A 116,926-nucleotide genomic window follows, 5' to 3' on the forward strand; every position below is an offset into this window, starting at 1 on the left:
TGAAGACATACTCATTGGTTACTCAGCATTTAAGTCCTGTAAAACTTCAATTAATATCCCAGGCTATCATTTGCTTCAATCACTGAAGTCAACAGGCCTATATATGGGACAGGCCGTAATTTCTTTCACACAAAACTGTTGCTCAGCAAAGATGGGAAATACAATGAAACTGTATTATTAGACCAGAATCAATATTACTTGTTTAAAAATTAGGCTTCAGATAATATATGAATTATGAATCATTTATTTGATCTAGCTCCGACAGAGGATTACGGCACCCGGCATACCGACACAACACCACTTTACCCTGTTAAAACAATACTCACAACTTGGATTAATTGTTATGAAAAACCCTTTTGATCTGAGGACCCTTACAGACTAAAGGGATATGAATAACTTCCAGGGTAATTGAGGAATGGACACATAATTTGAGGTAGCCAGCAACCCAGGTTTATACATCCAAGAACTATAGAAAAAAATGAACTGCTGGCAACCAGACCAGGCCTCTAATTGAGACAGGGGTTTAATTGTTAAATGTGTAGCCACATCAGGCTAGTAAAAGCTCTTTCTCTCATATAAGTAACTAATGAATGGGTACCTATAGGTACTTGAAGACTATGCAGGAGCAGTTCAGTCTCAGAATGTGTTACAACTGGTCACAAAATGTCAGGCATTCATGATTATTTTCTCAGGTAATTTATTATTAGTTTTTTTGTGTTTTGTTTTTCATAAAATGTCAGAAAGTAGTGAAAATTCTGTTACAATAATACACCGAATGTTTAGTCATTTTCCCCAAAGGCCCAAATCTTTAAGGTTTTTGAAATACTTCTAACTTTGTGTAATTTCTTTCATTTTTTCTTTATTCTTTAAAAAAATATTTATTTATCTCATTAATTTTTCTGTCTCCCTTGTTCCCAATTTAAGTTTGTTTAATCTTTTTGCACCTGTAACTCTTCCCCTCTTGCCTGTTCCTCGTCCTTCTAACTCATTCCCCCTTTGTAATACCTCATCAGCTTCATCAACACACACACACACACACACACACACACACACACACACACACACACACACTCACTCACTCACCAACAAACACACAAAATGGCACTCAATACCATCAACATACATTCTATCAATGTGTCTTTGTTTGTCTTTTGTGTTATTTGCCATTATACACTTGTCTTGTCTCCCACGTAGTGTTGTCTCTGTCATGTCTGTCACTTGTTTTGTACCCGCATCACCCAATGAAAGAAAAAAAAAACTTTGTGTAATTTCTCCTCAGTCTCTCCAGAGATACCACAAATCAATGGAACAAAAGTTCTCTATTAGTTATGCTTTTTATGCCAAATTCCTACTCTGTGTTATGTAACTTAAGACTGCTACATCAGACAGTTTTTGCTTGTTTTCAGGTGGCAGGATTATTATCCTTTCCTCAGGAAGTATCATGTTTTTCCCAAATGATGTACAGATTTTTTGGCAAACTATGATCCCAAATGGCTTGAAAAAATAGCGCTGCTGTAAGTATGAAGGAGGGGAATCTCCCTGAGGAGCGTGCCTCCAGACGCCCCTGCAGCCCAAGATTACATTTTCAGAAGTCTTGCTTTGGTTGACCAACAGTCTAAAAACAAAAACTGCTCAGTTTGTTACCATGAATGACAAAGAAAACACATTCACCTTTGATAAACTCGACTCAGCAAAAGTTTGGCCTTGATTCTTATCAAGATAGCTGCAGATTAGCTTGGGATCGGTCTAATTCAGGGGTCGGCAACCTTTAATATCAAAAGAGCTATTTTTTACCTAAAATAATACAACAAAATATATATCTGGAGCCAGAGAACATATTTGAACCCTATATTGAAGGGAAACACAGCCTACTGAGTCTACATTACTGATAAGTCTAAATGAGTATCCATTAATATGTGTTACTACAAGATGGCTACTCTGCAGTGGGCTGTTTAAGATTATTTGAAACTTTAACTCCACAGAGCTGGCGGTGAAAGCAAATGAAGCTGTCCACACACCATTAAATTCTCTCTTCTCCTCTGAGACTTTTACTTTTTTTGGATTTGGAAACCATGGCTGGTCTATCTAGGGGGATTTGAGACTAGTCAATGCTCTTGAGGTTTGGCAAAGTTTGGAGGAAAAGGCATCAGTCTGTAAATGTTAGAGCACATTTTGGTAGCTGAATTTTTTGGTGCATAGGTGCATAATTTCTTTAGGGCCTACAACATGCATGTGGGTCCAGAGCCTCAGGTTGCCTACCCCTGGTCTAACTGATTATTCTACTACTCGTATCTCTGGATAAAACATTGACCAACAACCACTAAAGATCTGCAATTCTGCCTGATGTCTTCAGTTTCATATGACTCCCACACAATCACCAAAATATCCAGATTAATCAGGAAATTCAAATGTCAAGAAACAACAAAAAACAATTTTGTCCTTTGAAAATAGCAGAAATTGAGTCGTGGATTCCTCTTGGGTTTGAACAAGACAACTATCTGAAATCACAGACACTTCTTCCTGCGTGCAGAAACTGAGCTGTTACAAATGACTGACTGGAGCCATTCTCCACTCCACAGTTGCAACACTTTGACAGAGATGATGGATCATCTCTCCCCAGAGAAAGTCAGAATGGCTCAATGTGTCACTCTGCCCTGCTCTTCCCCTCTCAGTGCTCTTCACTGCAACACAGTTTTCTGACAAATGCTGTCAAATAACTTCCCGTGGCTTCTCAAGTGCAACTGTGTGCCACGTCTTCGACCTTACAATACCCCAAAATGTGTTTTTGTCTCCAAGCAATGTAAACCCATGTATAGGACAGGGATAATTGAGCACTCTCGTTTTGAGACTGCAATTTGAACTGTGTCAAGAAATCCCACTTCGCCTTTGCACCCAATTTTCAGGAAATCTGCAGGCTACTGTCAGCCTGTGACAGCACTGTTAAAGCTGGGAGAGAGCCCAGGAGAAATCTGCAGGAGAACCGTTTGGTTGTCACCGTGCAATCTCCACTAATTTCCTCAGCAAATGTTATTCACCAGTTCTTGGCCTTGGAGCAGGCCTGATAAAAGTTTGGCTGGGTTTGAAAATAATGTGAAAAAGCTGTGTCTAACAAGGCTGTGGAAACTTTAACACCATCCACTTATAGGCCTTTATGGGAGGGACGATCATCACATGGTCCACATAGAAAAGATTAAGTTACCTCAGGAGGCTAATTAAGATTGCTCGCTGTGTAAATGTAAGAATTACAGCAGTCATTATGGTGGAGTTATTCAGGATTACGCCTACGTTCACCATGTCATTTTATGATTTAGGAATAGATGACTTTACACTAAATTATTTGTTTTAATTTAATCATTAACCAAAATATTAATGTTTATATAGACTGATGTTTTATACCCTCTTTATATAACACAGGGGTATTGAATTGGAAAACATCCAATAACACATCTTTCTGAAATGATAAATTATGTGCATATTTAATTCAAAAAGTAAAAAAGTATATTTTTAATATTTAATTATTTTATATTTTCTTTTATTTATTTCCATTTTATTTTCCATTTTTATTTATTTATTTATTTTTTTGAATTTGCAGTGTTTTAAAATAACTGATTGAGCCTGACACCATGTGGCGGATATCCAGGTTAAATTGCTGAGCACTTTACCTGCCTTATCATTAAGGCAAACTATGTAGTTTTACCCTGACGTCAATGAGAAAATATACTTTTTTTTAACCATTCAACAGTGAGGGCTTTGGCCTCTGAGAGGTATGTCCCCAATAATCAAGAAAGGAAAGTTAATATTGTGTAGATTTTCAGTAAATTACCTATTAGTTGCATTACTTTTACAGCAATTTACCGAGACGTTTTACAGTAAATTATAGTAAAATGACAGGTGTGACTTCACAGCTAGTTGTGCCTGTTATGTAGCAGTATGCTTATTGCAGAATTACTGTAGTGATCTGTGATTTTACATTAAAATACCCATCAGATTACTGTGATGTATGCTATTGTAGAATAACTGAATTAGGTGTGGAAAAAAAAAATGCAGCTCAGTGGCAAATAATTAACTGCAAGTTAACATTTCAGTTTTCAGGTTTTTATATTAAAATTCATCACAAAATCTGTTAAACTCAAATTAATAACAAAAAAAGCCTGATTTTACACATTTATAGTTTGTTTTTACTCCACTACTTGAAGAAAACATGATAAAGTGTCCTTCCATGGGATAAAATGCAATAAAGTGTCATATAGGCTGCCCTATATGCTGTCAAACTTTATGCGTGCTGGTCCCCCACTGCAAGCCAGTGGCCAGTGTTCAGTTGTTATTATTATTATTATTATTATTATTATTATTATTATAATTTTCACCCCTGCCCCTCAGGCACCCAGAGTGCATCACTGTGAGGGGTGCTTGGTGGCACCAGTCATTAAACATCACTGACTGTGGCACACAGCTGCAATATGATTTGAATTTAACATTCTGTACCAGCCCCCCGTCTTGTCTTTTATGGTGCAATAGTAAACATCATGTAAGTGAAAAGGATGTACTCCCTCTTTCACTGTGTTCAGTATGTAACTTTGCCAACCCTCAAGCCACTAACATTGTCTAATTGAATAGCCCAATACTGTTTAATGTTTTTGGGATTATTTTTCTTTGTTTAGCCTATTACTCTTATTATTATTATCATTTTTATTTTATTTATTATTTTATTATTTATTGTAATATATGATGATGATGATGATAATTTAATTAAATTAAACATAAACTGAAATAAAAATGTCTTGTGCAATACTATGTGACAGGAATGTTTGTGTTCTTAGCTGTTTATTGCCACCTCTACATAAGCTTCGTGTCATTATTTTGTTTGTCTGGGTTGTTTGTTTTTTTGTCTTGTCTTGTTTTTTGATTGTTTGTTTTCTTATTGGTGCACATCGCCGTGTAGCCTACATGTTTGCAGTAGGAACTGAAGTGTCCGGTTGTTGTAGCTGGTCGGTCGTATAGCGGGGAGCACACGGACTGTTAGCATTAGCTCGCTAGCTACAAGCTAAGGTACCCAATACAAATACAGTGAGATTAGCAGCTGCTGTTAGGAAACCTCCCAAACACTGACGCTAGCTTAATGCCCCCGAGGTAATATCGTAAAGATTTTATTCGTTGGACATTTAATTTGCAAACCTGCGTGTTCGCTGACAAAGTTACTCACTGCCTTAACATTGGCAAAGAAAGTAAGTTTTGACATTAAGTATATTTAATGGCATGGTATATTGTTGAGCTCTTAATTCATGCGTATTTACAGTCTATGGTATTTTCTTCTTCTTTAAAAAAAATGTCAGCACTGATAGACAAGCTGTGTGTGTGATTTCCAGGTGCAAAGTGTCTGCTGAGGAGTTTCTCTCTGGCTGTTCAGCTGTGTGATTCTCATTTGAAGCAACAAATGGACTGACTTCACCTCAGTGTCCACTCACTGACTGGACTTGTCTCCAGCTGCTGAGAGGTGAGGCTGCTGCTGTAAGTGCATGACTGCCCTCTGCTGGTACATTGCAGGCCTACACACCAAGCAACCAGCTTGTAGCAGATAGTGCCTGCACCAGTCCTCTTCTTGCTGCTTTAAAAAAAAACCGAAACTAATATGTTAGTACAGTATTCTTCCATAAGAATGTTGCATTTTATTTAGTAAGGTGTGGCAAATTAGTCATGTGTTCATTCACTGGTATGGATATTAATAGAATCCCAGTATTATGTCATCAAAACGTGTGGCAGCTTTTATCTCACTATTTCAGAGTCAGGTAAATTAATCATTGGTATCAGTCTGGAAGACAGCCATCATCCTGTCATCAGTGCATACGTACTCCTCCCCGTGACTCTCTGGAAGTCATCCTCAGTGAGGCAAAAATAGTTATTTCACAATGTTGAGGGGAAGCGTTGTCATGGGAAGATTTCACATCAACAAACTCTGTGAACTTCAGTTTATGACACCCTCCATGAAATATGCGTGCCCTGACATCACCCCCAACTAAATGAAACTTCAGTCCCCTTACCTTGATGATGTCACCGCTGTGTAATGCTCTCTCAGGTGGCTTTTCCATGCACAATACGAAGTATAAAGAAAGACTTTGTGCTGTCCTCTGGGTCGTGTTGTATGTAAACTAAATGTAAACTAAGCCACGCACAGCAGAAACAGTGACATTGTGAACAGTCTCAGCTTGTGTTATTTGCTCAGGACGTGGTGGTTTTTTGTGACACTGTATGCTGTGTGGTGTTGTGCAACACTTTCTGTCACAAGCCACGCCTTTCCACGCCTCTGGACAAGTGGTAGTTACACTTGAGCCGGGCTCTAAGATATAAGTGCCAGCAGCTATGGAATAACCTGACTGCTTGACAGGACACGTACCAGACTCTACAGAAACATGTTATGGACAATATTCTTACTGGTGAACGGGCTTCTTTTACTAGCTCTTCTTTACTCCACTCGGACAAGGTAAAGCCATTCATTAATATGTTGAATAGCAGATATTAACAGAAGTGAGTGTCGAGATTGTATTAGATCGTAGAAGTCTGCAAAATACTGCAAAGGCGTGTTTTGCATCTGTTATACTGTACAAGTACATTTATTTTAATCAAATAAATGAATGGACAGTAATAATTATAAGACAGTACCTCTGTATTCAAATATTTATATCTATTAAATGCAGATTTTCTGACTTAAGTTTCGTCTTTAAACAACAAAAGAGAACCAACTCTAAAAGAACTGTTCTTCTGGAGTAAGCTGTGGTCTCTGTGCTGCGTGGCTTCTCAACCACACAATAGAAAGCTCTTATGACATAGCTTCACGTTACATTCCAGACCTGTTGGTTAAGATAAATGAAAGCTAGATAAGCCAACTCTGTCACCTTGTTGTAACTCTTAACACGAGTCCTTGTACTTCACAGACAGAGAAATGAGCCACCTCTGGACAAAGGTTTTATTCCGTGGCTGGGACACGCTCTGGAGTTTGGAAAAGATGCTGCAAAGTTTTTGGCCCGGATGAAGGACAGACACGGGGATATCTTCACTGTGAGTTGTGATAAAGACTGTAGCTGTTGTGTAACTGAGGAAATGAGAGGCCATTTTGATACTGATAAAAAAATTTGACTTTCATATAGAGTTAAAATAGATGTAATGGTTTCAGGGGGAAAAAAGGGTCAGAGAAGTTTTTGCATATAGCAACAAGAAGTCTGCCAGCTTATCTGATGTGTGATTGGAAATGCAAATCAGGTTTTCACACGGCAGCAACAACTTACTCATTTTAAGAAGACTGCATTATGCATCTGTGGCGATGGCAATTTAATTACCAGTCCCCTGTAATGCTTTTAATCTGAATATATCTTAAATTAGTACAGCAAAGGCCACTGCAACCCATTATTTTTTCACTGTAGAACAAAATATTTTAATTAACAGGCCATTCTACATTGCTTCAAATCAAAAGACAAAAAATTAGGCCTTTTTTTTAGGGCAGAAAAGCTCAAATGTAAACTGTCCGAGCCATTATGTACCAAAAAAAACAATCAAAAAGCTTTTCTATGTGTCTGTATTTCTACCTTGCTTCCAATAAAAAGAGGGTTTAAACAATGTCCTTCCAGGTACGTGTTGCTGGTCATTATGTGACAGTGCTTTTGGACCCAAACTCATTCGATGCCGTGATGAATGACACCGTCTCCTTGGACTTCACCCGCAACAGAAACCAGCTCCTACAAAGGATCTTCAGTCTGCAGCTGCCGAGTGTCAAACCCACAGCAGAGAGGACATGGATGGAAGGGTAATGAACGCATCTTTTAAAGTGGACTCATAGAGATAATCTGCTTTAAATGAGTGTGTTGCAAGTCTCAGTATCTGTTTATTTTTTCTTCCTTAGGCATTTTCAGGGTTTCAGTCTCTCCAAGCTCAGCAGCTCCATGAACACTCACCTCCAGAACCTGCTGCTGAGTGACCAGAGAGGTTACAGCCCGTCAGAGTGGAGACAGGATGGACTCTTCAGCCTTTGTTACAGCCTACTCTTCAGGTAACACACTGCGATTTAACTCTAACTTATGCTGTAAATCAAAATGGTGTCACTGTTTACACTACAGGAAGAGACGTGAAGGAAGATTTTTAACTTTATTGCTGTATTCAGGGCCGGATATCTCACACTGTTTGAGAGGAGAGACAACGCCACTGCAGTCTACAATGAGTTTCGCAAATTTGACCATCTTCTCACCAAACTGGCTCGCTGTTCACTCAAGCGAGGTATGCTGCACAGTAGTGAATGAATATAAAATGATTTAACTTTTGATTTCCTGACTGACTTCATGTCTGTACAGCACGGTAAGGTGTGTGTGAATTTATGTTTGATCTTCAACAGGGGAAAGCGAAACAGCCACTTCATCCCGGGAGCGACTGTGGGAGCTGCTGTCTCCAAACTGGTTGAGCGGAGAGTCAGAGTCGAATTCCTGGCAGCGGAGCTACCACCACTTCCTACAGGAGGCGGGAGTGGATGCAGAAATGCAGAAAAGAGCTTTGCTCTTGCAGCTGTGGACCACACAGGTAAGAGCTGCTTTATTGTCTTTCTCTCTCCCACACAAACAAGTACAAGTGTCAAACATACTCAAGCTGCCAATACATATAAACTTTCCACACCCAGACTGCATGCTTGAATTCCACTGCATGGTGCTCAGCCTACAAACAATGCAAAGGTGAGCAGTGGATTCCTCTCAGCTAGTTATTCAGAACTGCGTGTCTCAGCCTGTAACTCTCACTGAAGTATTGCCAAGTATGGTTATGTGAATCAGTTTCCATGACACCTTATCTTGTTCGAGAGTTAGTAATAACACTTAAATACAGTGCGTAAGAGAACTGTCTTAGTCAGCTAAAGCTGCTTCCTGTGGTTTTTTTATATCTCAGTGAAACTACAGTTTCCTGTAACCTGTGTGTGTGTGGTTATAGAGGTTGTTTAAGTAGAATAAAACTCTGGTGCTCACACCTCACTAATCAGTAAATCGCATTGTCATATCTTAGCTATTTAGTCTTAAATGGCTACAGTGTACAAAGTTTCAGTTACTGCTATAATAATATCGACGCATGTAATAAGGCTCGTCATGACAATTAAGTATTCAATCATCCATGTTGGCAAAAATGATTTTATTTTTCACTTTTTAAATTTTCTTTTTATAAAGCCCAATATCACAAATCACAATTTGCCTCACAGGGCTTTACAGCATACGACTTTGCTCTGTCCTCCTCGTAGCAGATAAGGAAAAACTCCCCAAAAAAACACCTTTAACAGGGGAAAAAATGGTAGAAACCTCAGGAAGAGCAACTGAGGAGGGATCCCTCTTCCAGGACGGACAGACATGCAATAGATGTCATACAGAAATAAATTTCCAGTATTCCATATGACACAATGAGACATAAAGAGAGACAGAGACAGAGAGAGATGCAGGACAGACAGTAATGACAGTAGCTTACAACAACAGTAATGAAAGTAATAATATTACAATAATAATTACGACTATTGTGGTACAATAAGTTGAAAGTATGTAATAATATACAATAGTATACATACGTGACAATAATCATATGTGTATAATGACAGTAGAAGTATGACTATAATAACAGCAGCGGTAGGAGGCATCAGGCAAGACCATGGCACACCATCCAGGTGTAGCTGCGATACGAATTAACCTGCGAGACAGTGGAGCACAAAGGCTCCGGAGAAGAAGCCAAGTTAGTGACATGCAGTACGGCTGAGTTAGCAAGATGTAGTAACAGGACGTGAATGTTAGCACATGAAGAAGAACCAACTTTTCACAATCTAAGAGTGAGAGAGAAAGAGAGAAGGAGAGAAGGTGCCTGGTGTATTATAGGGGGGTCCTCCGGCAGACTAGGCCTAAGTCAGCCTAACTAGGGGCTGGTACAGGACAAGCCCGAGCCAGCCCTAACTATAAGCTTTATCAAAGAGGAAAGTCTTAAGTCTAGTCTTAAATGTGGAGACGGTGTCTGCCTCCCGGACCGTAACAGGAAGATGATTCCACAGGAGAGGAGCCTGATAGCTGAAGGCCCTGGCTCCCGTTCTACCTCTGGAGACTTGCCACGAGTAACCCTGCATTGTCAGAGCGCAGTGTTCTGGTGGGATAATATGGCACTATGAGCTCTCTAAGATATGACGGAGCTTGACCATTTAGAGCTTTATAGGCTAGGAGAAGGATCAAGGTCATGTCTTAAATTAAGCTGTCTTAATAGAAGGCCTGAAAAAGTCTGACATTGACTTAAATTCAGATTTGATTTTCAGTCACATTACCGTGAAAATTGGAGCGTTTAGAATCATTGGACAGACTGCAGTAAAAAAAAAAAATCCTGTGGTATTTCTCTGAATATTGCAACATCATTTTTTTGTGTTTACTTGGAAAGAGTACTTACAAATGTGTGTGTCTCTCTCTCTCACACGCGCACACACACACACACACACACACACGGCAGTATTAAAAAGGTCTTTAAAACTGTTCAATTTAATATGGTTATATCTGTAGACACCCTGGTATCGTATTATATTGCCTGTTGTATTTACAGCAGGAAACGAGTGTCACACAATCATTGATTGTTGATAAATAAATAAATGAATAAATTAAAAGAGAATAGAATAAAAGAGAAAAGAGAATATAAGAAAAATGTGCATGGAGTCATATTGTGTGACTCTTGTTTCTTTCTTCCTACACACCTGTTACGGAATGACTCACTGTACCCCAGTGCCAAATGCTTAGTAGTAAGTTCGGTGCAACTTTATTTAACAGAGCCAGAGAGTCTATGTTATGTGGTTTCATTTTATTTATTTCTATTTAGGATATTTTGATATATTTTTCACATTCCAATCCCAATGTCTGAATATTCTTAAGAACTAAATGTTCATTGCTCTTTGAAAAAGTGCACTTGAATTATTATGCCATTATATTGTCTTTAAATGACAATAATGTAGTTTATTGCAGTTATTTCTGGGACGATATATCATCCAACAAAAGTAGTTACTGTGACAGGCCTAGTGTGAACTCACCACCGTAGAAGCTCAGATCAACATGGTGTCATTGCTCTGTGCAACCAGGTGGGGGAGCTAGCAGGCTGTTTGCCAGTCCTTAAGCCTCCTGTTCTCGTATGCTACATTCTAGCTCTAATAGCTCCAGCCCTCTGTTAACCTACCAGTCTCACTGGATCAATGATTGCTCACCCGGCAACACCACAAGCGACGACGAACCTTTGCCACCCACCGCAGACTCTTTCTTGCTGGTTTGGGAAAGACTGTTATTCCTCCAGCATGTTTGTTTGTGCTTAATCATGTCTGCTGGGATATTCCAGCACACAGTCTCAGTCTGGGACGGAAACTGGAGCACCACTGCAGAGACTCGAGGCATTAGATGTGAGACCAGTGGGACGTGCCACAGTGAATGTGGCTTATACATGTATAACAGGCAGACTGAGGTATTTTAGAGTGCAGTGCGAGGATTTTCATTGAAGCCACCTACTGTACCACCTCGTCGTGAGTCCTGCACAAGCCGGTGGTTGCTGTTTCCATTTTTAAACAATCAATGTTATTGACTGAAACAAATATAGACTGTTATAGATTTATTAGTTAGGTGGTAGGTGGTGATTTAATGTGTTGAGGCATCTGTACACTCTCACCCCCGCACATGTATTTACATGTAAAAAGAAGTCCTGATCATATAGAGTCACTTTATTGTATATAAATCATTAGCTGCCATATTAGTTTAACTGAGTCTTATCTTTTCTCAGTATTCAGCAGCTAGTGACGTTATACCCTAAAGGAATAGTTTGACATTCTGGGGAATATGCTTATTCAAGATTTGCCAGGAGTTAGATGAAAAGATTGAAACCAGCCTCATGTTTATATGCAGCAGGAGCTAGCAGCTGGTTAGCTTAGCTTAGCACAAATACTGGAAACAAGGGGAAACAGCTAGCCTGGCTCTGTCCAAATGTAACAAAACCTGCCCACCAGCACCTCAAACTACATATTTAACGTACTGACATATGAGCATATTTCCAAAAATGCAGCATGATTCCTTTAAATATCCCCACCCCGCTCGTAACCACACTCCTATCATTATTTGAGGCAACACATCTGCTGATCTAAAGATCTAACAGGGCAGAAAGTCATCCTGATGCACCTTTAAGTCACTTTTGGGCATTTGCCCTGGCTGTCACTGAGACCTGACCTGAGATGTGCAGAAGTAAAAAGAACAGCTCCCCTAACCCGTAGCAATTACTGTCTGACATGCTCAGGTGTCTCTGCCTGAGAGGCTGACAGCACTGTCTACAAAGTGTGGACTGATTCACTGACTTCTCATATCATTCATATTCAGACAGCAGCATCACATCACTTTAGTTTAAGAAATATTTCCACTATATTCCCTCTTAAACTAAATAATTAATCAGAAGTATCTTTAGATTATGGTGTTGTCAAACGTATCAAGAATACTTGAATCAGTTTCAGTGCTCATTTTCCACAGTATCAATGCATCAAGAATCCCTTTATCGTGTCAACACTGCTGTATAATATGCATTGTATGTCCACATATATAAAATAAACACCAACTTTATACTAGAAGCTCGTATAAAGGACGTAGTTTGTGCTAACTTGGGTGTTTTTCCTTCCAGTGCAACGCAGGACCTGCTGCCTTTTGGCTCCTCGGCTACCTGCTCACTCACACTGAGGCCATGGAGGCTGTTAAATCAGAGATCAGAGGCCTTACTCCCCGGGACACTTCCCTACAGCATCCCCCCATCAACCTGCTGGGAGCACACAGAACACCTGTGCTCGGTATGTAACAGCTGCTAGCAGCCTTTTCCCTGACTCACTCCTATAACATGAGGTTAAGCCACTCCACTGAGGTGGAAACACGGGCTCATTTGACTTGTTGGAAATAACAAGATAAGTGCAGCGTACTGAAACAATGGCGACGGCAATAAAAGTTTGACCTTTGATTCAATTAAATTATGATTGTCTTTTTCATATATTCATATCCGTGCAAATGTTTGTACCTCTGCAAATTAAACCGGAGGGCACCGCTGATTTAACTCACGCTGACACCCCTCTGACATCATCCACTCTGCTTGTCCCTTCCATTCTGCAGATAGCGTTCTGAGCGAGACCCTACGGCTCACCGCCGCGGTAATGATCAGCAGGGAGGTGGTGCAGGACAAAATCCTGCACATGGACAATGGACAGGAGTACCACCTCAGACGAGGGGACAGAGTGTGTCTGTTCCCCTTCCTCAGCCCTCAAATGGACCCACAGATACACCCAGAACCACAGGTACTTTTGTGCACACTGAGACAGGCCACGATCAGAGCGTTAACAGCACAATACTGCAGATAAGCAAATGTATACCATATAATCATCAATTTACATACCGTGGCATACAGTTGCACGTTACACCGCAGCAACCCTACGCCTAACATTTTGGTTTGATATGGAGCCTCCACCGTTACGATACATATAGTTGTGTACCTTCATTGTGATATTTTTAATCCATATTACAGTGCACAAAGCAATCTCGAGGAGGCAGGATTAAGTAGCATGATTTAAATTACTGTCAGAATGCGTCCGTTGGGATGAGCTGCTAAATGCCTACAAATGAAACAAGTAGGAGTTGACTAGCAAGAGAGCGATATCAATTCCCAGTGTTCACTCTGTTTATCTGTCTTCAATGGTGAGAGGTGATAATTACATATCTTTAACGGGAGATGCGAGGCAGGAGACACAGGATCGAGCCCATTTGCATGATATTATAATGCACACATTTCATGCATTCATGTTTTTCTTCTTGTCTCTCCTCAACAGATTTTCAAGTATGATCGCTTTTTAAATGAAGACATGACAGTGAAGGATAAATTCTACAAAGACGGAAACAGGCTGAAGTACTACACCATGCCCTGGGGTGCAGGGAGAAACATCTGCGTTGGGAAGGAGTTTGCTGTTACAGTCATTAAACAGTGAGTATAAAAAAAATTAACTGCCTTTATTTATTTATTTATTTATTTTTTTTAGACATGTCTTTCCATGATGCCTGTTAAGTTTTGAAATGATGGATTCATGATCAAAGCATTTCCTGCAATTTCACCCTGATTACCAGGCCAGCAAAATCCATTTCCACATAACATTCCCTCTATTATCGTGTCAGTCCTGCTTTCATGTCCTCTATCATTATTAGCAACGAGCTGTAACAGAGTAATCGCTGATACTCTGTAATAAACTGTATAAAAAAAGGTTAAGGGTAATGGACAGTCTGTCGGGAGAGCTCATCTTTGTCAGACATCATATCGGCCGCGGGGGTTCAAGGTCAATGCTTGTAATCCACAACACACACAAAGGGAGAGCAGGCTAGTTAATGGCGATGTTTAGACTGGGAAGACTGGTTACTTAATGTGATTACCACATCATTTCTGTATTTAACTGAATGGGCAAAACCTTGATTTGCAAACATCAGTGAGCAGTATGTTGCTTGTTCTTAACTGCCTTCTTCCCCTTGTTTCTCCAGATTTGTGTTTCTGCTCTTGACCTATCTCGACCTGGAGTTGTGCGACCCAGACGCTAAACTGCCCCCAGTTAATCCCAATCGCTACGGCTTCGGGATGCTCCAGCCAGACGGAGATGTGCAGGTCCGGTACAGACTGAAGAGGACACGGCGACAAATGTGACTCCATGATTTAACTGTACATAACTGTAAAAATTGTTGATTGATGAATGCTTCTATTATATGTATTGTAGCTTTATTTATACTGTGTCATATTAACACAGTGCAGCAATAAATCATATTTAATTTGTTAGTAATATTTTCAATAAAAAGGAAAAACAAAGAAAACCTGGAACAATTCTCATTTTTTTTTATTTTTGCCTCCTCACTGAATATTCAGGCTTTAATGTCGCCCTTACGCAAAAACAGGATTAGCTTACTTTACTTGGATGTTTGACCTTCACTGTGCAGACTGATTCATGTGCAGTTTGACACTAGAAGACTTTTCACATTCATGTGTTGAAGGGGGGAAGTTTCTATGTGCTGACCTTAACACACTCTCGTTGTGTCTCTTACGCCCCCAGAATTGTCTCGATCCTTAGGTTGGGAACCACTGAACTAAATTCATTAGCTTGATGTAAGCCTCTTTACCCCATTTAGGGTCACAGGGCGTCCACTACTCACTCCTCTCTGAGCCTGGGCTTTTGCTTCCTGCAAACTTCAACTTTCTCCAAGTCTCCAAGCGTGGAATGTTCCCAGGTATTTTTTTAGGCCGACCCTGTTTCCTCTTCCTCTGTGGGTTCTAGTCAAGAGCTTATCCTGTGATGTTATCTGTGTCCTTTTTTAGGGAGTGACCTGTCCTTTTCCATTTCCTTCCTGGATTGTGATAGATATGCCTTCCTGATTGGTAATCCACAGTTTCTCATCCATGGTTTTAATGGGCTACTAAAGCTTTAGGATGTAGCATAGACATTTGTTGGTGAACACTTTTATGTTGCTTGTGAGTGCCTGGGTGGTTTTCCAAGTCTCAGAATCATAGAGTTTATGTTGGTGTTGAGGATACGTAACTTGGTGTTGTTGGAGAGCTGTTTTGATAAGCAGATCAGCTGTAGTATTGGACTAAATTATCAACCCAACCCAGTCATTAAAGGTCTAGTGTGTAGGATTTAGCAGCATCTAGTGGTGAGGTTGAAGAACTGAAACTTCTGCCATGTGCCAAGCATTCCGGACAACTACAGAAGCCAACGTGAAAACACCTGTGTTTGAGTTGTCCGAACCCAGGATGGAGGAGCCCTTCTATGTGGAGTTTCCATGTTCTCCCTGTGTCAGCGTGGGTACTCCAGCTTCCTCCCACAGTCCAAAGACATGCAGACTGTGTTAACTGGTGACTCTAAATTGCCTGTAGGTGTGAATGTGAGTAGTGTGAACGGTTGTCTGTCAGTACGTTTATATGCAGCTTCAGAAAATTGAATTATTGGCTTAGTCCGACCAGTGGACTTTCACCCACAAGAAGAAGGAGATGACGTAGCAGCAGTTCAGTAAATAACAGTGCAGTAACTCCCAGAAAAACAAACAAACAAACACCATGGTGACCAAGAAACAGAAGACGTATTTCTGGACGGACGAGGAAACTACATTCACGCTCCACCATCTTCATTCGTCTTTAGCTTCCTCTTCGGGTAAACCGGAACTGGTTCAATATGCACTATATTAAGAAGGACACAGCGTCAGAGTCAGATGCACTTGGTCAGAAATTCGATTTTCTCTTCTGCATGTATACTCAGACAAGACGAGAAGTCCGACTTGACTGACTGGCTGAGTTATGTGCTTAGCTTGACCACTGTGTGCATGTAAACGTACTGTGTGTCTATGTGTCAACCCTGCGATAGTCTGGCGACCTGTCCAGGATGTACCCCGCCTCTTGCCCAGCGTCAGCTGCAACCGGGATAAGTGGTTATGGAAAATGAATGAATGAACGTTTGTAACTGTTCTTGCTGGTTTTATTATGTTTTATATTTGTGTGTCATTCTTTTATTTTGTACAGCACTTTGGCCAACTGCAGTTGTTTTTAAATGTGCTATATGAATAAACTTGATTGGATTTGAAAGCAGGTACGGGTCCAAAATGGGCATCCTATCTGGGTAAACTCATCAGTGTTCGCAAATGTCATGAGGCTGATATGGAGTCTGTGGACAATCCAATAAAGGGCCCATTTTTCAGCCTATTTACTACCCCACATGGGGCCAGCATACAAATGTTGGCTGGGTACCTTCACCATATGAGGCAGCATTAAATTGTCTTGAATTCCATATTCCACATTTCTTTGGACATGTATAATCATTGATTCTGGCTCTTTGCCTTTAGACATATTTACCCCTCTTTATATGTTCACATTGTGCTCTCATCATCCAACAGTACACCCCGTCCTGAGCACAACATCAGTGCCTCCAAGTCTGCATCCAGGCGTCAAGGCGCGGTGCTGAAAGAGTTAATCAGATGTGGAAGAGAGCGCTGAGCTGCCATGGATCCACCTTCAGAGATCTGCGGCGCCTCCTCACACAGCTGACTGGGAAACACAGGTAGTCTGTCCGAATGGGCTCTCGGCGTATATACTTGTTGATCTCCGGGCGAAACGCTGGTGCGATATGCGGAGCAGGAAGCAGGCGGGTGGGCAGTAGATCGTGCTGAGGATCTCTCTGCCATGTCGGAGGCAGAGGAGGGGGAAATGGATTGGGTTAGACCCTGGCAATAGTAAACCAATAACGGCGTCTCCTTTTTTTTTTTTTTAAATGCTACTGCTTCATTTTCGGATTGATTGTTCACAGCGGTACGTGCTGCTTTGATTCAGTGCAGGATGACTCCAACTCACTACGGTATTTTTTTCAGCTTATTTTACATCTTTGGACTTTGAATCATATGTAAGCTATGAATTGTGATAGATCAACAGTGGCATATAGGACCACTCTGCATTTAAACTGCACCAATATGGAGCAGGCAGCCTGTGGGAAACAGAGACATGCTTAACGATGGAGGATTTGCATTCACAACATTGCAGTTGTAGATGATCAAACATCACCCTCAGCTTATTCTTAGCCTCAGTGTAGCTGCGCACAACAGCACAGTGTGTACACAGGGAGGGATGCTGTTTGTTTTAATGGCTGGTGTGATGCTAAATTATTGTACCGATGACTTGAGGAAAACAGGAGGGTGGAGGCTGCTTCAAATTCAAATCTTTTTACTGCTTCCCCGCAGCCTGTTACTGCACATCACCAAAGCATCTCCATCCTCGTCTTTACATGTCGTGTTGGTGTTTTTTTTGTTTCCTATGTGCTCTGTGATGCGTGTCGACGTGATGCTCAGGCATGATTGTGTTTTGTGAAGTGTTGGAAACTTTGTGTGACAGCGATCAATGATCAACATCTGCAGGCCCGAGGTGTTGCTGGGCTTCCACGCCTCCCATCATCATCATCACACACACACACACACACACACACACACACACACACACACACACAAACAGTGAACAGCGTGTATGTAATAAATGTGCAGCCTCGTCTCACAGTCATATATGGATGATGGGATGTTAGACACCGTTTGTCAGGAGGTGGTAGGCTTTATATTTTCTTCTCACAGACAGTCAGCCCCCCCACCCAAGGGAGCTCGCCGTGATTCAGGGAGTGAACAGCGCTTCCTGGTGTTTCAGCACCATTAGAGTGGACAGCGCTCACTTTGTACCACACTCATCACTGTGGTGTCCTGCGTCCCCACCCACAGCACTGCATGGGCGTCACACGAGCACGGATCAGCTGCAAGGAGATGACAAACTACAGCCAGTTATTAAAACAATATATTTTATTATTGATGTGAATATAATAAGTGTCCAAAAATAAGTCAGTGCAAGTTGGGTTTTTAAAGTTTTGGTGGTGGTATTCAACAAGGTGTTAGTCACAGTTCCCAAATATTTGCCTTCTTAGCCCCAAATAGAAATGAAAGATTCTGCAGACTGCTAACAAGTGTGAGTCATCTCAAGATCCCACATCTTGGGGTAAGTTTATTGTGGATTCAGGACGTCATTTTAAAAAAGAATTCAAAAAGGACAACACTACAGAAGATAAGTGAGATAAACACTTTATTTGGATAGTCCACCTCCAGTTGGTTGTACCATTTCAATATCTTATTATTCATTAGATTTATTAATTCAGCTGGTTTACTTTACTATGTAGATGTCTAACAGTCTGTACAGCACACCTTATGTGGGTGTGCTCATAAACTTCAGAATCACTTCAGAATCAGAATCAGAAATATTTTATTGATTCTAGAGGGGGAATTGTAATTTGTTACATTTGCTCCAATGTAAAAAAAAAAAAAAAAAAAGAAAGAAAGAAATAAAAGTAAATGTTAATATAAAGCAATAAAAAATATAAAATAAAACATAAATAAAATAAAATAAAATAAAATAAAAATAATTTATAAAAAGAATGTGAATTATGCTACAGTGTTTAACACTAGTACTTAAGATACAGAAATATTAAAAATAAAATATATATCATCACTGTGCTGAGGCGGTAAGTGTGAAATTGAACTACACTATACACATCAATAGAATAAACACGAATAGAATAAAGTGAACATAAGAAATATGTACAGTTTTGTGCATGATAAAGTCACACAGCTGAGTAATTGCACAGAATATTGTGGCAGTTGAATAACTGCTCCAAAAAGATACTTATGAATTATAAATTCACAGGGTGAATAAAGTCCAAATGCCAGACTACTGACTCAGAGCGGCTGACACTCTGAGGGAGGAGTTGTACAGGTTCATGGCCACAGGCAGGAATGACTTCCTGTGGCACTCTGGGGTGCATCTTGGGGGAATGAGTCTGAGAATACTTAAGTTGAACTTCAACTGTTCAATCAAGCTGTGCAGCATGGACTGAATGAATGGTTCAAGTTCAACTAAATTATCATAAGAATAGTGTAAAACTTAAATTAAAAGCCTAGTCCCAATTAAACACTCAGTCTCTTTGCCTGGGGTGGCTACACATTTTGACAAATAAACACCTGTCTCAATTAGAGGCCTGGTCTGGTTGCCAAGCAGTTAATTTTTTTATTGAAGTTCTTCAGATGTATAAAAGCAGGATGTTAGCTACCTAAAATTATGTGTCCATTCCCTGATCACCCAGTAAGTTATTCATATCCCTTTAGTCCGTAAGGGTCCTCGATCAGACCCAAAAAATCAACAGGGTTTTCCATAAAAATGAATCCAAGTTGTGAGTATTGTTTTAACAGGATAAAATGGTGCTGTGTCGGTATGCCGGGTGCAGTAATCCTCTGTCAAAGCTAGATCAAATGAATGATTCATAACTGATATATTATCTGAAGCCTAATTTTTACACAAGTAATATTCGTGCTGGTTTACATAAATATTTCGATTGTATTTCCTGATCTTTGCTGAGCAACAGTCTTGTGTGAAAGAAATTAAAGGCCCGCCCAAATATAGGCCTGTTGAGTTCAGTGATTGAAGCAAATAATAGCCTGGGCTACTAATTGAAGTTTTACTGTATATGGTGAATTGTCACATGTACTCTATAAGTAAACTTCTACAGACAAAGCAAAACAGTTGAATTGTTTTATCTCAACTAATAAGCTGTTGAACTGTCACAAAGACTCTGTAACTACCAGTAGGTGAACTATCCAAATAAATTGATACCATTAATTCAGTTTATATGTGCAAAATTCAGCTCCCCAGAAGCCCTTTAAACCAGCGACTATCACTTCTTTTCTACATGAAGCTGCAGCTCCATGTCAGTTTTCAGTCTGCGTGGGTAAAGTTTTTGAGAAAAAGTTTTGGGGAAATATATGTTCAGCAGACTCTCCGTCTCTCTCACTCAGTACCTGGTTTAGATGACGACAATTCAATATGAAGTCAGTCCTCATTTTTCTCCCCTTGTTAACTTCTAAGGCTGTGTGCATGAGTCATCTCAAGAGCCTCATCTGAGGGTAGATTTATTGTGCATTCAAAAAAGAATTTAAAAAAGGAGATAGTAGTGAAATATCCAAAGATAATAATGCAATTTATCTGTGTCTTATCTCTCTTCCCCTGGAGCCTTTTAGAACAGTTATTTTCACTTCTTGTCTCCAGGACCTGCAGCTCCTGCTGGTTTTCAGTGGTTTTTTAAACTTTTGGTGGGAAATTACATTCAGTTAGGTTTCTTTCCATAACTGTTTAGCTAATGACAGAACAATATTAAGTTAAAATGTTTCCTTTTTAAAAAAATATTTTTAGCTCCTAATAGGTGTGAGTCATTTGAAGAATCACAGTCTGAGGGTTTTCAGGCCATAATTTTCTAAACAACACTAATCAGTAGTGAAATATTATGAAAAAATATGTATAAAAATAGAAAAACATTCAAATAAGATAATACTGCAGGTGGAATGATAATAACAAGCTGGAGAAGGCAAACAAAATACCAGAATTTGAAAACACAGACCTCCTCCTGCAGCTCTCCCCTCTCTGTCCTTAACCCCTTCCACCAGGCCAGCATACGCTTCGTATAGTAACCTGTATGACTACACCTCATTTGTCTCAGTCATCGAGATTGTGATCTTGATTTTGTTATATAGCAGAAATTCTATGACAGTTACCATCCTGTGGTCTTAGCAAACCTTTGGGCCTGTTCAGCTCTTCGAGATGACACACTGTGATTTGAGGCTTTAGGTAGCTGCATAACTTGAACTAGCTGAAGCTGTGAGCTTTTGGCTGCGATTAGCAGGGGGCTAAACTGTAAGCAACATTTACTCTCCATCTCCTCAAACAACACGTTCCCACTCCGACCTCGTCACATATTGACATTTGGGCATGGACTTTCCACGTCCACATAGGACATGCAAGGTACCTCGGGTGGTTGTTTGCAGGCAGTTGTTGCCAGTGCTTGAATAGCAACTTTTTTTGCAGGACTCTCCGCCATTGAATCAGGCTTTCACCATCTGAAGGAAGGTGCACACTCGTCTGCATGTGTAGAGCAGCCAATAGGAACGCCTTCACTCTGAAGTGATCTGTCATTGACCAACGTCTCCCTTCATGGGCTACATTTTCTAAAGCCTGAAAACAGAGCCGAGAGCAGGTGCAGAAGTCTAGTGTTCTCTCAGACTACTTGAATTATAATATGTCAAAAGGTTATAATGGAATTTTCGTACAATGACACAAAAAACCAACTGCGTACCTCGGCTTTAAATGTCTTAAAGTGATAATCTATCTTTTATTTCACTGACCTTCGGATCTTTTAATGAGTGATTGTGAAATCCAATCTTCAGGATCCTGCAGTTACTGTCTTGCCAATATTCAGTCAGTCTAATCAGATGAAAACAGGTGGGACCAGGACAGAAAAACACTACTTGGAAGCAGTGGTTTTTGTTTGTGACTCTTCATCATGTGGACATGAACTGTTAGCAGTTCAACCAAAGTAATTCTGCCTTCTTGGATTGTTTTACTTGAAGGGTTTTAGAAGCCTGAAGCATCCAGTACTTTACAATATATTTAAAACATACAAGATACATACAAAGTTTTTTATATTGTAAGTGCTATATCGTAGGCGACTTGCTTACATTTATTGAAGACGTTTCGCCTCTCATCCAAGAAGCTTCTTCATTTCTAAATGACTGGTGCAGAGTTGCAGGCTATAAACCCTGTGTGGGTGGGAACCCTTGCAGAGTTGTAGGGGTCACGTGAGCTCTTAGTTTCAGAGTCGTTAAGGTCACAATGTGAGTCGTTGACCCACCTGGCCACCTTGTGAGTCGTTAGGGTCAGGTGGGACCAGGGGTGAATGGGTGTGAAGTCGTCTGGGGAGGGATCCCAAGACTGCATTGTAGGTGGGGGATAAGCAGTGTTGTAAGCCACCCCATCTGTTTAATGATGGTCGTTCCACCTTGACGTAGATGGCTTCTTGACGTACATGTCCTACTGATCCCAAATAGCTACTCCTGACCCCTGGGTTAGAAACCACTGTTCTAAACTACTCCTTGAGCCCAGGCCTACATCTTTTATCATCATGTTAGTTCACTCTGATGGTTGAGGTGTGGGCCTTGATATTTGAGGCTAATCCTAGGATACTAATGATTCCTTTTTTTTTTTTTGAATCCTTCAGATACAATAATGAAAGAAGACAGGACCAACCGTAGTCCATAGCCCTGGATGTTTGCCTGATTCCTCAACCTAAAGTCATCATGGAGAAATCCTTGGCAGAGTTAAATAAAGCTGGCTCCCACTCCACATCGTCGCTGCCACCCGAACCGGTGGACATCATTCGCAGCAAGTCATGTTTCCGCAGAGTCAGGCTGAATGTTGGGGGTCTCCCACATGAGGTCTTGTGGCGAACGTTAGACAGGTTACCACGAACACGTTTGGGAAAGTTACGAGACTGCAACACCCACGAATCTCTGATGGAAGTGTGTGACGACTACAACCTGGAGGAGAATGAGTACTTTTTTGACCGACATCCGGGGGCGTTCACGTCAATTCTGAACTTCTACCGCACGGGTAAGCTGCACATGATGGAAGAAATGTGCGCCCTGTCGTTCAGTCAAGAACTCGACTACTGGGGCATCGACGAGATCTACCTGGAGTCCTGCTGCCAGGCGAGGTACCACCAGAAAAAGGAGCAAATGAATGAGGAGCTCAAACGAGAGGCCGACAATATGAAGGACAGAGAAGGAGAAGAATTCGACAACACTTGCTGCGCTGAAAAACGAAAGAAACTTTGGGACCTCCTGGAAAAGCCCAGCTCATCTGTTGCAGCAAAGGTAACTACCATTGAATGTTGGGTGTGAGAGATCGGGGGGTGATTGGTTAGAATGATTGTCCAAAAGCATTCTGATGATCTGTACAGGCCTACACATACACAGTGACATCATCCTTTGTGCTTAGTGCAAATTAGCAAATGTTAGCATGCTAACATGCTAATGATGAACATTATATCTGCACGCATTAGCATGTTAGCCCTGTCATTGTGGGCATGTTAGCATTCTGACATTAGCATTTAGCTCAAAGCACCACTGTGCCTTAATGCATATAGTGTACATGGTTTTGAAGCCAATTTTTGTAGTGGTCAAACAGTGGAACTACACCCATCACAAGGCTTTTTCCCACTGACTTCCACAGTGAAAGACAAACACATTTTTTTGAGTGTCACAACCCCTGCAAAATGGCTCGTTTCATGATCAGAATTTGATCTATTCATCCTGATAATATTTCAGTAGTCCAGAGGACTTGAGGGCACATGGACGTTGGAGGTCTCTAGTGCCCCTGCTCTATAGGCCACAGATAGGTGGAGGCAGTGCTGATTATCAGGGTATTTTTTTAATGTGATAATTTAATTTTTTTGGCTTTGTGCACCACTGAGCAACTTTTATACGAATGAACGGGGCCCCGCCCCCGATGTTGTATCCTGTTCTCTTTATACATCCATGCTAAACACAGCCTCACAGACATGCTAGCATACATGCAGACAGTAAATTAGGGCTGGGTGATATGGAGAAAATCAAACACTTCATTTATTCATTTATTTAAAAAAAGGAACAGTGTGCATTAATCACCATTTTAACAAATGTAAAAGCACCCGAATTAGCTGAAAGGCTAGTTTTCATCGAACATATCTTTGGGTGTCAACAAGCCATTTCTTGGCATTAAACTTAAATGAGTGATATGATGGAGACTCTCTAATTGTTTGTGGTGCTGAATTCCACTAATGCCATGGCCCATGGAAAAAAACGGCCTGGCTGAATGCAGTTTTTCTTATAATATATTTGACCAAATACCACAGTATCGATATTGTAGGGTTGACTACACAATGATATTTTTGATGAGTAATCATCAGTAATGTGGATATCATGACAAAATGGGTAAAGACAATTAACAGAACAGTTACAACAGTCTGTTTAGTTCAGAAAATTACATCACTTTGCTGTAATGCAGCTTTTCAAACCAAGAAAAGACAACACTGATGATATTATGATATCCAAAATCTAAGACAATATCTAGTCTCATATCACAATATTGGTATATTATCAATATTGCGCAGCCCCACTCTAAATGTTGATTTATAGCGCGTCACAGTTCAACATATTGAACTGCCTTTGGACGTTTGTGGCATTTTGAAATGCAGTAACATGGGATGTTTTTAGTTTTTTGAACACTGGATCTTTATTGCACAAGAGCACAACCCCCATGAAACTGCGCACTGCTGAGTTTTTAGTGTGAGTAACATAAGCAGCTGGACATAGATACTTCCTGTTACTTCCTGACGAACACAAAATAAGAAAACAGAGGTTTTGCAATCCTGTGTTTTCAACCCTGTTATACGAACGCATTTTAAAAAACATTTACAGTTGCATAAAAATGAGTCAATTAGGACACCTTCATGTGTTGTACTTTGGTGTTTACTCATGTTTTGATTGTTGCAAGGTTGGAGCACAAAGTAAAAAGTGGAAATTACAGAAGAAGAAAAAAGCTGGCGGATGTGATTTATCAGTGTGGGATGTGTGCTCTATTATCTGCCATTATCGTTCAAGAACTAGAAAAACATGTCTTAGTCTCGCAGTAAAAGCAACTCTCTGGTTGCATCGCTATTAACCATCTTTAAAGCATGACACAAGGCTCATTATCTGCATCTCCTGTAATGCTCTTATTACCAAACTTGTGACAAAAGTCGGCTGTGACATCATTAACTCGCTTTTGAAAAATTGTGGGTTGTGTCTATCTGTTCGTCACTGCAGAGCCATCATATGCACACTCGCAAAAAATCTTCAGACACACAGATGTACAAATGCACAAGCATCCAGACTTTCACACATGCATGCTTACACTTCCTGTGACCTTGTGCACCGGCCATACACCGATAAATCATTTAGATATCACCAAGCTGCCCTCCCTTACAACAAAAATACATAGAAGTCGTTTCTTTTGACTGTCCCCTGTATTCTGTATATTTGTAACCACCCCACCCTGTATCATCCTGAGCCAATTGAATTTGAGATATTCTGCAGAAGGCCAATATTGAATTATATCTTTGTGCACATAAACAAGGAGTCAGAAATGATTTAGGACTGTTTGAATCATTCAGATTAATCAATGCTTTGGGAGGAGCATTTTTTTGATCAATAGAGGATCTCATTATCAAGCACATTTCAATAAACAACCACAGCAAGATATAAATGTTAGAAACCCAGAAAAGGTTAGATGTGAATGTTGTGTTTAAAAAAGCACTTAAAAAAGCAGTCAGACTATTATATAACAGCCAAAAAATTAAATCCCAAGTGGTTGTGTGTTAATATTTGGCTGAATGAGCATATAACCCTGCGTTTTGTGTGAAAATTCTTGTGCTGAAAGCCCCTTGTCATAATTAGATGTTGAAGTTCTCACCCTACTGCGCAGTATTTCCTTATCTGAAAGCCATACCTGATGGTGCTGACTTCTATCAGGTGTGTTCACCTTAAATCAATGCAAAAAGACAGAGTTGGCCCTCAGCAGGCCTCTCAGACAGCCACACCTGCAACCGCAACCTGGGAGACCACAGCAGTGTTAAACATGAGCAGCCTTTGATCACACTCCTCTAGGTTGGATCAGCAGGATCAAAGAGGATGCTGTCTGTCTCTCACACTGTTTTTAAATGGAGCAGAGTGCCTTGTTGGGAAAATGTATAGGAAATGAAACTATTAGCAGTTTGTGCTGGTTGATGCTCTGCGGTGGGGATTGATGAGAACTGTTAGCGCTGCCCCACAAACAGACTGAGATGAGTGCTGCGAGTCTGTCAGTGAAACGCTTTCTTCATAGGAATCAAAGGGATGTAAAATCAATGTTTATTGTGTTAGAGCTAAGAAAGTGCTGGAGCCTACAAAAAGGAGATGACCACTCTGAGCCGACCATACGCTGCTGTCTCCATTATTGCACCCTGATATCTGTGATTTATCAAAACATCACTGGAGAACAATTTTGAAGTGCTTAACCAAGATGTGTGCTGTTCCCTTTGAATAATGACACAGCAAAGTGCTTGAGCATATTGTTTCCTGCAAATATACAGCTCTCAATAACCACCAATTGATGAGTGGGTGCAGTGCCAGCCCGGTCGCATCGAGAAAAAGTTAGTGTTGTTTGTTTCTGCAAACCACAAATACATTACATTTGTGTGTTTTATGCATATCCCATCAATGTTTCTAAAGTGACGTATACTGTATGAGCTGACATTGTCATCGGGGGGTGGAGCAGATGGTGGATGGGGTGCAGTGGCCAAACTGCAGACCAATGCAGACCACTGTTCGAGGCTAACAAACAGCAAAACCAGTTGTGATTTAGCGAGTCATTGCTGTTTTTACAGCGGCTTTTTAGGCACCAAATGTTATTATAGCAGCCCATCACTGTTTCCAGGGACATTGTAGGTACAAAAAGAAGTTTTTTTTTTTTTTTTTTTTTTTTTTTACCAAGACATTGTTGCTTTTTCTACTGGGATAGTGCCACAAAAAGTGGCTATTTTTTACAGCGACATCATGCTTTTCCTACCAGAGTAGTGTCACAAAAAATGATTGTTTTTTATTGACATATCGCTGCTTTTACTGCCAGGATAGTGCCACATAAACTGGCCTTTTTTTGTGAGGAGACATCATTACTTTTCCTTCTAGTATAGTGCCATGAAAAGTGATTGCTTTTTACTGAGCATCCTGCTTCTCCCACCGGGATAGTGGCATACATATTGCTGCATTTGCTGCCAGGAGAATGCCAAGAAAAGTGGTTGTTTTTCACAGAGACATTGTGTGTTTTCTACTTGAGTAGTAGCACAAAAAGTGGTTATTTTTCCACCGTAACATCAATGTTTTTCCTGCCAGGATAGTGCCATGTTTTTTACCAAGACATTGCTGCTTTTACTACTTGAGTAATGGTGCAAAAAGTGATTGATTTTTCCCAAAACTGCTGCTTTCCTGCCAGGATAGTGCCACATAAAGTGCTTGCTTTTTATGGAGACATCGTGCTTTTCCTCCCTGAGTAGTGGCACAAAAAGTAGTTGTTTTTTACTGACATATCGCTGCTTTTATTGCCAGGACAGTGACATGTAAACCGGCCTTTTTTTTAGACAGACATCGTTGCTTTTTCTGCCAGGATGGGGCCATGAAAAGTGGTTGTTTTTGCTTTGCCTACCTACTTGGATAGTGGCACAAAAAGTGGAAATTATTCACTGTAGCATCAATGTTTTTCCTGCCAGGATAGTGCCACAAAAAGCAGCTGCTTTTACTGAGACATTGCTGCTTTTCATGCTGGTATAGTGGCACAAAAAGCATTATGTTTTACCCAGATACAGTGCTTTTCCTAGCGGGATAGTACCACAATTTTTTAAATTTTTTTTTTTTTTTTTTTTTTTTTACTGAGACACTGTGCTTTTCCTACCTGAGAAGTAGCTCAAAAAGTGTTGTTTCTTTTTTTTTTTTTTAACTGACATATCACTGCTTTTACTGGCAGGATGGCGCCATGTGGCCAGCCTGTTTATCAGAGACACCGTTATTTTCTTGTCAGTATAGTGCTATTAAAAGTGGCTGTTTTTTACCAAGACATTCTGCTAGTGTAGGTAGCAGGTAGTGCCACGAAAAGTGGTTGTTTTTTACTGAAACATTGCTGCTTTTCCTTGGTGGGATAATGGCAGAAAAACTGGTTGATTTTTCCTGAAGCCGCTGCTTTTCTTGACAGGATTGGGCCTCCCAAACTGGATATTTGAACCTGAAACATGATCTTTTCCTAACCTTAACCAAATGGTTTCTGTGCCTAAACTTAAACACACAATCACAGATGTGTTGCTGAAACATAAAGTTTCAACATATCTGCTTCTTATAATGTGCAAATGTAACAGATCCATGGTCTGCAGAAATGCTCAATGCCAACATTTTTCCTGTGATTGGGTTGGCAGTCCTGATCATTAAAAAAAAAAAAAGTTCATCATCTCCTCTTTTGGCATCATTATGAGCCAGTGGAGGACAGTGTGCCAGAAAAAAGAGCAACCTTGACACAGCAAGAGGCAAAGTTTATCACTTCCCAATTAGCTTAAAAGGGCAATGTGAAACCACAGACCAAACTACTAAAAGCATCGATAGGGTTTGATGTATTGTCCTAGTCATTTTTTAATAGGCTGGATCACACTGCGGGCTTGTTGCGCGGTCCGGCCCTGACCACAAATTGCCCCAGTGTTAGCTTATCAGCTGTGTTCTGCTGTCCTGTGTCAGAGATGGAATTGTATGTAACAGCCTATAAACAGATGGTGAATGGTAGAGTTGAGCACAAAACAAATGGTTACCAAGCAACTAAAGTATAATTTTATCATCACTGAAGGAGTGGGTACTGAACATTAGAGTAGGTCTATTTGTGTTTCTGTGTGTGTTTGAGCATAATTGCACTTCTGCTTAGTTTCCTTATTTTAATGTCCGCGCAGAGCAACACAAGAAAGCTAAAATATTTGTTAAGATGTCCAGAGAAAAAAAAAAAAACCCAGCCTGTGTTCTTTCTGCCCCGTCGTCCTTCCTGTCTCTCTTTTCCCTCCCTGGCTCATATCTCTGCTTCCTTCCTCCCCTTCTTCAGGCTCCTCCACTATACCTCCGACTAAATGTCAGGGAAATGTCACGTTAATTATTCTCCAGGAGACTCCGGGCCCAATTTGAAGCTTCCCCCCTCTCTCTGTTTACATTCTTTGTGAGCCACAGCATTGTCTGTCTCTCGCTCAAATCAGATTTGAGTCACCATAAAATAAGATTGTGTCTGTCCGCTGGCAAAGCAGTGCCTAACAGTCCGATTGACGCCAAGAAAAGCCCTTTTTCACCTGCAGTAGCATTTATGTAATGTCATCTCAAATTTGGGCGGTTTCCTGTCATTAATAATCATAAATAATACCAGAAATATTAGACATCACCAAACAAGGGACCTGAGAATATCACATAACAAGCTACTAATCCTTCCTTATACTGTCACTTATAAACAAATCACTAATTTCAAAAGTAGTGATTTGAATCTCCTTGGTAATTATTAGGACACTACAGCATAAGATTAATCATTTTGAGTCAATATTTTTTGAATATCATTAAAAATATTTCTCCCTCCTCAGACACACATTACAGAATGACTCAGAAACACCAAGCCTGACTGTAAATAATCCCATTTGAGGTAGTTTTCACGAACGTTTTTAAGATTCTGTTTGATGCTTAGCAGAGAAACACAGTCCAGTATAAACATGGGTTCGGCTGCAACCAATTTACAGAAGAAACCAAATCCATACATGAATGTCTCTGTCATTTTTGTCTTCCATGAATCGAAAAACTGAGAATTACCAGTTCCTGTTCTGTCAGCAGGCATTGTGCATCAGATGGCAGGCAACAAATTCCAATTATGCTCCTCTCATGTCATGCTTAAGATGACATATAAATGCGGATTGGCTATATTCCTACTCATAAATCAGTCTGCAGCAGAATCCAAGACATGAAGCAACCAGACTAGAATCGATCACTATTTCTGACAGCTGGAGAGTCACAGCCAGTAAAATGGATAATGGTGTATAGGAAGTCATATCAAAAAAGAGCCTGTGTCTCTAGATTGAAAATTTCATGACACATCAGTGATTCTTGTCCCATTTTAAAACCATGTTCTAAATATAGTAAAGTCAGTTTTATTTTTGCAAAAACCTTGCTCAAATCCCATTCAGCGTTTCACAGAGGTCAGCGCATTCAGGCAGTCCTCATCAACATCAAGCTTGCTATACTGTAGCAATAAGACGGCCTTTGTCAAGGTAACTGACCATGTATTGATAAATGGTCTCAGTTTTAGATTTCAGTGCTGCTCTTGATAGATTCATCACTCTGATTTCACACATCATCGAGACAGGAACTTGGGTAGGGCCTCAGAGTACAATTTTAAACCTGTTACCTTCTCTGTTGTAATAACAGACTCCTGTTCCTCTGTAAATTAGTTTCATTTGTGGTGTTCCCAGCCCATTCTGACTCCCTACTTATCAAATACCACTGATTTATCTGTGATCTCTGCATCAGATACCGACGACCGCTATTTTGGACAACGCTGGCAGCTACCGTAGTGTAAAGAGTGAGTAGGTCCGTATAGGGTGGGCAGGAGAGGAGGTGGATGGGTCAAACAAACACTGGACTTTCACTCAGGAGCCCACTGATCATTCCCCATGTGAAACAAGAGTCAGTGGAGCTACTTTGTGTGCTAGTGTGTGTAGCATGTTACACTTGTGATATATGTCACATGGTGTATGTCATGTGACGTGACATCACGTTAGTAAGACCCTTATTTATTTTAAGCCAAACCATGGTGTCTTTTTCTAAACCTAACGGTGTGCTTTTGTTTCCTAAATCTGAGAAAAAAAATAAACCTAAAAATGAAATGTTATACCTACGTTGTAAGTTTATTTTTTCTGTACATTTCCTGTGAAAGCATTAATGTTTTTGGAAAGACATAATGCATGTAACAAGGATCAATTGGGCTGCTGTTCGTCAATGTCCAAAACTGATGCAGGAGGCTACCTAACACATCATATTTTAATGTTAAGTCCAAAGCGGCAGTATTTGATGAGTTTGGATGAGAACGGGCTGGTGTTCCCCAAGGCTCTATTCTTGGCACATTGTTGTTTCCAGTGTAAATACTTTTCCTAAAGCCACAATGATGACACACAGTTGTGCTTTATTTTTTACAGTGCAATCCAATAATTCCAGCAATCTATTACTTTTTGCCTACCTTAATGACATCAAATTTAAAAACTTAATGATGACAATCTGAAGACCACATTAATTAGATCAACAATTTCCACCCATCATGTCAACAGCTACCACTTAGGCTGAGTTTATTAATAATTACCTTAGCCTTAAAGGATTGTAAATGCTGTAAAAAATAAATACATATCAGTATATGTTTTGAACCAGGTGTGTATCAAATTTTACCCTTTGTTTGTGAAGCAGCACCAGTATATCCCTTTTTCATACTATGTCAGTCTTTAAACCCCATGTGATATGAGCACCACAGAGAAAAGAGGCAGTAACACAGCCAGTATCAGATATCTCATATAACTCTTTGGCAGGAAGCTGCAGAGTGACCATGCGATGCTGAAGTCACAAATTTGTGCTTGATATGGGATTAGGGGGAAATAACATATCAGTCTCTCCCAGGTTATTTGTCTGTGTTGTCTGTGTTTGTGTGGCGCAGAGATATAAGCTGGGATCATGTGTACGGGGAGATTGAGTGCCTCGACGATTGCTTTCATGCTGGTCGCTCTCCCTGCCTGTCACAGTGTCTCCTCGTCAACAGCAGTGCCTCTGAGTGGTTATGTCTCTTCTAACTTGCCCTGAAGTAAGATGCAAATGCAGTCATAAAACTTTCCTGCAACCTCTGAAGGTTAATGTTGAAATAAACTCAAGATCTCAAACCTTAGTTGGGCCATGGGCCTATTTTGGTTTTAGCAAGTGTGCTTAGCATATAGATTTATTGACACAGAAGAGCTAAGAGAATTGATTTGCAGCTATCACCTTTGACCAATTATGTTGTCACTGTTAGGAGAACACAAGAACGTACACTCTCGCAGACACACACACACTGCACAATACATGGTTTCTAAAACAGTGAAACACTATCCCTGGAGTTTATAATGGATTCTTATGATGAAGAACCCCCGCCCCCTACTCAGACAGACTGAAACCCAGGGACATTAAGGCTGACATTCAGAGTAACCATTCTTGTAATTAATGGTGTTACTTACATCGCTACTGTATGTGTCAAAAAATGTATTAATGAAGAACTGTGACAGTAAAATAACTACCAGAGCCTGCAAACCTGTACATTTAAAGGCTAGAGGGCTGAAGTGTAGGAAGCTGCTGTTGACTCATCGCAGTGAACCTTTTTAACAAAACTCGTAGCAGTTGATTTTTACCAACTGAAATTAAAAGGCCACATTTTTGGACTTAATTCTGATCCATGAAAATCTGTTAAAAAAAATAATTCCAATGTGTCCAAGAAAGTTGCGAGGTAGAAAGTGACCTAACTTTTAGCCAGATGGACGGTGGCACATTGAGGGTTTTTGTGTATCTGCTGAGCAGTAAGGATCATGATCTCCTAATGAAGAGAGATGGATTCATTGGACTCATTGCAAATTCTTTTGCAATTCACAGCCAAAGCTGTGAAGCACCAAAATTCTGTTTATGTGCCACAATGAAGGCATCCAGGAGATAATTTTCTCACATATGGTTAAGCTTGGATCAACTTTGGGAGAGAATAAAAGTAAGAAGCAGAAATTTAGTTTTTGACAAGTAAGTGGAAAGTGGAATTTGACAGAAAACATATATGATGGATTTCAAGTCTTCATCCAAGACACTTTAACCTGCAATAATTATCTTATCATGGAGGGGATCGTGCTTTTGGTTGCTTTTGTGCTCATGTGTCTGTCCACAGCTAATCTCACAAACTACTGGACCAATCAACCTCATATTTTGTGTGCACATTTATGACTGAATGCTCAATGACCTCTCATGGTTGTAGTGATTTACCATTGATAAAAAACCTATTGTACTGACTGTTTTATACGGTCAGTGACTGCTTACTCCTCACTCCTCTTAACCTGCTGGTAGGAGTTGCAAACTTTCCGCCAATTGTCTCAGCTTAAAAAAAAATAAAAGGCCTTTCCTAGTCTGTTGCATGCTACATTTTTGGCCTTTGCAATTGGCTCAAAAAGTGACATCTATAGAAATATTCTGTCTAATTTTGAACCGGAGCATCTGCAGATTAATTCCATAGCTGTTATGTTATGACCACTAAAGGTAGGCACAATGTGAGATCAATAAATCCCTATTTTTGTTATATTTGTTGCCATCTTGAGTGAAAGGAAGCTAAGTGCACTTTTCTAGTTGATTTTTTGACCAATTGGGGGCCTCAGAACAAGCTGTACACATAAGATTAATTTTTATAAAGCTGACATGGCAAACATGGTAGCAAACAGTTGCAACTGAATGCAACATTAGCATTCAGTTATACCCCTTTTCTACCAAAATTAGTCCATGTATGCAGGTTTTAAACACGGGTAAACCTGCTAAAAAATGAGCTATAGACTCCCTTCACATTGCCAGCAGACCAGAACTGTGTACACGGCTCTGCAGCAGACGAATATGCCTGTCTGTTCATTGTCCTATCAATGCTGATCGGAGCTGGAGGCCATAAATACCTCTGATTACTGCAGTCATTTGACCCAGGTGTGAATGCCAGTTAAAACCTTTCCCATTGCATTAAAGAGCCAGATGTTCACAGGTGTTGGCAGGTTTCTGTTCAGTGGGAAAGGGGCTGTAGAGTCATATTTGTGGATACCAGACCAATAAAAGTTTCCTTTTTTGGTCTCCACTCACTTCTGAGGGAAACATCTGGCTCTTTAGTTGTCATACTGTATTTCACCGTGTTTACTAGCTAGCTGCTAACTTTGTGTGCTGTTTGGTGCTGGACAGCTAGCTTACAGGGTGTACTGTATCTATGCTTTAGTGTGAACAAAAGCCTGCTTTGACTCGAAAACCAGGACGAGGCTAACAGATGCTAAAATGCTCCTTAGAGCTGAAAAGAATTTTTCTCTGTGGATCCATCTTCACGAGCAACTCCTTTATACCTTTATTATGTGTCATTTCATCCATTTCTAATGTAAATTATTAATCAATGCAGGTATGAAGCTATTCATAACGTACAGCTTTATGTTAATATGCTTACATTAACCCAGGTCTAGTTGAAATAACCTCCAGTGTGCACTGGTCAGCTGTTTTGTCTTCAGAGCTTGTTTGTTTGGTCTGATAGCTACAGCAGCAACACCAGATGAATTCACATTTATTCATACATTTAGAGAAAACACTTGGTTAAGTGCAGATGTCCACTAAGGCCTGATAATTCCCTGTTACTGTCACAGTCAACAGTCTGCTGGGCAGATTACACAATAGTAGCAGAAGTTTGGCCTGATGGTGATAGTAAGAGAAAGGTGATGAGATTCTCAGTTGGTTTTCTTCCTGTTGGCAGCATCATTGTGCATTACAAATGTTTTAATTCAGGTTAGAAGATGCACTAATTGGAGGGTTGAATATTATATTATATTATAGAGAAGGTCATGGAGGTCTCCAGAATCAACATTTCTTCTGAGGAGGAGACTAAGGCCATGTTTACACAAAAACGATCCACTGAAAACAGAATTGTTTCTCATTTTTGTTTTGAAAAAAGTTTAGACGACAACGTTTTGATAACAATCGCCATACACACGGATCCGCAAAAAAATGACCAAAAATGCTGCAGTATACATGTCAGACCAGTAGTTGGTGGTATGAAGCTTACGCTTCCTTCTATAAACAAACAAAATGACAACCGCACGAATGTTTTTCTGGACGGACAACGAGGTGGAGTTGCTACAGTAAATCTACACTATGATGGGGAAGCGTTGATAAATTCAATAGGATGAGCAGCACAAGCAGAGCTCAGGAGTCCACCATTGTTGTTGTGATGGTCGACTTTCTCACGCATGCCTAGTGACTGGAAGCGTAATGTGCATGTGCGAAAAGTCTCCGTTTTCAGAGGAACTGCATATTGCAAGTTTACATGACAACGGAGATGCTGTCGTTTCCAAAAAAATGCACTCTGGAACCTGTTTTCAAAACGTCGTGTTTTCAGGCACCCAAAATGCCGCTGTTGTGTAAACAATCAGCCAAAACGCAACTGAAGTTTACCGTTTTCAGTTGAAATCATTGTTGTATAAACAGGACCTAACTGTTGAACCCAGTCTCACTCTGAAGTCGTTGAAATCTGGTGCTTAGGCAGTGACTTGCAGCGTCAGACACTGATGAAAAAAGCCATTTTTTAGGGCATTTTTGCTTTTAATTGATAGGACAGTCAAGCATGAAAGGGGGAGAGAGAGAGGGAGTGACATGCAGCAAAGGGCCACAGGCTGGAGTCAAGCCTGGACCGCTGCGGCAACAGCCTTGTATATGGGGCGCCTGCTCTATGCACAAAGCCACCAACGCCCTGAAAAAAAGCCATCTTTTAACATCGGCATGATACTCCACCAACCGCCATTCAACTATAATGGCAACCACCCATATCACAGGGAAAGGTGGCAGGACAAGAGCAAAAGTTAGGGCAGCAAAAGTCTGACTGTGTTCTTGTGTTTCAAATACATGTGCCAGACGTGGCTGTCAAAGAGGTCGGGGGGGTCTGGCACTGTGTAGTTCCTAGAGCACCTCCTCTTTTTGCATTCTTGGTATGGGATGGAAATAAAGTAGCGTTGGTTGAGCACGTTGATCAAAGATCCATAGGTATAAAGCAGAAAGCCCTCTACAATAAGGATATGAGTCTCCTCCTCCTCCTTGTGGTCAGACCTTGGGACGATCTCATTATCCAGGGTGGTGGTGGATGGGTCCAACAAGCACAGACTTTCACCTGGGAGAGCGGTGTTTGTGTCCCGTAAGATTATTAAGCCAAACAATGTTCTTTTTTTCCCCAAACCTATCCATGCTTTTGTTGCCTAAACCCAATGACGTGTGCTAGTTGTTTAAGGAAAAAAAAAATTGTGGGTTTGCCCTGACATAGTCCTTTTATTTTGAAAGAGACTGTATGTAAACGGTAAATTTCCTGTGAAAACGGAAGTGTATTTTGAAAGAAGACAATGCATGTAACAGGCAAAACTTGACACGGCATCCCTGAGCGTCAACCTTTCACGTTGAATCTGGACATAGAAAGTCTTTGACTAAACATTGATATGTGACGTGGTCGGTGTGAGAATGTGTTTATATGTTCACTGTTAAATTTAAATTTAATGCTGATCCAGTCACACATAAACAGAAAAACAAACAGGGGATGGAGGTGATTACAGGGGTTTATTATGTGTGTATGAGTGTAGGCTATATGACCAGGCAACAATGAAGATTATCAAGACTGGGATCATCAGTCATGTTGTTTTGTAACAGTTTATTTGATCAATATACATACATAGAACTGGTGAGTATTAGGCAGAGGTTTTGTGAGGAGTTAGGGACTATTTAGTATATGTTTTAACATCGTGCAGCATATTTAAGAGCTCATTCACTGTTATCGTGCAGAGGTCTGATTCTCTAGTGGTTGAGTCTTGTTTGTGAGTATTTTACAAGTCATGCCATGCATTTTGTAGTGGATAGCTCAGGATTTGTAGTGTCATCTCAGCTTTTCAGGCTTGCACAGGGTCACAGTTTTTGTACATTTCGCTGCTGTGGAATAAGTTAAGTAAGGACAGGTTGCTCGTTTTGCTCTATTTACTGGTGCAGAATTTATTTCAGTGGACATGTTCTATCTGTGCGGTGACTAAAACTCACAAGTGTGTTTAAATTACGTAACTGTGGTCATCGAAGCAACAATCACGGAGTTCAAAGCGATTGCACATGTGTTGAAAAGAAGGCTTTGATAAAAAATAAAATGTATGCCTTTGTCACTGCTGAACACAATATAGCTTCGTTCCATGGAAAAAGGCTCTGAGATTGTGTAGTGGATGACAAGAGAGTGGTGGTGGAAGAATAGTGCACCGCCACTGCAAAGCTCGACAGCTCCTTTGTTCGTTCAATTTAGAGTTGAGCTGTTACGTGAGCACTGAGCGAAAGACACTAAGACTTCACTGTCCCTACGAGGAGGAAGCCTGAGGAGCAAAGACTGTAAGGGAGGAAGAAAGCGATAGATCAAGAGATCTGGAGAGTTGGGAGCTGTAAAAATGAAAGAGAAAATTACAGTGAGACGGTGAGGCAGAATCTGAGCAGCAGAAACTCAGAAAATGAAAATGAGGAAGTGGGTTTATGACTAAAGGAAAATCAGAATGTGGCAGATTATGATGGTTGACTATTCACTCTTCTTTAGCTGTGGCAAGAGCATTTCAGATTCTGGGTTGTCAGCGTATTACATTGTAGTGTTGCTCACATTTGTGTTTTAGTGTTGGGAATCAATATGTGTCATAGGATTGCGTGGAGGCTCAAATGTCAGCAACAACAGTTTCTTAAGTATCACTTTTCCAGATTATTAACAATTCCTCATTTTAATATTGAGGTCAAATTTGGGTTATGTTGTTTGAAACTTCACATCACACAAAGAAATATTGATGTAATTATAAATAAACAACAACACTGATGCTTGGCCTCTCCTCAAGACATTGCATGTACGTGCACTGCGAACAAATGTAATATGGGAATGACACTTTTGTTGTAATGGAAAAGACGATTCTGTAGCACAGTATTCGATCAACGTATTGAGTAAAAATATAATTATGATAATGATAATAACAATAATATACTTAATTTTTGGATGGGACACAGTGATATAACTGCCAACTATAAATATCTGCACAGATCCATGTAGCAAAGTTTACAGATCTGCACAGCCCCAGATAACAGTCAATATTTTCAGAACTATTAAAATAAACAAAATGAATATGCAGTGCAAACTATGTAATGTTAATGTGGTTAAACTCTACAGTCCCTGACCTCTTCCTGCATTTTCACTTGTGTTTATTTCAGACTAAGGATGCACGATAGTATCACACATCATTGGTTTGGGCTTATATTGGCTTTAAAATCAGATTTGGCCACCACACTTTTCTTATTATGCACAATAAATTAACATTACATACACTGAAAACTACTGTCTTTCATGTCTCCATCTGCTGGTGGGCCATCACGATAAGAGTATGCATGCATAATATGATGTTAATTCCACTACAGAAGAGACATGGTGATCACTAAGATTAGGAAGTAAAGAAAGTGGATATGTTGACATCAGTATCGGTTATCAGTAAAATGAGTTGTTACATATCAGCATATCGGATAACGGCAAAAAAAATCTGTATCATCTGTCCGTCCTGGAAGAGGGCTTCTTCCTCAGTTGCTCTTCCTGAGGCATGCAGGTTGGGGATAGGTTTTTTTGGTGATTCTAAATTGTCCGTAGGTGTGGATGTGAGCGTGAATGGTTGTCTGTCTCTATGTGTCAGCCCTGCGACAGTCTGGCGACCTGTCCAGGGTGTACCCCGCCTCTCGCCTAATGTTAGCTGGGATAGGCTCCAGCCCCCCGTGACCCTCAAGAGGATAAGCAGTTATGAACATGAATGGATGGATGGATGAACTGAACTGGACATAAAATGCCCATCGCAAATAGCAAGCTAACTAACGGTCAGCACCTACTGGTCCAACAGAAAACACACCAACTCCCCGTCGCTCTTCATCCATTTGCTAGCGACACTAAAATTGTGTTTGTTGGTGCAGCACCTGGTCACATGGTTGCTACCATTTTATAAAGTTGTGACCTCACCTGCACGCTGTTACCAACTGGGGTTGTAGCCCAGCAAATAAGACGAAAATAAGACAATACAGGCAGAGGGCAGAGTCTCAACAGATAAATACACTGTAACACACTTCTAGTTGGTCATAAGTGACGATTAAGAGGGATCATTTTGTATGAGTCTATACATTTTTTTAGGAAAATCCTGCATAGTATACCTTTAACATGACAAAAAAACTGATGTTTAGTAATAAAACACTTAAGTCTTCAAACTACTAATTAGATATTAGTTAGATATTATTGATTTAATAACATAACCATACAACCCATGACAAGTTAGAGGCAGTTGAACCAAGATAACCTGAACACTTGGTGTGTTTGGGGGAAAGTCTTTGATAATCACTTTCATGAAGAGTATTAGCCATCTCAGTTTGTGGTTGCCTTCGGAGCAGATTAAATTCTAAAGGATGAGGCTCATATGCGGGACAATCACCCATTCCCAGAGGCTAAAAGAACAAAAGCATCTGGTTAGTATTTTGTTTTTGCCATGACAGCAGAAAAACAAAAGTTCAGCACCAAAGACCCAAAATCTTCCAAATTAATTCTCATCATGCTTTGTTTTTATAAACATGTCTTTGGCAACAAAGTCACTCTGGGACGCCGATGCCTGCCTGTTCATAGGAAGAAAGAAACAGCATGTATTGTTAAAATGATGAAATATTTAGCATTATGAAAAAGAAAAGACTACTTAAGCAATTTGAGCATGGACAAGCAAGTTACGTAATACTTTATAATGTCTTGGCTCAATTTTCTGTACAGCAAAATGCAAAATATATGAGAACAAACTTTGTCTCCTCAACATGAAGACATATACATTATGTGTGTCCTCTATGAAAAAGGTGCACCCTGGCAGTGCACTGTATAGTCTGTTTGGTAGTTTTAGTCTTGTTAGTTGCAGTGACATGCGGTCTCACTGATAGATGTGATCTGTATGTCAGTAAGTGAGTGATTAATTGAGAAACTTTGTGTTTCCTGAATTAGTAGGTTGTTATCTCTCATGAGAGTCCTCATCAGTGTCACAACTGTTGAATCATAGAAGAGCGTGTGACGTGGTTTACTGTAAGACGATGATGTGTATGAGCAACAATGTTTCCTTTTCTGAGGCAAGAGTTTTATTCACAGCTGTGAAGTGAATGCATGGCAGCAATAGTTTCCTCCTCTGTCACAAGAATTGTGAGGTAAATTGTGACTTAACATAATGCCAGATATGAGCAACACACCACTACCTGGAAGCAAGGTTATCATAGTTAATTAGAACTAAAATAAAAACTAAAATAGATGTAAGAACATTTTATTTAACTGAAATAAAAATAAAAACTAATAGCAAATGTCTTTAGTTTTAGTCTATGTCAGCTCAGTCAAATTTTGCAACACATCAAGCACAAGAGGGCATTGGGCATTTTATTAATGACTGTGAGTCATGTAGACATCATGTAGTCATGTCATGTAGTCATCGCCACCCCCTGCAATATAATAAAACAAATAAAATTAAAATGAAAACTAATACCGAAACTATTAAATCAAAACAAAAACTAAATAAATGAATGAATTAATTAGATTTTTTTTTTTTAAATAAATAATTCGAATAAGCAAACCCACTCTGGAAAGTAACCAGAACTAAACTGAACTGAACTGAAATTAAAAATTAAAAATTAAAAATTAAAAATTAAAAATTAAAAATTAAAAATAAACAAAATGAAATAAAATAAAATGAAGTAAAATTAAATGAAACAAAACAAAATAAAATAAAACATATAAGAACAGAATAAAATAAATAAGAAACTAATGAAAAATTCAATAACTTTGATTGTTGTTTTGCAGGACAAAACAGTGGTCCCATTTTAAAGACTGAAAAACCCAGAAGTAAAATTAAAACTATTTCACTGATGTGAACACAGACTTTGAGTAAACATAGTAGACTTTAGATCCAAACCCAGCTCATGCTAAAAATACAAAGATATAAACCAAAATCTCTGGAGTAGATTTACATCTAATTGCTTTCACTTATATCATTTACACTACAGTCTATAAATATTATCTGCCATGTCTGTAACTATGAGTCACTACAATGAGAAAATCACACGCTCTCTGAATGATAAGTACATACAGGAATCCAGGCAAATCACGGTGGCTCGGTCGGTGAAGCCGCACACTGTGATGGATATATGGATCCGACATGGGACCTTTGTCACATGTCATTCCCCACTGTCTCTGAGCACACTGTCCAATGAAGTAGAAAATTACCACAACAGTCAGGCCGAGGTGTAGGCTATATCATGACCTTTTATGTCTGCGCTGTGCAATTTATGGCATATACAGTAACAGGTAGCCTATATGTGATATACCAGTGTATATATATATATTTTTATAACCATTCGTTCATTTCCTTTTTTCATCATTTCCTACACATACAACCGAGCAGAGTGCTCCTGAGGCAGCAGCTGCTGCGCGCAGAGAAGCCACGTCACCATTACTGTGATATGCAACCCCCTGCACAACATATCCAATACTCAAGATCTTTATATGTGTGCGCAGAACAACTGGGTCTATAAATCAGTACTCTCATTTCCAGGAGCTGCTCCACTTGTTGTAGCTGCAGCAGCTTCCCTCATTGGAGGATTTCACTCTGCTGTGCAGGCTGTGCGGTCAGGTGAAGGAATGACTTTGAAGAAAGTGTGAAGGGCAGAGGCAGAAATAGAAACCACTAAGGTGAAGGGGAAACCTTCATCAAGCCAATGGGCGATTGTGAGAGTGGGGAGAGAGCACTTGACTACTGGTGCGAGACGCCTTTCACCTTGATGAGCACTCCCCCCAGGACTGCTTTCAGGTTTAACATGTGAGCCCAGATGCAGGCACACACACTCTTACAATATTTGTTGCATTATTTTACTTCTATACTGTCATCTGGTGTTATTGATGCTTCATCTAAATTCAAATTGGACATTCGCTAAGCCCCGCCCCTGAACGGTGGTTGTCCAATCATAGCTTAGCAACCAAAACTGTACTTCTCTTCTGTTCTTTACATGCTGCAGCAGTGCATGCTGTTCTCATGCACCATTTGCATATAGTAATGTACTAAAATTTGTATATAACCATCGTAATTATGAGCCAATAATTTGTGTATAACCCACATATTTAGAAAGGCTGCAATCACGTGACCAATGCGCTGACAGGAGTATAAAAGGAAGCGGGTCTGTAAGGAGGCAGGTTGGGGTGGTAAATGGGTCACAAAACATAAGATTCTCCTCAGTAGAACAGTGTGGGGAAGCGTGTGAACTTTATGTGAACTTTGAGTCATTTTAAAGTGCGTCAGCACTATGTTTCTTTTCCTAAACCTTACCTCCGTACTGTACGTTAAGTGCGTAACATCAATCAAGGGGGGGTAATTTGTATGATATCATACCAACTGGAGCTGATGTAACACTCATAGCTTTGAAAGAATTTGGATGGTGTCTTTTTTGTTACTGTTGTTGATTCAGGACCGAAAATACAAAAGCAAAAGTGTAACTGATTTAACAGTGTGTCTGTTTACTCACTTGCTGTTATATCCAAGGCCAAGGAGCAAACTACATTATTTTGTTGGGTTAAAGGTTACGTTTTAAGAGGCCCTGGTCACTGTGTAGACTTTCCACATGGTGTGGCTACTGTACAAGAGTTTAGGGTAACGTTAGCGACTTTGCACTATTCTCATTGGATTTGGGTACATTTTCACTCCCACAACCAAAGGCCTTATGTCCTGTTATGTTATAAGTGAACAGTACTATTAATATAACACAATAATAGCCCACAGTCAAAGATATTTTATAACAACAGATACCGCATTACAAAATGCACCAATGATACAAAGTGGTGTACACTGGTCTCCTAAGTGGGTGTGGTTGTGTCCCTCCCACATACCCCCAACTCATTTTGAAGTGTTGTGAATGTTGTGTGGATAAATGAAATCAGATTCCAAATAATACAACACTAATACAACACTACATACAGTAAAAAATTAATGTTTGTTCCTTATTTTGCCACTCCATTTTATCTGCCAGCTCAGTGTCTGATATCAGCCTAGTGTAAAATCAGGTCAAGTCTGAAACCAAAATGAATTTTCTCCTGATGTGTCTGTCTGGAAAAAATGCCATTTCAGCATCAGAATGTTTAGAAGAGTTGGGGCTTGTGAAAAATGGGTCCAATATTTACCTTAGCGACTATGTGGCAAAAGAAACAATCATAATCTGTACTCAGCTTCACTTTTCCCATTCACATGAATAGAGTCAGGGCCACCACTAGTCCCCTAAAGGGGCGGGGCGGTGGTGAAACCAACTCGACACAGATACAGGAAAAGAATCTTAAATGGGCCGTCTCAGCGGTCTCTGCGAAAGTATAACCACTGTCTAGCTTGTTCAAGTTTAAAAGCTAGGCAGCCAAAAAACAATTTGAGTGTTGATTTTTTTCTCATCACACTTATAATATGAGGATTTACTGGCTCTACACTGGTTCATCAACCAGTGAAGAGGCTAACTTTTTGCCTTGGAAATCCAGCTTTTAGACTTGGAGCTCTAGTTTCCCGGCGCAGCACAGGTGGCGCAGGGTGGCAAACCCCCAGCGCAGAGCTAGTTTCGAGCAGCGCAACCCAAGGCGCGCTCAGTTTAGTAGTTTGGCAGACCGAGGCGCGCTGAGATGGGTGTGGCGGCACAGCAGGGGGAGGTGTCGATAGATCCAGCTTGGCGCAGTGACAGTTTCATGCCAAAAGGCTTCGCCGAAGGTGCGCTAAAAGCTCGCCATCTGAAACCAGGTCTGCTGTCAGTGCAGGGGGAGCGCGGCCGGTGTAAGCCGAAGTTTGACTGACCGGCGGACAGTGCGCACACGTCACCAAAACCTCACAGGCAGGTTTCCAGAATATCAGGCACATTAACAATGCAATAAATACCCCAAAAAAACACTATTCAATGCAACTATCTGCAATCAGCACATAAATGTATCTCTATATCGACTGTCCCATCACATCTGATGTCAGATCAAAGGGGACTGGCACCGTTTGGCACGCGTAATGGAAACCCAACCTGATTTGATTAACACAGCTGCAAACTAATGAGTTCACATCCCTCTCAGCCAACCACAAACAGCCACAGCATCAGATAGGGAGTTTTCAGCAACTGTCATCTTAGAAAAGTCAAAAGAAAAGAAACAGAGTGAGACTGCGAGAGAGAAAGAGAGAACGAGCGAGCGCGCACGAGGGAAATGCAACATTGATTTACAATTGTGGTGACCTCCTCCCAGGCTACCTTTGCATCATCAGCCCATGGAGGTCTGCTCTCAGTTCCGTATATTCGGACACTGCGAGCTTGGACCTCCCTCCCGGACCACAATGTAAGTTACCTCCTGGGAGAAGTTTGGCCGTCTGACGCTGCTGCTCTCTTCTGCCATGGCGAATTGAGTAAACTCTCATTACACCTTCACGCAGCGCATTTAAGGGCGAGGAGAGGGGCTCATTTGATTGGTGTGATGTGTGTAAAACCCACTCCACGCCTTCTCTCCTCCCTCTTTCCGACTTGTGCCGGTAGGAGGGACGGAGGTGGGAAAGAGGAGTAGCTGCGCCAGGGCGCACGGTGTGCCAAACTTACAAAATCCGCCTGGCCACACCCAGTTGGTGAAGCGCAGGTGCACTGCGCCTCCGCCGCGCCCGCTCTGCGAAACTAGAGCCCTTGGTCTTTCAGCACAAAGCTGATAGTTTATAGCTAATTTTTTCCATGGTAGTGTTCCACCTAGTCCCACCCTACTGTACTGGGATTGGCTAGTACTAACCCTAACCATGACCTCTTTGCCCTACCCCTAACAGCATCCGACTTCAGCGTGTCAAGTGACGAGTAATAGCTAATAACAGCACAGTAGGGCAAATGTGTGCTCATTCCCATGGCATCAAATACTTCGCTTGGTCACACCCCTCGGTGTCTGATACCAATGCACAAGCCACGTTAGCATCTGTACGAGACGCAATGGACTTTCAGCTAACTTAAATGTGAACCCATCTATGGCGATGACGGAGTATAAAGAACAAAGTCTGAGGAGGTAGCAGATTGAGGTGGATGAATGGGTCAATCAGACACATGACTTCACCCAGTAGACCGCTGTTCGTGTCCGGTGTAAAACCAAAATTCAGTGTCATTTTTACTCAAGACATGATATTTGTGCTAAACATAACCATGTAGCTTTGTTGCCTAAGCCTATATGTTTCCTGTGACCATGGAAGTTTATTTTGAAAAGGCATAATACATGTAATGAGCGGAGATTTACAAGTCCAAAACTGATGCTAGAGGGGTACCTGAGCATCACAGTTTGAAGTAATGTGCCACTGACCAAGCTGCTGTATTTGATGAGTTAGGAGTGAGAATGTGTTGGTAGGTCGACACTAAGCAAAACACTCTTTTTGCGCAGCTGGAAAACTTACAACCAGTTTACAGAGCTAAGTTACCAGCTGATCTGGTTCCTTGAAAACAGACTGCCTTTTCTACTTCCGTCTGAAATCACAGACATTGAATAACAAGTGTTAAACCTGCCACTGTTTTCATTCAGCTGCATTATATGCAATGTAAGAATGTGGTGGAGAGTTTGACAGGCATGGCAACAGTAACTGGGTGGGCGGAGTTTGTAAATGGTTAATTATCCTCCTGCACATTTATTTACATTAGTACAGCACAGAGCCTCCTGTACATGCTGCAGTAATTAAATTATACATTGTGCATGCATATTGAGCTTATTGTGTGGAATGCTACAGTATGTTCCCACATGTTCCCTGTTTACCTGACAGGTAGTTGCATCACAGTCAGGATGGCTATTGAATTATTTCAGGACCAATACAATGGAGGCTGTTTCAAATACAAGAATCATATAACTGTCCAGTTACCGAGGATTTGCATGTTAATCTGAGTACAACTCTCAAAGGGATTATCAGCAGGGACACTGAATGGCCACTGAGCTCTCCCAAACTGTGAAATATGGACTCAGTGTAATGTTACGCTGTTAGTAAGTAGACTATCTGCAGTAAGCACGTGTCTGAGTTCAGGATTAAGAGTAATCTGGCTTTGTGGTGCTCTTGCTCTGTGAATACAATATGTGACATTCATATCTTCCAGTCTAGGTCGTCCAAGTCTTTTTGTCTCTCTGTGTGTTTGAATGTTTTTGTCCTCTCTCCATTTCTCTCTTTTATTTCCCTTTCACTGCCGTCACTAAAATGTTTAAAAGTTCACTGTCACTATCACCATGGCAACTGTCATTTCTGTGATGCTGAGACTTGCAGCTGCCTTCTATTCAGGCATCATTGTTGATTGACTGTGTGTGTGTGTGTAAAGGGGTTGTGTGTACCTCTCGCTTTCTGCATCTCTCTTTGCGTTTCAAATCAATGCTTCTCTCATGTTTACCTTTTCCTTCTGTGCTGCTGTCTGCAGAGTATAATGTGTCGTTCTCTGGTTGCTGCAATAAATAAACTATTGTGGACTGCAAGACTGCGTGAACTGTGTCATACACTCATTATTAGACAATGTAGAGGCAACGTCCCTGAACAATGAGATATATTTGGCTCTTTTATATCTAAGATTTGTGCAGTACATAGGATCCTTGACATTCTATTTGTCAATGTGTGACTGTACAGCAGTGCTTTGGATGAGGTTTTTTTGTGCAGTGTTGAGACTACCATGGGGATAGGGTGAGATTTTTTTTAGATATTTAATGGACAGCAGAAACAGGTTTCGCTTTTCCACACATTCTCCTACCTGCTCTGTGATGTTCCCTCATTCCAGAAATGCCTCTACACAACATTGGCTAAGCCGTCTTTCATCTCTTTCCAATAACTGCTGCATACTCCGAGTTAAAATTCCTGATGAAGACAGCCTCCTTTGGTGTGCCAGACCAGACCCTATACTGTTTCTATTTATACAGCCACCATGGACCAGTCAGAGTTTAAATATAGATGCCGAGTCTGGATTCTGTTCTTCATCTGAAATGCATGAATAATTGAGAGGGAGAGGAGATGAGGTGGGATTCATTCAGGAGATGGATGGTCCAGGCATAGATTTCCTACCTACATTAGTAGTTTACTGAATGGGGTTGTGGTGCACTTTGTGCATGCAAGCACTGCATGAGTTGGGGAAAAGTTTTGAGGATGGCCTCACAAATGGCTTGTTTTGAACTCTTCTGTGACCTCAAAGTACACAGTGTTTTTAGGGGCTGATAATAAGAAAAATAAAGAGCTGATGACATATAGATGTTTGCGGATATTATTGGATGTTAACAATCATTTGAATACTCTTTCCCATACATTCAATCCTCTGAAAATGACCTTATCAGAATGATATAGTAAATATGTAAAACATTTGCGGAACTGAAGAAAAGTTAAAGGCCTGTAATGTTACTTCACCCAATTAAAAAAAACCCATAAATTATCCAACCCGTTCTCATTCCAAAGTGGTCAAATACCGTCTAGCAGCGTCATGTGTAACACCACTGGACGGCGTCAGTTTGAAACACGGCTAGATAACAACGTAATTTAAGGAGTAGGAAAGTACATAAGTGGCGGGTGGAAGGGGCGTTGGATGGGTCCAACAACACGGGATTTTCACCCAGGAGTCTGTTGTTTGCTTCCCTTATGAATGTAGAGCCAAACCATTACGTTTTTTCCTAAACCTAATCATGTGCTTATGTTGTACAAGGAAATAAACATTACATTAATACAAGGTGTTTTACCAATATTGTAAGTTTATTTTGAAGAAGAGTATTGCGTATTAAGCCCAGTTCAGACCAAAGATCTGCGACAAGACGAGTTGAAACATGCAACTACTTGCAATGTGTCGTTCTGCAATGTTCTAAAAACCTGCCGGTTCACACCAGTGCAACTAGATGAGATGGTGTATCATCTCTATGCAACAACCCTCTTTACTTATGTTCTGATTTTCCAGCTTTTCAGGCTTATTTTGTGGCTGAACATAATGTGTAGCTTCTTAAAATATGAATGAGGATAGTGATAGTGAGATACTGGCTACAGGTGCATTTGTAGTAGTGATGAAATGGCAAAAAACATAAACAAAACAAGCATCAGATGGACTGTATTCATAAGAAATATGCCACAATAATGTAAGTAAGCAGCGCCAATCAGTTAGTCAATGAGAACGTGTGTGTGAGGGGGCATAAGCACATACAGCAAGCAAACACCAAAACACAGAGAGTACAGAAACAGAGGGCTGAGTTGGGATGAAGCAACTGCCACAGCAAGTGAACACACCGCCTGCAGTCATTTTGACTTGACCAGCGGACTTCACTACAAGCTGATTGGCTGTACAAACAGGCCACGAGCCTTACATTCTAAAACCAGCGGCCAGCGTTTTGAGCAGTGGAGTTGCAGGTGACACCATCAGTCGAGCTCATACCATACCACTCTGACACATTCTGAAATGGTTTCGTCTCGTTGTGAATCATTGGTCTGAATCGGACTTAACAAACAGAAACTGTACACTTCCTGCGAAAATGAAAGTGTATTTTGAAAAGACACAACGCATGTAACAGGCGTAACTTGACATGGTGTCCCAGAACATCAACAACAGATGCACCCAAGATACCCAGCGTGTCATATGCAGATGTGAAAGTCCACTTACCACATGGCGATATGAGATAAGTTGGGAGTGAGAATATGTGGAGTTATCACACTGATGTAACTTTTAGATTGTCTTTTACAACACATGTCCAGACTATTTAACCCTCCTGTGGTGTTTACATTGATTTTGACCCATTTTAAGTGAGAGATTTCATAAATATATTTTATAATTGAACATGTATTTAAAGCAGCTATACAAACAGAACAAAACCAGTGGTTATCAGCATTTTATTTGATTTTAAAGGACTGTAAAAACAAAACAATTTTTTCTGGGTAAAATCTGACTCAGCAGAGAATATTAAAGAGTCTGGATGTTTCTGTGGGTTTACTCAAAATAAAAACAAATACATGTAGATTTTGTGGTTATGAATGGATAACATGTTACCTATGAGGTGAAACACTATATTGGGTAAAGATAATTGTTTTTTGAGAGTATGAATGGTCAGGTTTGACCCATAAATGCAACGCTTCATGTTCCTTTCATGCACAATTCAAGGGTTAAACAAATTGCTCTGGACAGTCATATAATATTCATAGAAACCAAGCCTTTTCTGCCAATCAATAAGACACACACAAGGAGGTTAGAAGTCCAGTAGCCTTAACGTTAGAGAAGCAAGGTTACATGATAGGTCAGCAGTTGGATTCTACAGTCCTGTGCATTTGTGTTGAAAGCTGAACTGGCAGTAGCTCCCTGGAGGAGCCACAAGATACAACTTATTCATTTTGGCAAGATGTGGGAGGTTATGATAAATGAGGCTCTGCTGTTCAAAGTTACAAGCACAAGTGGTGTAGGGTGGGAAGACTACAGCTGAGCCACTGCGAATGTGTGCGCGTGTTTCAAGCTATCATGCTGGGGGAAATGTGGAAGACACAGTCTCCTCCCGTCTCCATGGAAACCCCATCTCTTTCACAGGCAGAGAGGCAGAGCCCTTCCACATTCAGAATCAGGGGTGTGAATTATTCCACGTTATTTAACGCTCACATTATTACTCTCATACTATCGACCACCGACAGTAACATCTCGATGAAGATCAAGATCAATACCGCGGCTGCGTGGCGCTTGTTAATCCGGTCGAATGATATACCAGATGAAGTGTGGCGTACAGTTTAAACATCTGCTCCTGAAGATGGTGTCTGGCAGTTTTAAAGACTGAGGGGAGCTTAGCAATTGAGCACACTTCCACCTTTAAGGATGTTAAAAATGCATGGGAAGGAGGCAGCGCAGCACCTGAAATACAAACAGCAGTCTGACACAAATAAGAGAAAAAACCTCGAGACAGAACAGAGACTAGAGCGGTACAGATGGTTCAAAGCTGGGTGAGCTTTGAATAAGGTACAAATCAGGGAGAGAAGAAAGGAGAGAGGGAGGGAGAGACAGAGAGAAGGAGACTATGTCAGACTTGCTTTTCACAAGCAGGTCCACGTAGCCACCTCCTGTCGAGCTTCAAGGGGGTTGTCATGGTGACAGTGGCTGGCAGTCGAGGCTTGGAGAGTGTTGCCTGGTATCCCTGTGGCCTCGGATGTGGCTCAGGGGATGATGGGTACGCAAGTCAGCTAGTCAGGGGATCTTAGTGATCAAGCGAGACCTGGATTTACTCACCCGAAAATAAATACACCTTCACTAAAACCTTCTCGGTCCGTGTCTATTTAAAAGTTAAGTGGAAGTTTAAGAGTATTACCTGTCATTCTTAGGTAGAGCCAATGTGTTTCCCTGGGTGAGTGCCGGCAGAGTTAACAGACAGTGGTCTTGGGATTCACAGGAACAGGAGCTTCCACTGCTAAAGCACAGCGGTGCGTCTGTTGCTCCTGTTGCTGCTAATGAGAAAGGTGCCAGCTGGAGCACTGGGAGTCTGGGAGTTCCTGTACTGTCACTTGGGATGCCACCAAACTTAATACAGTGTGAAAACACTTACCTGAGCTGCACTCATCTACACAAAGGTGGCTGAACCAAATAAACAACTAAATCAAGTAGGGGAGATATTTTTGATATTTCTGGCTGTATCTCCGAGCTCTTTTAAGCTAGTGCATTCAAAATGTGATACAAAGCAGTTACATTGGTCTGATATGAAATTGTGTAGCCGTTATCTTTGTAACACAAACAGAAAATGGATGGTTTAGCCTCAAACACAAGGTGTGAAATGTGACAATTCACCCCATAGTTTAGCTACAAAGCAGGCGAGGCTATCACAAAAACAAATGAAGTACTTAAAAAAAACTTTCTTGCCTCAGAATTATTTTTTGCTGTATTTGGCTTTCTGCAAGATGGTGCTACATCCTCACATGAGGATTAAGGACTAAACTGAGCATGTGCAGGGTGAATGACGTGATTCTTAGCTTGTTTCTGATTGGAGAAATTGAAAATGCCACAACGACCCCGTGTTGCAGCTATCCCCAGTCTCCCCTACAACGTCAAACCAAGCTAACAAACCATCAAGAGTGCAGAAACCTACAAGCTATGTAAGTTCTGAAAGCAGAAATAACACAATCTTTTTTTTATGAATGACTCGTTGAACACCAGCTTATATTAAGGCAAACTAAGGCTGTTATTGAGATGTCTGTGTTAGTTTACTTATTTTGTACCTCTACTACTGCTAAACTGTGTTTAATTTAGCATTTATACATAATGATTGCTTGTGACGAAAGTGGCTGCTCTCTGCAAAAATTGCATAGTCTCACTTTAAAGCGGGCCTATTATGTTTTTCCTTACTTTCTGTAACAATGTTGGATTTTCACATTAAAAATGGCCAAAGTTTCAGATAATGAGGTACACATATGTAAAAGTAATCCCTGTGAGCAAACCCCCTTTTGTCTACTTTTGAGACAAGCTGACATCAGCTCATGATGGATTTCTTTACATGATCATCTGCTCCAGGCAAGTTACTGCAAGTGTTTACATTGCACATACATTTCCCTGGCTGCAAAAATGTGGCAGAGACGCTGAAATGCATTAACCTAGGAATGCTGACCAATCAGAGCAGATTGGGCATTTTTGGTAGGGGATTTTAAAGGTCCAGTGTGTAGGATTTAGGGGGATGAACTGGCAGAAATAGCATATAATATTATAAGTATGTTTTCTCCAGTGTATAATCACATGAAAATAAGAATCATCATGTTTTCCTTACCTTAAAGTGAGCCATTTACATTGGGAGAAGATCTCCTTCCATGGAGTCCGCTATGTTGTTCTGCCATGTTTCTACAGTAGTCCAGAATGGACAAACCAAACACTGACACTGCCATTTGCAAATTTTATGGAGGCTTCTGTAGTTAGCAGCCCTTTCATGATGAACAGTGACAGAAAAACACTGATTTGTAATGCAGTTTAAATCATCAGGTCTGTCAAGAGCTCCAGGTGGCTTATCCCTTCATAAGGTCCCCGGCAATGAAAATGCTGATATAAAAGATCATATTAAGAAAGCCAAACATATGTGGTATTATTGTTATAGTTTAGCCCTGAGATTTACCATTAGCCTGACTTTACTGCTGACCTGTTAGACATGTTTTTGTATAGATTGTTTTTAAATTATATTATTCAATGTCTGTTATCTATATATGTTTTGAAATGTTCTTTGTTCTTTTACTTAATCGGATGGAGATCCTAGGATCAAAATGTTGTGTGCTTAATAAAGTTTACTGCAAGTAATAGGACAGTGTGCAGGAATTCTCTTTCATGTATGGTTGCGGACAGTGGAAATGCTGATATGAAAGATCATATTAAGACAGCCAAATATAAGCGGCAGCTAAAGGCAGGAAGTAGCACTGTTTTGGCCAACATTACTTGCAGGGCAAACGCCAGTGACAACTCAGTAGGGGACCTTTGCCTACCATCAGGTGGAACACAACCAGAGCTTTTGATCCATGGGTTGTACAGCTGGTCTTGTGTGCTATAGTGTTATTATACAGTTTTCAAATAAACACTATGCTTTGGTAAAACAGTTTTTCTGAGGCGCTGTCTATGGTGTTGAAAGCTTAGACTGGATAGTAAAGATGGACGACGAATCTCCACTTCCTCCCACTGTACAAAAACGAAGCCAAAATCCATCTTCGGAAAAATATACTTGACATGTATTTTGATTTTTTGGTTTGGCCCAAGTCCCATCCACTAAAAGGGGCAGGGTTTATGACCTGGGGTCGCTCGAGATGTTTCAACTTTCGGGGAGCGGTCATGTTGTCTATCTTTATTATACAGTCAGTAGCTGAAAGGAGCACTCAGTCGGTGTGCTAAGTGTTTAAATAATTGTCCCCCATCCTGATGAAAATGCCTATGGCACATGCATAAGTGTGGGGGTTTGAGAATATGGTCACCCTACAAAAATAACTTCATTTGATATGTCAGTGTTTACAAATCTTTTTGGTGCCCCCAAGTGGCCAAAAAATATTAATACTGCTTTAAAATAGCCCAACATGATTCAATGGGTTAATAAATTCTACATTACATTTCTTAGTCTTTATTAGTCGATGCTTCGGTGACCACTTATTTCCCTCAGTTCTGTTCACATTCACATCAGCAGTTTTATGGTTAACATCTGATTTATAGTCCTTCTCATTGTTTAAAGTCTATATAAAAGGTGCAAAGTTCAAGGTCCGCCCTTGTTGGATGAGCGCTGGGGAGACGAATGAATGGACCCGACTGTAGCGAATCCCAATGTAGCACAAAGAAAATTAATCACAGCTGCTGGGACACAGCCAACATAAAATGAGGCCATCCTGTATGAGCGAGATCTGGTGGCAGAGCAAACAGCAAGTACCACGACAGTAAGGAATAATTGTAAATGAATGGATTTTTCTTCTCATGGACCCCCCAAGTGTATGTGCCTCTGGAGAGCAGTTGTTTTGGTGTATGTATAAATGTGAGCCAATAGTCCCAGTGCAGTGACTGTCATGTCTGAAGGCTAATTCCCTTTTCTGTATATGCAATAATTTATCACTCGCATGAAACTCAGAGGAGAACATCACAGGGCTGCGTGAGTGTTTGGTTGGTTTTTGAGGGCGTCATTCACACCAGTTGTGTCCCGGATATCTTCTCAAACAGCCCGATGAAGGCTGGTGTCACCTTGTCCTATGGAAGATTGGGGTCTGTGTGGGCTATTGTGTCTGCAATGTGTCATGAGAGACACAAGCCAGTGTGATCTGGCTTTGTTTAGAGTCACAGTGGGATTTCCTGTCAATCTGGTCTCCCTCTCTCTCTCTCTCTGTCTCTCTCTCTCTCTCCCCCCTCCTCATCCTTTGCACACATGTTGTCTTTTCCTCTCCTCTAGATATAAATATCTCCCTCCCTTCATCTTGTCTTTCCTTTAGTGGGCCACCAAGGAGCAGTCGCTGGGAGTCACTCTCATTCTCTGTGTCCATATAATCTAGTTACAATAATGAAGTATCCATCATACCTAACTTGCATGACATTAAAGGACACCATTTAGGGCGCGGCCACAATTAACACCTTTGTTGATATGTGTGTCTCAGAGTCCACCGGGGGTCTATAAATAGCCGGTAATTGTGTTAGTGCCATTACATTCATGTCTGGAGCTCCATTCAACCTTTTCCTAGACATGTGTTTTTTTGTGGTCTCCTTTATGCGCCCTGAAAGGTTTATCTCAGATTTACAATGCAATAGCTGGATGAAATTAGCGCCCGTGACATTAAACAACCCAGGATAGGAAGAGATAAAGACGAGCGAGGCAGTGTGAGTGAGTGCAGAGTGTGTAGAGGCAGGGGCAACAGGGACATAGGCCAGTGGGAAATGAGTAGGCTTTCCTAGTGGAACTTGACCTCTTAACCATAATGTTACACAGCAGCACCAGTGTGCCTTCATTAGCGACCTTTTTATAGCTTCTCAATCCCATTACCTCTGCCCTTTTTTTGTCCTGATCTTGTGTAGCTGCAATCTCCCACAGCTTTAAGTTTTGGGATTTGTTATCAGTATCCTTTCTTTCTGACTCATTACGGTTCTGTTGCTTCTTGTACTCGATAAGGGAAGTTTAAAATCCGGGTAAAGTAAAATCAGAACTGACTTGCTAAACATATTAAACATTGTAGAAAATACTTATTGATAACATGTGAAAAGACTGGGAACTAAACAGTATTGCATTGTGGAGTTCGACCATTTTTATGTCCAGGATTTTTTGGGTGACCTGAAATCGTGCTGGAGCAACCCTTATCATAACCCCTCCCCTACTTTATAAAAATTATCATTAGAGCATTAGCAGAAGTGTCATCTCATCCTCTGTCTGTGGGTGCTGAGTTTGCCACGTTCAACAAGCTCTCTCAGCCCTTCAGTCTGCACTGTGACCAATTTTTGTAATCTGAACAGTGTTTTACTGTAATATGTACAGTAAGATACTGTAAACGGTGCATATAGTATGTTACTGTAAATAGCAAAGCAATGTGAGGAAAATACTCAGTCACCACCTTAATTCTTCTCAACTGTGAATCAGTTTACCAGGGCTGACCCTAATAAATGACCAAACGTTAGTCAACCAGCAAGGTCATTAGTTGGCAAAACCTACGTATATAACTGGACCATGTTGGACTTTAATTTGAAAGGACAGACACAGGAAGAGGCCACACTCAGCAGTCAGACAGGAGTCACGCTAATTTCCAGGGCTGGTACCTGCTGTTATTATGCAGGCTAGTTAATAACATGTCGGGCAGGAAATCCAAAGTGAGGGATCATTTTGAGAAGGTGAAGGACGAACCCAAGGTGATATGTAAACTCATCTTCATTGGTCAACTACAAACATGACGTATCATCTGTAACATGGAAGTAGCTACATGCCCATTAGCCACTTAGCACAATCATTACTGCTTTGCCGACAGCGTCATTAACAGGCGGCTCGCTCAGTGTGTGACGTGCACTTGTAGATATAATATAGGTCTATATTAATGAAGCTTCATTAGTACGGTTTTGTATTTCTCTGTTATGTAGCACAGTGTTAACAATGTTACTGATACTATTCTTTCTTACACCTTGAACTCAAACCATTGTGTTGCCCTGCCCAAATTATATCGTTTAATAATTAAATTATTATTATTATTTATTATTTATGAAAAAAAAAAAAATAAAATAAGTTGCTTGTCTGTACTGCAATTGGATTTTTATTTTACAAGGACACATTGCGAGCAGTTTCCTAGTGGAAATTGTGGTTTCAGTTATGTACTGTAAATTTGTTGAAAGTTAATTAAACTAATTGTAAACTGAAAAAAAAAACAGTAATTATACTGTAGTAAAACCAGTTATAGTACTGTACATGAAAATACAGTAATGATCTTGTAAAAGAAATACAGTAATGACACTGTGAATTAGAATACAGTAATAGTACTGTGAAAAATTACAGTAATTTACTGGTAATCCAGCTGCTACTAAGTTACTGTAAAAATTACAGCAACCTTTTCACAGTGTAACGATTACATGAATACAAAACACTGTTAAATGCCACAATCACATATAAACACAAGCAAAATAGCTATCACAAACATACCCTCAGTATTTTAGCCCATATCAGCTACCTGGCGCAGCAGTTACTGCTCACTGCTGTGGGTGTGTGCTTCGTGCTAATGTTAGCTGCTGAACGAGAGGCTACCGCTATGCGCTCATGTGCTTTGTGCTATGTGGTTAGCTGCAGAACGACAATCTGTCGCTGTGTGGGTGCTCATTTTTCAACTCAAAGGATGTGTGTGTATTGTGGTACTTCGTTAGCTGCTAACAAGAGTCTGTTGTTTTGCAGCAGCTCGAACTTGCTGTTTCAGCCCCTTCAGCGGACACGCCCCCAGTGTCTTAAAGAAGAGAACACTGCTCATTTTGTCATGATTTTGAAACCTAATTTTATATACTTGGTGATTTTTATTTATTTATTTATTTTTTGATAATTTAAATTTGATTAGGTGGTCTGTGACACATTTTTATATGGTGTGACAATCATTACATATCATCATTACATCATTTTGCTTTTTTTTTTTTTTTTTTTTTTTACAAATATAGGTACAGCCTCACACAAGCAATACACCCTATTATTTACTGTGTACAAATTGTTTTCTTTTGACCAGCATTATAATTTCCCTTTCCTATCCGTGCTGCACCCTCTCTGTCCATTCAGTTTTGTGCTGCACGCGTCAGGTCCACCTTCTCTCTGCGGTCCCAGCACCTCTGTGCTCTTGAAGTGTTTGATTCAAATAGATTTTCTCCAGGGCAGGAGGAGAGGAGCACAGAGGGGAAGAAAATAAACAGATAGGGTCATTATTCATGTCTGCCTTGACGCTATGGCAACAGTGTCCTCCCGCTCTGATTGGTCCTAGATAAGGTTGCCTCTTTAGCCATCACTTTTACTCTTGGGAGTGGACGGCAAATTATTAGGCCGTTGTCAAGGCCTGGGCTGTCAATCACTTCCTAACAACCATTACCGCTATCGCCCTATTTCTGCTGCTGTGCTTTAATTTCCTCTGGACAATATATAGGGAAACCCCGCATCATGTGCTCCAGCTGGCCTTTGATCTGTGTGTTTACACAAATGACTGTGTGTTTAACCAGTACATCCAGCTCATGGATGAGGTTTTGTAAAAGCTTACCAAGAGTAGGAAGGAGGAAATAATTATTTTTACAGTGTTTTATGATTTAAATTAAATCACTCTGCAAAAATTAATTTCATACTCTATTATTAAATGGCGCATAATGGATATATCCCAAGCCTACACTGCATTTAAGCCGCTCTAATCTTTTTAGATTTTTATTTATTTATATATTTATTTTTCCTCTCTCTTATTTATTTTATCATATAACATCCTAACCTCAATCCTGTGTGGGCTATAGCCAAAACAGGCTCTGTGTTCCAGCTACAACCTCCTACTCATCCTCCAAGTTGTGCTGTTTGGTCCTATGTCAGGATTTTTTTGGAGTCATTTGGGGTTAATATAACAAATGCAGAGTACAGCTCATGAAGTAATCCTGTCCTTGGTCAGCTGAAGCAGTCATTTCCAACCAGGGGTACCTGGACTATATGGGGGTATTTCTGCAGTAGCGAGTGGGTGCATGGAATATTGTGGTCTGTATAGGCTATATGTATGCATGTATTCATACATTAAGTCAATGTTAATTTGATCATAATGTGTTGCAGTTGAGAGTTTGTGAAAAGTAGTTAGCAAAGAAGCAGAGTTAGAGTTAGAGATCCAAGAAGTTAGCTGAAAGTAATGTCTAAATTGGGGCTGTCAAAGTTTACATGTTAATAATGAATTTATGCAAGTTTCTTTTAACGTCAGTAATTTTTTTGACGCGTAAATAAACATATCTTCTATGATTATGACCCCCAAAGGTGCACCAGTTTGGAAAATCAGGAAGCGATGCAGCAGTAATCGTGGATGATAAGCAGAAACAAACCTCCATGAACAGAAATGGATAAAGAAAGGCGCCACATAATTCTCTCGGCAAGACCTAAGTTATTTGCATTTACTGTCGATGTGAACTGAGTCACCGCCGGAGTGCAGTGAGCTGCTTAAAAAAACAGAGGAAGTGTAGTTAACCTTTACAAGTGTAGCTTGGACACTACATTGTGTGAAAGCATATTTGTCCACTTCCACGTTGATTAGAGTATTAAAAAGCTGAAGAACATCCCTTTAGAACAGATTTAGAACAGATAAAAAATGTGTGTTTAATAGGCGATTAATAGCAAGTTAACTATTGACATCAGCCGATTAATCGCGATTAAATATTTTAATTAATTGACAGCCCTCATCTAAATGCTTAACGGTAGCTAAAAATAGTGGATATACATTTGAAATATTTAGCTAAATAAAAGAAATGGATAAAGTTAACGAAACAAAATGAATATGCAGTTCAAAACCTTAGCTAAAAGTACAGTAATGGCTAAGAGGCTGAAATAGCCAGACGTCCAGCATCTGCCACTAGTAGCATATAGTAGAAATGCAAACTTGGCCAAAGTAACCTAAAAATGAACAGATTTATTGTATGAATACTGTAACAATATTGTAAAAATAGTTTGAAATAATAGTGTGAATAGTGTTAAAATATCCAGTTAATAATAAATTCAAAGGAACACACTTGGAACCTGATGTGTGGTGCTGATGAAGGGGTACTTGAGTTCATCTGATAGGAATGCAGGGGTACATCTTAAGGACAGGTTGGCCGCTGCACCAAAGGAAGAGATGCCACATTCCCCTGAGATCACTGCTCTACAGTCAGTTTTAAAGCCTCCCACAAAGGTGCATTTATTATGGATTATGGAGGCACAGTTACACAAAAACTGAAGTTGTCTAGTCAGTAATCAAAATTATAATACCTGTGCAGATGCATTAAAATGAGCCAGGATATCAGAGCATATGTTAGTTTATGATAAATATACACTGCAGGATTATGCTGCCTCTGTGAATCATCGTCACTCAGGTCAGGCAGGAGCCCAGCTCTTATACCTCAGCACCAAGATCAAGAGAGAGCTGTTGAATGTGTGCCCTTCATCCTCATGTTTGAGGAAAGCTGATTTTGGAGCCTTTTATGAAACTATTATCAGTGCAATGCACACAGGTATAGCCAATGTCTGGCACAGATATATATCTCTATATGAGTAATGAAATAAACCCTTAAAAGAAACAGCATACATATAGATATATGTATAAACAGCCTAAATGAAGCTGAAAATACATACCTAAATGTAATATATCAAAAAATTTAAAGAAAAACACCTAGGGGAAAAAATCTATTTCTTTACTTATTCCTATTGGCTAATCCACAGACTGATCCTCAGACTTTTTCTTTAGTATTTCTAAAGGCTAGTTCAAATGAAAGGGACTGTAACATTCAGGAAAGTTAAATATTTTTCTCAGTGTTTTCCGGAGCAAATTTCTGCTCACCTTCCTCGGGGTGTCGGCTGTAATCTCGGTCACTGACGTCACAACTTGGGCAAATAAAGTAAGGAGAAAAAATGGTTTTATGTGGTTTGGTAAACTGACCTTTAGGCCCTGTCTACACGTATACAGAATGGACATTACCCCTCCGTTTTAACAGAAAATTCTGCCTGCATGACCTTTAATTTACAAAATCTCCGTCCACACTAGAATGCAAAAACAACTTCCACAGTCACCTTTCATGCAAAGGTAGTAAAGTTTAACATTGCAGGCTAATGTTACCTTTTTCAAGACATCTACTGGAGATCTACTCACTGCCGATTCCCCTCTGAAGGCGCAAGAGCTCACTCAAACATACTAGTGATGCTCCGAACATGCAAAAGTTTTCCTTCCACTCATAATCAACAAAAATCCCACTCTCAAAATTATCCAACCATCTGCAGGTTCAACCAGGCCTGCTCCAAGATCATAAATATCTTCACTTCTGACAGTAAATCCATTATAAGAGTATCCTCATACATATTGCTACTCTAGAAAGATCTAAAATTAGAGACACTTACTGTATATCCATTGATGAATTTAAGGGCATCATTAAGAATGTGGTGACAGAGACATGTGCTTGTTTTTCTTGAGAGGCCACTATGTTTGAACAGTTGTTGTTTTACTGTGGATTTTTGTATTAGATGTTGTATTTGTTGCATTTTAAATGTGTTCTGATTGGCTGCTACCTTGGTCAGGTCTCTCTTGTAAAAGATCATTTTCAATCTCAATGGGACTTCCTGGTTAAATAAAGGTTAAATAAATAAAAATGATTTCTGGTGGGCTTTAAATCACAGACACTGAGATGGACCAAATAGCAGTGGCTGCAGCAGACAGCTTTGTTTATCCATGAGGTGGTGCAGCATTAGCCGACTAATATTTAAGTATAAAGTAGTCATTAGACCGAGCAGGTAACCATGTCCATCATTGTTGTCACTGTTTCTGGTGCATGCTCATTACACAGCAACAATGCTCATTACAAAGCAACAATTCTCCTTTTCTAAATGCTTTATTTTTTATGTCCACTTGTATACAAAGTAACCAGGGTTTTGAAAAATGTGCACCTTAGAAAGTATTTTCAAAAATCTCAGTTTTAGTGACTTAAACCTCCACTCGCATGAGGAAGAGAGGCCAAAATGAAAAGGAAAATATCCATTTTCTGTTTACGTGTGGACAGTACCTACGTCTGTGATGTGACATCAATGAATTTGTTGATTTAAACAAACATTCACAACCTTAGTGCTTTCAGTACTTCATCACAAAATACATCCCATAAACATAAAATTGTTGTTGTTACATGTATCTTTTATCTGAGCTGTAAGTGGGGTTGATGGGATATTACAAGTTGGATAACTGTGCAACGTTTCCTTTGGTTTTTCTCACTGTGGCATAAAGAGCAGTCACTTATCCAGATCAAACAAGCTCAAGCTACAAGAATAATATGCTTCAAAGCAAAGGCAGTGATTTTTTTTGTTTACACTATGAATGCTGTTTGAGAGGGGAGCTGTCATACGGTGCTAAAAGAAGTGTAGTCTACCACCACGTACTTGCTTGTTAGCATGAGTGTGGGTGGGGTAGTGTGCGTGTGTGTGCGTGTGTGTGTGTGTATGTGTGTGTATATGTGTGCAGGGTGCCGTTTCCTGACAAACTTCCCAGTCCTCTGTACCATGTAATATAAATCAGTTATCATCCAGTGCAGTGGATTCTGTGGACATTCAGCCCCTATGTGACCATTTGATGTTCATTTTTATGTTACGGTGGTGCCACAGCAGGTGGTGCAGGTGGTGCAGGCAGTGATCTGCCTCTCCCCACTAAATCTAGGGAGACGATTAGAGGGAGAAACCTGCGTGAAATAGCATGAGGATAATGTTTTGTAACCCTAGTTATATCATCACAGACAGAGCCCTGAAGCCTTTCACCTTGCTATTTCATCTGGCATTCACCATGTCACTGATTTGGTGAATACTGAACAGGGTCAGCACTGTGTGAAAACAGTAGGCTTGCCTGATTATCTCTGCTACTTCATGCAAATTTCAGTCCAGAGCAAAAATGGTCAAGAGCCCTTTGAAGGGCTCTTTCTGTGACCACACAACTGCGGCTACAGTTCATAACCTGTTTTCATTTTGCATCTAGCATCTGTTTGACCTGATCATTCTTGAGGATGTTGTGCAAGTTAGCTTGCCCATTCAGAGTCTAATAAGGCTTATTTAGTCATGTTGGCATAGCAATGGCCAGAATAATCTGGCCATTGGTATGTTTCTGCAAACCACGGATATGTTGGATTTGTATGCTTCATATGTAGCATATACGCTGAAACATTACAAGGTTATTTTAGGTTTCAGTTTTCAATTTTATGTGTGGCTACGTTTAGGCTCAAAAACATCTTGGTCATGGTAAGGAAAAGATTATGTTTAGTCTTGAAATACCCAGTATTGTTGCCACAACAACCACTGGAAATGTGACAGTGTCACCTTAAAAATACCTGGCTGTTGTTGCCACCCAGACAGCATTTGTGTATAGGGGCCCATGTGGGAAGTAAATGGCCTGAAAAATGGGCTCTTTGTGGGAATGTCCATGGATTCCGTATTGGCTCCTTGCCAATTGCCCACATGGAGAAGTTTACCCAAGTGGGCCCCACATGAGTAATTCTAGGGCTGCCTGGGTACCAAGTGGGTATGGGCCCAAAATGGGCATCTTATCTGGGACCCACTTGGGTAAACCCACCCATGTGGGCAAATGACATGGAGCCAACATGGAACCTGTACACAATCCAATATAGGGCCCATTTTTCAGCCCATTTACTACCCACATGGGCTCTACATATGAATGTTTAGTGGGCACAAACACCACTGGAAATTTCATGACGCAGCGGTCTGCTGCTTGGCAGTCTTCTTGCCTATAGGTCTCACAACATCCACCATCCCTGCTCTTCCTAATGAGAAACTCAGCTCCAACTCAGCAACTACTTGACTTGACTTTAGAAATGTTGATATGATACACATGAAACACACATGAAGTGATTTGCAGAAACACAGAATGCCAACATGTCCTTCTGGTGACAGGATTATCTGTAGGTGGGTCCAACACTTCGATCTAGGCTAACATATTTCAACAGCAGCCATGAAACTGGATATGCTCCCATAAGGATACATTTTAATAATTTTGCCGATCTCCGGATTTTTCATTTGGCAACACCACCAAGTCATAATGCATGTTGCTGTATGCTAATTAGCAAATGTTAGCATGCTAACATGATAAGCTGTGATTGTGAACATGGTAAACATCCAGCTGAATTGGAGAGGATTTTCAACAAGTCACATGCACTGTATTCTGTGATGCTATTTCTTTTGTTCATTGGTTGCTAAACATTATTTTTCCAGTAAAGCAAACTTACTCATGTGGATAAGCCTGATAAGTGAGTCATGAATAAATAAGTGGTCCAAGTCAATCCAATCCATTAGCTCTCAGCCAATCACACACTTAGTCAGGAATTTATTGAACATTTTTTAGACTGTGGGGTTATTGGAATTCACTTACAGTTAGCCCTTCTGTAATCAAAACCCTTTTTAAATAAACTGATTGTGCATTTATTGTATTCTGTGCAGGGTGTCTAATCAGAATAAGTAATTTATGCTTAAGTGCAAATCTGATACCTGATTTTAACTGATATGTGTCATTCCCTGATCCTACAATTCTTACTCATATTACTTTTTTAAATGTGTCTTTCAGATCCTGGCCATCATCTCCATCCTCTTCATCGTGCTATCCACCATTGCCTTGTCTCTGAACACCCTTCCAGAGCTGCAGGACACTGATGAGTTTGGCCAGTCATCAGACAACCCACAACTGGCCCACGTGGAAGCTGTGTGTATTGCCTGGTTTACCATGGAGTATCTGCTTCGCTTTCTCTCCTCACCCAACAAGTGGAAGTTCTTTAAGGGTCCTCTGAATGTCATCGACCTGCTGGCCATCTTGCCCTACTACGTCACCATCTTCCTGACAGAATCCAACAAGAGCGTGCTGCAATTTCAGAATGTCCGCCGTGTGGTTCAGATTTTTCGGATTATGCGTATCCTGCGTATTCTAAAGCTGGCTCGTCACTCGACAGGTCTTCAGTCCCTGGGCTTCACTCTCAGGAGGAGTTACAATGAGCTGGGCCTGCTTATTCTTTTCCTGGCCATGGGCATCATGATCTTCTCCAGTCTGGTGTTCTTTGCTGAGAAGGATGAGGAGGATACAAAATTTAAAAGCATTCCAGCTTCTTTCTGGTGGGCTACTATTACTATGACGACAGTAGGCTACGGAGATATCTACCCAAAAACTCTTCTGGGAAAGATTGTGGGGGGTTTATGCTGCATAGCAGGAGTGCTAGTGATCGCCCTACCTATTCCTATTATTGTAAATAACTTCTCTGAATTCTACAAGGAGCAGAAGAGGCAGGAAAAAGCACTTAAACGAAGAGAGGCCCTAGAGAGGGCAAAAAGAAATGGTAGCATTGTCTCAATGAACTTGAAAGAGGCATTTGCTCGAAGTGCAGAACTGATGGATGTGGTGGTAGAGAAAAGTGAGAGGCCTCACGACAACCATCTTTCTCCAAGCCGTTGGAAATGGACCCCCAAGAGAGCTGCATCAGAGACCAGCTCAAACCGTTCCTTCAACGCCCAGGATTTAACCTCTCCCAACAAGGCCCGAGCCACCAGTCCCCAGAGGCTAAATGTCCAGAAGCTCGAGGAGATGTACAACCAGATGGCCAAAACACAATCCCAGCCTAACCTCAATGCTAAAGATAGGGGCTCCAGAGTTAGCAAACAGAGGGATGAGATAGAGCTGGGAGCTATCCAAGATCACGGGCCACCAGTGCTAGGAACCAGAGAAGGAGTCGGGGACATGAAAAGCTTGTCCAGCATTGACAGCTACATCAGTTGTGCTACAGACTTCCAGGAGAATACACGCTTCCCCCATAGTCCAGCAATTGACCTTGGTCTTCAGGAAAGCAACCGGTACTCCCACAGTCCAGCTACAGCTTTGTCCCAGCACAGCAGTACAAAAACAGGCCAGCAAACCATTGGGGAGCATGAGCCCATGCTGACTCCTGTGTCTATCACAAAGCCCTCATGCTCAGAGAATGCACGGAGATTCTTCTTTTCTGGCAACTCCTCAAAAAGCCTTATCAACAAAGGAGGCTGTCGCAGTGAGGGGGAGTCAGGCCCGTCCCCGCTCTCAGACAGCTCAGTCCTGTCAGACCGCTCTCTGTTAAGCCCTGAAGCTTCTGTCTACACCACTGCCAGCAGCAGAACCCCACCCAAGTCCCCAGATAGCAGCACCCAACTGGCCCCAACTGTCTTCACCTTCCACGACTCCTCCATCAGCAAATACATTGATGCTGACACAGATGACGATGAGCACCTCCGCGACATCTCTGACACCAGTCCTTCAGAGCGTCTTTTGGCTGGTTCAAGCCCAAAACGCAGCATCAACATCAATTACCAGAAAGGCACCAACCATTTAGAAGCAGCCCAAAAAATGCTGGGACAGAACTGTCTGTTCCCCATTGAAGGGATTCGTGGGGTAGCTCACGAGAATCACGTAGGACCTGAGATGGCACGGAGACCAAAGGTTGAGAGGATGCGTCAAAATACTTTGGATAAAAACCTTTGAGGTCCAAGTGCAACAGAAATAAACAGAAAGCTGGAGCCAGAGTGTTTTTGGATGGAGACACCAGACAGACTAAAAACACTCTGTAATCCAGAAATGAAGGAGGAGGGAGAGACAAAGGGTCTCTGCGAAAAATTTCACAAATTACCTGAGCATGCCGTCAGGCACCAAGCTCAGGGTCAACATGTGTGGTGAATACTCTGGGAGAAAAACACTTATAAATTGGAGAATGTCACTGCCCCTGCTTCAACTCATTCCTATTAGTGGTATAACACAAACAAAAGAGCACTCCCAGGTAGCCAGCGGGTCTGTTCAGAGATCCCTGTGGAGGCAGAGACGTAAGAGAAGTTCAAATGTGATTATAAATGGTGTAACCAAACTGAATGATGGTTTTAGCATCAGGGGGATATCTCTAGTATAAAAAAATCCCAGCTGCCCACTATCCCATCACTGAGTTCCAGTTCATTTTGTAGTCTTGGAGATACAGGAGAGGACCTAGAAGCCTATAAGCTACTTACTTGTGCCCTCCATTCCCAAAACCGGCCTTAGTCATTTACATTTGTAGGGGTGTGCATGTCTGACTATATTGTAAGTGTGTGTGTGCATGTGTGTGAGTGAGCGTGAATGTTGATGGGTGGTCTGATGGTAATTCATGTACACACACTCTTGAGATTGTCTTACCTGATTTATTTTTATATAGATAAGAGAAAGTTCCTTATAGAAATATGTGATTTGCTAGTCTGCTCTGTCATAATCATATGTGAAGAGTAATCCTGTATAAGGTTCAATGTCTTGGCACAGAGGCTGCGGTTATCTGAGGCTCCAGCCCATCATCCATTATTATGAGCACTCTTTCTTGGACAGTATTTTGCTATCCCCTATGTTATCATGTCATGGTGCGAATGGATGATACTTTCAAATCTTGAGCAGTGAATATTGTCTTAGCACCTCAGTATCATTTCTAAAGGATGTTAGTGGTAGTGGACCAAGACTTTTTGATATGGGCTATCATAAGAGCCAGAAATAATAAGCTTGAATGCTGCATAAAGCGCACATTTATGAAGCATGCATGCACCCAATCAGTCAACATATAAAAACATGAGATGCTTTTAGAAATGAAATATATAAAAATCCTCTAATATAGTTTTTTTTAATGTTTACAGCATATCATCACTGACATAAAGTTTAGACTTCAGTAACAGTTGTTCAGCATGCATTGGCCTTCTTTTGAACAGCCCCCGGGGCGTCAAATACAGCAGCTTGGTCAGTTGCCATTGGTGTCTGATTTTGATGCACAAGGAACCCCTTTAGCATCTGTATGAGATGCACCAGGCTTCCAGCTAACTCCAATGTAAACCCACTGGATGAGAAAGTCCGAGTGGGGTGGGACAGAAAGAGGGGTGGTGGGTGGGTCAAACAAATACAGGACTTTCAACCCAGGAGACATCTGTTTGGGTGTCAAACATTCATTTTTTGTAACTAAATTACATCATTAATGTTTTGTCAGTCACATACATCATGTGACATAGTTGTTAACTTAATTTAGGTTACAAAACAAATATATTTATTTGAACTCAAAACTTTAAAACCTAACCAGGTAGTTTTGTTACCTCAACCTAAAGTAGTTTGACGTGACAAAACCTGCATTCCTACATGGAAGTTTATTTTGAAATGACACTACACATGTAATGAGCGTAAATTGACATGCCGTCCCTGAGCATCCAAAACTGATGCTAGAGGGTACCTAGAGCCCCATAGTTGACCAAGCTGACATATTTGACAAATTGAGAGTAAGAATGTGTTGACACGAAAGCATCCAAAGAGATCACAATCTGAGAAAATGGAATAGGTGTGTATTTGATAGTGAAAGCAGGCAAGTTTTCCATCTCTACTTTATTCCTTTAATAGTCAAGATAAACTTTAATGGCACTAAATATAAACCGCCAGGTTAACTTTAAGTCAGGTGTAAACACCTGACCAAATGAAACCCATGCATGAGCACACACACCCATTACAGATACATACAGGTATGAGAGGCCATTTTCAGGATACATACAGTAGATACATTTAGTTTCCATAGAGACAGCAGCTCTTCCCAAGGACTGGCAGCAGCTCAGCAACGGTTTGTTAATTGGAGCGCCAAGGTCTGAATGCATGTAACGTATGTTCAACATATATACAAGAACTCACACATAGGCATGTACCCATAAAGTGACAGGTATGCACAGTAGTCACATGTAAGCAGAGCAACTCCTCACTGTGCATATTTATGAGTATGGTGTAAAAGCAACATTATGATGTGAGGACCTTGTACATACATTATGTTTTTGTCTAAAATCTTTGTAGCATTCCATTAATACTGCAGTTCCCCACAATGCATTCTCTATTATGTGTTTACAGTAAGCGTCACTTCACATATAATGGCATAAGACAAAAGTGCTGTTTCTGCTGAGAGGAGCGTAATAGAAATGGTCTTCATCAGAATCCTAGCCTTAAAAATTTGAATTAAATCATATATTAAGACAAACATACTGTTACTCCTTTAGCCCCTTGAAATATAATTTCACAGGCTGTTCTAGTGCAGTATTCATATGTTTTCCCATGAAAGTAATGCACATATCCTACCTAATCATGATATAATGATGATCATACAGATTATAGATGATCATATCCTTTCCCCAGCAGACTGGTGTTTGGAACCATGTCAACTTTGAGTCATTTTAAGGTACATCATCACCATGTTTCTCTTTCTAAACCTTACAACAGTAACTTTATATTAAGTAAATCACATGAACCTTTGTATTAGGATACAATAAATTTAAAATGGGAAGGGCAAGAGTCTTATGTAGTTAGAGATGAACAAAGGAGAATCTCACTGCCAACTAAACAAACTCTTAAAGAAAAGTGACCAAACTTTAAAAGCTTCATGACACAAGTATAAAGGCGAAATCGACAAACAGAAGAGGTCATTGCACTTTTAAAAATGCAGGTGTTGAGCAAAATTGTATTCAAAAGTCAACAGAGGGTGATCGACATTCATTTTTTAGTGTTGTGGTTAAGAGTCTAATCACAAACCCTGATTTCATTTCCTGTTTTAATCACAGAGTTGAACCATTTCATATTGCTCTCCCATAGTGAGAGGAGCGGAGGTGTGAAAGGAATAGCAATGACTGTGAGATGCAGAGGGAACCATGTGTGTCTCAGTGTGTGTGTGTGTGTGTGTGTGTGTGTGTGTGTGTGTATGACAGCTGTAAAGCCAGGGCATTAGAGCAGTGTGGCTGCCGCTTAATGGAAAAGAATGAACTGTTTATCAATGTATGCATGTTGGGGGAATCCTGCTTCTGTTTTCTCCATATTATATCAGCAGTTCTGACTCTAACATGGAGCAGTGACACAGACTGAACTCTAATCATATGAGTGATTAAGATCACTTTAGCACACATTTCAAAGTGCAGCTTCATTTACAGCTGAGAAGAGAGGGATGGGAGGCACAATTTATGGATCTTACTTAGCACATGTCATATAATTAGGCAAGGATGGGTGGTTTGAGCTGATGATAAATTCATTTTATGCAGCTTCATACACTATGAACACACATTTCTTTTTATAATCCAAATAAATTTTCTGATCATTGTCATTTCTTGCACATAAACAAAAAATCTGCATATATTCCAAGTTAAGTTCACAAAAACAGAAAACACTCACACTCAAAATGATTTTTAAACATAAACTTAGGTATCATCTGCAAAGAAGTGTTCCCAGATTAAATTAATTGATTTTTAGAATGAGAAAATGTCCTTTTGCATCACAATTAATTGCAGATATTTAACATGATGGCCTCTGGTCATACTTAAATTGAATCATGTTTGAAAGTTTCCTGTGAATGGCTGCTCCTTTTCATTCATTCTGTCCACAATGAACTTGTATGATTCAATATACCACATTAGGAGGTGGAAGTGGCACAGATTCAATTGACCCTTTGTTAAGCCCCGCCCCTTTGTGGTGGTCCATCAAGCTGTTGGAGCGAGCATAGAGCCCACACTGTAAGTAACTGCACTCCCTGAAGAAATATTAGCAACTTTTTGGAAAAATGATGATTTCAGAGAGGAGACACAAGGGTTTACAATATGTGTTTGAAGGACATATCCAGGATGTCAAACTCACTCATCAACAAAAACAGGTTAAAAAAGATAAAGATAGTTAGACCATAAATCCTATAGGGTACGGGTAACAGTATTAAAGTGGCCCATCACATCACCGTTAGAGACAGAAGACAATGAATATAAAGGGAAACTTGTTGATATTCAACCAGTTGGGTGTCATCACACTGTGTGCAGATGAACGGTGTTTGTCTTCCCCCCATGCCACCAGACCCGCTGGACCTCCACCAGCGGGCAGACGGGGAGTTCCGGGGGAAGCCAAACAGCATTCATTTGCAAACACTGCAATGACACACAGCTGGTAGGTCTTTATTAACTGTTATAATCTATAAAAAGTATAAGCAAAATGTGTATACATTTAGTAAGCTACATCTTCAGTAGCTAGTTAGCTAACCCTACACTTCTAAGGATTTGATTTTGGTTTTGGAACAGGGAAAAAACGTATATCTTTTTCCAACATCTCCAAGTAATGAGTATCACAATTGCACGTGCCTGAGGCACAACATGTAGTTCGAAATCCACAAACCAGCCTGAAAATGAAGAAAATCAGAAACAATTGCATTAGAGTCAATGGAGCACAGCTGTGTAATTGTCGGACCCTTGTTGAAGCTGGCCAGTGCTGGGCTATGATTGGCCAGTCTGCGTTCGAGGGGTGGGACATAGCAAAGGGTCAAGTAAGCCTGGTCCGTGTCATTGTTTTTTTCATTTGGCTCATAGACCACCAGTTGAATGCTCGTTCTTGATTGAACATTTATAGCATAATTATCTCATGAAAAGTCAAGGCCAATGTATGCCAACACCTTTTACCTTTGAGATTTCAAGATGTTTTCTTAAGTTGTAAAGAAACAAATTTCAGTCATACCTGTTCTTCTGAGAGCATTATATCATTTTTGAAAAATGGATGATTAGGTTTAATTGTTAACACTAAAGTAAAGGGCATTCAGATCACACAACCTCTCGTGAAGCATCACGTGAGCTTCTCTCCCATCATTTAGATTTTCTATATTTCGGTAGTCAGGGACCATTTTTCACTGAAATATCTCTCAACAATGATGACAATCAATATTACATGAACAGACAGCAAGCACTATTGTAGAGAACTGAGATTTATTTTCCCACGTGCATACACACAAACACAAGCACTGAAATCCTGCCACCAGTACTGGTACTCTTCAGCTTTTAGACAAGGTAGTGCAAAAGAAACATCAAGCATGATGTGTTGATTTGACACTTAGACTGTGATACTGTGACATGATACCACCATACTACAAAAATAATATTCATTTTACAAGTCATCCTTGTTTTTATTTTATTTTGGCACTGTACTATCCTCCATTTCCAAGGGAGCCATTCAAATTAACAAAATCAATCAGTGAGATCCCAGTGGAGAAATTCAAAGGACTGAACCATCATGTTTTATGAAGAAAACACAATCGAGAGACTTGTTTTATTTCTCATTTATTGACACACTAAGATGAAGAGCACAGATTCTCACACTTTTCCATCACAGGACTCCCAGCTGTACAGTAAATGCATTTAGTTGAAACCTAAAATAGAATTCGGCTGTTGCCCTAGCTGCTAAATTTAACTGTAAAGAGGTTCAAGTATTTTTTTCCTTTTTTGTTAGAACCCCATAGGACCCTTTTCAAGGACATGTGGTAGTTTCCAAAACCCAGTGAGAACCCCTGCTTTAGCAAGTAGCCCAATTCCACATCCTCTGAATCTAACACTGTATTACAGGGTTGGGGTCGATTCAGGATGCCTTGATGGAGTAAAACACGCATCACACATGACACTATAGAAGGAACCAGTATTAGAGCATGACACAATTAAAACCTAGTACAAATTAAAAACCCAAATTATATTTTTTCTACGTTTTCAGCTCTCAGTGGAATTGACCCCAACCTTGCCTAAGCCATCAGTCTTTGTAAAGTACACTGTTTCCAGGGAATTGAAAAAAAGATATTTGAATGACCTTAGCCAGCTCTTATACAATGTTGTTTGTAGGTCCCGAGGCTGTCTGTTTTGTACAAAAAAAAATCAAAAAACAAACACATTTTTACTTGTTGACTTTCTATGCTGTTGTTTCTGTATTAATGTTCTATTGTTCAGTGCATGTTGTAACTTTGGCGTTGTGACTGGTTGTGATTCACACAGAGCCAGTACTTGTCATGTAAAAAAAAAAAAGTGTCTCAATGTCCTAAGATATTTCTATTTCTTAAGAAAAGCAACATTTCCCTTGGATGACTAAATGAAATAAATCAGATCACTTTACATTTTGATCAGGAATTTCTGACTTTCATTTTACTGGTAATTTGCAGTTTTCAGTGCAAACCAAATTAGGAGTATGTATCATTAGTGTTTTTGTTGTGCAGTAAAGACAACAAATATATATTATATTCTGGCTAAAGCGGGATTTATACTTCTGCATTGAATCCACGATGTACCTACAGCGAAGGCTCTGCATCGACGTAGCTTGTGACCATTGGCTGAAGAGCCAGAAATGTAACTACAGGTCATGGTGACGCAGACCATCTGTCTATTTTTGTAATCTGAAACCATTTCAGGCTCTGCATAGAGGTGACGCACAAGTATAAATCCTGATATAGGATAGATAAGATATAGGAATTTCCATTGGCACACATTCAGTCATATTCCACCCAGTGTCACTCCCAGCTCGTCAAATGCCGAGGCTTGGTCAGTGACCCTCAGCATCAGACGCTGATGTACCAAGGCACCCTCTAGCAGCAGTACTACATGCATTGGGTGGTGGCAGTTTTTAACAATCTAAGCAACTGCTGTTGTAAAAAGAGCAAGAAATTCAGCATAGAGTGGGTCAAACAAAGTCTGTGCTTTCAACCAAGAGACTGTTTATTTTGAAAAGACACGATGCTTGTAACAAGCATACATTAACATACTGTCCTTGAGCGTTCATAGGAGGTGTAGCCTACCTAGAGCGTCATATTTTGAGGCGTTGGGCCACTGACCAAGTGTATTTGACGAACTGGGAGTGAGCATGGGTTGCCATATTAGTAAAATGTTTAGGCTGACCAAACGTCCTCTTTTCCAGGGCATCCGGGGGTTTTTTATAAACTGATGATAATGCCCGGTTTTCCGTGTGTTTGTGTGTGTGTGTGTGTGTGTTAGAGTGCGGTATGGGCAGCATATTTCTGTCTGAACCCGAACCGAGCCCGACATTATTTAATGACCAAAGCACTGAGTTTGTGTCACACAGTGGTTACACAGTGGTTACGCTTCTCGCTTCTAGCGAGAAGAGAGGGAGACATAAAACAAAATAAGTTAAAATAGGAAAAACCTGTCTCCCTCTTTTATTTTATTTTCAGCGTTTAATCAAAGCGGAGGCAGGCGGCTGGAGGTCCGAGACTTCCAGCGAGGAGAGAGGTAGAAACAAACAGCCAATGTGTGTCTGTGTGTGTTATGTTCAGGTGCTGTCACGTAAATAACAGTGCCCAAGCAATAAACAGGACAGACAATAGGATTTTACGTATTTTTACACTACATTTTCACTGAAAGCTGACCAAATCCAACCCAAGCCCGAATACAATTTATAGCTACATTTTTGACCAAACCCGGCCGACCCATCGGGTACCATCGGGCTCGGATCGCCACACTCTATTGCTTGTAGCCTATGTGTCCCCTATTGGGGCCTATCTGAATTTCTGTCTTTGAGAGATATTATTTTGTAATATAACTGAATTTTCTATCCATACATATAAACTTTAAATATATCAAAATTATAAGGCATCTTTGAGTAAACTGCGAGTATCATTTAAGTAGGCTATGTCGTGGCCGGCCGAGTGTCCTCTTTTTTGGAAATCAAAATATGGTCACCCTAAAAATGTTTACATGTAGTTTCACAAATCAGGGGAAGAAGGCACAATGGACCATTGACCAGAACTCTTTAACACAACAGGTTTAGTGGTCAGTGCTTATTATTCTGTCTGGTTTCTATGTATTCTTGCAGATTGTTCTTTATACATGAGTCTGAGTAAATATGTACAGAAGGCAGGCAAACAGTGAGAAGGAGGAGGAGGTTAGATGAAGAGGAAGCTGTGGGCTGTTGGGCAGGAACAGGCCTCCAGCCTCCCTACTCGCCTCCACACACCCCTGCATCGAGGGTTTCCCACTGCCTGCCACTGGAGAGACTGTTTTCTGCAGGAAGCAGGGAAAGAGGAACGGGTTAGTGTTGACAAGATTTCTCTTTAAATCCATGTGATAAACAATGTTGCCATCTAGTGGTAGTCCTCGCTGTTAACAATCACATCTGAGAGATAGAGTGTAGATCAGTGGTCTGGGATGAAAACAAACAAAAACAAAACCTTGGAAATGTGAATCAGACTGTTCCACATATGTATCCACCACTGCACCTCTCAGAATACAGACAGGCTTTGTGTCAGAGACAAAAACAGGTAGAACATGCTGGATTTTTGCAGACACCAGAGACAGGATCCTCTATCTATGCAGTGCTGCAGTGTTTGTTGGCCACACTGATAAGCGCATACACCTGCTAATATACTCCCTTTTTTTTTCTTTAAATACAAGCCCACTCCCTGTGGATATAGTTAGGGTTTGAATTAATTTGTTTGGGGATTAAAGGTTCTCCTCTGACCTCTAATAGCACTATGGAGCAGTTTTCTACGAGCGAGTCCCTGTCTCATGCACATGCACATGTATGCAGGTGACAGTATTTCTACCAAGGGTGCCACACTATTCCACTGATGTACTGGTGGCGGCAATCTCGGAGCCCATCAGCTTTCAGTCTGATGATGATAAGCCTCTGGGAGCGAGGGCCAATATTTCAGGCTGATCTAGTGTCACCAGCAGATAGCCTCTGCTTTCTGTGCGCCACACATTTCAGCTAATCTCTATAAACAGATATGTGCATATGAATACAGATAAATCTAAAAACCTAATATAAAGCTAACTTGTCGTCAGACAAAATCTAATGGGTTCCAAGATTGCATTTAAGCCGACGCGTTCCCTGTTTACCTGCCTTTCAAACATGATTGGTCAATACAAACTGGACTACAAACGGAATCCAGAACATTTCCAGTATCACATTCTTGCCTCATTGCTGAAAGATTCTGCATACATATGCACATATCTGTTTATAGAAATTACTGGGGGCAGTAGCGCTCCAAGACATGCAACAATGCACCAACAGAGGCAGAAAATAAGAATCCTTTTTACTAGTAATAATGCATTTTGGTGAGTAACACTGACTGTATACAGGTAACTTTAAGGAATTCTTGCCCCTGCACTGAGTTGGTGTTTTGGTTTGTAATTTAATATGGTGAAAATATTTGTATCTTAACAATGTAATTACAGGAAATCCTAATAATTTTTAGCTTTTTTTTGGTTCGCATTTTATGGTAAGAGGGCTAAGGAACAGGGGAACAGTTTGGCGTTTTGGGATAATTTGATTTCATGCCACGAGTTATGGGAGAAGATCTATACCAATATTACGTGTATACAGTAAATACGCTTCCGTTAGGAAGTGGTTACATTAATTTAGCACAAAGGCTCGAAACAGAATAACAGCTGGTACGGCCCTGTCCAAAGTTAACAAAGTCACTTAATCCTGATTTTTAATCAAATATATCCTCCCAGACTTCAGTTACATATTAAAGTACAGACAAGATATTGGTATCATCCATCTCATCTAACTCTCGGCAAGAAGGCAAATGAGTGTACTTAGAATGTTCAAGTGCTGCTACAGGATCATTAAAAGATAATTGTCTGGTTCAAGGGAGTGATTTGACAGCAGTGTAAGAATTTGTATCAGATTATGTCCCGAATATGATCACATTTCCTGTGCATAACACACCAAACTAACATACGTATTGTATACACATAAACATAAACAATATTCAAAGCATTTAAGCCAATTTGAAACTCAGTCTTTTGTCAAAATGATTTCCTGTTCATGAAATCAGGAAATCATGAAGCACAAGTGGTGTGTTTTTAATTTGAGTTATAACAGCTGCAATTACTTTCCAATATACTTGGTACTGCTTTAAGATGGTAATGAGAGAATACTTGACTCCACCATTGGGTGAGGCACAAAGGTCACCTTTATTGGTGTAGTGAAGTTATGTGCAAACAGAGTTTCTTTACATACGAGCAAAATGAACTGCAAGCCAATTTCATGGTTGAATAAACCCCTGGCTGGGCTTTGAAAACAAATACCTTATCTATCTCTTCTGGTCATTAACGTTTCCGAACAACACGAGCTTAAATCTGTGAGGGTTTTGAAATTCAAAGAATGTTGTCAGACATAACGTTCTAATAATCTTACAAAGCTTTCTCTATGTTCTTTTTATTCCAACCTGTCCTCATCGTGTTTCTCTCCATCCCCGGCACAGTGTGTCTGTCCAGCAGCGAGAGCAGGCGGCTGGCACTCAACACACACGCGGTGCCCCTCCCTCAGGTGCTGCATCCACTGGGTGTGTGGGCCTGAACTTTGCTGGCATCCTTTTGTGAGAGAGGTCAACTGAAACTGGACACAATACCTAATATCACACACACACACACACACACACACACACACAAACCAAACTCAGAATAAATACATATTGACAAAAACTGAGAACACACCAAAGGCTAAAAGACTCTCTGAATGTGTTACCCTATGATGTCGCTGCTGTCAGGGATGTCTCTTTTCTTCCTGGCGTTGCCATAGCCACCTGTGATAATCAGTGCTGGGACTGCAGGGGGAGCATCCATGATAAGAACATTACATGTGACCATATGTTGCAATACCCCATACATTTAAATGAGCATGCTGGGAAAATGTTCATGAAAGTATGGTTCTATGATGTGAAACAGCTCGGCATGCTGGGAGAAACAGCTTAGGTTCATGTGCTTCATTAGACACAGTTTGCTGTGGAGGAGCAGTGGCTATAAATCATGCTGTGTGCACTCCTACAGTGTCTCAAGACCCCATGCATCAGTATGTCTTTTGAAGTGGAAAACATACATCACAACAACATAGCTGCACTCAGTATACAGAACAACATGGTAACCTCAGCATATTTAAAACATTTGCATTACTATTCTGTTAAAAAAAAAAACAAACCCATCTCTCTAGTCAACAATCCGTAGTCATAGTCTTATGATGAATAATAATGCAATGATTGTGCGTAAGGATCCAGGTAGATGTTCTCTCACCCAGTGGATTGTTACAGCTCCCTTGGTGAGACCAGTACTCTGCACATCCAGCGTGCTCCTCCAGGTGGGGACAGGGTTTGCCTGCATTGAGCGGCTCCTGCAGGATCGTCCTGCTCCTCCTGCGGACTGTGGCCCTGCAGGGCTGGGCGCAGCCTGACCACTCCGTCCACTCGCTCACCACACACGACAGCGCTGAGGGAGAAGAGACAGAGCAAATGCAGCTGAGGAGAAAAACAAAGTCAGCATCACAGGAATCCCCTGATAGCTGTCAGATGTCTACAGAGCAAGATGCCACAATAATGTCAACAAATCTGAACATTTCAGTGACACTGTCGGCCTCCTAGCATGGAAGTCTCTCTATAAACAGTTGCCAGATAGTTTGGATTTTTTGAAGTGGGGTTCTTTTCCATAACCAATGTATTACATACAGTAGATGACAGTCGGCACGCCCCCAGTTTGGAAAAGCAGGCTGGCCACCTAAAAAAAGTCTCACCTGAAAAAGTGTACACTACATTGAGAGTATTTATTCCTTCAAACAGGGGAGGGAAGCGATTTAAGTTTCAGTTCCCCATCTATGCTCCCTCATCAACATCACCAGACTTCATTGGCAAAAAACTGCAAAAATGATTTCGGCTTGCTGAACATGGGAGCTGCTGGTCTACTGCTGCTTCGGTCATTAACTTAGTTTCTGTCACACTTAGTCACACAATAGCACAAACAAAAACTTATCAGGGCAACAGTAGTCCAGCAGCTCCTGTGTTCAGCAATATTAAATCACTGTTTTTCTTAATGGAGTCTGGCCTTGAGGAGAGCGATACCACGGTTTAATTTTCCAACTGGAAATCACCGTCTTGACATTAAGGTAAAGCAGTGAATACTCTCAGTATATTGTACACTTAAACTGTTGTAGATCGTTTTAGGTGGAACTGAAAGTTCAGTGGAGTGAGGTAAGTAAGTAAGGTAGCTGCGATGGGCCCCAGTGCACACTATTGTGCACATATCGTCTCGTCACATGATGTGAGACCTGACACTGGATAACATTAACATACATATTACCCACCAATCATCAGTGCATATCTGCAAATGACAAAAAAGAAAAGAAAAAAAGAAATAATTTAATCTAACAATTTTATAGTTCATTATAGTTTATTTAGAATAAGTTCAACAGTGTCAAATATACAGCAGCAATATGTGTATCAGAGTCAAATGCACATTTGTAATATAAAATAAAAAATAATAAAATAAAATAAAGTAAATAAACTTAATATTAAGTATTATATTTGCACAAATTTTGTTTCAGTTATTATTACCTGACCACTTATATGGTCGTAATTGACACACACAAGGCAGACAACACTAGTGTCCACCGGTTACATAAGAGTATAATTTTGTTGTAGATGCTATTGACTGTTTTACAAAAGACAAAAAAAAGGAAAAAAATCATAAAGATGGGTTTGCCTTTTTCAAGGATATATTGCTAATGGCACTGTTTTTAATTTAAGGGGAGTTCTTCTCAGAACACAGACATATTTCCAAGTTGGCAATCACTCATAAGGGCCTGTTCTCCACCCAATACATTGTTGGAGGGCCCACTCTCTGTATGGCCCCCCACCTCACGGGCCCCAGTATAACCCACTGTCTGCACTGTCTATATTAACGCCCCTGTACCCCATTCAATCCCACTTCAAAAACTTGAAACTATCCCTTTTGGGAGGAGCCAACCCAGTGTTTCTTAGCATATAAATATGTCTGTTAATAAAAATCTTAATAACAGAATTTTGTAAATCTAATTTTACCAGTTCCTTTTTTGATTATGTTTTTCCTGTTGTACAGGTTGTGATGTATTTTACTGAGAAAGAATTAATAAAGAACTCTTAAACAAGTCAGTCTTGAAAAAAACTTCACTTATGTCACTAGATTGTTGTAGTATTTGATAAACACAAGTTTTGTTGTCAGCACGGACCCACCTGGGCAGGCTGTCTCATAGTCGTGGCAGCAGTCCAGGGTGTGGACACAGGCCTGGTCGCAGTAGCAGGTGCCATAGGAGCGGTCAGACCTCCATCCTTTGCTGATGCATGACGGGTCCCGGCCGGTGCAGCACAGACCTGTTTCCCGACAGCCACACTGACACGGACCAACGAGGAACAAACACAGTCCGAGGCAAAGCAACGTGACAGAGCTGACTGTCATCACGACCGAGCGCGCAACATGCACGTCAACACGGTTAGTGCGCTGTGAGATATCCCTGTCTGAGGTTATTCACCAGAGAAGTTTAAAGTACTGTCCTGTTAAAGTACTTCAAAGTCTTAATATGAACTCGTGTCATCTGTGGGGTCAGCAATGTGACCAACAGAAGCTGAAGCTCTGGTCACTGAGTTGGAAGTTATTCTGTGTGTCAACTCTGCAGCTCTTAAAGGAACAGTTCACCAAGTTAGTGTCAGACTGAACAAGAAACAGCTGGCTCACATAACTCAATTTAACCTCCTGAGACCCTGTGTCCCCATGTGAGGACATCACATTATGGGTTTACTTGACCTTATACTTCTTTCTACTTAACTTAGACCTGCTGTCCTCATTCATGGACACTTTTTGTGCCATCAAGTGGTAGTAAGAGCACAATACACTAATCCAGGAGGAGGATACACCATAACAAACATTTACTTTCACAGGATTTTACAGTTTATTTGCTACCTCACCAAATGCATTGCTTTCCTGATGTCCTGCCTTGCAAGATATTGAGCAGTACCCTGCCCTGCAGTGTATTTAAATAATCTGTGTCGCAATGTAGCTACAATAATATGCACAGAAAAGAAAGGTGATAGTGTTGAGTAGCAGAAACAGAATAAAAAGTTACAGAGATCCTCACTGGGATGCATTTGCGTACACACCACATTTTCTCTAATTCGATGTCATGAAAAAAAATCCACCTTCACTTGCAAAAGCACAATAAAAAATGTCTATTTGCTTAAATGATCTCTCTCTGTCTTCCTCTCTGTGTTGGTGAAGCCACCAGCTTCCCAGGCCCATGTGTGCCTCAACATGTGAAAAGAGTGGATTAATGAAACTCCTACGGCCGAGGTTATTCATGCAAAAAGAACAACAGTGTGGACAGTGCAGGCCTCCGCTTGAGCTAAGATTCCCAGTAGCCTTCTGTTGTGTGTAGAGGGAGGAGATATGAGCAGAGAGAGGGGAGCTGAAAGACTTTATACTCAAAACATCACAAGCTCCAGAACTGAGGGGAACACAGAAAAAAATCCTCTGTATTTTTTTTTTTTTTAAATCTCTTTTATTGCTGATCAGTCTATTAACTTTTTTATTTCTTATAAATTCCTTTTTTTCCCACTGAACTCCTTGGCATATTTTTTATTTCTGATTTTTATTTATTATTCATCTATTTATGTGTCTACTGTAGGTTATGCTATAGTATGAGTTCAAGGCATGCTGTTCAAACCAAATGTCCCTGGTGGGATTAATAAAGTTGTGTGAATCGGAATCTGAACCAGCAAAAAGCATTACCATGATAGTTGTGGATTCTTATGTGTGGGTCTTTACCCTGTGGCCCCTTACAAAAGTGTGTAGCTTGCAGACATGACGACCATTTACTGCTCCAGTAAACAGTCAGCACCACAGCCACAGGCTCGTACAGACTGCATTCACGCCCTCCCTCCTGTTCTTATATTTCTTTTCTTACAACATTTTTTCAACAGGAAACGTAAAGTTTTTCTCTTTAAAATAAGAGCCTTAATTTCTTAAGCAGGTCTCACATTAAAATTCCACTTTCTTTTATGGATTGTGTCTTAAAAGCTGCACAGATTCGATAAACTCTAAAAAGACAGGAATGGTCCAGGCTCTGATGGCGTCCCGCCAGTAGAAAACACTACACTTTAGAAACATAGCATTTTTGGCATATCTTACGGGGAAACTGGCTGGCAAAGAATCAGACACAGCTCCACACTGTATCCACATCTCTTGAGCTGCATGCCAACGTCCAGGTTATACCACCAGATTTAAGGCGCTCACTTTGCTGGCGTTTCTAAGTGTTGCTCAACAAGTCACAGTAGGGCAAAATTCTTGGCAGTATTTAAACTAACCTTCTTTACAGCTTTGACCCATTTCTGTAAATAAATTCTTTGTTTTAGAAAGAGAAAGAGTTGTCTTCATGTAATATTGTTGTGAGATAAAAAGCTCCATGTTTAAATGTTGTTTGGCAAATAAAAGTATCTAATATATCTTCACTGTATATACATAGATCTTAACATCACTGGTGGCAATTTCTGGAGCCTATCCCAGCTGACATTGGGTGAGAGGCAGGGTACACCCTGGACAGGTCATCAGACTATCACAGGGCTGACACATAGAGACAGACAACCATTCACGCTCACATTCACACCTACGGACAATTTAGAGTCACCACTTAACCTGCATGTCTTTGGACTGTGGGAGGAAGCTGGAGTACCCGGAGAAAACCCACACTGACACGGGGAGAACATGCAAACTCTGCATAGAAGGGCTCCCCCACCCTGGAGTTCTAACCAGGAACCCTCTTGCTGTGTGGCGTTAATGCTAACCACTGCGTAATATTCATTTCACATTAAGTTTATTGATAAAATATACAAAAAGGAGATAAGACTTAACACGTACATACTTCTTTCTCCTCCTTTGCAGACATAAAATAACCATGTTTACTGAGAGTTTACTGTATTTGATGCTGGGTATTGCTGATTGCTTTCCTACTTAAATATATTTTTATTAATAGTATTTCTTTTACATGTTGAGAATAAAATAAAATAAAATCACATGCCAACATCAGGATTTAATAAAGCTAGTAGCGGTCATCCAGAAAGCAAAAAACGTGATACACAACAAGCAGCCCTCTCGGACATAAGCAACAATGCAGAGATTTACAGTCCGCATATACATAATCTCCTTATGTTCTTATTTAATATGACTCTGACTGTGCTGTGGGGCAGAGGTGGAGCTGGGACCAAAGCTTATCCTTGGATGTTGAAACAAATAGTAAACTTTATCTCACTACTTAATTAGAACTGTGAGGCAGCTGCGCTAACCTCTGAGCCACTGCACTGTCTTTACAAGATATTTGGGGAGTCTATGAGGTGCACAGTATGTGTATTAAATCACCAGCTCTTCATTTTCTTACTTCTGTACTATTCAAATATTAAAACGCTCATTAGTCCTCGTACAGCTGAGGCTGGGTTTCATTAATATACATCATTACTATTTCACATCAGGGACAAACTGCTCTGAGGTCCAACAATTAGTGAGAACTCTTGGATGCTAGATATTTATTATGGGGCCTTGAACTAATAGGGACTAATGATGAAAAATCACCTCTATGTCCCATTTAATCTCTTCACCTCAAAGTGAGCATGCGCACATATAATGCAGACGGATGTGCAAGCTGTCAACTTTGAATTATGTCCTCCAAAGTCCCTGAAACTTCAAGAATCTTTACTCAGTGTAATGCCATCTGGCACGTTATTTCCCTCAGTGATGATGATAATGCATACATTCACAGCTTGCAACATAAGTGCTTTTATTAGGAGCTCAAGGTATTTCCTCTAATCCGGGAGGAGAGTGTTTAAATGAACCACAGATGGAGGCTGAGTCTCACAGAAGGAGGGAAACACCAGCTTGGCTGTCTGCACCTTTCACACTTAGTGCGTCGGTAGGAAACACACCTTCACAGATAACAGGTGTGAAGTCAGATCCACTATAGGCGACGGAGACCATCAGCAGTAAATCAAATCAAAATGATTTTTCTAATGGACCTCCAGATGATGCTGCTGGATGTGATTTACTTCATCCTGCGCAACTCTGTGCGGGCCGTCCTGCGCCCACGCACCAAGCCCATTGATAGCGAGCTGGTGCTGATCACAGGCTCAGGTGGAGGCCTGGGTCGTCTCTTTGCTCAGGAATTCACCAAGCACGGGGCAGTGGTGGTGCTGTGGGACGTCAACAGCAGCGCCAACGAGCAGACAGCCAAGCTGGTGCGTGAGATGGGGGGTAAGGCGTACACATACACAGTGGACGTGACCAACAGGGAGGATGTGTATCGCAACGCAGACCTGGTGCGCAAGGACCTGGGCCGGGATGTGACCATGCTGGTGAACAACGCCGGAGTGGTGGCTGGGCAGCGCATGTTAGACTGTCCTGATGAGCTGATGGAGAGGACCATGAAAGTCAACTGCCATGCCCTCTTCTGGGTGAGAGTGCTTTGATCAGTATGAAATGTGTTGAAGATATTTGACCAGTCACACCTAAAGTGTTGAAGAGAGGTGAGACAAGACCAGACAGGAAGTCCGGCTGCCCTTGACTTATTAATAGTGCTACATTTAAGGGCTGGAGGATATGGAGAGATTCATACATCACAATATTTTTGATGAAATACTTCATTATCTCTACTGCAGTGAAGAATATTTGTGTTTTCAAAAATATTCACACAATATTTTTGATAGATGATCATCAGTAATGAGGATTTGATGACTAAAGGCAAATAATAAAACAACTAGAACAGTCTGGTGAGTTCAGAAAGTCACATTATTTTACTGTCAGCAGCCTTTAAAACCAGGAGTACAACACTTCACTATCAAAAATGATACCTAGTCTCATATCATGATATTGATGTAATATTAACATATTGCCCCTGGTGGACAGTGGAGTATCTGTGTCTGTCAACACAACTTGCAAGTATTCATTAACCAATGACTGCTGTAAATAACATAGCACATGTAGATATCAGGGCAACGACAAACAGTTAATGGTATAAAAAGAGCATAATAACAAAAAAAAAAACAAAAACCCACAACAAAAACTGTCTGACGTTCTCTTAATAACATCATACCTCATATTATTCAGCTGTAGTCTACTCAAAGACAGTAACAGGCACTAAGAACATATACACCTGCACCTTTTAATCATTCCTCACCCCCCGTGGGTCTTTCTCTAAATTCTTCTATACATTAATTCATTCATTTTCCATAACTGCTCATCCTGTTGGGGGTCGCAGAGGGGCTGGAGCCTATCCCAGCTGACACTGGGTGAGAGGCGGGGTACACCCTGGACAGGTCGCTAGACTATCACAGGGCTGACACATAGAGACAGACAACCATTCATGCTCATATTACACCTACAGGCAATTTAGAGTCACCAATTAACCTGCATGTCTTTGGACTGTGGGAGGAAGCTGGAGTACCTGGAGAAAACCCACGCTGACACGAGGAGAACATGTAAACTCTGCACAGAAGGGCTCCCCCACCCTGGAGTTCTAACCAGGAGTCTCTGCTAACCACTGCACCACCATACCACCTTTTACTCTACATGTATAAAGTTTCTCAAACGTGCACTATGAAGTAAAGATGAAGACAAAATACAAATTCAGACCATTTTTCTAGCTAAGTTGAGTCCCTTCTTCCTCGCCTCAAGCATGATGCAACCTGCCCCCTTTATCCTAGCACCAAAGAGCTCCACAGATAAAGTTTAGGACTAGTCTTTTATGCAGCAGTGCACACTGATAATCATAGCTGCCTCTGAGTGTCATTAAAGTTCTGCCCTGAATCATTATCAAGTAGCGTACATGCTGGAGAGCAGTCAATCTGAACACCCAAAATTTCAGATAGACGTTTTGTAATTTGTTCCCAGAAACTTTCAACTGATGGACACTTTGGAGAAATCGGTCTATTCATCATGTAACAGCACTTTGGTGTCAAATAAGTTTGAGATCCAAAATTCAGGATGGTTAATTTATGCTCTTACTTCCTGATTAGTAACTGTTGTTGTAAACGACAGCCAAATATTCATCACTACTCTTTGACTTTGTGCCTTTACAGAAATATCTGGTGTGTGCCAGTATTAGTATATATAATATCCATAAAAGACAGAGAAGAACTTCAGAGTGAAAAAGGTGGCACACCCTCCAAACTGTTTGCCTGTGCAGCTTGATGTTTTATTAAAATGTCATTCTAAGGTCATCCTTAATGGATGAGTAGCGTTTAGCAGCAAATCACATATAAAATGTGATGGAATTCAATCATTGTCTCCATGGCGTGAATACTATTCGTGCTTCGGCAGGAACACATCAGCAATGAGATTTTAATAAAATATAAAGCTGCACACACACTGTTTACTTTGCCACCTTTTTCCCCCACTTTGCTCCCCGATCAGTGAATGGTATTTAATTTCTTAAAATCAGATCTGCCCTGTTTTGTAGGTGGCACACGTTCTGAGTCCAACACCAACAATGATTCAGCACTGACCCGGGAGCTTTTGAGTTTTACAAAGCACAATCTTTCCAGCCATCAGCTGCTGTACAGAGCAGATTATTGTGCACAGTCAGGGTGACACATGACGTGTAAAATGTATTGCGTTAATAGCATTATCCCCCTCACACTATGGGCTATAGAGTACATAAATCCTCTTAATATGAAGCTGCTCGTGCAACATAAGCTTCCTTCACATTGAGCAACATCTAAGTCACTACAAGTCATATGAACACTGCACGGGTTTGTTGCCTCGTCATAATCTGCTGCATCTAACAATGTATGTGTTTATTTATGTGTATGTGTGTGTGTGTGTGTGTGTGTGCATGCCTCAGACCGTGAAGGCCTTCCTCCCTCAGATGAAGGCCCAGAATCATGGACACATCATCACCATCGCCAGCGTCCTCGGCCTCTTCAGCACAGCTTGTGTCGAGGTGAACCAGGGAGTGAAAGCATCACTGCAACACTAAGATACGACAGCTTTACTGTTACAGCCTTTCACACACTTTTCTGCACAAGTCAGCAAATGATGTCACAAATTCAAACTCATATTATAAAGACAATAGTTTAAGCAGGTGTGGTGGATCAAGAATAATTTTTGTAAATATTCAATACTTCGATAAAAGCTTTAATTTGTGTTTGAGACAGGATTACTGTGCCAGTAAGTTTGCTGCAGTGGGCTTCCATGAGTCTCTGGCCCACGAGCTGCTGGCTGAGGAGGTTGAAGGAGTGAAGACGACGCTTGTATGCCCCTATATCGTGGACACAGGCATGTTTGAAGGCTGCAAGATTCGGTATGTCAGCAACATTATCACATGCTGCTTAATTCAGTTACATCCTATCATTACATTGCATTTTCTAGAATCTGAACGGAGTGATTTAGACCCAACCAAATCATCGCATGAACACAACCCTTTTCCCTAACACAGACACACCAAATATCATTCTGTGGTTATATTTGCTTAGAGAAATGAAAGATGTTTTAGCATTTTTATAACTCATTTAGAAAATTTCCAATCAAGCAATTGTGTTCCTGACTTGCTTCTGTCCCACTAGGTTCAGGTGTACAATGTATCGCTCTGATATGCTGAAATACAACCCTGATTCCAAAAAAAGTTGTGTAAAACTGTAAATAAAAACAGATTGCAAGGAACTGCAAATCCTTTATGAACTATATTCAACTGAATACAATACAAAGACAATATATTCAGTGTTCAAACTGATAAACTTCATTGTTTTGTTTTTTTTGTTTTTTTTATAAATAAACACTCATTCTGAACTCGATGCCTGCAACACTTCCAAAAAAGCTGGCGCATGTTTATCTCTGGGTTACATCATCTTTTCTGTTAACACCCAGTAGAATTTAGGAACTGAGGACACTCATAGTTGAAGTTTTGAAAGTGAAATATTTTCTCGTGATTCATAAGCAGGCCTCTAAAAATCTTCGAGATCTAAAGACTGTGTGGAAGAATGGGCCATAATCACATCTGAACACTGAGACACTGGTTTCTTCATATGGGAAGCATCTTAAAGCTGGCATTGTAAACAACGGCTTCTCCAAGTATTAAATACATTTTAGTTAGCATGTTTTAATCCCTTTTCCTGTCTCATTCCACTTTATTGCACATATTTTGTATTAATGTTACAAATTCTTTGTCTGTGTAGTTATTTTTGAATCACTATCAATATGTGGTATAAATCTCACATTAATAGTTTCAATGGAAATACGTTAACCCTTCGGAATCTGAGCAAATTCACTTGATTTCTTTTAAAAACAAGGAAGGCACTGAGCAACGAAAGAAGAAATTACGCCAAAAATTTGAACTATTTTTTTTTTAATTTAAAATTTTCTATACTTTATTAATCCCCGAGGGGAAATTAATTTTTTTCACTCCATTGTCAATTACACCCAGTTCCGAACACACACGTGCACAAACAGGACCTATACATGCACAAAGTGGAGAGATGTCAGAGTGAGGAGGCTGCCCATGAAAAGCGCCCCGTGCGGTTGGAGGGGTTCGGTGCCATGCTCAAGGGCACCTCGGCGGTGCCCAGGAGGTGAACTGGCACCTCTCCAGCCACCAGTCCACGCTCCATATTTGGTCAGGACGGGGACTTGAACAGGCGACCCTCCGGTTCCCAACACAGGTCCCTATGGACTGAGCTACTTAGAGTTAATTAGAGTTAGCAAAAAGAGATAATTAAGAACAAGAAAACTGGTGAGGAAAAAAAAAAAAGTTAAAAACAGACAAACAAGGAAATGACCTGGAAAAAGTGCTTGAAATCCTAATAATTCTTTAACATAATTTAAAAATGTATAATATGATACAGTATATACAGTATAGTATATATAATATGATAATAAATATTATTCTAAATGTAGTTTTCCCCTAGGTTTATGTATTATTTATTTGGTATTATTTATTTATTTATTTCAATTTGTGGTACATTCCTTCCCTATGCTCATTGCCTGTTTTGACCATGTTTTTGAAAGAAATTGCACCAATTTGCTAAGATTTCAAAGGTTTAACTACTTGCAAAAGCAGCACAAGAAAAGTGATGTTGCTCCAGGTTTCAAAGGGTTAAATGAAAAAAAATCGACATGGTGAAAACTTATTTTCCCTGATGTATGTCAAAGGATTTGCAAAACATTGCAATCTGTTTTAATGTATGTTTTACACAGTGTCCTAACCTTTCTGGAATGGGAGTAATGTAACACTGGTCACGTTCTTAGCAAAATTCCTGTGTAACAAAAATGCAACACAGGAATCTCAGTATGTTGACATAGTATTCTGCTCAAAGTGGCGCCTTCCGTTTGCTGTCAAAACACTGCACACTAACTCATAAGTGACAGCCTGTTTGTCCTTTGGTGCCACTAATAGGGATGAAGTGGAACTGCTCCTTCCCCCTCTGGATCCTCAGTACTGCGTCGAGCAGGCCATGAACGCCATCCTGATAGACCAACCCTTAGTGTGCATCCCTCGCCTCACATACCTGCCTGTCATCTCCAGAGCGTAAGTACAAAGCCACGTGTTCATCTTACCCAAAGACCGTACATTAGTCTGGTTGATGTGCACTTCCATTGCTTTGCAGCTGATGTTCAGTATTTGATGTTACTTTTCAGATTGTTGCCATGGGAATCCAACGTGGTCACGTATCGTTTCATGGGGTCCGACAAGTGCATGTACCCCTTCATTGACACCAAGAGGAAGCAAGTGTCTAACACTACCATTGCAGTTGCATAATCGTACCTGAGTACAGTTATGACTACTCTAGGGAGTCTAAACCTTAAAATTAAAATGACATTTGCCAAAAAGACAAAAAAAAAGAAGAAAAGAAAAAGGAAAAGAAAAAAATCCCTCTGCTTGCATGGACAGCAGCGAGCCAAACTGCCCAGCTACTGCCAGGATTCAATAACATACAGATGATCAGAGGTAATGCAGAGGCCAGATGGAGGGGCTTTAGATCTTTACAGTGATCAGTCAGAGGCGTGTACCAGATGACGACTCAGCCAAGTGTTCATCAGCACCCTAAAACATTTCAATACGATCAAGTTTAAAGTCCCTTCAAACTCACCAAACACCTGTGAAATGACTTCATACTGAGAGTGACTGAATCCTGGACTGGCCAAAAGGGGAATGTGAGTGTCTCTAATATCTGTAACTTAATAATGTACCATAATATTGTGCTATATTATGTTTACATAAAATAAAATAACTGAAAACTGCTAAAGTGTGTGGTGAGAGGAAGTAGTTTGTGCTGTAAACTTCCCAAGACATGTAAATTAGCAAACATGAGTGGTGAGGTTGATAAGGGAGTTATGCTTGTAGAGGGTAAGAGGCAGACCTGAATCAAACAGGATGAATTTTTTTTTTTTTTAAACATGCTTTGATTCTGTTTTTCTTATTCAATTTTCTCACTAATTCCTTTAAAAAAAGTATTCTCAGTGGCCCAGATTTAGAGCTGCTGCACTTTCTCCCTCTACCTTGCAGATTATGCTCGTGTCAATGCACAGATATAGTTTTTACAGGTGCTTACAAGTGTGGCTAATCTCAAAAGACAGCAGTAATACGGGAAAACGTAATCACTGTGCTAAAATGTTTCCATGCACAGGAGCAAGTATGACTAATGATGAAGCATTTCCTACAGCATAATGGAAAAACGCACTGTTTAAAATGTCTCCAATCGTAATGTCCCAGATTGAGCTCATGTTTGGGCGTTCAAAAATTAAAACAGCAAACTTTTGCAGAAAGTTTTTAGCTTTGTATCAAAACAAATCACTCATTCGCAGATTTATCTTTATTATATGATGTAAATGTTCATAGTGGCTGAATTCTGATGAAAATTCATGTGCTTTTTGTTTTTTTAACAACTCATTAATCACAAGAATCAAAGCTAACCAGAACTGATCAACTTTTAACAGCTCAGACTTTTTTCCCCATAAAGATATGGCAAAAGTATACAAATTCATATATTAAATAATATTCAGTGTAATCAGTGGTGTTCAGACAAAAATCTGATCCTTGATCTTTTTTATAAAATCCTATTTTTAATATTTAAAGTCAGCAACACCCATTCAATTACATTCAGTAGTTACTTCACTATAGTTTTTATAGTTAGTGGTGGAGTCCGCCAGTCCAGGGCTGGATTCAAACTAACAAAGCAGGAGGGCTCCACAGAAAAAGAGGCATGCATGTAATCCAGTTTAACTTATGTTCAGCGATACTGATTGAATTATTTTTTCAAAAGAAACTGTTGGTAGCACTGTAAACAGATAAAGAAATTGTTAGACCTAACACCAAGCCAATGGTCGGCCGTCTGTGAGTGTCTATGGCCCTTGTCGTCTCGGTGTTTCCAACACTGTTTTCCCTCATGTGCTTTCTTTTTAAAGCTAATTGAGCATGTTCAATCAGCGACGATGGAGTTGCTTTGGTGTGTGTGGGCCTTTATTAGGGCCTGGCACACCAAGACGACAGTCGGCCTATGGTCAATGCCGGGCCATCAGTGAGCATATATTGGCTTAGTTTTTATGGTGTGTTCCACATCGTTGGTACTAGTTGGTCCTTGTTGGCTTTTTTTTTTTGGCCAATTCAGCATGTTGAATCAGCAGCAGAGCCCGTGGAGAAGTGAAATCACTCTGATTGACAGTTCAGCTCAGTGCAGAGAAGAGAAACAGTAGTGAGGAGAGCAAATGAATGGCTAAATCAAGAGGAAGTGAAATCGAAATGAACTTATAGGCAAGATTATTTCATTGAGCTCCTTGAGCAGAAATAATTTGTGACTGCTTTTGGTATCGTTTCCTGGCAGACAGTAAATGTCCTTTATTCTTTCAACATCAGGTTGTGTTGCTAATATGCTAAATGGCTGACTAGCGTCTTGAATCTGTCTCGTCGGTCTTACGGTATCTCTTTTTAAATGACAAATACAGACTACTGCCACCGAGTTATTTCCTCTCATGCAGGCGCAGAACATGCAGGCTAGTTAGCCACTGGCTGTCGTCTTTGTGGTGTGTTCAGGTGCAACTTTTGGCCCAAACGAAGACAATGCAACAATCTGCTTTCATCTCCACTAGTTCTTTGACGTCAACGTGGTGTGTCTGGCCCTTTAAATCACTTTAAATATTACTTACACTGTTTAGGAACCATTAATTTGGAAAATGCTGACCAAAAAAAACAGGATTATATCATCAAGATACCACTAAAAGTTGATAAATTGATACTGAACTATTGCACAGCCCCTAAACTTTTCAGTTCTATATTCCACCATTGACAGGTAAATGAAAAGACAAGATGAGAGAAGTATTTGTTTTGTGCACGTAAGCACGCAAGTTTAATTACCATGGGGAGCGGAGAGAAAAGGGAGGTTGACATAAGGGAGGAAAAGGGAGTATCGGGGGAACTGACGCAACAGGGAAACGTCCCTGCCACACACAGCAGAGACAACGTCACATTACATCACACGCTACATTTAGTCACAAATTCTTCCCGGCCCTACATGGTAATGTCAATAACACTTCACTTGTGGTTGTTGATATAAAGCACTCTAGGAAAATCAACAGAGGTTCGCCAGCTGCACCCTAGACAAAGACGAGGTCCAAACCTTTGGAAGATTTTACTTGATGAACTACCTCAGCGCGGGGATAAAACGTAAAAGACTTAAAAACAAGAGTTAGAAGGTCTCACAGAGAGGAAACAAGTTCTAGGCAAAACAAAACAGAATTCACAGTAAATCGCTTCTTTTTTTTCCCCAACAAGTAAACCCCGATCTCGTGGACTAGGATGCAGCTACTTTTTCTACAAAGCAACAAAATAAATACTGTGAACAATTAAACAACATCAAGGGGAAGAACCTATTTTTTTTCCAATCAATCTTGTTTAACTGTGAACGTTTTTTGGAACGATGAATATGAACAGTGATGGTTTAGAGCCTACAGCGTCAGAAGCTTCCTGTAGCCGTCTAAAACTAAGAACACAGTGTCTGAGTTTTCTCTAGTGCTTTTAATGACAACCAAACCTGATCATCTAAACAGTGCCATCCAGGGTCTGTGCCAATGTGCTTGAGTTAGCCTGTTTGAGGTGCAAGTCACCTTCGATTTCCTGCTTGCCGCACCTGTAGAAAATAAGTCACATATAGTGTCAGTGTTAACAGTTAAACAGTCCCCAAATATTCCTCTGATGGTGCACTAGCGTTTATTTGTTTCAGTGTATTTAATTGAATTCATCAGGCCCACAGAACTATTTACATGCGTGCTGACATGATCTGTTAATTAGACTTTTAGAAAAGATAAAAGCTGTTTGAGTGTTTGCAACATTTACTCAAACACCATCTTTAAAGTATACTACAACCAGAATCATTAAGCAAAAGCTGAGCCTTGTGTTTATGTTAAAATTAATAGATTAATAGACTCCCTGCGAAACATGCAGCACTTGGAAAATTGGTGGAGAGCACTGGTAAGCGAGACGCAGCATCTTGAGGACACTGCGTTTTATGCTGATTAAAGTGTTTTCTCGAGGCACTTCTATTCTAATTTCTCATTATGATTATTAGCGGAATGAATGGCTTATTATTAACACAGCTATAGTAAGCAGAGACAGTGTTTGTCGCATCTTACCGAGAAACTGGTCCATTTCCTGTCCTTTCATTTGGCTGCTGGTCCAACTCCGAGAGTAACTTCAATATATTCAATGCAGCCTGTGGAGGCGGAGAACAGGGTAAGTTATTGCAGTGAGCATTTTTAAGAGGCAACTACAACTCGACTGGGTACAACCCTGTAAAGTAAAGCCACATTGTCTTGGTAGTACATTATCTCCAACAAAAAAGAGTGAGTATCCAGAAAGCAGACGACTTTTTGCTCTGATTTTGGGACCTTGACGACTTAAGGAAATAAAAATGTCTAAGGAAATAACACTGGCTTTGTTCTGTGCAAGAGCAGAATCCACTGTCCGAATCTTGTCCACACAAGACAGGCCTGCATGATATATTTAGGGGCAAAACATTTATTTTTGTAGAAATTCCAGCATATGACACCTGTTTTGTTAAAGGGGCAGTTCACCCCCAAATCAAAAATACATTTTTTTCTCTTACTATTACATATGCTGCCATTTTTACATTTTATTAAGCACCTTGGCACCAAGTTGGACATATTTAAACTTTAACTTAGGAAGTTAACATGATCATGCAAGGACTGATGCTTTAGAATTTATATGTTTGAGACACTTATTTGCAGCATTTTGGTCCTACTGATTGCCCTTCCTGAGGCATGGAAATACTCCATGGTGTCTACAGTTGTAAGCAAATCAAATTTGACTTTTAAGACCTTTTTAATGGCACCTTATATGAAATTGAAGACCAAACCTGCAATGGAAATACACATTATATATACATATATTGTAAACCATCATCAGGTCAGTCAGGTTGGAGAAATTTCCACAGTACTGAAAATATTTAAGACTCATCGAATCTGAATTTAAGACGACTTAAGACTTTTTAAGGACTTATATTAAAAGAACTTAATTGAAGACATTTTAAAACTTTAAGGACCTGCAGACACCCTGCGCTTCCACATTTCCAATTTTAGTTGGAAAGTTGTCTCTTTTGTCAAAGCTACTGTAGCTCACACACAATGTGAATAATTGCATTGTAAGTTTTGACAGATACATTCTAGATTTAAAGCTGTTAAACTACTAAAAGTGTCACAATACATTTTGCAGTTTAAAAAAAACAAACTCACCATATCATGACAGGATTCTACATCTTTCCCAATCCCATGACTGATGAGCGGTTGCTGGGAGGAGCAATTAATCAGTGATACAAACTCATTCTTATTGTTTTTGGGAAAGTCTTTGTATTCCACCTGCAGGCAAATAAAATATTTTAATGAATTTATATCACTTCTTTTGGCTAAATCAAATAGATGCACGCTAATGACCAAAGCAGAAGTGTTAAGTTACCTGCAGACCCTGCACTGCCGCAAGAAAGCTGAGCTGTTCCGAGGGCCTAGTGAGGGGTCCGTGGGGCAGCTGGTTCAAATTATTTTTGTTCTTTAGGATAGTCTCAGCAGTCATTGATGTCCCTGCGTAAAGCAGCTCGTTGGCAATCATGGCAGTGATTGTGGCCTTGCCTGGGTTGGGTACAGCTCGACTGTAGTCCTTGGCCTGGGTCACTTGGCAGGCCCCGACTGCCTGAGCCACCTCAGGGACCATGGGCAGGATACCTGCAGGCAGCTGCTGGTGGCTCAAGTAAGGCAGGCGGAAGTCCTCCTCCTTGGAACCTTGAAAGGAAAAGCACATTTGTGAAGGAGCTCAACGGAAATGACACAGCAGAGTACAAAATGTGATGAGTGCCGCTTACTCAATGCCACCTCCTCTACAGAGCCAGGTTCAAAGAAGGTCACTTTGCGCCCATCACCAGGTTTTTTCACTGGAGTCTAGGTATTAACAAAAAAAAACAATCTATGTGAATGAGTGAATAAAGGTTTGTCATATCAAATCATCCTTGTCTTCCATTTTACAAGAATTGCTTGCTACTAGGTGTAGTGGTACCTTTTCATCAGTTTTAAGTGCCGGTTTAGGGGGCTGAGGCTGAGGCACTTTATATCCCAAGAGCTCCAGCATTTTCTCTGCTGCGTTCCTCTTGGCCACCTTCTTACTAGGTCCCATTCCCTCTGCAGTCTGGCCGCACACTGTCACCTGCCCCAGAAAGCAGGCAGCAGACACACAGGAAAAGTACTCAGTTAAAATTAGAAATTTACAAGCAAAACAAAAACAGAGACTAACGTTGCTATTCATGCTAACGGCATGCCTCCACTGCCATTGACTCACCTGCATGACAAACTCCCTACGGCGAGGTAGACCTCTCTCCGTCACCATGCTGTACTCCGGCTCCTTCTCCTTCTTGGCCTGCTGGATCTGAGCCAGGCGGCTAATGGGATTCATTCCCTGGCCATACTCTGGGCTGGTCTGCAGCTGTTGGTAGAAGAGGTTAATCATCACTTAATGAAGAGTCTTTGCGTCTGTACTGATTAGAATGATTGCAGTCCACTGGTCACATTACTTTGATGATGGATTTGGTTTTCTTTTTGATGCGTGGCAGCGTCTTTTCCACACTGGGTATATGGGGTAGCCTTTTCAACTCCCCCAGCACCGCTGCTGCTGCCAGCTTCTTGGCAATCTTTTTACTTTTTCCTTCGCCCTCTCCAGTGAATTCCCCGACTGTAACACGCACTACAAAACTCTTCATGTGGGGAGGGCCTTCTTCCTTTAAAACCTGGAGAACAACAGTGACAAATGATGATGTAGAGGAGCAATTGTGTGCTAAAATTAAACTGGTGACAAATTAGACTAAGTCTATGTGTCACTAAACTGATGCATTCCTATTAATCTCTACAAAGAAGGAACGTAAACCACCTCAAAGTTGACAGGTAAGTTGCGTTTAAGTGCAATTTCAAACACTTGACTGATTTCTGATTTGTTGAGGTTCTCTTCCTCCTCGGGCTCTCCGTTCATCTGTCAAGAGCAGACAGCATATTAAAGAAAGAAAAGCAATAAGTCTGAATAAAATGGCACAGAGGCGTTCTAGCAATATTTCATGCTGAGTGTGCGCTTCTCTTCTCACCACTGGCAGCTGCTGCAATATTGGCTCCTTGTGCAGCACTTTCAGGGCCTTGGCAGCAGCGTCATGTTTGGCCAACTGCCGTGTGCGTCCCTTCCCAATAAACTGCTGGCCTCCGATGGAAAGCTCCATGTGGTATATCATTGGTCCCACTGGAGGAAATGGGTAATAGTACCTAGACACACACACAAAAAATGCAACAGTTTTTTTCCATCTCAAAAAGAAACTTCATGAGATTATTCAAAATGAGGACAAAATAAAAGCATGTCCTCTTTTCAAATTTCAAAGTAAAGGAAACTCACTGTTGCATAGAGCGCTGGTAAGGTCCTGGAGCCCGGACATTGTAATTGAAGTTTGGTGGTCTCATCGCCGGGTAGGGGTCGATGGGTTTATACATGGGCTTTTTACCAAGCTTCATACAAAGTGCATTTAACTCCATGGTATGTGTCATGCCATCTGCTGTAAAGCCAACACACAGAAAACCAAAGATGAAACTACATATTTGAGAAAACTCTTTTCTATTAAGTGTTCACAAACGTTAAAAGACTGCAACAGAGCCAGTGGGAAGAGCCCACCTGGGTTCTTGCCTGTGTTGCGGGGCGTCCTCACGGTGGGCTTGGGAAGTGTCGTCTCAGCTAGGGCAGATGCAGCAGCGGAATGCTGGGCTTTCTTGATGCTGGTCCCCTCTGCCTCCCAGTGCTGATCTCCCAGTGTGAGCCTTACCGAGAAAATCTGACAAACGCAGGAGGCCTTACTAGCATGAACTTGTGTCAAAAAACAGGCAACAGTATAGTTTGTAAAAATTACTTTAAATACCTTTGAGTGAGCTGGTCCTTGCTCACACAGCAGCTTATACTCAGGTTGAATCTTGTTGAAACGGGCTAACTCATTCACCAAACACATGGGGGTCTTCTCTTTAGGGTTTGCCATGTTAGATACTGTTAAAACAAAAATTAGATCAACTATATTAACAACTAATAAGGAGAGTCAGGCAGAGGATCTCTCTGAGATTTATGAGCTTTGGATAAATATTTATGGGCCTATGATATGAAACACAAACAAATATTGAGGTTAGCACAACAAACAGAATGGAGCGCGATCAAGTCTCTATGACACACACAAATTGGTACACAAACTACACAGCTGGAAGACCCACTTGCCAGGTCCCGGTGTGCTGGTCAGCTACAACGGCGCCGAACACAGAGTTATACATGAGACCGGGACTGTGTGTTGGCATTGCTCTGCAGTTGTCTGGGATGTGTTTGGAAACACTTCCAACATATACTAACATCACCCAGATGTGTCGATCACCGGGATGAGGAGAAATACAAACTGGAGGCCAGCTTCTTATCCCCACTGCTTTCAGGCAGAACGGGATGCTGTGTAGGTATATTAATGGAAACACACTAAACATAATAACGCACAGTGTGGCATCACCCAGATGTGCTTATCACCAGCACCCTTCTATAAAGTAGTGTATAATGACATGTCAACACACAACAACTTTTGGGGTATGTTTTCTCTGTTGGCGCACTAGTGAAAGTAGAGTGGTGTGGATGAATGAAAAATTAAACGATAAACAGTTTATGGTATCACGTTGCATGACCTTGTAAACGTAATAATTTTACCCAAAATCCTGTTGCTATTGTGTTATAACTTCCTTACTGCTAAAACATACACGTTACTTCAGCGTGTTACCCCCAATGCTGATCATGAAGACAAAAACAATGAGCTGCGCCTAGTCCAAAGGTCTGACAGCAAATAAACACAGACAAAAACATAAATACTGAATGCAGTGACTGTGGTGTACAGTAGGGCTGCTACTATTAGTCGACTAATCGACTAATTAAATAATCGGTGACTATTTTAGTAGTCGACTAATCGGTTTGAGTCATTTTTCATAGTAAAGTACTATAAAAGTACCCCAAAATACTCTTACTGCAGCTTCTTAAGTTCAGATATTGGCAGCTTTACACACTCTCCCGTGACAGTGATCTAAAACCCTTCGGCGTGAGAAACAAGACATTAGATGACGTAATTTTGGGGTTTGGGCGAGACAGACCGACATTTTTCAACATTTTAACACATTTTTCAATGAAATGATTAGTCGAAGAAATAATCAACAGATTAGTCGACAATGAAAATAATCGTTGGTGGCAGCCCTAGTGTACAGAGAGCCCTCAAGAGACAGATTGTTCTTATCCAAAGTGTTAATTTGACAAATACACATTGTATAATTTTGCAGTTGATATTAGCGACCCCAAATGTCAGTGACTAAACAAAAGGGTCTTTGATGTGCACAAAAACCCTTATTTAACAAACAAATGAAACAAACCTGTGGTGGTACTGTAGGGAGTGGCTGAGCCCGCAGGGAGCGCAGAGCTCCTGATGGGCTGGCTGGCGCTCTCCGAGGGTAGGGTGCCTGACGCACAGGGGATGCTGTAGCCAGGCTGTGGCTGCCCCAGCTGCATTGGAGCTGAGGCAGCAGGCATGGGACTAGCCGGACACTGAAACTGGAGCTGGGACATCCTCGTTGGTCTATTTTAGTCAATCGTCGACTGAGGTCAAGATAAGAACTTGTAGTGCAGCAATGGTGAATGCCAAAGTGGGAGGAACTGTTGATTGAGGAGGTCTGAATGTAAGCTCTGCCTGGAAAGTGAGGACACAAAATGTGTGAAGAAACTAAGATGTGCCTATTTCTACAAGAAGAACATTACACAATTTTCCATTCATCAAAAAAGTGTCACTGTAAGAGACACTGGGGCCTCTAGCACTAAATGGGCAAGATTAAGAGCACTCCCAGGCACAGGCCTGACAAAGAAAAACAACCACACTCGCATCTATGCACAATTTAGTTTCCAAATCACTGAATCTGCATGTGTTTGAACAGTAGGAGGGAACCCATGCAGATGTGGGGAGAACATGCGAAATGTATACAAAAATGCCCCAGCTGACGGTGTAAGGTTACAACCAGCACCTTCTCTCTGTGAGACAACACTGCTAACCACAGGAAGCGTACGCACCCTCAAATTCAACTTAACACCTTTAAGTTGATACGTTTTTAACCTTTGAATCATTCAGATTGTTAAATTGAAAATAGGTCCACGTGAATTCAATGTAATTTTTGACAAGAATATTTTTTCATGAAGGCAAGATTCAACACACAATACTCCACTGGCATGATTTTCAAAACTGTTTGGCTATAGTAAAACACACAATGCAGTCTAGAAGAAAGCCTAGCTACATATAAAGCAGCTGTCTTCATATATGACAGAGAGAAGTGCACAATAAACATTAAAAAGTATGCATCTGATGGGCTCTGGTTTCTGCTCTGCTGTCACTGGTCACATTTATAGGATATTCTATCCTTGCCTTTGTGCAAAAACTGCACATGAAGACATTTCTTTAAGATATTGCATCTATTTGCAATAGTGAGAGAATTCATTATGAATGAGTTATTAGTGTCAGTGTGACTTTTATGCAATGATGAATTTACAAGTGTAATTGATGTGACAGCAATGCAGGACAAGATGACACCCCTGGTAGCTAACTGCCCTGTACATTTTTGTATTTACTTAAGCATTGACAGCATTCATGAAGGTCTCAGAATAATGTGTACATGGCCCTGAAAATGCACATCACAGGCAGACAGAGATTTGTGCAGAGCCCACAGGACGACACCCCTCACCAGCAATAAAGAGGTAGCATTATTTACCCGTCACAGCCAACAAGAATGAAGACAGCCAAACAATGAATTGTGACAGAGCAAAACCGACACTGACCCCACCACTGTTTGCTTTTCTTAAATGGTTTCCTCACCAACATTTTGCGGTGCTGTGGTTGTCAATTAAGGACGCTGCTGATCCAAAAATCATCCTAATTATTTTGTTCTCATTCAGGCTGCACGGCTGGGAGGTGTCACTGTCTGGGTGTTGTGGGGCCCTTTGAGCTTTGGCTAACTGTGATTTAATGAATATTCCCATGCACTGATTTTAACACTGACCTCACGCCAACGTTACTAGATATATGCCATACTAATCACCAAACTTGTTAATAAAAAGTCGACTTTGATATTTGCTAAGGTTAGTTTATAAGGAGATTAACTGGCAAGCTAGCTACCGTTAGCTTTTACAAATAGGAGCTTCGCCCGAACAAATATTCAAAACGTTATCGTTACATGGAAATTTCTCACGGATCACCTGGCTAGATTTGACTATCTGTGTGAAAGCATCTATGTAGCAGACACTGCTGTCTGTAGGCCATTAACAAGCTCTGAATTAAATCAGGCCGACGGATAGCTATACGAGCTTTCCCAAAGGGACCACGTTAGCCAACTGATGCTAGCTTAGTGGCTACAGTGGCAAGGATGGATATAATTGAACATTCTCAGTAAAAATCAACCTAAACACTAAAATGAGAGCAGCAATGGTGTCTTCAGAAAGATGCACTCACAACACATAAGCAGCAGTACATGACACTAATTTATTTGCTAATTAAATTTGTCATAATTCCCAGGGAGTGAAGGAAAAGCCGGTGAAATTGCTAGCTAGCTGGCTAGCTAACTAGCTAGCTAACCCCGTCTCTCGTCAAGTCACTGCACAAAATAAACCTCACCTCGTCGTTCCTTCTGTTCAGTTTTTAGTTACTCCATAATACACGTTGATTTGCTATCGTTTGCTTTGGCTAATGGCCAGTTTCAAGAGTCAGTCTATGATATTTTATATCAAAATGCGGGCGGTGAGGAGGTGGACATTGGGAGAACAGGGCAAACACTAAAGAGAATGGCCCTATCTTGAGTCTCTCTTCCGGAAGTGACGTCGACAGAGAGGAAGTGCTTCCAAAATAATATAGATTTTATGGAGAGTAAAAAACCATAGACTGTATAAAAATAGTGAAAAACGCATTTCTTATCATCATAAATGCAACTGGGCAAGCATACAAACAGAAAGAAATGCTTGTTGGACACAAACAATTAAAAACAATAAACAAACACAGTATTAACAGGGTGTTCTGAGCTTTATTTTGGTTGTATCAATTAGCCAAAAAAACTGCACAATAATTCTGTGGTGTAAAAAAAAATGAAAATGCACACACAAATAACTATCAAGTTCATTATTTAAGCTAATAAATATAAAACTGGTTCACTATAAAACGTTGCCTCTAAGGTGTATGATCCTTCCTAAAACTCCATAGCTTGAGGGTAAGAGCAGTGGGTGAGCTGGTTATAGTGGTTAGTCCTACAGGTTACTGGTTGTATCCCTGACAGATGTTCAGAGTGTCTCTCAGCATCAGGTCGCGCAGGCGCCACAGTGCATCCGCCATGGTGGTGTGGGCTCCTTTGCTCTTCAGCCAGTGAGCTGGCAGCCGGCTCTCCTGCTCTTTGGTCAGGTGAGCGTCACGCCTCTGAGCTGTGATGGGAACACGGGGGTAATTTATCAGGTGAAATATTTTTACTTACATGAGCTGCAGTTTCTCCCCTTTTTTTATAAGCACACAAAAATAAGAGACACTTCAACTTATCATGTTTTTTCAAATCTAAAAATATCATGCTGGGGAAATCTGTGGTATAATGTGACATTTCATCACTATCAATATTACATCCACAAGAACACTTCGACACACACGCTGCAGATGAGAAGACAGTTTAAGGAATACTACCTTTGAGCGTTTGGTCCCACTTGCTGACAGTGTTAGACTCTGAATTCAAGCCCTCAATGTACTTCAGGTAGGCCTCTGAGTGGAGCACTCTCTGGGTCTTTGGTGGTGGAGCCACAAACATGGGAGTGGTGGGCTGTAGGTGTGAGGGCTGGCCTAACTGGCCCTGTCCTGGATATGGTGGAGGAGCGTGTGGTCCTGGGCTGAACATCCCAGGCTGAAATCAAACAATGAGAATATACTTTTTAGAATGTGGGCAATATGTGGAATACTGAATCCTACAAATAACATTCTGTATGTAATACATATGTATGTTATATCCATCAGTAGCCCTTTTTACACAGAGTATGCTCTATAGGGTCGCTACAGAGTCCCTTCCTTATTCCGCCGTTGCCTTTTTTCGCATCAGTGCGCTCCGGTGTGTGATTATAGATAGCATGCCAGCATCCCAGAAGCAAAAAAGGCTTGACAGGCATGATGTTTATTGTTTAACACAACAGTGTCTGCCTCTGGTGCCACACATCGTCAGCAGCACTTTCTAAACAATTGCAATGGCATAACACGGCAATAACAATCATTTAACATCCATTATATGTGAGTTAGTTGCTAACTGCTGTTGGCTGCTTTTTACATCTCCTGTGGTGGAGACGCACACATTGACTCCTCATCAAACATCACACCCATCCTGCTGACCGTCCTTTTTACATAGACGCCGTTTCAGGGCTGTTTCTACCTGCCCACTTAAAGGGCCAGTGTGTAAAATGGGTTGAAAACAGTGACATCAGTGGTCAAATTCTAGATTGCAGGGCTCACTCGCTCACCCCTCCCATCAGGTAAATGACAGTGGCCTCATAGGGACAAAAAGCCTTGCGCACAAGTTTTTCAGGAGTAGGTCTATCTAGCGATGAGGTGTATGTTTATTTAGAAATCTAAACCATGTTACGATATTGTAATGAATCCCTCACAAGCAGGAGACCAGAGGAGCGTTCGGGAAAAAGGCCTGTTTATTTGAGCACTCCAAAAACTCCGATAACACTCCAGGGGGTAAAAGACGCTGTCCCAAACTCTGACTCTTCTAGCGTAACAGACACGCTTCATAACTTTACACACATACTCTTTTACCATCCCAAGTGGGGACCCCCTCCCCTCTCTGCTCCGCCAATCTCCAGCCCGCACACTGACTGACAGCGTAGCCAGTAAACAGAGCTCAGCTGTTTATTTAGCCTAGCAATATCTCCGGACTATAGTAGCTGCAATGGACGACTTTGAACGCGATTTTGAAGAGTTTCTTGTAGCGGACACAGACCCAGAGCCATACCTGTTTGAGCCGGAGCATACAGATGAGGAACTCCATGTGTTTGATGCTGAGCGGGCGAGAAGAGAGGCTGAATGCACAAAATGGGATTCGGTGCTACTGCTGCCATTGTTGGGGAGATATATCATCAGGAGGAAAAGCGCCGCAGAGAGTGCATCACAAGGAGTGAAGTTGCGTCTTCTTTTCCTCGCAGATGACAGTTCGGGTTCATTCTCTCCTGTTGCGTGGTAAGTGTGGTCCATTCGCAAACTTTATAACTAAAAAAACTTTTCACTACTCTCCATTGACGAGCTACTAACACTCTCTGCTGTTTCCTCCTCCTTCTTCCTTCCTTCCGCTGTCTTCATTGGTTCATTTATACACGCAAAACGCGTTCTCTGGCTGGTTGGATTGTCCGCTCGGGCTGCCTTACATACATGGCAGCGCAAGATGGCGACCTCTCTAAAGCAAGGCCCTTGCTATATATATATATATATATATATATATATATATATATATATATGTATGTAAAAGCATAATTATAAGGCTACGAAAACCAAACGAATTTTATTTTATAGCGATTATACACTTGTATAAACATATTAATGGGTAGAATATTCAGATTCAGATTGACAATAAACCATGCCAAATATTACACACTGGCCCTTTAAAGGCAAGACAACTCTGTCTCCCCATTCTGCATTCACACTTTTATACAGAACTGAGAGACAGCATAACAGCACAATAATCCCGCCTTGAACAGGCAGAGTAAAAGGGGCTAGTGAAAACACAGTGGCTGCATGACTTAATCACATATAAAAGTTGAAAAGTATGCAAACTCAGTACTGTCTCGACTGGGGCTCTCACCTGTTGCATAAAGTTTCCTTGGCCTGGACTTCCTGCCATGCCATTCATACCAGCTCCCATCATACCTGTTAAATAACAACATTTAGTTTCTCTACATGTAGTAACTGTTGTGTACTCATGCTGGTTTGCTTTATGTTAAGAACTACAACAACGTTTCAAAATGACTTGTGAAAATGTTAGTGTTTGACTATCAGTTGGATGTTAGTGACTTGGTTTGTTTTCGCATGCATTATATCTGTAAATGTGTATATGGATCTTGTACATTTTAGGTGTGGCATATGAGTGTACTCTGAGAGAGGTTGTTGAAGACCAGAGAGCTTTGACTGCTCAGTGAGAAGATCAGGTAGTGCAGCCTGTGAACCAGGTAAACCCCTCCAGCAGGAGAGACACGACTGGGTGTGACTGAGCAGGTGTGGCTAGAAACAGTGGCCCTTACCCTGATGAGGCATGCCAGGGTACCCGGGCATACCTTGCTGAAGATGGTGAAGAGGCATCCCTGCAGGGTGAGGTGACATTGTTGCCACGCTCAACAAGCCCTCATGGGGGCCCTGCATGGGCATGTAAGGTGGGCCGTAAGCTCCCATCATGCCTTGGGGAAGAGGGCAAGGAGAGGACAACAACATATCCATGCATAAGTGACATGCAGCTGACTCTATGACAACATGCACTACTGCTGCACACACACAGTGGCCCCTTTCACACATGCACCTTAAGCTGTAAACGCTCTGGCAATTTAATGATTTCTCAGGACGAGTTAGACATTTACAAATGTGTAGTCTGACTCACAGGATGTAGAATGTCCATATAAGCACATCTGCCAATAGCCAGATGGAATTTCTTCTCCCTTTTCTGCCACCTGCATGTTACTGTTTTCAAAATCTCTGTCGCTTCCTAAACCTAGTCTTGCACAGCCAGGCCAACCTCCACACTTTGTTTGGACAACCTCCGAGCTAGCAATCTACACGCTAAAACGTGTTTCGATGTCTGATGTGGTGTTTTCTTTTTGCAGGAACTTAGCCATTTTAATGCCAGGGCTCACCCATAGACAAAATGATGGATGATGCTACTGTGAGGCCACTCATTGGTTTACAGACTCCAATTTTGAAGCCTTGAGTTCAGCATTTTGGCCATCGCCATCTTGGTCTTTTTGGAGCCAGAAGAGACCATATATGGACAAGAGAGTCCTGCTGTACTGGAGCAAGGGGTGGATCTGACAAAAAACCCAGGTACACTATCAGCAGACAGCCTGTCACTCAAAACGGCCATGGCCTTATTATCATGCGTAACTTAAAGCCTTAACAAAATGTAAATGGGACATTAGCTATAGTGACCAAAAACTGTTTTCTGTACCAGGCTGTAAACATGTTCATTTCAGCTGTGAAGCTAGGCTTTTTAACATGGGGGTCAATGGGCTGGAGTAGGCCTCAAGCGGCCATTACAGGAACTGCAGTTTTTGACACTTGTGCACTTGCTTCATTTTTTGAGCCCCAGATGTTGCCACTTGGGCTCACCTCCATATGTACAAATGCTCCACCAACATAGGTTCCATCCCCACACTATTTTGCAAGGGTGCAGTCACTGCATCCTAGGCTTAGCACCGCACAGGAAAATTCTGATTGGTTTAAAAAAAATACAAACGATCCAGTGTGGAATTATGAAGGTTTCAACCAGACTTTTTCCCGGCGCTGGTACAGTGATAAAGGAAAGTGTAGAGATAGGTCTGGCTATGGAAGAAAAACAAATGTGTTCATACAACTCTGTTGGGGACAGGAAGCCTGCAAATTGTTATAATCTTCTTACTTAATCATGGTTTTACATAGCCACCAAGCAAACTGTATATTCTATAATGAACGGCGATATAATTGCGATATGACTTAAATCAATCATCTGAGTAGGCTCTGAAACTTCAGTACTGCCATCTTCCATGGTATAATTCTTTCTAACGCTCGCTTGTTGTTCAGCTGTGCTTACAGACAAACTTTCATATCCTGTACTGTCATGGAAACGTGACGCTGACTTTTGCAGTATTAGAGATTAACAAAAACCACTACCTCAGCCAACTAACCAGCCCTAATAATCCCAGAGGTTCAGTGTGTGAAAGGGGAAGACAATACAAATGGGTCTGAGAATGTTAGCAGGCAAAACAAGCATGGAAGTTAAATGAAATTTAAAAAAAAAAAGTTATTCATTGTTAAAAAAATCATGCAGTCAATGTCATGCACTTTCAGATATGGAGCTAGTGATAATACATACAACAATATGAAACAGCAGCAAAAGAAGAAAATTGTTGTTGCTTCAAGAATGTAGTTTTGAGATTAAAAATAAAAAGTTTCAAATGGTTAGAAAATTAAAAGGATTACGGTTTTTACAGTCCAGCCTCATTTCCCTGCTGCTTGCTGACAAACACTCGTGCTGTCTCTGAGAGGGGTTACCTGACACAGGTGTCATGGTCTGGTTTATCATTCCCATAGTGCTAGGCGAAGGAACCATCCCCATCAGTGCCCCTACGGGGGTACCTGCTCTAGGGGACGCTTGCTTCTGGGCCGGTCTCTCGCGCTCTTGTTGATCCACTATTTTGGCTGCACGTTCTGAAACAAACAAATACTTCCTATTTTGGCCTCAGTTCACATAAGAGAACTTTCACACCCACATATTTCTTCTGCTCACCTTCATAATCTGCTTTCTTGGTAGCCTCAAGGTTCCTCCACTCAGTGCCCACGAGTCGACTCAGCTCCCCAAAAGAGTAGTCTGGATGTCGAGCTTTGATGACTGCTCGCATTTCACTGCTGAACAATATATAGCCACTCATGTTGATCTTCCTCTTGGCTCCTTCCTTCTTAGATAAGCCCTTCACTTTAGGAGTGGACTTCATGAAAAAAACAAAGATTCAGGTTAAAAAACAAACTGGTGGTCATTTTAGTGTTCCCAAGAAATCAAAACTCATGTTAAGTTTTTGTTTTTATAGAGCATTTTCTGGCCTAACATTTAAAATAAATGTTTATGACTCATCCTGCACTCAGGGGTGTTTACCAATTTTGCATGCAATGAAAGGCTTTCCCAAATGTTAATGTCCCTCCTCCATAACTATAAATTCTGCCAGTTATCAACCAGCACAAAGGACCTACAAGCTACCTTGCAGTTGTGGGTTGTTGATGTGTTTTTGGTTGTTCTAACTCCTGCAATCTTTTCCTCTTTCCTCTCATCCCTTAGTTAAAGGTTCTATAAATGAGATTCTGAACATTAATACAGCAGCAAACAACTATGTGCCACCCCATTGGCAAGCTAATTCCCACTCTGCACCACTCACTGCCAGGAAAGTGGCACCACTCAGTTACTGCCACCATGGGTCAGGACAGTGTCATCTGAGCAGCGTTTACACCCACCCTCTGGTTCCCCCCAAGGTTGCCCCCATTAACACTGAAAGCTGTCAGCAATGTCTAGCACTCCTTGCCACCACCATTTTGACTCAGCCACCTCCATGTTTGCTTGTGACGTCAGACTTGCTGCTGTACAAAGTTCCCACACATTATCATGGACAAAATTTTCCGTGACTTTTAAAGGACCTATAAAAAAAAATTTCAGAGACCCTTAACATATAAAGTGAACAGAACTGTACAGCATACTTTACTCTAAATGTTAATTATGGTATGAAATGAATTTAATACTTCCTACTTTCTTCATCCACACTTTAAATCCTTCAAACTGCCTTCAAACTACGGGCACAGTCATACTAAACTCACTGTACATAAGTCTGGCAATGACTTTCAAGCATGAGGGAAAACAATGATATTATCACTGTATTCCTAATGAATTTTGATTATAAACTCATTTCTTGATGCAAATGTGAATAACAGTGTGGGAACACAAGAATGTAGGCATACACCCTTTAAGCCTTGGATGTGGATATGGAAGGTCATCTACAGAAAATTACTATAACAATTAATTTCATTACACAAAACAGAATTCCACGACCTTTTCAGGTTTTCCATGACTGTGGGAACCCTGACTTTAAATGCCAATCACTACCCATGACAAGTCCCTCCCTAGCTTCCTGTTTTTACAGGAAACATGCAAACAGCTCTTTGCTAGCTGTTAAATGTTAACCTTAATATTAGTAGCAGGAGTTTAAAGCCTTTGGACATAAGATTTGCACTTCTTAAGTTAAGGTCTTTGGAGGGTGTGTGGGTACCTGAGTGGGAATGTATGGCATGTTGTCCATATCGCTTGCAAGAGGGGCTTGCATTAGAGGCATGGAAGGCGTCTGTGGAGCCTCCTCATCGTCGTCCATTTCTTCCATATCATCATCTGCATCCTCCATATCGGCCAGTTTCACCTCAAGCTCAGCGATCTTCTTGTCCAAAATGGGTGAGGCTTCCTTCTGTGGCACTATCAATTTCCTACATAAGATAACCAGCACAAGAGAAAACAAACACAAAATTTAGACTGGGCAAGAAACTGTAGAGCTTTGAATCAGAAACTCTGCTCGACTGACCAACCTGAAATAGAAGATCTCATCCTCGACCACTTTGGAAGAGTATGAGAAGCGTTTCAGACCCTTGAACTTTTTCATCTGCTTCTCTGTGTCGATGTAGCGGCTCTCGCACAGCAGGACATCTTCTTCTGAAACCTCCGTAGGTCTGCATGACAGGTAGTCCTTAAAGGAGGACACCATACACTTGCCTGGAGAGCAGACAAGAAGGATAAAACTTCATTTATAAGGAGGTTTATGAATAACTTAAGATTGCATGTATTGTAAGAGGTAAAGTAGAAAATTATACACTTCTTAATACAGCTTGCATTACAACGTGTGTAGTAAGGAGATCCACCGCAGAGATGGTGTCTGGTTAGCTTAACTTAGCTGTAGCCTTATATTTAGCAGATGGATATACAAGAGATCAATGGTATCATTGTTTTTAGTAACTCTTTTCCCACAATGATGTGTTAACACAACTTATCAAAGCAGTACCTATGACACAGGTAATGGGCAAGGTCTCCTCCAGATGGCTCAGAAACACTTCTCTCTTGTAGAACATTTTCGTGGGTTCGTGCTCCGTTTCCTCGGGATGAATGAAGATGGGTCCAAAAAAGAAAGTGGTCCCATTCTGCACCCACAGCTTCTCCATCCTGCAGCCAATTCAAGGAAGACATGTAAACAATAGTCAATAACTATGTAGCACCAGTGTCACATAAGAGGCCTTCTTACAATAGGGAGGCAAAATATACTTTCACCCACCTGGCAACCCGGGGCTTTGACAGACCATGTGACTGGATGTAAACACAGTCTCCCACTTTAAACCACATGTTGTTGTAGCGTAACTGCTCATAGTGCTGACAGTCAGGCTCGGCTCCGCTCATCTCCATCGGGACATCCTCTCTTTCCTAAACGAATAAGCGTGGATACATAGAAGACTCAGGTGTTTGTTTATACAATGACAAACTTTCAAACTTGACACTAACTACGCTTTTGCTGCTCTGGTCCTTGTCAAGACATGCCTGCTACCAGTCTGTGAGATAATGAATCCCCTGTAGTCAGCAGACCGACAGTGTGTTCTTGCCTGGTGTCGTTATATTGTAGATTTTATTTTCTTTTTTATTTAGGCCTGGCTCCAGCCTTACACTGACGTAGACTAGGGGGTCAGTGTCCTGATTCTGGAGGTCTTTTGGGACTCGGCCAAAGGTAGCTTAATACTGAAGTCTGGTATCACCCTATTATCTGCACCTATAATTTGTCTTGTGTTCTTGAATTTCCTCCTACGATGACCCATTTCCCATAAAAGTAAAATTAAGAAAGCTCACAAGAACTGTGAGGCCTTATTAAGAGCAAACTCCTATGGTAAAGTAGACAATCTATCTTAACTTTAGGCTGGAAATGATAAAAGAAAATTACAACATATTACGTTTTTGTCGTGTCCTAACAGTAGAAAACACAGTGTGACCTCACCTTCTCCACAAAACTGCCACTCCCTGCATATGAAATCGTCAGTTTGTCTTGGTCAGGCTTGGCAAACATGGAAGCAACACGGACGACTGGCAACGGCACCTCCCGAGCAACCAACTTCACAGAGCTCGTGGGCATGGCCCATATCTTGATCTTCTTGAACGACTTGTTCCTGGCAGCGTAGCGGGATTCGCAGATGTACACGTCCTCTGGTCTGTAGCCCTCAGGCTGCATTTTGAAATAATCCTGCAGATGCGAGGGGAAAAAAGCCATCATTAGGTGAACAGATCCTTGTGTCACAAACTATTTTTTTTAATATGGTTCCAGTTTCTGTAGACTAGAGGGTCTTACCTTCACAAACAGGACCACACATTTGCCCAGAACTTTGCTGATGGAGGCTTTGTTGTAATAGTCGCTCTTGAAGACCTCCTTTTCCAGAAACTTGCGTGTTGCCAGGTGGAAGGTTTCACTTGGCCTGTAGAACCAGCAGCCGTAGAGCCACTTCTCACCTTCACACACAGGCCATTAACAAATAATCAATACAAGAAAGTTGCAAAACTCTCAGTACTTATAGTGTAAAATAACAAGCATCTAAAGGTAGTTTAAGGTTCTTGTAATAATTCTGCCTGTTGATTTTGTTTGAGTGTGTCATAAAAAGGTACGTATGCGGTTCATGACAGTATGATTTTTGTACCATTTGTATACTAATGAATTTGCCAAAAAAACTGATGTTACCTGCTTCATCCTCCCACAGCCGTTCAATACAGACAATGTGTGGCTTCAGGTTCGGCTCTGACGGCTCCACATAGACAAAATCCCCCACATGGTAGGTGCTGTTCTCAAAGCTGCAGTCCTGACTGTACACACGCTCCGACTCAGACTCTGACCGCCACGCCTCCCCTGGCAGATCCTCGGCTTTCTCACCCTCTGTAAGTGACAATTAATTATTTCATATTAATACCCCACCAACATACTCCTCATACCTGTTTACTGTATAGGTTGTACCAGAAGTTCACACACACCTTTGTTTTCCTCCTCCTCTTCCTCCATCTTCAGCTTATCCTCCTCAATCTCTTTGGGAATCTTCTCCCTCTTTTCCTGCTCCACGTCGCTGTGCAGGTGTTTTGTCGTGTAGTTGAGCGCAGACGACAGCAGTATCTCTCCATTCTTGCATAGCTCATCCCTGATCTTAATGAAAAACTGTTGTAGTTCCACTGAATCCTCAAATATCTCTGAGTCGGTCCTGCAAACGCAACAAAGACATTACATAAACACTTGTGAACACAGCTTAGCTGTTTGATAAGGAATCATATAATCTAAATTATGTTTGTAACAGTAAAATTAGGACAAAGCTAAAACAATCTCAATCAGTGGATGATGGATGTTAATCATTAAATTGTATTATTTTATTTTCTATTTACTCAACATTTGTACTAAGGACTGTTAAGAGGTAACTGTAAAGGACCTTTTCAGCTGCATTTTGAGAACATATAAAATTGGATAAAACATTTTCCCCTCTAGGTTCATAACAACTTTTTTGGAAAATTTATGCAATTGTAGAGTGGTAAAAATGTTGATGTCATGCATAAGATGTAAACTGTTAGTGGCCCAATCATGTAAAAAACCTTTCTTTACTTACTGTTTCAGTGCAAGATAAATTAAATGGGTTATTATTTGTCTACAGATTGGACACAGCGAACATTTCACTTGGTATCACTTCAAACAGCTACATGGCACCCTTTAAAGAAAAACTGATATACCTGTGTAGCCTCCGTGCCTTCTCCAGCACTTCAAACATGTGTTCCTGGAAGACGTCCAGTCTCCCGTAGCGGCCGCGGTCCACATTCACCCTGATGACATCAAAGTTAAGTGGCGGTTTCTCCGGTGCGGCTGGATCCACAGCGGGGATCTCAGCCAGCGAGTCACTGTAGCATCGGCCCTCTTCATCCTGGTGGCCCAGTACAGACACAAACAGGTTCCTGATCAGCTCTCGCACCAGAGGTCCCACAGCAGGAGGCCCAGAGTCCTCGCCTCCCTCCTGCTGCTTGCGTGTCTCCAGCAGCACCCGGTGCAACACCAGAGCATCCCGATAGATCAGAGACTCCGGCTCATTATAAATGCAGGCATTGTTGAACATGAGAGCAAAGTCCTCCACCAAGGCTTCCACATCTTGGTAACGGCCGGCCGCCATATGGCTTCGTAGGCGCTCCATATCCACGGGTCTCTTGATGGTGGCATAGTAGTCAGGTAGCTCGGCACGAGATGGCAGACGAAGGAAGATTGTGCTCAGACGCCGACCTCGACGGTCGGTGAAGTTTCGCACAGCATCGTACAGCTCGTTTAGCCTCTGCTGGAGAGGGGTGAGGTATTTGGACTTCTTTGGAGAAACGCCACTCTTTCCTAGATAAAGAAATTACATATAGATATAAATAAAAAGATAGGACAGAATTAAAAAATCTAAATCAATTATTATACCATGACGAAATGACCAAAATCCTATAGACGCACTTGAAGATTAAAAAACACATTTGAGGAAAACATTGGCAAGGATGTAAAGTGTATCGGGTTTTTAGTAAATAAGCTAAAACATGATAACTCACTTAATTTCAGTTTGGGAGATCCCACGTCTTCTTCTTCAGGCAGAGGTCCCAACTCCTTACGCTTATCCTTCAGTATCTTCTCCAGAATATCAGCATCATTATACACCTGCATGAACACCCCCCCACAAAATTGGTAGTATCAACCAAATACCTCATGCTTAGATTGTTTTGCATTCAACAACAGCAAAGATTAACATTGCATATTTTATTCACCTGAGATCCCTCCTCATTGTAATGCCGGGCATTTCGGAACATCAGCTTCATGTCCTCCATCAGAGCTTCCTCTGTCGCGTAGCGTTCGTTGCGGATGTTGTGCTCAATGGTCTTCAGGTCCATTGGTTCGAGGATGACTTTGTAGTAGTCAGGGTAGTCTTTCTTGGATGGTTTGATCATAAACAGATCACAAAGACGGCGATTGGTGGCCGCTTCCCGGGCCTCAATCACAGCAGCGTATAGGGCTTTCATTCGGTTCTTCTTGACATTTTTCTTGTGGCTTAATAAGAATCAAACAGAATACTGATGAGCTTGGATGGCAGCACATGCAAAACAAGGTTTAAGGAGTGATGCATTTGTTACAGATTCTTCGTACTTAATAAAATAGGCGATAGATCTACAATTTAAGTAAAAAAAAAAAAAAATCTGAAAAACTTGTATACCTTTTCCTCTTGACGCTCCCTGCATCAGATGACAGAATGCTGTCTCCATCCTCATCGTCTCTCCTCAGAAGTTCCCTCTTTTTCGCCTGTAACAATCATAGACCGATTAAAATACCTCAATGGACAATTACACTCACTGAGCTATTTCTGCAAGATACTTCATTGTCTCTTTCATATTACGGCTCATTTCTTTCTTGCTTGGCCTAACTAGAATGAAAACATCTCCCAGCATAACTTTACATAAATTTAAAAAACCAAACAAACAAAAAAAAACACAGCAGATGTCCTTACCTGCAAGAGCTGCTGAAGCCTAATGGCCCGTTTGTAAATGCTTGAGTTAGGCATGTTGTAGCGCTTTGCATTCTCAAACATCAGAGTGAGGTCAGTCTCCATCTGCTCCACAGTTTCATACTCGCAGTTCTTCATCTTTGCCCTAAAAAAATAACTAAAGGTTATCATGGATTTAAATTACTCTTTAAAACGAGAAAAAAAGAGTTTTAACAAATAAAACTCATCGCTAATGTTTTAAAATCTGTCATTCAACTGAATCTACTGAATGACCATTCCTTACCTGATCTGCTGCAGAGAAATGGGCTGCTTGATCTGCTGATAATAGTCAGGATATTCCCTGCGAGACGGCAGCTGCTGGAAGGGTTCAGAGAAGACCTGGCCCTGGTTGTTCCTGGCACCTCTCACAGCTTCATACAGCTGAAAGATCGGGTTGTTCATCTCCATACTAGAACTCTGACTCTCAGCCTCTGACTCTCCCTCATCGTAGCACACAGAGCCTGTAAACATTTACACAGTGGGTGAACCGTTATTTTTTTTTTTAAACACGAACAAAAGGTAAATTTCTTCTCTGCCTAAAGTGCTGATGCTGACCAGAGAGCACAGGGTCGTCCTCACTCTCCGAGCCATACTGAAGAGCTACGCTGACGCCAGAAAGTCGATCCCCTTGGCCAGACCTGCGATTTCTAAACAGTTACAGTAATGAAACACAACATGCAGATCTTAAAAGAATCTGTTTTCTGTTAGGGAATAATTTACTATTTGGGCCAAAAATGATACACCAAAAACTTTTTAACTGTTGTCTCATACCTGATGCGAACACTAGATTTAGTGGGTTCAGCGTGTTCAAGTTCAGTCTTCCGCTGGATGAAAACCTTCTTTATGGTGTTAGCATCCTATACAGGACAAAAGAGAACAATTGTTAATATTTGGGATATTACATCTTATAAAATAGATAATTAAGAGAAAGAGTTTACCTTGAAAACCTGAGATCCTGGTTCATTGTACGTTTTGGCATTTTTGGCCATCAGGTCAACGTCCTTGGCCATTGCATTGACACTTTTATAGAATCCAATCTATGGAAATAATAGAAATTAGTGCATACAAAAATAAGACACCATTATGTTCAAAAATCTGTGATTTTTAAGATGAATGATGCACGACAAAGCAATACGTCAATACCTGTATTCTTTGAGCGATCGTTCTCAGATCTATTGGCTCCTTTATAATGGCATAGTAGTCTGGGTAATGCTAGGAAAGACAGGCAGATCTGTAAATGTCAAATATAACAACTTCAGGAGCATCAATCCAAAGACTTTTTAAGGACTTACCACTTTGGAAGGCAATTTCTGGAACAGTTCACTGACCATACGCCCTGAGGGATCAGCATGTGACACTATGGCCTCCAAGAGTTGCTCTAACACCTCCTTCAAATTGCCAGTTGGGGTCTAAAAGATGCATAAATGAGTTCTCCTGTAGTGTAATGGTCCTTGTTACAACAATAACAAAGTTCCATAAAAATATATATTAACCTACTTAAAAGGAAACTTCTGTAGTTTTAACGTGGGCCGTATCTTCTCATGTTTTTGTGTCTAAGTGACTAATAGAGATGGCAGTTTTTTAAATTGGTCCAGGACTGAGAGAGCGCTGTGGTCGCAGTGGCGAAACTGTAATCCCTAAGGGCAACTGTGCATCATCAGGTGTCTGACAACATTACAGAGAGGACCCTTTGGAGGAAATGAACATTTTTCCTTATGTTTTTCTGATCTGGTCTATTTATTAGTGTGTGTAACTAAATATTGCTCAAGGATAAGTCTCGTCCTGAAATCTTGAAGACTTTTCTAGATTGCTGAAACCAGTTAAATAGTCAACCATGACTTTGAAAATCTTTTAAAGAACTTTTAACGGTGCACAATTGCCCAGAGGGATTATATTACAGTCTGTTTTGTCATAGTGATCTCTCTCAATGATGGACCAGTTAAAAAAACTGTTGTCTCAATTAGTCACTTAGACACAAAAACATAAGAAAATTGGGTCCAGATTAAAAAATACCAAAGTTCTTATTTGGTACAAAAACACCTCCAACATGTACATGTTTCAATTTTTATGATGTTACACGCCTAAATAACTTACCTCATCTTCAACTGACATTCCTGGAGTATCCATCATATCATCAGCATCTTCATCATCCTCATCTCCATCCCCAGGCTGCACAAACTCATTCCTTGTTTGCAAATATACCTCCCACAGCTTGCATGCAGCTTGATACTCCTCAGAGTCACTCTGGGTTGTTGAACATGATAAGAAATAGAGATTTAAAGATATATCTTAATTGTCTTATTACACTATATTGCAGTGACAAAAAATACTGAACTAATACTTTCCTTCTCCCTACCTTGTAGAATGATTTGGCATTGTTGAACATGAGCTGGAAATCTGCGGTAAGCTGCTCCACATCATTATAATCTTCTGACTTCAGTTTATACTGAATTTTAGTCATGTCAATTGGCTGGGCCACCACTTCATAATAATCAGGCAGATTCCTGGAAAAGAACAAGAACGATCAGGCATCACTGTAATCTCCTTATGTCTTCTTAGACCCACCCACTGCTCAGACTGTCAAATCTTAATATATGTTAAGTTATTAGTGGTTAACTGTAAGGGGTATCTTGGACATGTCCACTCACAAATTGTCTCGGTATTTCCTGTTTTAAGCTTTACTTGGATATTTCTATTACAGTACCTTCTCTTTGGTACCCTTAGGAAAACTTCACAAAGTTGCCTCCCTTGGTCATCCTTGTGGTCCCTGACAGCGTTGAACAACTCATGGCATACGGCGATCTGGAGGGAACAAGCAATCAAAATCAAAGTGTTTACTAATTGAGCTACATGGATAAATCTGAGCTAACTATATAGAAGAAAATATTGTTATTTTAAACTTGATTAAAACACATAAAGCCTGATGCAAATAAACCATACAATAAATCGAGTTTACCGTATCTACAGGAGGAACATTGGAGATTCTTTTTCTTTTCCTGCCACTTCCAGGTGTAGAGGAGGTATCATCCAGGTCGCCCCCTCCACTGACACTGCTGGAGGGTGAAGTGGCTCTTCTCCTCTTGGAGCTCGCTGACATCGCTGGCTGATTAATAACAACAGGCTAGCCCGCTAGCTACATAAATGAAATAAAGGTAAAAGTTACAGTGGGTTTGGCCCCAATTATCACACGATTAATTTAAATAAAATAAAAACACAAGTCGTTCATCCTGCTATTCACAACAAGGCTTAAACTGTAACAAGAGCAAACTTAGCTGTTAGCATTAGCCCCGCTTGTATGTATGAAACAAAGCAAACGGCTGTTAGCATGTTATCACTGCTTGCTTTCCGCTTTCCGAACACAGTCAAGCTAAATATTCTAAAGTTACCAGAAAGCACGTACAAACTGGGATAAATACACAAAAATATTGCATTTCAATAACATATCTCACCCAAAACTCAGCAAAGTTTGCCGTAGTTCCCTGAGCAAAAATGTGTAGCGGCTAGCTGGCTAGCTAGTGTTGTTTGAAAACTCCAGCCCGGAAGTTGAGGTTGTATTGTGTTTGTGTGTGAGGAAGGAGAGCGCCACCTGAGGCAGTGCTGCCCCCCTCAGTATAGGAGAAGTACTGCACCCAAGACTATGTACCAGCCATGGACAATAGATAGACAATAAACAGTAGAAATAAATGTTTAATTGTAATGCTAATATCAGTAGGCCTACGAGGGTAATTAGAGGGGCATAGAAATACATCAAGACATTAAGAAAACATTAAAACATAGATTTGCTCCCATTCCAGCAATTCAGGGAGACATGAACTGAGAGCCAGGACTGGTGCAATGAAAATGTGAAAGGGCAGAATAAATAAGAGGGTGTTTATGTGGAGTAAATCGCACAGTTCCCCATAGGCAAAAGAGTTTTGCTCAATCTTGAGGAGGTGGACATGTGTATTTACAGGAATAATTTATACTGCAATGTTGCCTCTATTAGAAATAAGATGTCACTGACATTTGAAGAAAAGCGGTTCGAAAACATTCTGTCAATGCCAAAATTTAGGCGAGTGCATATAAAGTTCGGCCCTTAATCATAATGTCTCGTTTATCTAGTGGCCAAAGATCATTAGTTGCACAACTGAGAGCTGGTATTCTTATTCTGGCCATTAAGGTTGGGCAATTCAAGTATATTTAGGAGGAAAACAGAATGTGTGAGTTGTATAATATGGGTGAAGTGGAAAGTCAGTCTCATTTTCTTTAATACAGTACACACTATGATGACTTAAGAGAGTTAATGTTCCATGAAATAGCTCTTCCAAACCCTGATATTTTAATGCTGATGTGTTTAAGTTTGCCTTTTTTTCACAAAGCCTGTAAAAGAAGGCAAAGTTCTTTAATTTGATTTTGTTTTACACAGTAAGTGTCACTGTGAGGGATCCATGAACTCTGTCTTACACAGTGATGATGTAAGGATGCTTTTGCTGCTTTGTTCCACTTTCTTTTCTCTCAGCATTGTCTAAAAATATGTATGTTGGACTCTGGTCTTGGCTTGTTTGATTTTATGTTGTCTTATAAGCCCATGCAAGCTCAATGTATTTGTTTGCATGACACAATGATAAAAAAAATCATTCACTCATCTCAAGATGAAAGTATTAGCACATCTCAGGTATTCAGGAAGCTAGTCCCACATGTGTGGAGCACACAGACTAAAAGTTACCTCACCTTGCTTAGTTTTGATCCTGCGAATGCAGAGTAAAACTGTTCCAGATGACTTGATG

The 116,926-nt window shown here is 40.8% G+C and overlaps 6 protein-coding genes across 15 annotated transcripts; 3 read left to right on the plus strand and 3 right to left on the minus strand.

The window, feature by feature from the left end:
- Positions 1-6,385: 6,385 nt before the first annotated feature.
- Positions 6,386-14,799, plus strand: ptgis (prostaglandin I2 (prostacyclin) synthase). The gene is made up of 10 exons (XM_049587224.1): positions 6,386-6,478; positions 6,930-7,053; positions 7,620-7,795; positions 7,892-8,038; positions 8,150-8,262; positions 8,378-8,559; positions 12,676-12,838; positions 13,152-13,333; positions 13,862-14,013; positions 14,559-14,799. Exons 1-10 carry the CDS (start codon positions 6,408-6,410, stop codon positions 14,716-14,718), a joined length of 1,470 nt encoding a protein of 489 aa, XP_049443181.1. The 5' UTR covers positions 6,386-6,407; the 3' UTR covers positions 14,719-14,799.
- Positions 14,800-16,963: 2,164 nt separating this feature from the next.
- On the plus strand, positions 16,964-71,551 carry kcnb1 (potassium voltage-gated channel, Shab-related subfamily, member 1). Of its 2 annotated transcripts, none has more exons than XM_049584280.1 (3): positions 16,964-17,113; positions 22,679-23,333; positions 63,161-71,551. In XM_049584280.1, exons 2-3 carry the CDS (start codon positions 22,758-22,760, stop codon positions 65,087-65,089), a joined length of 2,505 nt encoding a protein of 834 aa, XP_049440237.1. In that variant the 5' UTR covers positions 16,964-17,113; positions 22,679-22,757; the 3' UTR covers positions 65,090-71,551. The 2 variants fall into 2 exon arrangements, with proteins under 2 accessions (XP_049440237.1, XP_049440230.1); XM_049584273.1 differs by having other exon boundaries at positions 16,965-17,407.
- Positions 71,552-73,301: 1,750 nt separating this feature from the next.
- si:dkey-7k24.5 (somatomedin-B and thrombospondin type-1 domain-containing protein) lies at positions 73,302-78,627 on the minus strand. The gene is made up of 5 exons (XM_049575709.1): positions 78,405-78,627; positions 76,438-76,629; positions 75,896-75,974; positions 75,597-75,779; positions 73,302-73,419 (listed from the first exon to the last, which is right to left on the minus strand). Exons 1-5 carry the CDS (start codon positions 78,625-78,627, stop codon positions 73,302-73,304), a joined length of 795 nt encoding a protein of 264 aa, XP_049431666.1.
- A 3,581-nt stretch (positions 78,628-82,208) lies between these two features.
- rdh20 (retinol dehydrogenase 20) lies at positions 82,209-87,958 on the plus strand. The gene is made up of 5 exons (XM_049584291.1): positions 82,209-82,661; positions 85,049-85,147; positions 85,362-85,507; positions 87,596-87,727; positions 87,838-87,958. The coding sequence occupies exons 1-5, from the start codon at positions 82,209-82,211 to the stop codon at positions 87,956-87,958; spliced, it is 951 nt and encodes a 316-aa protein (XP_049440248.1).
- A 2,556-nt stretch (positions 87,959-90,514) lies between these two features.
- Positions 90,515-99,622, minus strand: stau1 (staufen double-stranded RNA binding protein 1). Of its 5 annotated transcripts, none has more exons than XM_049576757.1 (15): positions 99,438-99,621; positions 97,159-97,472; positions 95,640-95,761; positions 95,411-95,555; positions 95,126-95,279; positions 94,827-94,998; positions 94,619-94,717; positions 94,266-94,478; positions 94,034-94,177; positions 93,755-93,901; positions 93,564-93,639; positions 93,164-93,483; positions 92,944-93,066; positions 91,825-91,904; positions 90,515-91,322 (listed from the first exon to the last, which is right to left on the minus strand). In XM_049576757.1, the coding sequence occupies exons 2-15, from the start codon at positions 97,349-97,351 to the stop codon at positions 91,235-91,237; spliced, it is 2,076 nt and encodes a 691-aa protein (XP_049432714.1). In that variant the 5' UTR covers positions 97,352-97,472; positions 99,438-99,621; the 3' UTR covers positions 90,515-91,234. The 5 variants fall into 5 exon arrangements, with proteins under 5 accessions (XP_049432714.1, XP_049432642.1, XP_049432579.1 ...); XM_049576685.1 differs by having other exon boundaries at positions 95,126-95,282; XM_049576622.1 differs by having other exon boundaries at positions 95,399-95,555.
- Positions 99,623-99,820: 198 nt separating this feature from the next.
- Positions 99,821-115,715, minus strand: pbrm1l (polybromo 1, like). Of its 5 annotated transcripts, none has more exons than XM_049576188.1 (30): positions 115,610-115,715; positions 115,117-115,293; positions 114,865-114,962; positions 114,517-114,664; positions 114,255-114,404; positions 113,453-113,569; positions 113,304-113,372; positions 113,099-113,197; positions 112,932-113,017; positions 112,716-112,807; positions 112,405-112,621; positions 112,125-112,266; positions 111,834-111,919; positions 111,391-111,670; positions 111,178-111,283; positions 110,338-110,977; positions 109,600-109,820; positions 109,313-109,504; positions 108,929-109,086; positions 108,581-108,823; positions 107,873-108,018; positions 107,606-107,763; positions 107,136-107,319; positions 106,829-107,036; positions 105,307-105,505; positions 105,156-105,227; positions 103,076-103,228; positions 102,640-102,704; positions 100,482-100,695; positions 99,821-100,231 (listed from the first exon to the last, which is right to left on the minus strand). In XM_049576188.1, exons 2-30 carry the CDS (start codon positions 115,255-115,257, stop codon positions 100,068-100,070), a joined length of 4,848 nt encoding a protein of 1,615 aa, XP_049432145.1. In that variant the 5' UTR covers positions 115,258-115,293; positions 115,610-115,715; the 3' UTR covers positions 99,821-100,067. The 5 variants fall into 5 exon arrangements, with proteins under 5 accessions (XP_049432145.1, XP_049432062.1, XP_049431978.1 ...); XM_049576105.1 differs by having other exon boundaries at positions 103,109-103,228; positions 105,072-105,227; XM_049576021.1 differs by having other exon boundaries at positions 105,072-105,227.
- Positions 115,716-116,926: the final 1,211 nt, after the last annotated feature.

This window comes from Epinephelus fuscoguttatus, linkage group LG1, assembly GCF_011397635.1.
Source record: "Epinephelus fuscoguttatus linkage group LG1, E.fuscoguttatus.final_Chr_v1".
NCBI classification, from domain to species: Eukaryota; Metazoa; Chordata; class Actinopteri; order Perciformes; family Serranidae; genus Epinephelus; species Epinephelus fuscoguttatus.

Excerpts from the sequence above, each read along its gene's own strand:
- pbrm1l (XM_049576021.1), bottom strand. The coding sequence starts at position 115,257 with ATGTCAGCGAGCTCCAAGAGGAGAAGAGCCACTTCACCCTCCAGCAGT. Across the intron at positions 110,978-111,177 it reads ATCTCCCAAACTGAAATTAA|GAAAGAGTGGCGTTTCTCCA; the intron begins GTGAGTTATCAT and ends TTCTTTATCTAG. Across the intron at positions 107,320-107,605 it reads GCCCATTACCTGTGTCATAG|GCAAGTGTATGGTGTCCTCC; the intron begins GTACTGCTTTGA and ends TCTGCTCTCCAG.
- rdh20 (XM_049584291.1), top strand. The coding sequence starts at position 82,209 with ATGATTTTTCTAATGGACCTCCAGATGATGCTGCTGGATGTGATTTAC. Across the intron at positions 85,508-87,595 it reads TTTGAAGGCTGCAAGATTCG|GGATGAAGTGGAACTGCTCC; the intron begins GTATGTCAGCAA and ends TGCCACTAATAG. Across the intron at positions 87,728-87,837 it reads CTGCCTGTCATCTCCAGAGC|ATTGTTGCCATGGGAATCCA; the intron begins GTAAGTACAAAG and ends GTTACTTTTCAG.
- si:dkey-7k24.5 (XM_049575709.1), bottom strand. The coding sequence starts at position 78,627 with ATGACAGTCAGCTCTGTCACGTTGCTTTGCCTCGGACTGTGTTTGTTC. Across the intron at positions 75,780-75,895 it reads GACAGCAGCGACATCATAGG|GTATTGTGTCCAGTTTCAGT; the intron begins GTAACACATTCA and ends GTGTGATATTAG. Across the intron at positions 73,420-75,596 it reads GAGAAACACGATGAGGACAG|AAAACAGTCTCTCCAGTGGC; the intron begins GTTGGAATAAAA and ends TGCTTCCTGCAG.
- stau1 (XM_049576479.1), bottom strand. The coding sequence starts at position 97,351 with ATGTCCCAGCTCCAGTTTCAGTGTCCGGCTAGTCCCATGCCTGCTGCC. Across the intron at positions 94,479-94,618 it reads ACTTACCTGTCAACTTTGAG|GTTTTAAAGGAAGAAGGCCC; the intron begins GTGGTTTACGTT and ends GTTGTTCTCCAG. Across the intron at positions 93,067-93,163 it reads CGGCAGTGCAGGGTCTGCAG|GTGGAATACAAAGACTTTCC; the intron begins GTAACTTAACAC and ends ATTTGCCTGCAG.
- kcnb1 (XM_049584280.1), top strand. The coding sequence starts at position 22,758 with ATGGAGAAATCCTTGGCAGAGTTAAATAAAGCTGGCTCCCACTCCACA. Across the intron at positions 23,334-63,160 it reads GCTCATCTGTTGCAGCAAAG|ATCCTGGCCATCATCTCCAT; the intron begins GTAACTACCATT and ends TGTGTCTTTCAG.
- ptgis (XM_049587224.1), top strand. The coding sequence starts at position 6,408 with ATGTTATGGACAATATTCTTACTGGTGAACGGGCTTCTTTTACTAGCT. Across the intron at positions 7,796-7,891 it reads GAGAGGACATGGATGGAAGG|GCATTTTCAGGGTTTCAGTC; the intron begins GTAATGAACGCA and ends TTTCTTCCTTAG. Across the intron at positions 8,263-8,377 it reads TCGCTGTTCACTCAAGCGAG|GGGAAAGCGAAACAGCCACT; the intron begins GTATGCTGCACA and ends GATCTTCAACAG.